Source organism: Mustelus asterias, chromosome 9 (genome assembly GCF_964213995.1).
Source record: "Mustelus asterias chromosome 9, sMusAst1.hap1.1, whole genome shotgun sequence".
Classification (NCBI taxonomy): domain Eukaryota; kingdom Metazoa; phylum Chordata; class Chondrichthyes; order Carcharhiniformes; family Triakidae; genus Mustelus; species Mustelus asterias.
In genome coordinates, this window is record NC_135809.1 from 88,153,198 (window position 1) to 88,287,486 (window position 134,289).

Consider the following 134,289-nt stretch of genomic DNA (forward strand, 5'->3'; position numbering starts at 1 on the left):
CTGCTTCCAGCTGCAAGCCCTGGCCATCCATTTTGGATATTAGGTTGGGGTCGGGACCTCAGGCCACACATGTACGGTAGGTTTCTTATTAAAACTGGTGTCTGCCAAACACCTGGTTTTTCAGCACGAGCAGGGGACAAGCAGGTGCAATTCACCCTCTTTAAAACAAAAACTATTGCAATCTATCAGTTTATTAGAAATGTCACATCTGGGGTGCATGCAGATGTGCACTTCAGACACCACACTTGGGAATTCACACTTTGCTACAGATGCAAAACAATCAACATGCTTTTGACCTTCATCTTGAGACTGAGAAGAATATACCGATCTGCAAAGAATCAAGTGGATATCAAACTTAGACAGCATTAAGCATTAATTTACTTAACAGCAATTACTTGCACCTAGAAAAGAACACACTGCTGTCCCCAAACCCTTTGTTTCAGTCAAATAACATAACTGTCTTTATAAAATGATCTATTAACAACTGACCATTCCAGGGGAGATTTGTTGGTATATATCTAAAGATGATAAATCTGCATATATTTCCTGTCTGTTGCACTTCTCTTACCTTATTGATTTGGGAATCATCATTCATAAAAATGCATGCCTTACACTTGATCGGTTCAAATTTGTCTATTTAACCATGCCGCCCAATAACATAACATCCAAGACAACGCTATACTTTCCTACAGCAGTGTACCATCTTACCCAATCAAAACAAAATTAACTTCTATGTACCCTTTTGCATTCTCCTTCTGTGGCACGGTAACACAGTGGTTAGCACTGCTGCTTCACAGCTCCAGGGACCTGGGTTCGATTCCCAGCTTGGGTCACTGTCTGTGTGGAGTTTGCACATTCTCCTCGTGTCTGCGTGGGTTTCCTCCGGATGCTCCGGTTTCCTCCCACAGTCCAAAGATGTGCGGGTTAGGTTGATTGGCCATGCTAAAAATTGCCCTTAGTGTCCTGAGATGCGTAGGTTAGAGGGATTAGTGGGTAAATATGTAGGGATATGGGGGTAGGGCCTGGGTGGGATTGTGGTTGGTGCAGACTCGATGGGCCAAATGGCCTCTTTCTGTACTGTAGTGTTTCTATGATTTCTTTCTTCTATGAATCTGGCCTTAGCTTATAATTGTGACTGGCCCAAATTTGATGTTTGGGAAGTACTAGAGAAAGAAGTTGTAATTGTATGTGGGAAACCCAGAAAATGCAGCCCATCTATTGGTGGCTTTTTAAGTCACTGAACTGTTTCCCAGCACAGTTATAGCAGATAATTGTTGCTAGGCTATGAGGAGGCATTATGGAAAAATGGGGTCATGGAAGTGGAAACTCCACTCAAGGTACTTCCATTTCTCACCCATTGCCCTCCACGTTTAGTATCCGTCATGTAGTCTCATCTCCCAGTGGCCGAGTTTGTCCCTGAACAAGTGCAGCTGGAATAGTCTTTGGCAGGGCCTCAGACTCCAAAATTCAGAGGAAGTTGGCCAAGAGCATCTCAGCAGCCAGAGCCTGTCTCATCCTCTGCTGAAGCCATAGGCTGCACCGAGTAGCAGCAGCAGAAAAAGGAAGGGTAGGCTTTATACCTGCACAAAGGTATGGACATGGATGTATGGAGCATTTTGTTTTGATACGTTTTTGTTCTGTATGTAGCTCAGGTATATGTTATTTGTTTTCATCACTTGCCTGTCTTATCTAGACTTGGGCGCTTTAAGTGTCCTTCTTGATCCTCCAGCACTTTGACAGCCACTGATGAAGTACAGCCACTCGATCTAACAGGTCTTCCAACAGACTGCAGATGTCAGTCACTACCTGACATGACATCCCAAGCTTCTAAAGACACGAGTGTTCAGACCTGCCAACGAAACCGAGCCCCAGTTTTGGAGGCAGTGTCTTCTGAAAGTTGTATTTCTCTGCTGCTGCCCTCTCTCCTGTGCAGCTACAGGTCTTAGACAGGCCTAGGTTTTCATCCGAGGTTCAAGCTAAGGCAGCATAAGTGATCCTCACAAGACAAGAACAGAAAATGCTGCAAAATCTCAGCAGGCCTGACAGCAGCTGTGGAGAGAGAACGGAGCCAATGTTTCGAGTCTGGATGACCTTGGCTTTATTCTGTTTCTCTGTTTTTGTTTGAGATTCCAGCATTCGCAGTATTTTGTTTTTATCTAAGTGATCCTTCATCCTGGTGAAATAGAGTAAACTTCCAAAGTGCAGAAAGTAACCTGTCAGTAATGTGAACAAACTACTACTCACTAGCAGATAAGAAGCAGCCCAGAGTTACTGAGTGTTTATTAACATTCTTCCATAAGTTTAAATCAGCCCCTTCAATTGTCACCATGTATTTCACTGATGAGTTTCAGGAATCCTGGGACACCTGTGGATCCAACAGTAAAAACTGTTCTTATTGAGCAATTAACATGTTTATTGCCACCCTGTCTCTCCTGAGTGGGTTATAGTTTATTCATTTATTAAGTTTATTTTATTTATTAGTCACAAGTAAGGCTTACATTCACACTCAATGAAGTTACTGTGAAATTCCCCTAGTCACCACACTCCGGCACCTGTTCGGGTCAATGCACTTAACCAGCACATCTTTCAGACTGTGGGAGGAAACCGGAGCACCCGGAGGAAACCCAGGCAGACATGGGGAGAATGTGTAAACTCCACATAGACAAGCCGGGAATCGAACCCAGGTCCCTGGTGCTGTGAGGAAGCAGTGCTAACCACTGTGCCACTGTGCTGCCCCCACTTATACCCACTCAGCCTAATGTGCTGGAACCAGCTTCCCAAAATACTGTCACTTTTGCTGGTTCTAACCTCCTGCATGCTCCTGCAGATTCATGTTCAGGCCTCTGTGTCTCTGTCTTTTCTAGCCCTGCGTTCCAGCCAGAAGGAACCAGAAACCTCTCAGCACAATTGATGTGAGATGTTTATGCTGAGATAGGCTCACGGCATGATTGTATACTGCATGCAGAGAAACAACATCAACGTATTTTGACTGCCTATTATCTCAGTCTTTGTTTTAACACTCAGCATTTAAAAGTAACAATTTTTTCCCCAGATCCTTTCCGTGGGGAATTACAGGGGCGGAAGATTCCCCAAATGCAGGAGTCACAAGGAACGGCTGTGGACTTCCCTCCTGGCTTCTAGAAAAATATGAGACATGGGCTTGCTGCTTTCCGAGATGGCAAAGCTGTGATTGGCAGTATGTTGGCACTGCCTTGGGACGCCATATGAAATGACCAGTCCTTTTATTCCCGCTTGTCTCTGGGACCTTGTCATGATGTCTCTATTGTGATGCACCACCTCCTGAATCCCATCAATATCTAGTTAGACATTGGGCAAGAATAAACTATTCCAAGTGAAAAGAAACAGCTCGAAACATTTCAGGAAGTTGCATGAGCCCTGAAATTCCTGGGTTGGCCAGGCATAATTTGGAAATAATTCCATGGTGTGCCCAGGAATTTGATGGGACTGATGTATGCCAGGATTCCACTGGATAAGTCACCATGGCATGAAATCCATTCAGTTACACGATGTGCTGAAGTGTCCCTGTCCCCAGTGACAGCAATTTGCAAATGGAAAGGTTAGGTGGGATGACATCCTCTGATCTAAATTGTCTGATTTGTGTCCTGCCATCAACCGTTGAGAATGTGTGCCGCTGTTTAGAAGGCACACGTAGTAGGACGCTTCATCAAGAACCTGTACCTCATTAAAGAGGCATCGCTCACTGAGACTGCTTGTTGTGAATTAGTGCGGACTCTGGAAACAAAATCACTCAAGCTCTGAAAGCCATCCCTTATGTTGTGCATTTCCCTTGGAAAGCATTCCATGTCAAAACAATTACTGCACTCAGATCTGATGGTTGCACAGTGCGTTTCTCAATGGAATCCCATTTTATGTGATCATATATTGTGGAGGAAGAGGAACAATAGGAGGCTTTAAGGAAAGCCAGATTTATCAGGCAGCATTGGAGAAAAGTTAGACCACCCAAGCACTATCCATCCATCAGATATATAGACCCATGCACATGTCACGAAGGGCAGCAAGCATGGCTTTGTGAGTGGGAAATCATGTCTCACAAATGTGATTGAGATTTTTGAAGGGGTAACCAAGAAAGTAGATGAGGGCAGTGCAGTTGATGTTGTCTACATGGACTTTAGCAAGGCCTTTGACAAGGTACCACATGGTAGGTTGTTGCATAAGGTTAAATCTCACGGGATCCAGGGTGAGGTATCTAAATGGATACAAAATTGGCTTCTTGCCAGAAGCCAGAGGGTGGTTGTAGAGAGTTGTTTTTCAAACTGGAGGCCTGTGACCAGCGGTGTGCCTCAGGGAGCAGTGGTGGGTCCACTGTTATTTGTCATTTATATTAATGATTTGGATGAGAATATAGGAGGCATGGTTAGTAAGTTTGCAGATGACACCAAGATTGGTGGCATAGTGGACAGTGAAGAAAGTAATCTCGGATTGCAACAGGGTCTTGATCAATTGGGCCAGTGGGCTGACGAATGGCAGATGGAGTTTAATTTGGACAAATGCGAGGTGGACAAATGCATTTTGGTAGATTGAACCAGGGCAGGACTTACCCAGTTAATGGTAGGGCGTTGGGGAGAGTTACAGAACAAAGAGATCTAGAGGTACATGTTCATAACTCCTTGAAAGTGGAGTCACAGGTAGACAGAGTGGTGAAGAAGGCATTCGGCATGCTTGGTTTCATTGGTCAGAACATTGAATACAGGAGTTGGGACGTCTTGTTGAAGTTGTACAAGACATTGGTAAGGCCACACTTGGAATACTGTGTGCAATTCTGGTCACCCTATTATAGAAAGGATATTATTAAACTAGAAAGAGTGCAGAAAAGATTTACTAGGATGCTACCGGGACTTGATGGATTGAGTTATAAGGAGAGGCTGAATAGACTGGGACTTTTCTCTCTGGAGCGTAGGAGGCTGAGGGGTGATCTTATCGAGGTCTATAAAATAATGAGGGGCACAGATCAGCTAGATAGTCAATATCTTTTCCCAAAGGTAGGGGAGTCTAAAACTAGAGGGCATAGGTTTAAGGTGAGAGGGGAGAGATACAAAAGTGTCCAGAGGGGCAATTTTTTCACACAGAGGTGTGAGTGTCTGGAACAAGCTGCCAGAGGTAATAGTAGAGGCGGGTACAATTTTGTCTTTTAAAAAGCATTTAGATAGTTACATGGGTACAATGGGTATAGAGGGACATGGGCCAAATGCGGGCAATTGAGATTAGCTTAGGGATTAAAAAAATAAAGAGCGGCATGGACAAGTTGGGCCGAAGGGCCTGTTTCCATGCTGTAAGCTTCTATGACTCTATGACTTTTGCCAGAAGCAGTCAGGAGTCTGCATTTTAGCCACAATCCCTGTGGCTGAAAGCAGATCTATAAACAAGGTCCACAACACATACAGCTCTTACTCGACACAGGAAGTGATCACAGCTCTCAACTTTTTACATGTTCCCAGAAGTCACAGGGCACTTTCAGCAGGTCGGCCAATTTGTGGTGGCCTCCTCTGTTCAGCAAATCCTCCGTGCCATCTTTGCCAGGGTTTCTCAATTTCTATAATTTCACTGGACTCTGCTGTCATACGGTTGAATGACTGAGAAAGTTATCAATTATTATTTCAGAATTACCAGATTCTACAGGGTTATAGATGTTGATTGCACCCAAGTGGCATTAAATAGACCAAACGAGAATCCTTGGGTGCGATTTTCCCACCCCCGCTACGCTGGTCAAAAGCATAATGGGGCAAGAAATTTAAGTGGGAGGCCAAAAATCTGAATCGTGCCTGGCACCAAGCAGGTCACAATTTTCCCAGGCCATTTCTTTGATGTAATCAGCCTTGCGCCTTTCCCCAGTGTGAGGCTGATTTTAATATGCATTAGCTCATTTGAATCTGTTCAGAGAGTTCCAGACAATATTGTCCGGGCTCACTTAGGTTTCCAACCTCCCCTGTGAATGTTCCCACAAGCAGGGATCACAGCTGGTTCCCAGCAACAGAGACCAGATGTGATGGCCTCACCGGTGGGACTGGAGGCCATTGAGGCACCCTGGGAGTTTGGGGGCAGGGAGGCAGGGCCACTTGAGCAGTGCCAGCCTGTCACTGCTGACCAGGGACCCTGGCAGTGCCAGCCTGGCACCCTGGCACTGTCAACCAGGCACCCTGGAACTGCCAGTGTACTGGGCAGTGCAGAGGGGGGGGCCTCATGGGAGCCGGGCCTCATGGAGTGGTGGGACCTCACAAGGTGTAGCCAGGTGGGGAGAGGTAGGAGGGGATGGAAGGGCAGAGTCTGGATCAGGGGTGGGGACTAGTGGTGGGCCGACGCTCGTGGGAGACTATCAGGGTAGTGGTTTGGGGTGGCGATCAGGGGCCAGGGCCAGTGATCAGGAGGCTGGCGATCGGGCAGGGGGTCACGGCTGGCAATCAGGAGGGGGTGCTGTGGCCAGTGATCAGTGGGGGGAGTCGTCAGGAGGCTGGCGATGTCCGGGAGTTCGGGAGAAATAAACAGATCTTCCAGTGTACTGGAAGATCGGGCACATGCACAATGGCACCCTGAGCACTCTGCTGCTGCCGTTTCTGGCAATTTTAGGCTCTGCCCTCCCCCCCCCCCCCCCCCCCTCCCCACACACAGTCCTGAATCACCTGATGGCCTCTGTATTGCACAGAGTGCCGTAAATTTCTGAGACTCAGCTCATCAAAATAAACGGCAGCAAAACCTGCTGTTTTCCCGCCCGTGAGACACTTTGAATTTTTGGGAGAAAATTGCCCCCCCTTTGTGTTTATAAGAACCACAGTTTCTGTTGCTTGAATGTGCTTCTCACTTATGATGAGTGAAACAACTTCTTACATGCAAATTCACAACATGCTGGGGCCCGTACTGACACTTCTGTACTTTATCTCAGCCCTATTTCATCAGTAGAAGAATGCTGAGGGGTGGTGAGCGATTCCTGTCAATGTTTCCTCAAAGCTGAACAGTCAATCTGCACTGCAACCAACAGACCACGCACAGCAAAGAGAAAATATACACCCTGCAACACCCCCCCACCCATCCCCTGCCACCTCCTCCCACGGGTCCTGCCATCTCTTTTTGTGACCACCCGTACTGCAGGGCTCCACAGCACACATAAAGGTAAAAATAATAAAGCAAGTTATTAAGACTCTCAGACTAAAGTATCTTGTTAGATCCTAATGCACCTTAACAGCCTGATTCAACAAAGATAATGCTTTTGTCGGGATCTGGAGAGATTCCATGTACTGTTGGCGTGAGATGAAGGAATCTCTGAGGCAACCAACCAGTTTCTCCACATGTGCAAGGGTCAGGGTTCTGGGTACCAGTGGTCAACAGGAAAACAGCTGGTGGAATGAAAAAGGTCTCTAGATTTCTAATTGAGACTCAACTGTATAGCCTTTAGTCCTTTGAAATGCTAACTTGTAGGTTTTGTAATCATCTCCAGATGGTCTCCCCACAGGATCAGCTGCCCTTCATTTAATCCTCCTTAACTGATTTCAATGACTTGTCTGGATCTCTCATGAGGTAAGGGAAGGTTTACAGATCACCCTGCCACTATCACTTTGTTCAGGCTGCCCTCCAATGAATTGAGCCACTTTCAGATCTTGATGCACAATGCAGTCATAGACTCCACTGCTATCCTAACCAATTGTCACACATCTGGAATAAGCACTCCGAATCTTCTCACACACTCTGCCAGCAGCTTTCTCTTCACGGTAAGACCTCAGAGATAATCATCTGCTTTCTTAGTCGTCAAAAGCTGACAGATTTCATGGGTCTGCTTAACCACATCAGGCCTCCACATTAACATTGGCATATTCTGACTTCCTTGTCCTATGTGTCTCACTACATCAATCAAACTATCGGTATCTCTTGAGTGGGTGTCCCAAGGTTGTGGGAGAAGATGAATGACAGGGGGAAGTGAGTGGTAACCAGTGTTTCCCAGGGTAAAAGAAAGATTTTGTTTTTTCTGTAATATCCTTGCTTCTGGTTTGCAACTTCTGGCAGTAAAAGAACAATGCTGTGGTGTATTTGAACAGCATTCCATTTTTATAACTTACTTTGCAGATATTTCATGAGTAAAGTGGTGGCCGAGGAACAGAATGAAGAATACTAGATATATGTTCTCAAAAGCGAACTGAAGACACAGCCATGCTCAAATCTCCAACACAGTAAGAATTTTAACAACACCAGGAGTGTTGTTAAAACTCTTACTGTGTTCACCCCAGTCCAACGCCGGCATCTCCACATCAAATCTCCAACCTCAGTTTTCAGGCCAAATTGGAATTTGGCTGAGCTGACCAAGTTCTGAAGAACATAACTGGCAAACTGGGCCTGCAGGAGGTGGTGGGAGCACCAACACAAGTGGAAAATTACTTGACCACATCCTCATCCGTCTACAACATGGTCTTTGTGGAGATGAAGTTCTCACTAAGGACACCGTTTTTCATATTGTGTGCACTGCCTCTGTGCTGCGTGGGATAAATTAAGGACAGATCTAGTGAATTCAAAACTGGGCACCCTCTGAAGTGTTGTGGGCCAGCAGCAGAATTGTATTCCATCATAATCTGTAACATCATATTCCCGTATGTCCCTCACTCAACCATTATCACCAAGCCAGGGGACCAACCCGGTTCAGTCAGTAGAGGCCTGAGCAGCACCAGACTTAAATAAAATGAGGTGAAGGACTAAATGCTACAAAGGAAACGCAACAAGCTATAGACAGAGCTTCGCACAACCAATGAAGAGTCATCCTGACTCGGAATGTTGGCTCTATTCTCTCTCCACAGATGCGGTCAGACCTGCTGAGATTTTCCAGCATTTTTGGTTTTTGTTTCCATATTTGATTCCTCACACTCACTATTTAGTTTAAAGCCTTCTCTACTTCCCTAATTACGCAGCTCACTAGAATACCAACCCCAACCTGGTCCAGGTTGTTATCGTCCCAAAGGTACAGCCCCAACTATCCCTGGTGCCCCACTGACCAGAACCCACTTCTCCCACACCAGTCTTTGAGCCATGCATTCACCTCTCTAACTTTATGTAACGGATGACAATTTGTACATGGTTCAGGTAATAATCTAGTGATTACTTCTTTTATAGTTCTGCTTTTTACTTTAGCGTCTATCCCCTCACACTGCTTTGCAGAACCTCTTTCCTCATATCACAAATGTCATTGGTACCTACATGGACCATGATGACTGGATCCTCCCCCTCCCACTGCAAGATCCTCTTTAGTCCTGAGCAGAAAAACCAAATCCTGTCGCACGGCTGGCAACCCAGTCCTCTGGACTCTTGCCCTTTTCTACATAGAATAATGTCAATCCCTCATTATGCTGTCCACTACATTCCCTTTTTTCTCCTCCCACTTACATTTTTAATATTATTTAATATTAATAATAATATTTCTGGTATCACAGTACCATGGTCAGTTTGCTCATCCACCCTGCAGCTCCCAGTTTCATCTAAACAAGCTGAGAGAACCTCAACCCTATTGACCAATTGCAAAGGTTGAGGCTCCTGCACTCCTACCCTCTAGGGCCGCTTACCTGCCTCATTTGCACTCACACGCTCCTATCAGACCACGCACCAAATCAGAAGACCCTTTCCCCACGGGTGTGACTGCCTCCTGCTACAAAGCATCCAGGGTAACATTCCCCATCCCTGATGTGTTGCACTGTCTGCAGCTGTCAATGACTCTGAGCTGAAGTTCCTCGGGCTGCAAACACTTAGGGCAGATGTGTTTGCCCTGATCACAGTGTGATCCAGGAAGTGCCCCACATGCTGCAGCTACGACATTTCATTTGTCCTGCCACCCTTAATGTGTTTTAATTAACTATTTTATTATATTATTCAATTATTTATTTTCCTTATAAATATGTTTTACTCAACTTACCACCAGTCCCTGTACTATTAAAGCTTAGGATTGGAGTAGACCTTAAGTACTTCCCAGATACTCAACAAACAGCCAGCTACTTTCCCTGCAGTAGAGTGCAAACCAATTCCTACTGGGTGAAAAAGTTTTTAAAAAGCAAAAACAACTGGAAAGGAATAGTCCCTTACCCTCCTCACCTAACTCTCCCACTCACCAAACTCCCAGGTATACACTCAGTTCAAAACAATATTAAAGACCCCTGAATTTATACTAAACTGATCCTTTTATTTATTCTTTTATGGGATGTGAATGTCACTGGCAAGGCCAGCATTTGTTGCTTATCCCTAATTGCCCTTGAACTGAATGACTTGCTCGGCCATTTCAGATGGCAATTAAGAGTTAACCATATTGCTGGGGGTCTGTAGTCACATGTGGGCCAGACCAGGTAAGGACAGTAGATTTCCTTCCCTGAAGGGCAGTCATAGAAACCAGGTTAAGCCAGTTAGCTAATTAACTATTCTGTTTGCTCAGTAGAAGATGTTTTCCCTGCCCGATTGACAGAAACTAACTCTACTTAAACAGTAGAGTCCACTCCTAGTCGACTCCTCCACTATATCCAACATCTCTCCCGCCACTCATGGCACCTTCCCGTGCAATCGCGAAGGTGTAACACCTGCCCCTTTACCTCTTCTATGTTCACCATCCAAGGTCCAAAACACTCATTCCAGGTTAAGCAGCGTTTCACTTGGACCTCTTTCAATTTGGTGCACTGAATCTTAATAAAGGAAACTATGAGGATATGAGGCGTGAGTTGGCCTTAATAGATTGGGGAGAGTTACTTAAAGGGATGACAGTGGATAGGCAATGGCAAACATTCAAGGAATGCATGGGGGAACTGCAGCAACTGTTTATTCCTGTCTGGCACAAAAGCAAAATGGGTAAGAGGGCCAATCCATGGCTTACAAAGGAAATTAGAGAGTGTATCCGATCTAAGGAAGAAGCATGCAGATTGGCCAAGAAAAATAATAGGTCTGAGGATTGGGAGCAGTTTAGAATTTAGCAAAGAAGGACCAAAGGTTTGAATAAGAAGGGGAAAATGCAGTTTGAAAGTAAGCTTGCAGGGAACATAAAGACTGACACTAAGAGTTTCTATAGATACATGAAGAGGAAGAGGTTGGTGAAGACAAATGTAGGTCCCCTACAGACAGAAATGGGGGAATGTATCATGGGGACAAAGAAATGCATACATCCTTTTGTTCTGTCGTCACAAAAGAGGACACAAATCAGATGCCAGAAATGCTGGAGAATGCAAGATTTAATGAGAGGGAAGAACTGAGGGACATCAATATTAGCAGAGAAATGGTGCTGGGAAAGTCGATGGGATTGAAGGCGGATAAATCCCCAGGACCTGATAATCTACATCTCAGAGTACTTAAGGAAGTAGCTCTAGAATTAGTGGATGCATTGGTGGCCATCTTCCAGGATTCTATAGACTCTGGAATAGTCCCTGCAGATTGGAGATTGGAGGGTAGCGAATGTCACTCCAATATTCAAAAAAGGAGGTTGAGAGAAAACAGGGAATTATAGACCACTAAGCTTACCATCGGTAGTGGGAAAGTTCTTGAATCCATTATCAAGGACTTTATAGCAGAGCATTTAGAAAGCAGTGGCAGGATCAGACAGAGTCAGTATGGATTTATGAAGGGGAAATCATGCTTGATATATCTGTTCAAATTCTTTGAAGATGTAACTAATAAGTTGACAAGGGAGAACCAGTCGATGTGGTATATTTGGACTTTCAGAAAGCGTTTGACAAAGTCCCGCACAAGAGATTATCGTGCAAGATTAAAGCACATGGGATTGGAGGAAGTGTATTGAGATAGATAGAAAACTGGTTGGCATGGAGGAAACAGAATATAAATTAATGGGTGCTTTTCAAATTGGCAGGCAGTAACTAATGGGGTGCTACAGAGATCGGTTCTTGGACCCCAGCTATTCACAATATATATTAATGATTTGGATGAGGGAACAAAATGTAACATCTCAAAGTTTGCAGATGATACCAAGTTGGGTGGGAGAGTGAACTGTGACGAGGACGCAGAGATCCTTCAGAATGATTTGGACAGGTTGGGTGAATGGGCTAATCAATGGCAGATGCAGTATAATTTGGATAAGTGTGAGGTTATTCACTTTGGAAGCAAAAACAAGAAGGCAGATTACTACCTTCTCTTAGACAAATCTGTTCATTACCACAGGAAGTAGTTGATGCCAAAACATTGAATGTATCCAAGAGGCGGCTGGATATAGCACTTGGGGCGAATGGGATCAAAGGTTATGGGGAGGATGCAGGAGGCGCTATTGAGTTGGATGATCAGACATGATCGTAATGAATGGCGGAACAGGCTCGAAGGGCCAAATGGCCTCCTCCTGCTCCTATCTTCTATGTTTCTATGTTTCTATTGCATTCGCTGCTCCCAATGTGGCCTCCTCTATATCAGAGAGACAAAGCATAGACTGGGTGATCGCTTTGCTGAGCACCTTCGGTCTGTGCGTAATCAGGACCCTGACCTTCCGGTTGCTTGTCATTTTAACACACGATCCTGCTCCCATGCCCACATGTCTGTCCTTGGCTTGCTGCAATGTTCCAGTGAAGCTCAACGCAAACTGGAGAAACAGCATCTCATCATCCGGCTCGGCACTTTACAGCCTTCCGGTCTCAACATCGAATTCAACAACTTCAGATGATTAGCTCTACCCCACCTTGACCCCTTTGTTTTCATTTTATTTAATTTTTTACTGTTCTCTAACTTTTATTTATTTATTGTCTTTCTTCATTTTTCTTCCCCCCAGTCTTTCCCCCTACTTTATCCCCCCTTTCCTTACCTTTTCTCCCCTTTTCCCCCCTCTTTCTAATTTAATCTCTCTCCCACCCATTCTCCCCTCCCTTCCCCCCACATCTTCATCTGTCACAGTTTACCCTCTGATTTCAGCTTCTCTGCCGTTTGGCCATTCACACCCTTTATTCTCTCTGCGGACAGCCATTAGCAGCCTTTTCCCTTGGTTTCTGTGGCTATGACTCATCTTTAGTTCCTTCACCCTGCAGTATAAATATCTCCCATTTTCTAAGCCTTTTAGCTTTGACAAACGGTCATCTGCTCTCGAAATATCAACTCTTTTCTCTCCTTACAGATGCTGCCAGACCTGCTGAGATTTTCCAGCATTTTCTCTTTTGGTTTCAGATTCCAGCATCCGCAGTAATTTGCTTTTATCTACTCAAACAGTACTTTCCAGTTACTGCTAATTATAGGCTAGACTAGAATTTTCAAGGACAAAGATGTGTAGGTTAGGTTGATTGGCCACGATAAATTGCCTCTTATTGTCAGGGGGATTAGGAGGGTAAATATGTGGGGTTACGGGGACAGGACCTGGGTGGGATTGTTGTCGGTGCAGGCTTGATGGGCCAAATGGCCTCCTTTTGCACTGTAGATTCTATGCTTCTAAGATTGACACTTCGAATTCCCCCACTCACCAAACTCCCAGTTCCAAATTGCACTTGTCATTTAGGATTGATATAAGGAAGGGTAGCAAGGAGAGGCCTAAGAAAATAAGGATATAGGTTATGATATTGAAGGTACTGTGGAATTCATTACCACAGGAAGTAGTTGATTCCAAAACATTAAATGTATTCAAGAGGCGGCTGGATAAAGCACTTGGGGCGAATGGGATCAAAGGTCATGGGGAGAAAGGAGGATTATGTGCGTTACAGGATTTAGCATATTTAATATAAGCACTGCCAAGTAATGTTACTCCTGGGATAAAGGATATGGTGCGACGGAACACACTAAAGAGAATTGGTTGATTAGTGGTTTAGAGAACAACCGTGTGGTTACCTGCATTGTAATCCATCTTTCTGCAAGAGTTAGCCTGCTGCAATTGATGGTTTCTTCTATAAAGTCCACACAACTCTTGGGCTAATTTGAGCTATCAGCTACATCAGCTTCTGAAAGGTTAGCTCACCTTATTGCTTCTTCAGCCTTCTTCATAGGGAGTTGATGACCTTGTGGTATTATCGCCAGACTATTAATTCAGAAATTCAGCTAATGTTCTGGGGACCAGGGTTAGAAACCTGCCATGGCAGGTGGTTGAATTTGAATTCAATGAAACATTATCTGAAATAAGAATCTACTGATGACCATGAAACCATTGTCGCTTGTCAGAAAAACCCATCGGGTTCACTAATGTCCTTAAGGGAAGGAAATCTGCCGTCTTTACCTTGTCTGGCCTCCATGACTCCAGAGCCACAGCAACATGGTTGACTCTCAACTGCCCTCTGAAATGGCCTAGCAAGCAAACAGGTTTCAGGGGCAACTAGGGGTGGGCAATAAATGCTGGCCAGCCAGTGCCGCCCATGTCCCATGAATAAGAAAAAAGACATTTCAGTCCCTCTTCCAATAGCCTGCTCAGACCTTTAAATACAGAACACGTGCCCTAATACACCCTTCCTAAAGTTAAACACGCAGTGGGTCACATGTACTCCTGTCATTGTACTTTGCCAGCTGAGCATGCAGAACAATAACTCGGGGACATACTCCTCTCCATTTCCCATCCGCGTGGGTGGCCCAGTGGCACAATGGCTAGCACTGCTGCCTCACAGAGCCAGGGACCCGGGTTCGATTCCCGGCTTGGGTCACTGTCTATGCGGAGTCTGCACATTCTCCCCGTGTCTGCGTGGATTTCCTCCGGGTGCTCTGGTTTCCTCCCACAGTCCGAAAGATGTGCTGGTTAGGTGCATTGGCCATGCTAAATTCTCCCTCAGTGTACTCGTACAGGCACCAGAGTGTGGCAACTAGGGAATTTTCACAATAACTTCATTGTAAGCCTACATGTGACTTCAAATAAACTTTAAATCTTATAACCTTAATTTGTAAAATTACTTCTCAAGTGTTCATATTTTAAAATACAGGGCCCCATTACAACTCAAGCAACAACCCCCCTCGCACTCTACCTACACAGATCATAAGAAGTGGCAACGCCAGGTCTGAAAATTATTCATCATTTAGCTAAGGATTATGCAGCTTTTAGCTGAGTGTTGAGAATTGCCATCTAATGGCAAGATAAGGTACTCCAGCTCTGCTGAAACAGAGTGACAGTTACAGCATAACAGATAAACTCTAATTAAGGCAATCAACGAGATAGTAACTCCATTTTATGGGACATGCTTCACACACGATGATTGTCCACTTCCAGCAAGGCTGTCAGAGGAAGTTCACAAGGTGGCCTCACAGGAAGGGAAGGAAATGAAAGCAGCTGCCTTTTGCTCCCTGGCTAATGTTTAATCGCTTCAGTCGTTCGTGGTCAATGTATAAGAGCAGGTCACTGTTCACCCTGAAGGACAGAAAAATTTAAGTGGCCAAGTGAAAAAGAACAAAAATCAGGAAGAAAAAGAATTAAATAAATATATAAGAACACAAAATATTGGAAATTAATAACGGATCCATCAAGAGAAAGGCAGGTTAATATTTTAACATTGACAAGTCTGTTTACAAGTTACTAAACATCTTAGCTGCTTCTTTGTGTTAATGATGTGGCGATGCCAGCGTTGGACTGGGGTAAGCACAGTAAGAAGTCTCACAACACCAGGTTAAAGTCCAACAGGTTTATTTGGTAGCAAATACCATAAGCTTTCGGAGCACAGCTCCTTCGTCAGATGGGGTGGATATCTGTTCTCCATTCCATTCTCCATTGGAATCTCACTAGCTGTTCTGTCTGGAGACAATACACATCTCTTTAACCTGTGTTGAATGCTCCCTCCACCCACATTATCTGTACCTTTAAGACCTGGCTGGCTGTAGAGATTTGCATTCTAATTAGTATTCTGTAACTTGATTTCTGTGTCTGTGCACTGTTGGAGAACAGATATCCACTCCATCTGACGAAGGGGCTGTGCTCCGAAAGCTTATGGTATTTGCTACCAAATAAACCTGTTGGACTTTAACCTGGTGTTGTGAGACTTCTTACAGTCTTTGTGTTAATGCATAGCATCATATTCTTGGCCTTTGCTGCTTGTTCTCCTTTTGCTGGCCAACTGTGCATTTCCAACATTTGCTGTCCCTGTGTCTGTCAGTTGTTGAACGAGTTGGCTTTTAAGAGGAGACAACTTCTTGGGATCAGAGAATAACAAGTTTGAGAAGGATGGTGCACTTTACCGTCACAAGAACATGCTTCGCCATATCTCATCTGGAGGCAGGTTGGGGAATGTTATGAATTTCCTTATTTGAATACAAATGTTGCTGGTCTTAATATTATGGAAATGTGTCCTCCTGTAGATACACAAATGCTTCTAGAAGAATGTTCCAATTTATATTACATGCAGGATATTGCTTGGTCATGATGGGTTGGGTTTGCCTGCTGATGAGTAAATATGATCCATTTTCCCTATTTTGCCAACATGGGTTGCATTTAGTAAAAGGGGAAAAATGCCCACGAAAATTGGAATACCAATTTGTTAACCATCTTTCAGCTACTTTTCCAACACTAAAGGTTAATGTTACACATCTTAACACTACATGCCACTGTCATCTGCCTAACTTATTTCCATGGGATGTGGATGTCATTTGCAAGGTCAGCATTTGTTGCTCATTCCAAATTGCCTTTGAATTGAGTGGCTTGCTCGGCCATTTCAGATGGCAATTAAGAGTCAACCACATTGCCGTAGGTCTGGAGTCACATGTAGGCCAAACCACGCGAGGATGGCAGATTTCCTTCCCTAAGAGAAATGTTAATATTCCAACATTGGAGTTGGTATAAAATACCAAATCCAGGTCTGTGGAGGCTTTACCTTTTCACATCTGTTTAGGATTTTAGAAAATACGTCTGATAGGTTCTCCTCTGTGTTTGCATCACAATCTTTCTTCTCTTTATCTCTATTTTATCACTATTATTATGCTTAATGAACCTCTTAACATTTTTCTCTTCTTCCACCTTCAGCTACAAGTAATAGTTTACAGTAGGATATCTGGTTTGGCTATCCGTTCTGTGGCCCCCTGCGATGTCAAGTGGAGAAATGAGGTGCTTCCCAGAACACATCTTATTGAACAGGTTGATCTGATATGTTCCATGGTCTGTGACTCATTTCCACAATCATGCTTTGGATCATCCCTCATCTGCCACTTATGGGGCAGGAAGCTGCATTGTCTGTGCCCTGTGCAAATTTAGTTGCATACTGTCCACTGCATTCACAGGGGGTCAAAGTCAGGGACCTCTGCTGTCAGACCAATGATGAGCTGTAGATTTTTTTGCTGCATGCAGCCCTTGATTCACTCCATCAAGGATAGTAGCTTAATTCCACCTCCATGAATACCTATCACCCATGTGCTCCCTGATCCACATTGGTTCCCTGTCAAACAATATTTTGATTCTAAAATTCTCACCCTTGTTTTCAAATTCCTCCATGGCCTCATTCATCCCGACCTCCTTCAGCCCCGCAACCCTCTGAGTCATTTGTGCTTCTCTGCAATCATCATTTTAATCACTTCACAATTGCTGGCTGTACCTTCAGGTACCTAGCCCCGAAGTGCAGGAATATCTTCCCTTCACCTCCCTCCTTTAAGGACATTCCTTAAAATCTATGACTTTGACCAAGATTTTGGTCATTTGACCTGGTGCCTCCTTGTGTGGCTTGGCATCATATTTTGTTTTATAATGCTCCTGTGAAGCACCTTGGGGCATTTTATTACATTAAGGGCATTTATATGAATATGTTGTTATTGTATGTGAATAACAAGGCCAGGAAGGCAACTGCAGACTTCCGCTGTTTCTGGGCCCTACCTCAATGGTTGTAGTGAGTGCAAGGTTTGGTCAGAACAGCTTCTTCCTTCTCTGCAGTTTACTTGTTCATTTCAGAACACTGCATGGCTTCTAAAATTGGTTTTATTTGGTTAAGGACCAGCTGTTTGATCACATTGCAGCCCTTAGAGAGACAGGCAATGGGGCAAAGCTTTTGGGATTGTGAGCTAGATTTCTTGGCTTTAGGCTTCCTCCTGAAGTCTAAATGCTGCCCTACACATTCTCCTGTCTCCGGTATCATCTCAGCTTTTTACTTCATCTTACCTTTCTTTCAAAACAATGGAACTCATTCAAATTTCTCCTAAACTTACAAGCTTTTAAAACTAATTTTGGTATCGCCTAAATACTATCTCTTATTTGCCTCATTTTCGTTCCTCTTTTAATCCTTGTGATATCCAAGTCAATGTTTATTAATCCTGGTTTCTGCTTAAAAACAAAATCTGAAGTTGGAGAAGTTAGTTTGCTGGTCCACGATTCTACTCCACTGAATCTCTGGTGTTTTATTTACTGTTCTCTAGATGATAACAGCTGAAAATTGCTCCTCTCTCTGAATGGGGTTCAATGTCTCAGATCAATGGCAGCAAATATCTTAACCGGCCAGAGGGATGAAGTGCAGTTTATGAGAAATTTTACCAATGTTTTTTTTAAAATTAATTCTTGGGATGTGGCTGTTGCTGGCTGAGCCAGCATTTATTGCCCATTCTCTAATTGTCCCTGAGAAGGTGGCGGGGAGCTGCCTTCTTGAACCATTGGAACAGTACTAAAGATGGATTCAATCACAATAGAGATAGGCACAAATAAACACAAAGATAAGGGAAAACAAGGATTTATTTTTTTCATTTTCATTCAATCAGATCTGTTTTCCAGCTTCCAGCAGGTATCTGATATTGTTACATTAGGATTGCAAGTCTAAATAGGAAAGCATAGCCTATAGTAGGAAAAAATACTAGCAACATTGAATCAAGTCAGTGCCATATCCCATTAATGTCCCTCGAAATCTTATCATAATTTTAGAGACTGCAGACCAGTCGGTCTAATTAGTCATAAGAATAGCAAATTTAAAAAGATCTTAATTTGAACATGTCTGCAAGATGGAAGATGAAAACCAAGGACTTTCTGTATGGTGAGATAGCTGGAGTCAGACTATCAGTAGAATCACATAAGCTCTACTTCAAGGATGTTGCAAGTGCAACATGAAGACCCCAGACGTCTGTTTTTGCTCCTGTCACTAGCGAACGACAGAGAAAAATGGCGTCAACTCCTGTGAGCTGGCATGCATCACCATGATGACGAGTAGCTACAGCAGCTTAGCAAGAAATGCCACCAATCCACAACATTACCTGGTACTTTGATATGTGGTGGAATCGGCTTCTCAAAGATTGGCCTCTTCAGCCACCAGCAAAGGTGCACCTTATGAAGACATCCCATCTGAAATGGATTTGTCTGCTGTGCATCCATCGTTCTTTAGAAGGAAGGATGCGAGGAAGTTTGAGTAAAGGGCCTCATGGATACAATGTGAAAAATGATGAGAGGGATTCCAACATCATTGCCCTGAGGGCCTTCACCCCCATAACTCATTGCCAGCAAAGTATTTGAGACACTGCTCATGGAAATAAAAGAGGCCAAAATTCACTTGTTTCGGTATAGTCAATCAATTCGCTCCCCAATAACGAAGCATTGGGTAGAACTTTTAACATTGGCACAAGTTTGTTAAACGGGAAGAAGTAGATTGGCTGCTTGTCATATATCTCATCGTGATAATAATGGAAACAAAGACAATCGCAATGTGTAACCAATCCATCAACCCTTGTAAACCGCAGCTGAAAAGAAAAATTCTGCCCTTTGTTTTATTACTCAATACTCCACTTTGGAAAACCTCCAGTGGAAAATAGGCCTTAATCAGGGTCAAGATGATTGCCCACTTCAAGGTCAAATTCTAAAGTTCTTCAACTGTTCTCTAAATTTCCAATGATACCTTTCTAAATTTGGAGCAAAGGGATGGAGGGGATCATCGCTGCAGTGTTTGACAACAGTAGATGTCAAACTTAACTTTTTCATTTCATTTATTGTCTAACTCAAACGTAAACACTTGACTGAAGCATGAATATCACAGGGAAAGCAAAATCAATGACATGCTCTTTCTACCTGTAGCTCAAACAGACTTGAATGATTATCATCAGCATGGTGCCGGTGACTTCCTACAGAGGGGCACTAACAAAAGTACGCTGCACATTTCCTTCAGACTGGTTTGCAAAAGAACAATGTAGCAGGCTATGGTTGAGCTCTGTGGAACAGGCCTGCTTATCTGATGCCAATTGACTAGGATGCTACAGGAAACAAAGAGTGGCCAGAAATAAAACAATTCATTTCAATAGAAACACTAGCTGAACAATGACTTTATCATGTCTAATAAGCAATTGTTTTCCATAGATTCATTGAACAATTAATCATATTCTGTTCTGAATCTCTAATGTTGTTAGAATTTATCACAGTCGCATTTTAACAATGTGTTTCTATTTTTAATTTTAAACAGTTTTTAAGAAACGGACAACGTTATATTCCAGTCACTGCTGGTGGAGACAGTGGTTTGTCATCATGCAAATCTTTCTGGGAAGCATGGACTTTTGTGTTATTTGCGCACTCCAACAAAACTTTCTGGATAATTATTGCTCAATAACAAGAGTTATTTATCGATGTTTTAATATTTTAATGGGGACACGGTGGCACAGTGGTTAGCACTGCTGTCTCACAGCGCCAGAGACCCTGGTTCAATTCCCGGCTTGGGTCAGTGTGTGTGAGGAGTCTGCACGTTCTCCTCGTGTCTGCATGCGTTTCCTCCAGATGCTCCAGTTTCCTCTCTCAGTCCAAAAGATGTGCTGGTTAGGTGCATTGGCCATGCTAATTTCTTCCGCAGTGTACCCAAACAGGCTTTAGAGTGTAGCGAGTAGGGGATTTTCACAGTAACTTCATTGCAGTGTTAATGTAAGCCTATTTGTGACACTAATAAATAAACTTAAACTTTATTTATTTGATTCCTAAAGTTTTATAGTAGAATGGTGAAATTATGTCATCCTTCCCAGAATGCAAAGCAGGATAGGGATCGAAAACTAAAGTGGATTTCTTGACCAAGAGGAGTATTTTGTCATTTGACAGAGATTTTTCCTGCAATCATCTCAATTTTATACAGATGTAGCCAAAACGTGCTCCTAAGTTGTGTTTGTTAGTTTTAGAACTAGATGGTACCTCAGGTCAAACTACAGTATATAATAAAAATGATCCTCATAAGTAGCATGCAGCTTTTCAATCGTTACTGTCTCAGATTTTAGCTCCTTCAGAAAGTCACAGAGGTTAAATATTGACATAGATGTTGAAAACAATCTTGTTTTTGGCTCTGAAAGTGATTCAAGGACATTAAAAAAAATTGGCAGATGGTTTGGAAATTATGCACATTCATTAAGTCCGACAAAAATTGCTTCTTCGACAGAAAGCTCAATCTTCACAATGGCAGCAAATGGCTAGTATTGATTTACGCCAGTCTTCGCTGAGGCCCAGCCTGAACTCACATGATGTGCTTACTCTTGCGTGGACTTTCTCCAATAGTATTTAGTATGATGGTAACTCCTTTTTCTGTAAAATAGCAGAGTTAGAATTTAATTCTCCGTGAATTGTCTCCTTACCTAACTCGCTGTCACTGATTAATTTTCCTCTTTCTTTTCTCTCTCTCTGTTTCATTTTATTCTCTCATTCTCTGTTATGTTGTCTGTAGCTGGGGCGTGGGGAGAAGGGGGGGTGTGCTGATGGTGGGGGTGTTGAGATCACTTCCACTCAGAAAGTCCGCACAGGGTTTTATAAAAACAGCTGGACGTTTATTTTTAGGTTGCATTTGTACAGGTTCCAAATCTCCAAGTGCCAGCAGCCTGTGGAGACCCCGGTGATGTTTTGGATTGATCATTGATCCGAGATGGTACAGTTTGATACATGGCTGGGACTTGCTCCGTTACTAGATGACTTTTTCCTTCATGTAATTGACAATAATATGAGCAAAGACACAGTGTGGTTCTCTGAGATTTGAGCATTTCAAAGACATCACTCTCTCTTCAGCTAGCTGTTTGGATCTTACGGAGCACAGATAAGGCAGAGTACAGATGGTAGCAGGACCCTGGGACATGTCAGGAGGAGGGGGTAATAATTTTTCACACATTGGGCTGAAGAACAAGTCATATTTCAGAGTCTGAGACAAATATCGCCGGTGGGAAGATGCATGGTTTCTGGACTTTAAAGTCTGCAGGATGCAAGAGTATGAGATTGGCAAGAATGTCAATAAATTAAAAGCTATTTGAAGTGAGACGTGATCAGCATATTTTTTGTAAAAGGAAACAGGTGCAAATTGTTCCTCTCAGTATAGGCTGGGGGGGTGCCAGGGGGAGGTGTGGGTTTAAGCCAGGATTGAACCTCAGTCTCAGATGGGTCCCAGTTTGGGAATGGGCTTGCCACTGTAGAAACTAGAGACGGAATTCTCCCATCACACCCGCCACTGGAATTTTAGTGGTCGGGTTGCAGAGAATGTGAAACGCCATTGACGGTCGGGCGGGAATTTCTGGCTTTTAGACCAGCACGACCGGAGAATTCCGCTCCGACTAGAATCCTGGAATGTTACTTCCCACGCAGGATATCTTATTCTAACCCAGAAGTGGCAGGTTGTGGAAATTTCCCTCAACATTTTTAACTGTAGGAATTCCAAATCTATCAAAACATAGTCTTCGATTCATTGTAATGTTTGGCAGCACATGTTGCTGTGATCAGTTTTTTCAAGAATGAAAGATATCGAAACATTATCAAGTTCACCCCTGACAGATGTGCATCTGGAATACTCTGTATCACTACATCAAGTCTGCAGGCAGACACTGACCAGTTGTGCAAGCAGAAACAATGTCAGATATCTTACAGTATTCAATTTACCAGCGAGAAATTAAGCTAATAAATTAGCCTTCACATTTGAAGTTTGTTCATAAAAATGTACATTTTTGTTGCTTTTTTAATCGTAAGATAAATTTATAATGTCTTATCTTTCCAAAAGTTGTTCATAGATCCTGCGAGTTAGGAAATAATTATCCATTCACTTAGCCTGTTAGTCTTTGCATCCTCCTCACAACTTACAGTCCCACCAAGTTTTGTGTCATCACCAAATTTGGAAATATTACAGTTGGTCCCCACAGCCAAATCATTTATATAGCTTGTGAACAGCTGTGGCTCCAGTATCGATCCCTGCGGTACCCCACTCGCAAGAGCCTGCCATCCTAAGAATGACACGTTTATTCCTTTGTTTTCTATCCTGCTAGCCAATTGTCAATTCATACCATGGCAGTACCTCCAATCCCATGTACTCTAATTCTGTTTCTTATCAAAAGCCTTCTGAAAATCCAAATACACTACAACTGGTACCCCTTTAGCTCTGCTACAAGTAACATCCTTAAAAAAAAGGTTTGTCAAACATGATTTCTCTTTCATAAATCCATGTTTAATCTGCCCAATAATATTATTATTTTCTAAGTGTCCAGTTATCACATTCTTTATAGTAGGGGACAGCATGGTAGCACAGTGGTTAGCACTGCTGCTCACAATGCCAGAGACTTAGGTTCGATTCCGACCTTGGGTGACTACCTGTGTGGAGTTTGCATGTTCTTTCTGTGTCTGCATGAGTTTCCTTCAGGTGCTCTGGTTTCTTCCCACAGTCCAAAGATGTGCAGGTTAGATGGATTGGCCATATTAAATTGCCCCTTAATTTCTAATGATGTGTAGGTTAGTAGTCTTAGCCATGGTAAATTTGTGGGATTATGGGATAGGGTGGAGAGGAGGGTTTAGGTGAGATGCTCTTTTGGAGAGTCAGTGCAGACACCATGGGCCGAATGGCCTCTTCCTACACTGAAGGGATTCTATTTTCCCTACTACTGGCATCAAGTTAACAGGACTGCAGTTCTACATTTTCTCATGATCCTTCAAAGTCTCTCTAGCAATCCAGATGGCTCAACTCAGGAATGTGATGGAATACACACTAATTACCTGGGTGAATGCAGCTGCAACGTCAAGGACGGAGCAGTTCACTTGATTGATGCCCCAGCTACTGAACTTAAAATTCACCTTATGTATATCTATCTATTTGCAGGATGCTTGGGAGCATCTCAATAAGTTTACTTCAAAGAACAAAGAACAATACAGCACAGGAACAGGCCCTTCGGCCCTCCAAGCCTGCACCGATCATGTGTTCCTAACTAGACCATCCGTTTGTATCCCTCTATTCCCAGTCTGTTCATGGGGCTATCTAGATAAGTCTTAAATGATCCTAGCATGTCTGCCTCAACCACCTTGCTTTGTAGTGCATTCCAGGCCCCCACCACCCTCTGTGTAAAATACGTCCCCCGCATATCTGTATTGAACCTTGAACTTGTGACCCCTTGTGTTTGTCATTTCTGACCTGGGAAAAAGCTTCCAACTGTTCACCCTATCTATGCCCTTCATAATTTTATAAACTTCGATTAGGTCGCCCCTCAACCTCCGTCTTTATAGGGAGAACAACCTTAGTTTACTCAATCTCACCTCATAGCTAATACCCTCCATACCAGGCGACCTCCTGGTAAACCTTTTCTGCACTCTCTCCAAAGCCTCCTGGTCCTTCTGGTAGTGTGGCGACCAGAACTGGACACAGTATTCCAAATGTGGCCTAACCAACATTCTATATAACTGCAACATCATATGCCAACTTTTATACTCTATTCCCCGTCCAATAAAGGCAAGCATGCCATGTGCCTTCTTCACCACCTTTTCCACCTGTGCTGCCACTTTAAGGAACTGTGGACTTGCACACCCAGATCCCTCTGTGTGTCTATACTCCTGATGGTTCTGCCATTTATTGTATTGCTCCCCGCTGCATTAGATCTACCAAAATGCATCACTTCGCATTTATTTGGATTAAATTCCATCTGCCATTTCTCCGCCCAATTTTCCAGCCTATCTATATCCTGCTGTATTCTCTAACAATATTCATCACTATCCGCAACTCCAGCAATCTTTGTGTCATCCGCAAACTTACTAATCAGACCAGCTACATCTTCTTCCAAATCATTTATATATATCACAAACAGCAGAGGTCTCAGTACAGAGCCCTGCGGAACACCACACACTCACAAGACCTCCAATCAGAAAAAGACCCCTCCACTGCTACCCTGTCTTCAATGGCCAAGCCAGTTCTGTACCCATCTAGTTAGTTCACCTTTGATCCTGTGAGATTTAACCTTTTGCACCAGCCTGCCATGAGGGACCTTGTCAAATGCTTTACTAAAATCCATGTAGACGACATCCACGGCCCTTCCCTCATCAATCATTTTTGTCACCTCCTCAAAAAACTCAACCAAATTTGTGAGGCATGACCTCTCTCGTACAAAACCATGTTGTCTATCACTAATGAAACTATTCAGTTCTAAAGTGTATAGATCTTATCTCTAAGAATCTTCTCCAACAATTTCCCTACCATGGACGTCAAGCTCACTGGCCTATAATTACCCGGGTTATCCTTGCTACCCTTCTTAAATAACGGGACCACATTTTCTATCCTTCAATCCTCTGGGACCTCACCTGTGTCCAGTGAAGAAACAAAGATTTCTGTTATAGGCCCAGCAATTTCACCTCTTGTCTCTCTCAGTAATCTAGGACAGATGCCATCTGGCCCTGGGGATTTGTCTACCTTAATGCTTCAACAGCAACTTCCTCCTCAAGACCGCTATAACTGAAAAGGATAAGAGCAGCAACTTGCACGAATACCTCCTATTCCAACTACAAGTCAACCTTTATCCTGACTTTCTTCATTGTTCCTCGATCACTATTTTGGAATTCTCTACCTAATACTATCATGAGAGAAACATCGCTATAGGAACTGCAATGGCTCAAGATGACCTGCCACAACTTCTAAGGATGAACAATAATTGTGACTTTGTTTGCAATAGCCACATATCGCACCAGATTAAGCCTTGAAAGGGGTTGGTTTGAGTTGGATTAGATCAGGCTTCCAAAGGACACATGGGGCATTTGTTAACCCTTTAGAGTGTGTATCATAATATTGATGGAGAGTGGGTTAAGGGAATTCTTGTAATGGCGTTGAAATTGAGATAAAGATTGGAGAGTCGTGCTGTATTGACCTAGACTCCCAATAAGGGAAACCAGAGGCACAGGAGATGAATGTTCCATTGCAAATGCTTGACAATGAAAGGGGTGAGGCAATATTGGAGATTTACTCCTCAGAATCAATTATGTATATCGGCTGCTGGGTTTTTTAACCTACAAGAGGACTTGTTTAGTATATATGGTTTCTATCTCTGATGGTACATCCACTATAGCTATTCACATTCAATCACAGCAACAAGTTGAAAGGAAACATTTTTCTTTCTAGTTTTCTTCCTGCCTCTCTTGAAGGTGTTGGCTCCTGCTGTGATATAATTTCCAGATTATCTCAATCCACTGAACTTTATCTTTTCTTCAATTTGAGCTTAAATATTGGACACTAACACACCATTCATCTGTGGGAGGCATTACATCTGAGCCCCTAATCCTGTGTTTATCCAAAATCTATTCTTGTGCACTTTCCAGCAGGGAACACTGAATACTGACCAGGAATACAGATCTCTGGATGATTTTTCTCCAACCTTGCCAATAGCAGTGCTCCTATTGCTGAACCTGCTGACTTAGTACAGATCAGGGATTGAATCTGGACTCGTTTGCTCTGTGTAGTTCATTACCAAACTGAATTGTCAGGAGTCCCAATGCTGGTCTATAACTTATGATTTGTAAGATAAGTCTAGCGGTGAAGGTCCATCATTAATCACTGTAGGTAATAACTTACCAAGCACGGTCACCTTACAGGAGCACTTGGCCTTCCCCAGGGAGTTTTCAGCCACAATTATGTATTCATCAGCATCCTTTATTTCTGCACTCGGAATGGTCAGTGTACAGACACCATTCGAGGATGTGTACCAATATTTGAGATTCTCGGTAATGAGGATCTTGCCTTTATACCAGGCAATGTGTGGCCTTGGATTACCAGTAAGGGCGCAACTCATAGTGCAATCATTGCCACGGTGAACTGTGTGGTCCTTTAGTGGTGTGGTGAACTCAGGGGCATGGTTCCAGTCCTTCTCCTGGTATTCCTTAAATTGGAGGCTGAAACGTTCTAGTGGAAGGAAGGAAAAAATTTGGAGCAAAAAACAAATAGCATTTGAGTAGTACTTCATCACTACCTCAGGATCTCTCAGCTATTTCATTTCTTTAAAGTGAAGTCACTGTAACATTTGCACAGCAGCTAATATGTGATATCCCACAAACAGAATGAATGAAAATGAATGTTCAGTTAACTGAACGATCAGTTAATGTGTTTGGTATTATTGAGTGAGAAAGGAGCAGCTGCTCTCCCTGCTCTTCTCTGAATAGTGCCATGGATCTTTACTAACTGCCTGAATCACTGGAATGTGTGTCAGTATAAAATCTCATCTGAAAGACAGCACCTCTGAAAATGCACTAATCCCTCAGCACTCCAACCAATTGTCAGCATTAACTTTGTTCCAAATCTGTGGGGTTCAAGTTCACTGACCTCAAAAATCTAGGTTTTAAACTTGCTCCTGTCCCATGATCTGGAAGCACGGATAACTTATTGATGTTTTTCAGTTTATCAGTACAAAAGCAGACATTAGAATGTGAGCCATTCCTTCCTCTGTGCTAAACCAATCCCACCATTTGTTCTTCTACTATCTTACCACCTGAACATTAGAATCATAGAATATTTACAGCACAGGAGGTGGTAATTCAGCCTATCACATCTCTGTCAACTCTTTGCAAGAGCAACTTAGCTCGTCCCACTGTCCCACTTTTCCTCAGAGCCCTTCAAATATTTTCTCTTCAGATAATTATCTGAATTTCACAGTAACTTCATTGCAGTCTTAATGTAAGCCTTACTTTGACTAATAAATAAACTTTAAACTAATTCTCTTTTGAAAGCCACAATTGAATCTGCCTCCACTACACTCTCAGTGCATCCCAGATCCTAATCATTTGCTGTGCAAAAACGTTTTCTCTCATATCACCTTTAGCTTTTTTTCCATTACCTTAATCAACATCCTCTAGTTTTCATTCCAAGGGAATAGTTTCTCCCAATCTATAATTTTAATTCTTCACTCAACCTTCCCTCCGATCAATCTCCTCTTCTCTTAGAAGAGCAGTCCCAGCTTCTCCAATCTATCCATGAAATTGAAGTCCTTTATCTCTGGACCATTTTTGTAATCTTTTTTGCAAACTTCTCTATAATCTTCAGATCTTTCCTAAAGTGTGGTGCCCAGAATTGGGCACAATCCCCTAGTTGAGGCTCAGCCAGCATTTTATAACGGTTCACTATAAATTTTCTTTTGTACGCTATGCCTCTATGTATAAAATGCAGCTCTGCCAACTTTAATGATTTATGCATATTTACCCCCAGGTCCCTCTGCTCCTGGACCAGTTTTTGAATTTTATTCTTTTTCTACTCATTCTTCCTACCTATCTGTATTAAATTCTGTCTGTCACTTGTCTGTCTATTCCACCAACCTGTCATTGTCCTCTTGAAGTTTATCACTGTCTCCCTCACAGTTCACAATATTCCCAGGCTTTTCATCATCTACAAATTATGAGATTATGCCCTGCACATTCAAGTTTAGGTTATTAATACAGATCAAGAAAAGTGGTCTTAATACTAATCCCTGGGGAGTCCCACTATTACCTTCATCCATTCTGAACAACAGCCATTCAGCAGTATTCTCTGTTTCCTGTCATTCAGCTAAATTGGTGTCAACTTTGCGGACAGGCCTGTTATGAGGCACTTTATCAAAAACCTTTTAGAAGTGCATCTATGCCACGTCAACTGCACAACCCACTTCAGCTTTTCACTGCAAATTTGCAGTTCCCACGTTCTCTGTCAACACCTCTTTTTAAATTGCTGGTAACATTTCAGTGCTGCCATCCACACACACTCATTGTCCCATGTTCTTCATTCTTCCAAATCAGGATTACACAGTTGCTGCAGTGTGAGTGCAGGGTGTGGTGACAATATGTGCAGCACTAGCCAAGCTGAATTTTCAGTTTTCAAAAGATGTTCATAGAAAAGCATATAATATTTGTTGAAAATGATGTGGGTGGAAGATGTTGCTCAGAGGCTCTGCACTGTCCTGTCAGTTATTCTGAGCAAGCTAAAGAGCATCTCTGTAAAAATGAACAAGGACAGAATCCATGTACAAATACAGCAGCTCAGTCATGTCTATTCTATAGGTTACTCAATCAGGACAGAATCCAAGTCCTTTGAAATTGTAGCCTGACATTACATCCAAATTATAGAAAGTCAATAAACTCTGTTTCTTTTCACAATGGAAAACTTGTTCAGATTATTATTTCACAAATGGGAGGTACAAGAGACACTTTTTTGTCTGAGTAATTATAACACAAATAGAGATCAGTCTCCCCTTCCTCTCGGACTATATATGTTTAACTATTTTCCACACAGTATTGTGTATATGTTCACCCTCAAGCCCCAAGGCAAAAGAGATAGCTACATAGTGCAGTTAAAGGAGCACATTTAAGATACACCAGGAGACATTGCTCTTGGTAAACTGATGCATCTGCTTTGTGTCAAATCTGTCTGTGTGAGTTTTTGCAGCCTTGTGTATTTGCTTATATATTACTTGCAAAATTAATGAAATGTTGCAATTTGAAAAGTTGCTGTTGTTTAGTTTTCATATGGAGATTGTAATGTATTTCTTTCTGGCACATGTTTCCGAGAGTGTACTCTAACAAGCTCGGAAAATGAAGTTAATATGAGAATGTGAATGTCTGTTCATCTGACAATAAATGGAAAGAGCTCCTCTGATCATTTGTTAGGGAGTATTTTATATTTACATTCATGCTCAAAATATTATTTCAGACTTCTAACCCTAAATGAAATCGAGAAGGGACAGGAAGGCAAAATGTTAATAGTTAAAACTGGTCTTAAAATTTAACAGTTGGTTGTATCTTGGCTTGTGTGTTTTAGTTTTGTGATTATAGATTAGATAAACCTAGAGTTTTGTTTCATAATATTTATGTAATTTAGCTTAAGAAAATGCCAACATTCAAACAATAGCAATTGTTTAACCTTACCTGGCAAACTCTTACTTATGTATTTGTGAACTTATAGATAGAGAGGCAGAGGTGCCTGTACACTAAAAATAAATGTATAGAACTCCCAGTGTGGAAGACCAAATGTCTAGCAGGTATATCCACTACCAGAAGCAGGGATAATGCAACTAAACCACATCATCACAACAAAGGTCCACCCCTATAATGAGCTGCTGATAAATGATTAACCACTAAAAATGGAGGTGGACACAGAGGCTGCGGTCTCCATTATCAGGGAGCAGACATATGTTCACATCCCAACTGGTATTCAACACCTGAGCTTAGAAGACGCAAAGGCCAGACTAGCTGCTTGTAAATAACTCCTGTGATTCACAAGCAGCAATCAGCCCAACTCCCAAGAACAAAGCCTGATGGGGTGAGATTGGCTCCAGTGGATCAGGCTGAACTGATTGGAAATCTTCAGGTTGGGTGTGGTGGTGAAGTCATCAGCAGGTACCCTGAAGTTTTTCAGGAAGGACTTGGAAGAATAAGAGCAGGCCTCTTTACCAGCCATGGAGGTGGCTGCTGCCAGTGTCGAGCAACAACTCAAAGCTGACCGAGCAGCTCCCCTTCTGGGTAATGAGGACACAATCTCTCAGATGGAAGTGGAGGAAGCTGAAGCAGAACTTGAGGAGGAATCTACATCAGTGGCTTTGAGATGCTCCCACCAGAAATGAAGGTCTCCAATTCGGTTCACACCACCAGATATGGTCCCACCTTCGACTGAGCTCAGACCGATTGCCAAGAAGTGGAAAGGACCTTCTCATGGTGGGGGTACTGAGGGAGAGATGGATTTAAGGGGAGAGGGAAGTTATGGTGGCTACGAAGGACATGGGGGATCACCAATAAATCGCCTTGTGGGCTTTGTGTACTATGAACACCTCTACTGAGGAGGGGCTCACCCAGTGGGAAACCCAGTCTACCTCAACCCAGTCTGGTATTCTATAGATCTCCGCGCTTGGACTTGTGAGCTGTAAGCCGCGGATGCAGCCCTTCTCCATTTTGTAAATAAAGGTTTATGGTGATGGAGGACTGGCCTTGGCAACACAATTACATAAGTGTTGCAGTTGTTACTTACCTAACTGGTGAAGAGGAATTACTACATTGGCAATGAGGATTTAAAAAAAGTTGTTCCAAAATTGTGAGTATAAAGTCAGTGAAGAATGTTTGCAGATATGCCCCTAGTCGAATGGATAGATCCTTTTGATGCCTCTGTGGAAGATTGGTTACAATACATTGAACATATGGGCTACTATTTTCAGGCCCATGGAATAAAGGAAGAGGGAAAGGGAAAGGTAATCTTTCTGAGCTTATGTGGGACCCAGACTTGCAACTTAATATGCAGCATCACATCCCCAAGCATGCCCGACCTCAAGGCATTCACTGAGATAGTTGAATTAGTGAAAACACACTATCACCCAAAGCCAATGGTTATATTGCAACAACTTAAGTTTAATTCAACCAGGAGAGCCACTACGGAAACTATTGCAACTTATATTATCAAGTTAAGACAGATCTCAGCACTGCGACTTCAGAGCTGGTCTCAGCGATATGCTGATGGATCATTTAGTCCGCAGGGTAAATAATGAGACCATTCAAAGGAAGCTATTAGCAGAGGCAGAGATAAATTTTAAGAAGGTGTGGAGATAGCGCTGGTGATGGAGAGAACATAAGAACATAAGAACTAGGAGCAGGAGTAGGCCATCTGGCCCCTCGAGCCTGCTCCGCCATTCAATAAGATCATGGCTGATCTTTTCGTGGACTCAGCTCCCCTTCCCCACCTGCTCACCATAACCCTTAATTCCTTGACTGTTCAAAAATTTATCTATCCTTGCCATAAAAACATTCAGTGAGGTAGCCTCAACTGCTTCACTGGGCAGGGAATTCCTTTATGTGAAGAAGTTCCTCCTCAAATCAGTCCTAAATCTGCTTCCCCTTATTTTGAGGCTATGCCCCCTAGTTCTAGTTTCACCTGCCAGTGGAAACAACTTCCCTCCTTCTATCTTACCTATTCCCTTCATAAACTTATATGTTTTTATAAGATCTCCCCTCATTCTTCCGAATTCCAATGAGTATAGCCCCAGTCTACTCAGTCTCTCCTCATAAGCCAACCCTCTCAACTCCGGAATCAACCTAGTGAATCTCCTCTGTACCCCCTCCAGTGCCAGTATATCTTTTCTCAAGTAAGGAGACCAAAATTGTACACAGTACTCCAGGTGTGGCCTCACCAGCACCCTTATACAGCTGCACATAACCTCGCTGTTTTTAAACTCCATCCCTCTAGCAATAAAGGACAAAATTCCATTTGCCTTCTTAATTACCTGCTACACCTGCAAACCAACTCCTTGAGATTCCCGCACAAAGACACCCAGGTCCCCCTGCACAGCAGCATGCTGCAATTTTTTACCATTTAAATAATAATCCATTTTGCTGTTATTCCTACCAAAATGGATGACCTCACATTTACCAACATTGTACTCCATCTGCCAGACCCTCGCCCACTCACTTAGACTATCCATATCCCTTTGCAGACTTTCAGCGTCCTCTGCACACTTTACTCTGCCACTCATCTTAGTGTCATCTGCAAATATTGACACACTACACTTGGTCCCCAATTCCAAATCATCTATGTAAATTGTAAACAATTGCGGTCCCAACACTGATCCTGAGGCACACCACTAGTCACTGATCGCCAATCAGAAAAACACCCATTTACCCCCACTCTTTGCTTTCTGTTAGTTAACCAATTCTCTATCCATTTTAATACATTACCCGTAACACCGTGCACCTTTATCTTATGATGCAGTCTTTGGTGCGGCACTTGTCAAATGCCTTCTGGAAATCCAGATGTACCACATCTAGATTCCTCATTGTCCACTGCACATGTAATGTTCTCAAAGAATCTACCAAATTAGTCAAACATGACCTTCCCTTCATGAACCCATGCTGCGTCTCACCAATGGGACAATTTATATCCAGAGCACTGAGAAGGGTGCACAGGAGTTTCACAGAGCACAAAATGGAACGGTTCATCAGTTAGGGCGGGAAGCTACAGTCAGCAGTGATGGCAAAAATGAAAATGTAATTTTAAAACAGAAAGCAAATGCAGCCACAAATACAGAGATAAAATTTCAAAGAGCTAATGAATCATCTAGGATTGAAATAGAGTGTGATTGGTGATCACTCCCCTGAAGCCAGCAGGTATAAAGAGGCTGAGTGCTTTTCCTGCCACAGGAAAGGTAATTTAAGGCACCAAAGTAAAACCGTTAAACTGGATGGAGATCTTCCAAATACGGGAAGGGGGACTGCCTGAGTTAACGAAGAAGTACGCAAACTTTTTTTGTGACAAATTGGGTAAAATAAAGGGCCTCCAGGTGAAGATCTATTTCGATCCAGAGACAACCTCTTGTTTCTTTAGAGCAAGACCAGTACCATATGTGTGAAAAGTTGGACAAAAAATTGAAGAGATTGGAAGAACTGGACATTATCCAGCCAGTTCAATTTGTGGAGTGGGCAGCACCCATAGTCCTGTAATAAAGCCTGACAAGATCGTCCGCATTTGTGGAACCTACAGATTAACAGTTCATCAGCCTGCCAAGTTAGTTAAGTATCAAATCCCAAAGACTGAAGACATGAATGCAAAGCTGGCTGGAGGTCAGTTTTATACAAATCTGGATATGAGCCACACATCAGCAACTTGAGTTGGATGAAGCTTCCTAACGTTATATTATGATAAACACACACATAGGTTAACTTCAGTACACATGCCTACTCTTTGGTGCATTGCCAGCATATGCTCTTTTCTAGAGAACTATGGAAAGTCTGTAAGGATTGCCACAAATTGTAGTATATCTGGATGATGTTTTGATAACTGGATTTACAGAAGCTGAGCACCAAGCTAACATAGAGAATGTGCTCAACAGACTTCAAGAAGCTGGAATTCATTTCAAGAAGGAGAAATGTACTTTTCAAGCCACTTAGGTAGCCTGTCTTGGGTATTGCATAGGTGCACAAGGATTACGCCCCATAGAAGACAAGGTCAGAGCAATAAAGGAGGCACTGGCCTCCAGAAACACATCTGAACTCAAATCATTCTTAGGAACGGTGAATTACTATGGATGTTTTCTACCAAATTTGTCGATATCATTGGCCCCCTTGCATATGCTGCTAAAGAAGCACCAGCATTAGTCCAGAGAGAAGCTATTAACAGAGCAAAGCAATTGTTACATTCATGGAGTTTATTGGAGTGCATTTTGATCCGTCTAAGGAATTGGTGTTAACCTGTGATGCCTCTTCATATGGCATTGGTGCAGTATTGTCCCAAAGGATGGATGATGGATCTCAAATACCTATTGGGTACATCTCGTGAACCCTCTCAGAGGCTGCAAAAGGCTACCCTCAGGTTGGAGTAAAGAAATTCCATCAGTATGTTTATGGGAGACACTTTCCCATTGTTAAGGACCACAAACCACTCTTCGGTCTTTTTAAAGAAGACAAAGCTATTCCCCCAATCGTATCGGCAAGAATTCAGCATTGGGAGTTAATTCTGCCTGCCTACAAATAGACATTCAAGCACCAACCTGGAGCACATATCGCGAATGCGGATGCACTTAGTTGCATACCTTTTCCAGAGAGTGTAGCACTTTCCCCAGTACCACAGGAAATTGTTATGGCTTTGAATTTCTTGGATACATTGCTGGTTTTGGTGCAGCAAATCAAGTATTGGACCAACAAGGATCCGTTGTTGTTCAGAGTGAGACACAGACTAATAGGGTGGACAAGCAAGCCAGTTTTTGAAGAGATGAAACCACATTATATACAAAGGGATGAATTGAGTTGCAAAGATGGTTGCCAGAATTTTACCGCCTCACCTGCCTGAGGCTTATAAGATCCCGCCCGAGTCCAATGGAGAATGCCGTTCTGCAAGCCTCACCGGGGCGGACATGCTGGTAAAATTCCAGCCAGTATCATACTTTGGGGAGCCAGAGTAGTTGTTTCTGTGCCCGGAATGGAGTAGCTTCTAGTCAAATTGCACAATACCTGTCTGGATACATCTAAGACGAAGATGTTCTCCAGTGGTTATATCTGATGGGCTGGCATTGATGTCAATATTGAGAGCCTAGTCAAGCACTGTGAACAGTGCAAAATTGCAACAAAGATTGTCTGCTGCAGCCCCACTGCATCCTTGGGAGTGGCCCGGCTGGCCATGGGTACAAGTCCATATTGATTATGTTGGTCCATTCATGGCCACAATGTTTTTGCTCCTTGTTGGTGCACATTCAAAATGGATGGGAATATATGGGATGAAGTCTCCGACATTGCACACTACAGTTGAGAGAAACTACGCCATTGGTTTTCCATCCACAGAATATCTGAAATTCCAAGTGTCTGAAAATAGAACAGCTTTCACAAGTGCTGAGTTTCAGAACTTCAATGGCCTCAATGGTATCAGGCACATTAGGACTGCGTCTTACTACTCAGCATCCATTGAACTGAGCGAGCCATCCAAACCATTAAGTCTGCCCTACAGAGCAGTCAGGAAGGACCCTGGAGACCAGAATCTCTCAATTCCTCTAGGTTATAGGACCATTGCACGTTCAACAATGGGAATCCCATCGGCAGAGTTGTTAATGAACCGTTGTCTCAGAATGAGACGGGGCCTCATGTTTCCAAATCTGCAGAGGATGGTAGAGGCCAGCCAAAATGGTCAGAAAACAAACCATGATTCATGTAGGTCAACGCGGCCATTTTCAGTGGATGAAGTCATGTATATTAGGAATTTTGGAAGTGAGTCGAGTTGGGTCCCTGAAGCCGTTGTATCCAAAATTGGACCCCTGTCTTATCAAGTGGACATAGAAGGAAGGATTGTCTGGAAACATGTAGATTATTTGAGAGAGCGAGAGATGCCCCAGCAGCCAATACAGCCATCAGGAGCTATATTGCCATCTGGGAATGTTGTCGACTATCCAAGCATTGAAGTATCAGGTCAACATGTTACAGGCGTGACTGATGTCCCCATGGAAGCAGATAAAACTGAGATGCCTGTGCCTGAAGTGAAACTTGTGATTGTGATTTCTACTGACAATGCTCCATTGGAAGTACCTGAGACTGAGGAGTTATGCCGCTCCACTAGGAATCGGAAACCACCTGAAAGACTTAATTTATAATGGACTAGATTTGTGTGTTAAATGTTCTACTATCGGAGACTGAGTTAATCGATTATTGTCAATTGTATAAAAGAACTTGGAGGGGGAGGGATGTGATGACTGTCCCATTAAGGATCAATCTGCAGTGTAAGGGTCACATGAGCCAGGAAACCAATCATGGAGCAGGGTGGAGGATTACCCTGGTAAGCAAGGGTTTCTGTCCCTGAACTTTCTTGAAAGGTGACTGGCAGCAATGAGGTTGTAAACCTCTATTATAGTTATATGTGAATCAACATTGCAGTCATTGTTTGCTTAACTGGTGAAGAGGAATTATTACAAATCTTCAACTCACTACAGGGAACACCATACTAGAATTGCTAGTTCTTTTAAATAATTTTTGGTTGCCACACATCTGGGATGGGCAGAAGCATCAAGGGCTTACCTTTGTCCCTGGCAAGATACCATGGTTCCTTCAAATCCAGTGGGTCACTGTCTCCAATATCATTCCGAGCAATAACCCTGAAGAAATACTTTCTGCCTGGAAGGAGACCTGTCACGGTATACTTATTGCCAAAGACACGGTCTGATACAGTGTACCAGGTTGCAGTGCTGGCATCACGCTTCATTATCACATACTGTACACGGCCGTCCTCAATGTTATCTGGGGTGTGGTCCCAAGAGAGGGTGACTGTGCTTGGAACTTCTTCAAGCAGGTTTAAGTTAGTGGGTGGCCGGGGAAAATCTGAAAAAAAAGCAAATAGGCAACACTTATTTAGTGGCTTCAAGTATGATGACTTAGTAGTATTGGCTATAACCTAACCAAAATGTGCAAAGCAATCCATTAACTGCCTTCAAGTCCCACTCCAGGTATTAAACTGCAAAATTAAGGGTGACACATCAGTGCAGTACTGAGTGATGAATGACTACAGAGTCAGAGGTCCCATCTTTTAGACGAAATGTCAAATTAAGACACTGTTTACCTGATCAGGCACAATTCAATGAAAAGCAGGGGAGTTCTCTTGGTTCCCTGATCCAATGCCCAAACAATATCAAACAAAACATAAAAATTAACTGACCAAGCAACAACATTGCAGATGTTACAGGGAGAGCCTTCCCAGCAAGGGTGCAGTTCATATCTGGGAGCTTTTATTGCCCAGAGGGGCAATAGGTGTCTATAGAAGTACAGATATTGCTTGTTTTATTCTTTCAGTGTGTGTCACTGGCAAGGCCAGCAGCTGTTGACCATCCCTAGTTGCCCTTGAGAAGGTGATGGTGATATGCCTTCTTGAAATGTTGCAGTTCATCTGGTGCAGGTACATGCACAGTGCTGTTAGGGAGGGAGTTCCAGGGGTTTGATGTAGCAACAGTGAAGAAACAGCAATATAGTTTCAAGTCAGAGTAGTATGCGTCTTGCGAGGAACTTACAGCTAGTGGTATTCCTGTGTTTCTGCTGTCCATGTCCTTCTAGGTGGTAGAGGCTATGTGTTTGAAATGTGCTGTTTAAGTAGCATTAATGAGTCGCTGCAGCGCAACTCATATATAGTATACACTGCTGCTACCACTGGTTGATGGTAAAGGGAGAGTGAATGTTTAAATTGGTGGAATTAGATCAACTGGACGGCTGGATGGTATTGAGCTTCTTGAGTGTTGCTGAAGCTTCACTCATCCAGGTGAATAGAAATGATTCCATCAAACTCCTGAATTGTGTCTTGCAGATGATGTGCAGGCTCAGGGGAGTCAGGAAATGAGTTAATCACCTCATAATGTTGAGGCATAGATCGGGTGGACTCTCAGAGGCTTTTTCCCAGGGTGGAAATGTCTGCTACGAGAGGACACAGGTTTAAGGTGCTGGGGGGTAGGTACAGGGGAGATGTTAGGGGTAAGTTTTTCACACAGAGGGTGGTGGGCGAGTGGAATCGGCTGCCGTCAGTGGTGGTGGAGGCGAACTCAATAGGGTCTTTTAAGAGACTCCTGGATGGAGTACATGGGACTTAATAGGATGGAGGGTTATAGGTAGGTCTAGAAGGTAGGGATGTGTTCGGCACAACTTGTGGGCCGAAGGACCTGTTTGTGCTGTAGTTTTTCTATGTTCTATAATTCACGGTTACTGAGCTTGTAGCCACAGCATTTAAATGGCCGATCCAGTTCAGCTTCTGGTCAATTGTCACTCGCAGGATGTTGATAGAGGGGGATTCAGCAGTGATTATGCTATTGAATGTCAAAGGGAGATAGTCAGCTTCTCCCATTTTGAAGATGATCATTGACTGGCACTTGTGAAATGTTACTTGTCACTTATAAGTCCAAGCCTGAATGTTGTCCAGGTCTTGCTGCATTTGGGTGTGGTCTGCTTCAACATCTGAGGAGCCGGGAATGGTGCTGAACATTGTGCAATCATCAGCGAACATCCCCAATTCTGACCTTATGATGGAGGGAAGGTCATTAATGAAGCAGCTGAAGATGGTTAGGCCTCGGACACTACTCTGAGGAAATCCGGCAGCAATGTCCAGAGGCTGAGATGATTGGCCTCCCACAATTACAACCAACTCTCTTAGTCCAACCAGTGGAGAGTTCCCCCCACCCTCCCCACACCTGATTGCTATTGACTTTAGCTTTTCCAGAGCTTCTAGATTCCACACATGGTCAAATGATACCTTCCTGTCAAAGACCCCTTGAATTCAGCTCTTGTTTGGACATAGACTGCAATAAAGTCAGGAGCTGAGTGGCCTGACATAACTCAAAACTGAGCAATATCAAACTGAGATATCCATAATTGCAGTCCCAATCATAGCAAAGCTTATCATACCTGCAACACGAATTCTGATATCATGATACTTTTCACCATAATCATTTTTCAGCATAATTTTGTATATTCCTGAATCTGATCTATGTGCGCTGGAGATCAGGAACTGTGACATATTGGGTCCTTTTGTTATTGTCTCCCTGCCTTTGGTGGGAGTTCCATCTTTCAGCCAGATCACATTGGGTGAAGGAGACCCCTGTAATAAACAATAACAAAATAACATGAAACAACAACAACCATGAGATTCGGCATTGCTTTCTATATCTGGTGTGTTCTGGACATGTACAAGAGCTGGCAGTGAGGGGCAATTCAGTGCAAAAGATCAGTGAACCACTCTTTCTTATCTATGTCTAATGCAAACATACAGGAACCCACAGTGAGACACTTCAGCCCCTGAAATTCTGGATCCTTTGAATCTGGTCAAAGCATTAAGATTTGCCCAATTGCAGCTGCTCACTCTGTTTAGGTAATAAAGGTCAAATAATCTCACTTTAATAAAACTGCAGAAATATGTAGTGCTAGATGAAAATTTCAAAACAGCGCAGGCAAAATGACACAAATCAGTTACTCAGTGGGTCAGCAACAAAATGTAATTTTGAGCAAGTCCATCTACCCTTTGCAAGGGAAGGGAGTCAGGTTTCATTGAAGGTTGTAATTTTCTAGACCTAAGTTTAAGGTCTGGTTTTTTGCAGAGTTGTTGAGACTTCGGGGACTTAGACCCATTTCTGACATATCCTATATTTTCCAGGAACGGGAAGGGGAATGAGAGTGGGATGTGACTCCCACATGTGGAAATCCCAAAATCTGTGGGGCTGTTTAAACTCAGTGCTGAGTTCAAACATACCTCATTTTTGCTGCAGTAAGCATCTTATCCCACAGTGTGGGAGTTACAAATCTTTAGAGAAATTGTAAATGCTATCAAAGAGAAAAAAAGACCTGTCCAGCTGTGAAGTTATTTAAAAACGACCTGCCCTGTACCTGTAATAGTTGAAAAAAATCTGTTCCAGAAGTTTCAATAACTGCTTGTTGACAAAATGCTAACTCTATCATTATAGCATTATTAATGCTTGGTTTTTTTCTACAACCTATGTTCATCACAATGGGGGTGCAAGGTCATCAGATCAAAGTGATTATTAAAAGATTAATTAAGAGCCCGGTTCAATTCTAGCCTCGGGTCACTACCTGTGTGGTGTTTGCACATTTTCCCCGGGTCTGTGTGGGTTTCCTCTGGGTGCTCCGGTTTCCTCCCACAGTCCAAACAGGTACGCATTAGGTTGATTGGCCATGTGCAATTGACTCTAGTGTCGGGGGGGGGGGGGGGTAGCAGGGTAAACATGCAGGGTTATGGGAATGGGGCCTGGGTGGGATTGTGGTCAGTGCAGACTCAATGGGCTGAATGGCCTCTTCTGCATTGTAGGGATTCGACGATTAGCTGTCTTTTATGTAAGGTTATAGACAATAATCTGTTTTGATAAGGGATTAATGCTTGAAGGTATTTAAATGTTTTGATGGACTTTCATGAGTGGGACTGTTTTCATACCGTGAACTCTGTAATAAATATTTAGAATTCTATTTTATTTAATCTCAGCATGGCTCCTGAGGTCTGCCCAAGATGGATACTGGGGTAGTTGGCAAGGAGGGTGTAAGGACAAAGCTGATGGGTGAGAGGAATTATGCGTTTACACTGAGTTAGGATCTGTAAGGGACAATGGGAATGGGTAGGGGGTGTCATAAGCTTTCATGAGTTGGCACAAAGTTGGCATAGGTACTGTAAGAGCCACAGGGATGTGGGGGAGTACATGGGTTGACATGGAGAGTGTTATGGACAATTGGACGTACATTGGGCAATGGGCTGGATGGACAGTGAGAGGCCATTGGAGTGGGTGGGATTCATGCGTTGGCATGGATTGGCATGTATGGGAATGGGGATGTATGGGAGTGGCTGGGGGGTGGGGGTGAGGGGGTGTGAAGGGCGAGATCTAGAGTGCTAAATGTTTAAAAGAAATAACTGGGATGAAGTTCCAGAAAACCAAGGCAAGCCTTTTAAGCATCCTGCCTCGGCAGTTGGCAGCTCCTGCGGCCACTTCTGATCTTCATCCAGGGATAGCCCAACTCTATCTCTCACCTGCACTACTGGAATGAAGATCCCACCATCTGGGGCATCTTTTCCCCAGGCCAACTGTGGTGAGCTGGAAACTATCCTGACTCAGAATTGAATATCTGGGCCTAAGGTGTTGACTCACCTGTGGGCCTCAAATGTGTTGAGCAGAATAAAATAGCTCATTCCTACTAGCATACTTCTGGAACACAGGCCAGAGCCTAAGAAACGGAAAGTCTTCAAGTTCACACTCACTGCCACATATCTTTTGACATGGAGGGCCATGTATGAGTGGTTGGAGGTTGATCAAACAAGCCCCCCCCTCAACCCCTCCATGTCCTCCAGCCATTTAGCTAGGGTCCCAGCCTTATTTAAAGGTTTTTCAACACATTTCCAATGGGTCTACATTCCTAGTATACCAGAAAAAGCCACTGATTTATGTCCAAACTACTGTATACCACACCAAATTGTTGTTTTCTTTTACCTCTGTGTACTGGAGATATACAGGACCGGACACTATAATACCAACAAGATGCTCAGTATCACGCAAGAATGAACATTCCTTTTTACTCAAATGTATAAATACAGATACACACGAGAGATGTAGCAGCAGAATGATAACAGATGCAAGCCATTCCTGGTTCTCTATTCTCTTCTGTACACATATAAGAGTTAACACAGACATATGTCTAAGCATCATTGTATCAGACAAAAATTAATTGGTCAATTTCACCTGATGTGTGCAACATGAACACAGGAACTGTCAATGTGTATTGATTTTTTAAAACGTAGACATTTAAAATAAGAGTAGTACTGGACCATTTGTCTAATGTGCATTACATACAAGAGTTAATGCTGAGCTGCGATATTTATCAGGAAGAAATTGTTTCTTTTTAATCCAGTGAGCAATGTACAGGTACAGGATCTCACTCAGAGAAGAAAGAACTAAGAACAGTACAGTACAGGAACAGGCCCTTCGGCACTGCGCTGATCACGTTGTCCTATCTAGACCAACCGCTTATATCTCTCTATTCCCTGTCTGTTATTGTGTCTATCCAGATAAGTCTTAAATGTCGCTAATGTAACTGCCTCCACCACCTCACTTTCCAGTGCATTCCAGGCCCCCACCACTCTGTGTAAAAAAACTTCCCCGCACATCTCCACTGAACCTTTCCCCCCTTATCTTGAACTTGTGCCCCTTATAATTGTTATTTCTGCCCTGGGGAAAAAGCTTCCAACTGTCCACCCTATCCAAGCCCCTCATAATTTTATAAACTTCTTTCAGGTCGCCCCTCAAACATAAATGAGGCACACACTATCAGAGGAGAATCAATTGTTTAATTTGGTATGGGTTATATTTGTGATGAAGGTTGGGTAAAATTGAAGGCTCATTTCTTATATGCAGAAACATTTTCAATGAACCTTGATAAGTAATGAATCCACAATGTAGTGCTGCCTCTGGCTGTTGAAGTAACTAAAGTCCCTTACCGAGAAGCCCACGTTGATACACAGTGCTGTACCTGCACGGACCACCATGCTGCTTGGCATTCTGGCATCCAGAAACCTGGGAGCGGCTGCAAATAAAATAGTTAAAAGTCATGGAGGATTTTTTTTTCCCGTCATATGATTTTCACTCATAGGGCCACAGAGACATACAGGACTGTCAGAGGTGAATGCTGTCCGTCTAGCTGGTTACTTCATTCAGATGATGCTCCAGCTCAGTCAGTGGTCTGGCTTTACCATTCAATCAAAATGAACCAAGACACACAAAGACAATCTGGTTAAGAAACTATAACTGTGTAACTTTGCTGTGGGGGTTATAGTCCAATCACTACAACAAGCAGCAATAGGAAGAGGCAATTGAATTTATAATTTCTTCTTCCTCACTTGATTACTGTGGTCTCGATGCATAACCGACACTTTAAAAAATATATATTTTTTTAGGATTTGGACATCATTAGCAAGGCCCATAATTCAATTGTTCTTGAAAAGGCAGTAGCATGCTTCTTACCTGTACCACTTTAGTGCAATCACTGGGGATTCAGTATGTGCCGCTCCAATAAAATCTGTCCAATTTTTTTGATTGAATGATCATCAAACTTCATGCATAGATGCTTAACATATTTGTACTACATTCTTGTATGTACCAGTTTTTTAAAAAAGCAAGAATTTTCATTTATATGGCACCTTTCATGACGTCAGGACATCGCGAAACACTTCATAGTCAATTAACCTACATAATTTTGAAGTGCAGTAACCAGCTGTTAACCTCACACTATCATTTTTCTTCTCATTCCTGAAAACCACTGAGTGCTGGGAATGTGCTAACTGGAGAATGGTCTCATTGGGCCTGACCAAGTTGGCTGTCTACAGGTTGCAGGGTCACTCTGACTGCCTGTGTGCCTCTCCTCCATGGTTATGAATGTGAGATAGATTTTGAACAGTCCTGGCAACTCAAGACTGGGCAACCATGGGGTGCTATGGGCCATCAGCAGCAGCAGAATTGTACTCAACCACAATCTATTAACTCATGATCTGGCATACTCAACAAGGCTCCTTGGACAGCACCTTCCAAGCCTACAACCCTCACCTTGAAGAAATCCAACACTTATTTTATCTTTCACATGGCAGTACCATTTTGACTATGATCAGGGTGGAAGAGTCAATTACTAGGGGGCATAGGTTTAAGGTGCGAGGGGCAAGGTTTAAAGGAGGTATACGAGGCAGATTTTTTACACAGAGAGCATGGTGCCTGGAACTCATTGCCGGGGGAGGTAGTGGAAGCGGATTACACGAATAAGATGGGCAGAGAGGGATATGGTCCCCGGAAGGGTAGGGGGTTTTAGTTAAGTCGGGCAGCATGGTCGGTGCAGGCTTGGAGGGCCGATGGGCCTGTTCCTGTGCTGTAATTTTCTTTGTTCTTTGTTTGTTCTTTGAAAGCAATTCACACCTCTTGTGAAGATGTTCGGAAGCAATTTTGAAGGACTGATTCTGTAAAGGGTCAGTGAGCTTAGATGGCGAGAGTGTAGTGCAGGATAATGATGAGAGCACAAGTTGAATCCCTGTACCAGCTGTGATAGTTCTTCCAGCCTGCCCCCTTGTCTTGTGCCATAGTGATATTGCAGCTTGAACGCTGATTAGCAACCGTCAGACAATGAGGACCCTACACAGAGAAAGGGATAGTGGCTAATGGGCAACATTAATTCAAGCACTTCGGTTGCATCACTTCCAATTCATATTTCATGATTCCTTTTATTTTTTTTGGGGATGTGGGTGGTGCTGGCTCAGCCAACACCATGATATGATATTTCCAACACCATGATATGATATTTCCAACACCATGATATGATATTTCCAACACCATGATATGATATTTCCCATCCCTAGCTGCCCCCGAGAAGGTGGCGATGAGCTACTTTCTTGAACCACTGCAGTCCCCGTGGTCTAGGTGCACACACAGTAATCGTGTGAAGAAGTTCCAGAACGTTGTCCCAGTGACAGTGATTGAATGGCGATATAGTTCCTAGTTAGGATGGTGTGTAATTTGAAGGGGAATTTGCAGGTGGTGGTGTTCCCTTGCAACTGCTGGTTTTGCACCATAAATTGATAAAAGTCGTGGGTTTGGAAGGTGCTGGAAAAAGAGCCTTTGCGAGTTGCTGTAGTGCATCTGGTCGATGGTACACACTGCTGCCACTGTTCATTGGCCTGAATGTTTAAGGTACAGGATGGGGAGATGTTCCAGCTGGTGGCTTTGTCCTAGATAGCAATTCTTGAGTTTTGTTAGAGCTGCACTTATCCAGGCAACTGGAGGGTATTCCAAGACTTGCATAATGAGGGGCATAGATCAGCTAGATAGTCAATATCTTTTCCCAAAGATAGAGGAATCTAAAACGAGAGGGCATAGGTTTAAGGTGAGAGGGGAGAGATACAAAAGGGTCCAGAGGGACAATTTTTTCACACTGAGGGTGGTGAGTGTCTGGAACAAGCTGCCAGAGGTAGTAGTAGAGGCGGGTACAATTTTGTCTTTTAAAAAGCGTTTAGACAGTTACAAGATGGGTATAGAGGGATATGGGCCAAATACGGGCAATTGGGACTAGCTTAGGAGTTTTTAAAAAAAGGGCGGCATGGACAAGTTGGGCCGAAGTATCTGTTTCCATGCTGTAAACCTCTATGACTCTATGACAAGTGCAGCAGATATATGGCAATGCCACCAGCTGGAAGTTCCCTTCCAAGCCATCCTGCCTTTTAAATGTATCAGCGTTTCTTAAGTGCCACTAGGTCAAAATCCTGAAACTTCTCCCACCCATGACAGCACCGTGGGTGTACTTGCACCACTTGGACTGCAGCACTTCAAGAAGGCAGCTCACCACCACATCCTCAAGTGCAACTAGAAATGGGCAATAAATGTTGGCTGAGGCAGTGAAGTCCAAATCCCTTTTTTAAAAAAGCATCACTGTCTCTCAAAACAACTTGAAACCAATTTTCCTCGTATAATGGCATTACCTGGAGGTGGCATGGCATAGACACCTTTGTTAAGCTCGGTTGGTTCTCCCACGCCTCCTTCGTTTACAGCTCTGATTCTGAAGAAGTACTTGCCTCGTTCTTGGAGGCCCCCCACAGTGTAATTGGTGCTGGTAATTGGTATCTTACTGCACTTTGTCCATTCTTTAGCATCTTCGGCCCTCATCTCTAAGATATATCCCTGAGGCTCATCGCCTGAATCTGGTTTTTCCCAGGCTAGAGAGATGCTAGAATTAGTGGAATCCACCACCTTGATATCCTTCACCATTCCTGGAGCGCCTGGGTGATAAAGCCAAGATTAATTGTAACTTCAAAAGAAGCCAACTTGAGAGTAAACATCATATTTTAATACAAGTATGTTAGGTTAAAAAAAAATGTAAGCACACAAATAAAAATGCACAAAGATAGATCAAGACATTTTCAATGTATGCATTTTCTTAGTGCAGGTGAAATGGGTTCATTAGGAAAACAGAACAAATATAAGCCTCAAAATTTTGGTTGGTGAGAAGGATTACAATACTGTGTGATACCAATCAGTAATTTTAGGAGTTTCAGAATCTGACTGATCCTTACCAGCTGATTGAAATTGCTGCAGGACTAACTGCACAAATTTACATGAGGCTGGTTCTGCATGGCAATGGAGAGATGATTCTTCGTTGAAAGAAGCAGCCCACAAAATTGTTGTATTCACACATTGCCTGCCATTTAACTGCTCAGTTGTTTCACTGGTGCTGGCAATCCATTGCCCATTGTGCACGCCCCCAGTTAATAAAGCCTAGGCCATGCCCTCAATTTCACTATTGATTGAGTTACTTCTCACTTTATGACTGATCATCAGACCATTTAATGAGTTTGAATCTAACTTTGAGGTCAGTTCATTAAATCTATTCACATGAAACTAGGGATTGAAGAGTACTGAGTATGTTACAGGGTTAGTAATATAGAGGCCTGGATGAATAACCCAGAGAACAGGAGTTGAAATCCTCCCATTGGCAATTTGAGACCTTAAATTTAGTTTGCTAGAATCTGGAAATAAATAGCTCATAAAAGTTGACAATGAAGTTGTTGGATTGCCATCAAGACTCTACTGGTTCATGAACGTGCTTCAGAGAAAGAAACTTGCCCTCCTTATCTGGTCTGGCCTATATGTAGTTCAGATCCTACACCAATGAGGGTTAACTGTACTCTGGAGTGGTCTAGTAAGCAATTCTTTTGTATCAAACTACTACACAACAGTTCAGAACTCAATGTCACTTTTTAAAAATTCATATGTGGGACATGGGCATCACTGGCATTTATTGCCCATTCCCAGTTGCCCTAGGAGGGTAGTTGAGAGTCAACCACATTGTCAACCACATTGCTGTAGCTCTGGAGTCTTGTGTAGGCCAGACCAGGTAAGGACGGCAGATTTCCTTCCCTGAAGGACATTAGTGAACCAGAATCGACGATGGTTTCATGGTCATCAGTAGATTCTTAATTCCAGACATTTTTTATTGAATTCAAATTCCACCATCTGCTGTGGTGGGATTTGAACCGGGGTCCCCAGAACATTAGCTGAGTCTCTGGATTAATAGTCCAGCGATAATACCACTAGGCCACCGCCTCCCCAATAAGTACTCACCTTACCAGCAATATTCTCTCTGAGATGCTGCTCAGGCTGTGCACAATTCAGGGTGTAGCATGCAGGGATAAACAGCCAACCAACGTCCCCTTTAAGGTACACACATGTTCAATCCCACAGGAATCTTAAAGGGACTAAAGGGAACTGAAAACAACTATGTAAACAGCGTCTGTAGGGTATTTTCAACCCCCAAAAACTTGAACCCATTCATGTTCGGCTTTAACTAGAGGAAGGATGGAGGATGTTTACTCTCAAGTTTTAAGAACTGAGGATGCAGGCCACCTTGACCTGAGGACTTGTCAGCCTTTAGGTCTAACTGCTTTCCCAAAACCTTTTCCTCAGTTATGGCAATTGTTTAAATTCCTCTCTCCTTTTCACCTTTTGATTTTCAAGTATATTTGGGGGGAGGTTTCTTTTTAAGTCTTTTACAGTGAAGACAGCCACAAAACACTTGTTCAGCGCCTCAGCCATTTCCTTGTTTTCCATTATCAATTCCCCACTAGGGGTCCAGCACAAACTTAGTTTCTCTTTTTCAATTTAAATACTTATAGAAACTCTTACTGTCTTTTTTTATATTTCCAGCCATCATTCTCATATACTCAAATTTATCCCTATTTTAGTCATTTTTTGGTGGTTCCTAAAATCTGGTCAACCTTCTGAACTACCACTAATCTTTGCAATTTGTGCAGTGTTGCTTTCAATTTGGTACAATCCTTAACTTCTTTATTCAAACACAGATGATACATAAGAACATAAGAACTAGGAGCAGGAGATGGCAATTCCTGATGGAATGCATCCCAGGGTACTAAAAGAGATGGCGGGAGAAATAGCAAATGCACTAGTGGTAATTTACCAAAATTCGCTGGACTCTGGGGTGGTTCCCGCAAATTGGAAAACAGCAAATGTTTAAAAAAGGAGATAGACAAAAGGAGGGTAACTATAGGCCGGTTAGCTTAACTAGTAGGGAAAATGCTTGAATCTATCATCAAGGAAGAAATAGCGAGACATCTGGATATAAATTGTCCCATTGGGAAGACGCAGCATGGGTTCATGAAGGGCAGGTTATGTTTGACTAATTTGGTGGAATTGTTTGAGAACATTACATGCACAATGGACAATGGGGAACCAGTGGATGTGGTGTATCTGGCTTTCCAGAAGGCAGTTGACAAAGTGCCACGCCAAAGACTGCTGCATAAGATAAAGGTGCACGGTGTTACGGGTAATGTATTAGCATGGATAGAGGATTGGTTAACCAACAGAAAGCAAAGAGTGGAGGTAAATGGGTGTTTTTCTGGTTGGCGATCAGTGACTAGTGGTGTGCCTCAGGGATCAGTGTTGGGACTGCAATTGTTTATGATTTATATAGATGATTTGAAGTTGGGGACCAAGTGTAGTGTGTGAAAATTCGCAGATGACACTAAAATGAGTGGCAGAGCAAAGTTTGCAGAGGACGCTGAAAATCTGCAAAGAGATATAGATAGTCTAAGTGAGTGGGCAAGGGTCTGGCAGATTGGGGTACAATGTTTGTAAATGTGAGGTTATCCATTTTAGTAGGAATAACAGCAAAATGGACTATTATTTAAATGGTAAAAAATTGCAGCATGCTGCTGTGCAGAGGGACCTGGGTGTCCTTGTGCATGAATCACAAAAAGTTGGTTTGCAGGTGCAGCAGATAATTAGGAAGGCAAATGGAATTTTGTCTTTTATTGCTAGAGGGATAGAGTTTAAAAACAGCAAGGTTATGTTGCAGCTGTATAAGGTGCTAGTGAGGCCACACCTGGAGTCCGATATACAGTTTTGGTTTCCTTACTTGAGAAAGGATATACTGGCACTGGAGGGGGTGCAGAGGAGATTCACTAGGTTGATCCTGGAGTTGAGAGAATGGTCTTATGAGGAGAGCCTGAGTAGACTGGGGCTATACTCATTGGAATTCAGAAGAATGAGGGGAGATCTTATAGAAGCATATAAGATTATGAAGGGAATAGATAAGATAGAAGCAGAGAAGTTGTTTCCACTGGCAGATGAAACTAGAACTAGGGGGCATGGCCTCAAAATAAGGGGGAGCAGATTTAGGACTGATTTGAGGAGGAATGTCTTCACACAAAGGGTTGTGAATCTGTGGAATTCCCTGCCCAGTGAAGCAGTTGAGGCTTTCTCAGTGAATTTTAAGGCAAGGATAGATAAATTTTTGAACAGTAAAGGAATTAAGGGTTATGGTGAGCAGGCGGGTAAGTGGAGCTGAATCCATGAAAAGATCATCATCTTATTGAATGGTGGAGCAGGCTCGAGAGGCCAGATGGCCTACTCCTGCTCCTAGTTCTTATGTTCTTATGTAATTCAGGCCCTCGAGCCTGCTCCTTCATTCAATACTATCATGGCTGACCACATGTCAGTCTTATGCCACAATGTATCCTTCTCAAAGAATCTTTCTTTCTTCCTGGGCTAAATCTTTGCTGGCAGTTATTAAATCATGGCAAAAATATCCATAAAACATGTGCTTTTACAGCACCTCTGGTGCAGGAGAATTTCCCCCAACCCAAAACCCTGCAAAATCCCCATGATCTGTCTGCACTCTCCAATCTCCCTTCGACAATCTCCCCTTGATAATCTCCCGCCATCCCCCCACCACAACATTACCTGCTCCGCCACTGCATCCCTTTGTTGCAGGATTTGTTGCCTAACAATCAATCAGGCTGGATGAGAGGTAGTTTCCCATATATAATACCTCCCTCCTGCTCCAAATGCATAGTTTGGTAAACATTGGGGTCCAGGTTGCTAATTGCCTGACTTCCCGTTAGATAGAATCACAAAAGCAAAGCTTTGGTAAATAGCATTCTGGTATTTCAAATGCCGCAAAACATATTTTTAAAAACACTTAGATAGATAATACTTGTTAAAGGGGCATTTTAAATGAAAAGTGATTGTCCAAACTATAAACTGATCAGATACTGTAAAAAAGGTTACTCACGGATGGGGTCTTTTGCCACTACTGAATTAGATGCAGAGCTGGGCTGGCCAAGACCTGCACGGTTAACTGCTGTAACACGAAACTCATACTCCACATCCTCCATTAGCCCATCAGATGTAAACTTATTATCTGGAAAAGAAATGGATATACTTTTACCAGGAATGAACTTTAAACCCTGGGACAGGGTTTCCACAAGTCATTTTCAAATTTCAAATGGCAAATTATGAAATCTTTAACAAATGTGCAGAGCTATGTGACTCTTTCACGTTTGTTTATCAAATCTTTCCTAAATTCTCTCTCACTGGAAAGATACTGAAAATTACAGTAAAAAACTGCAATAGTAAATTTGTTTAAAAAGAACTACAAAATGTTACAAGAAAACTCCAGAATTAGCTCCAACAAAGAACTGCAGTTTATCATCCTCCACAAAGAACTTCTGACACTTGCTGCAAAGACAACTGTCATTGGGAATGGATTGGAGGGAAAGGAGACCTGTCAAAAACTAAGTTCATCATGAAAGACCAGGGCCTTCAGAAGTTGCATTGTTGGGAGTAAGAGGAAGTCAGTTATCTTCCCTACTCCTCCATAGCTGCACCGCAAGGCAGTTACTTTGTTCAAGGCCTGAGGAGCGCTGTAACACTGGTGGTAATAAGGAAAATCCACTGGGATCAGTGCCTCATCACCATCATTTTCATATGGCAGGTCAGGTAGTTCCAGTGATGGTGTAGAGGGAGGGAAATTACAGGGTGGTTACATGGTGGTAGGTCTTAACCAATTTAAGTTTGCACTGTTTCCGCCATGGTCTCACTTGAAAGTGGGCTGTATCGTGAAGAGAAAAAAAAACAAATCTTAAAATAATAACTTAACTATAAATTTTTGCTTGGAAAACTATCTATTACCCATTCCATTCCCTCACCAGCCACAGGAATTGTGCACGGACTTCCTGGGCAAAAGTGAAAAGTGGTGATAATCTTAACAATGCTATTAAATATATATGACAACTGGAATAGGACCTTGAATTGGCTCCTTAGTGGCTGGAATCCAATGATTGCTGCCTTTCTTCCTTCTCTCTACAATATAGCCCAGTACTGGAGCGCCTCCATCCTTTGCTGGTGGGGTCCATGTGATGGTGATTGCCTCTTTGCTAACATCTGTGACCTGGGGCTGAGATGGCATTCCAGGTGACTCTGAGAATATAAAGTAAGAAAAAACATTTTTTTTTAATGCTCCCACATGATATCAAGGAATGATAGACAAGAAAGGAACCTGTTTGATTGGCAACCCCAGTTTTTGCCGAAAAGGGACAGAAAACCGAAAAGAAAGTATTAGAGAAAGCATCCATATTAGGACCATAGTAATAATGTGCAATCTTCCCCTGTTTTACTGCATCTTCCTTCACAAGGCTTATCTTTGACTTCTCCCCTCAGATAGTTACTTCCTGATGAAGCCTCTGTAACCAATCTATCATAATTTGCAAAGTGGGCTGTTTTAGACTTAATAGAATGCACACATGGTACAGATAGTGAAGAATGATTTTAACCTTATTGAATTGAATCAACCAAAAAAAGGTCTAAATATTCCTCAGAAGACAGCATCATCCTGCTTTCTAAAAGTGGGCGGCACAGTGGGGTAGTGGTTAGCTAGGGACCCAGGTTCAATTCCCGGCTTAGGTCACTGTCTGTGCGGAGTCTGCATGTTCTCTCCTTGTCTGCGTGGGTTTCCTCCGGGTGCTCCGGTTTCCTCCCACAGTCCAAAAGACGAGCTGGTTAGGTGCATTGGCCATGGTAAATTCTCAGTGTACTCGAACAGGCGCCGGAGTGTAGCAACTAGGGGATTTTCACAGTAATTTCATTGCAATATAAGCCTACTTGTGACACTAATAAATAAACTTAAACTTAAAAGACAATCATATAACTGACGGGTAAAAGCTGAGAACAATCTGGGATCCAAGGACTTTGATGAGTGGAGCATGAGAATGATGACAATGGCAACAATGTTAAGAATAATAAAGTAAGAAGTTTAACAACACCAGGTTAAAGTCCAACAGGTTTATTTGGTAGCAAAAGCCACACAAGCTTTCGGAGCTCTAAGCCCCTTCTTCAGGTGAGTGGGAATTCTGTTCACAAACAGAGCTTATAAAGACACAGACTCAATTTACATGAATAATGGTTGGAATGCGAATACTTACAACTAATCCAGTCTTTAAGAAACGAAACAATGTGAGTGGAGAGAGCATCAAGACAGGCTAAAAAGATGTGTATTGTCTCCAGACAAGACAGCCAGTGAAACTCTGCAGGTCCACGCAACTGTGGGAGTTACAAATAGTGTGACATGAACCCAATATCCCGGTTGAGGCTGTCCTCGTGTGTGCGGAACTTGGCTATCAGTTTCTGCTCAGCGACTCTGCGCTGTCGTGTGTCGTGAAGGCCGCCTTGGAGAACGCTTACCCGAATATCAGAGGCCGAATGCCCGTGACCACTGAAGTACTCCCCAACAGGAAGAGAACAGTCTTGCCTGGTGATTGTCGAGCGATGTTCATTCATACGTTGTCACAGCGTCTGCATAGTTTCCCCAATGTACCATGCCTCGGGACATCCTTTCTTGCAGCGTATCAGGTAGACAACGTTGGCCGAATTGCAAGAGTATGTACCGTGTACCTGGTGGATGGTGTTCTCACGTGAGATGATGGCATCTGTGTCGATGATCCGGCACGTCTTGCAGAGGTTGCTGTGGCAGGGTTGTGTGGTGTCATGGTCACTGTTCTCCTGAAGGCTGGGTAGTTTGCTGCGGACAATGGTCTGTTTGAGGTTGTGCGGTTGTTTGAAGGCAAGAAGTGGGGGTGTGGGGATGGCCTTGGCGAGATGTTCGTCTTTATCAATGACATGTTGAAGGCTCCGGAGGAGATGCCGTAGCTTCTCCGCTCCGGGGAAGTACTGGACAACGAAGGGTACTCTGTCCACTGTGTCCCGTGTTTGTCTTCTGAGGAGGTCGGTGCGGTTTTTCGCTGTGGCGCGTTGGAACTGTTGATCAATGAGTCTAGCGCCATATCCTGTTCTTATGAGGGCATTTTTCAGCGTCTGGAGGTGTCTGTTGCAATCCTCCTCATCCGAGCAGATCCTGTGTATATGGAGGGCTTGTCCGTAGGGGATGGCTTCTTTAACGTGTTTAGGGTGGAAGCTGGAGAAGTGGAGCATCGTGAGGTTATCCGTGGGCTTGCGGTACAGTGAGGTGCTGAGGTGACCGTCCTTAATGGAGATGCGTGTGTCCAAGAATGCAACCGATTCCGGAGAGTAGTCTATGGTGAGCCTGATGGTGGGTTGGAACTTGTTGATGTCATCATAGAGTTGTTTCAGTGATTGTTCACCATGAGTCCAAAGGAAGAAAATGTCATCGATGTATCTAGTGTATAGCATCGGTTGAAGGTCCCGTGCGGTGAAGAAGTCTTGTTCAAACCTGTGCATGAAGATGTTGGCATATTGAGGTGCGAATTTGGTCCCCATGGCTGTTCCGTGTGTCTGGATGAAGAACTGGTTGTTGAAGGTGAAGATATTGTGGTCCAGGATGAAGCGGATGAGATTCTTCACCGCACGGGACCTTCAACCGATGCTATCGGACCCACTCACCTGAAGAAGGGGCTTAGAGCTCCGAAAGCTTGTGTGGTTTTTGCTACCAAATAAACCTGTTGGACTTTAGCCTGGTGTTGTTAAACTTCTTACTGTGTTTACCCCAGTCCAACGCCGGCATCTCCACATCAAGAATAATAAAACCAGCAACAATTTGTAGTTATACATTGTAGAAGAACACGCCAAGATACTCCACAGAAATGTAACTTAAAAAACGGACACTGAGATTAGCAGAAGATATTTAGAAGAATTACCAAAAGCTTGGTCAGCGGTAGGTGTTTGGAAAATCTTAAAGGTGCAGAGGGAGAGGACATTAGAATGGAAATTTGAGAACATGGGGCCTAATCAGCAGTAGGCATGACCACCAAAGGCAATGGAAGGGGTAGATAAACAAGTGGTCAGAAGATTTAAAAATTTGTTAAGATCCCTGTTGCACTCCACTAGTTAGTTTCCAACCCAAAAATGACTCATTATTCACAATTTTTTATTGGCTAATCAATCCTCCATCCATGCTAATATGTTACCTCAACACCATGGGGCCTGTATTATGTAGTAACCTTTCATGTGGCACCTTACTGAGTGACTTTTGGAAATCTAAATACACCACATCTAAAGGTTCCACATTATCCATGTTGCTTGTTACTTCTCAAAAAATGCTAAAAAAAGTTTATTATGATTTTCTAAATGCCCAGTTATTACTTCCTTAATATTCAAGCATTTTCCCTTTAACAGGTGTTAGGCTAACTGATCTATAGTTTCCTGCTTCTTGCCTCACCTAAGCATTCCTTGATCTGAAAGTAAATTGAAATCAAATTATTCTGTGTTTCCACCGATCTGAGCAATTCTATGTTTATAGTCAATGGTGCAGAGGGCAAGGCCTCTCCCCCGTTCTTATTCCCTGTGATATCAAAACCGATACAAAAATCTAAATACAATCAGGCAGAGTCAACATAGTTTTGTGAAAAGGAAATTGTGTTTGACTATTAGCATTTTTTGAGAAGTAACAAGCAACATGGATAATGTGTGTGGTGAACCATTGTTGGTTACCACCAGGAGTGCTGAGCCATGGTTTGGCCACCACTATGAGTCTGTAGATATGTTACTGTTGGGGTTAGGGTTGGGCTGTTCTACCTGTTAATATAGTCCTATGGTACACCCCAGTTGGCTCTGCCTTCTGGGAGAGGTATAAAGGTCACTGCTCTGCCTGGTGGCCCTTTAGTCTGGGATTGTATATTGTATATAGTAGCTCTGTTATTGTTGGCAATAAAAGCCTTTATTTCCCGGGTACATCCTGCCTCCCGTGTGATTTATCGCGCATCAATTTTATTGCCAACAAGAAAATTTTTTTTTTGAACGAAAAAAACCCCAAAAGAAAACCATGGAGCAAATGCTGAAACCCGAACGGCTTACGTTGGATCCACGTGCGGCGGGAGCATCGAACACTTTCGACCACTGGTTGAAGTGTTTCCAAGATTACCTCGACGCCTCCACAGCGGTCCACAACGACGCCGACAGACTCCGGGTCCTCCACGCGAGGGTAAGCGACGCTGTATACTTAGCGATCCGTGAGGCCCAAGACTACAAAGGGGCCCTCGAGCTTCTCAAAAAGCGATACAACAAATCGCCGAATGAGATCCATGCTCGACACCTTCTAGCCACTCGACGGCGGCAGCCCGGCGAAACGACGGAACAGTACCTGTGTGAACTTCAGCAGCCAGCCAGAGCCTGCAACTGCAAGCCAGTGTCGGCAGCCCAGTACATGAGCGACCTAGTTCGAGATGCGTTCGTGGCGGGAATCGACTCATCGTACATCCGCCTTCGGCTGCTGGAGCAAGGTAACCTCGACCTCACTAAAACCGTAGAGTTAGCTGACGCTCTAGAAACGGCCTCCAAAAGTCTGGAGATGTACCCCGCGACCACGTGGGGACATTGTGGCAAGTGCAGCCGCAGACTCCACTTTATTCAGCGGGTTCGAAAAACTGCGCGATTGCGTTTCCAGCCTCGGACCTGACGACGGCAGCAGCTCCAGGTGGCCCGCGGTATTACTTCTGTGGGGGGGTGAAACACCCTCGGCAGCGATGTCCAGCTAAAGTGGTATTGTGCTCCGCCTGTGGCAAGAAGGGACATTATTCCAAAGTATGCCAGACCAAACCACCCTCCAAACACAGCAGTGCGGCGTGTGACTCCCCGGAGCCGGCCTCCTTGTCTTCTGCGTCTTCGAGGTCTTCCACCACGTGCGATTCCAGGGCGTCGCCATTCCTAACGACGGAGTCGCAAGACACGTGCGACCTGCAGGGGCCGCCGGTTTTGGCGCCATCGATCACGTGCGACCTATAGGGGTAGCCATTTTGGTCGGCACCGACCGCAAATGACCAGCAGGGGCCGTCATCAACCATCTCAGCTGCCTGCAGTTGCACCCACGATCCAACGGTGGCGTCAATCATCCTGGACCAGGCCAAGCCTCACAGACTCGACAAGTCCATGATGGACATACAGGTAAACGGACGCCAGATTTATTGTTTGTTTGACAGCGGGAACACGGAGAGCTTCATTCACCCTGACACCGTGAAGCGGTGCGGTCTCCAGATTCGGACTGTCAAGCAGACAATTTCGATGGCGTCAAGGTCCCGGTCTGTCACCGTGCTAGGGAACTGCATGGTCAACCTGACGGTGCAGAGCACGGTTTACGAGAACTTCAGGCTCCTTGTGTGACCGCACCTTTGCGCGCCGATACTCCTAGGACTAGATTTTATGGTCCACCTGAAGAGTGTAACCCTGCAGTACAATGGGCCACTCCTTCCGCTTTCAGTGGGAGCTCTGCAGCCTCTAAATTGCCCAACGCGCTCCACATGTAGTCTCTCGACGCTCAGGATTACCACACCCTCCCTATTCCAGAATCTCGTGCCAGGCTGCAAGCCTATCGCAACAAAGAGCAGGCGTTACAGCGCTGAGGATCGGATCTTCATTCGATCTGAAGTTCAGCGGCTCCTCAAGGAAGGGATCATCCAACCTAGCGTTAGTCCTTGGAGAGCGCAAGTCGTGGTGGTTAAGAATGGGAACAAACACCGGATGGTCATAGACTATAGTCAGACCATTAACAGATACACGCAGCTGGATGCGTATCCCCTCCCGCGCATATCTGACATGGTCAACCAGATTGCGCAGTACCGGGTGTTCTCCACCATCGACTTAAAATCTGCTTACCACCAGCTCCCCATTCGCCCAGAGGACCGACAATACACGGCCTTTGAGGCGGATGGTCGCCTGTACCACTTTTTAAGGGTTCCCTTTGGTGTCACGAATGGGGTCTCGGTCTTCCAGCGTGCTATGGACCGAATGGTGGACCAGAACGGACTGCGGGCTACCTTCCCGTACCTGGATAACGTCACCATCTGCGGCCATGACCAGCAGGACCACGATGCCAACCTTCTTAGATTCTTACGCACTGCATCTCGCCTGAATCTGACCTACAACAGGGAGAAGTGTGTATTTCGCACGCGCCGCCTAGCTATCCTCGGATATGTGGTGGAAAACAGGGTCCTTGGCCCTGATCTAGACCGTATGCGTCCCCTCCTCGAACTCCCCCTGCCCACTAGCATCAAAGCACTAAGAAGATGCTTAGGCTTCTTCTCATACTACGCACAGTGGGTTCCCAATTACGCGGACAAAGCCCGTCCGCTCATCAAGTCTACCTCCTTTCCCCTAACAACAGAGGCTCGCTTAGCCTTTGCAGGAATAAAAGCCGACATCGCGAAAGCCACGATGCACGCTATTGATGAGTCCATCCCCTTCCAGGTGGAGAGTGATGCATCTGATTTCGCCCTGGCTGCCACACTTAACCAGGCGGGCAGGCCCGTCGCCTTTTTCTCCCGCACCCTCCAAGGCCCTGAAATTCAGCATTCTGCGGTGGAAAAGGAGGCCCAGGCCATTGTGGAGGCCGTTCGGCATTGGCGCCATTACTTGGCGGGAAAACGGTTCACTCTGCTCACGGACCAGCGGTCTGTGGCGTTCATGTTCAACAACACGTTACGGGATAAGATCAAGAATGATAAAATCTTGAGGTGGAGAATCGAACTCTCCACCTACAATTATGATATCATGTACCGTCCAGGGAAGCTCAACGAGCCCTCGGACGCCCTGTCGCGTGGAACATGCGCTAGTGTGCAGGAGAATCGATTACAGGCTCTCCACAATGACCTCTGCCATCCGGGGGTCACTCGGCTCTTCCACTTCATAAAGGCCCGGAATCAACCCTACTCAGTGGAGGATGTCAGGTCCATAACCAGAAGCTGCCAGGTATGCGCGGAATGCAAACCGCACTTCTACCGACCTGACAGGGCACACCTCATTAAGGCCACTCATCCTTTCGAAAGACTGAGTGTGGACTTCAAGGGCCCCCTTCCCTCGACAGATCGGAACGTGTACTTCCTCAATGTGATTGATGAGTACTCACGATTCCCTTTTGTCATTCCCTGTTCTGATATGACCGCTGCCACGGTTATCAAGGCATTACGGGATCTTTTCATCCTGTTCGGTTACCCCTGTTATATCCACAGCGATAGGGGCTCGTCATTCATGAGCGACGACTTGAGGCAATACCTGCTCTCATATGGGATTGCCTCTAGTAGAACCATGAGCTACAACCCAAGGGGTAACGGACAGGTTGAACGAGAGAATGCTACAGTCTGGAAGGCTGTCTTACTGGCGTTGAGGTCTAAAGGTCTTCCAGTCTCCCGTTGGCAAGAGGTACTCCCTGATGCGCTCCACTCTATACGCTCACTCCTGTGTACGGCAACCAACGCTACTCCTCATGAGAGAATGTTTTCATTCCCTAGGAAGTCTTCCTCTGGGACCTCATTACTGTCTTGGTTGACATACTCAGGACCTGTCCTCCTGCGGCAGCATGTTAGGACCCGCAAGTCCGACCCTTTGGTTGAACAGGTCCATCTCCTCCACGCCAACCCTCAATATGCCTATGTGGCATATCCTGACGGGCGAGAGGACACGGTCTCGATTCGAGATCTGGCGCCAGCAGGGGGCTTGGAAACCCCAGTCACTCCCACACCCCCAGTTAGGGACCTCCCGACCATTATCTCTCCTCCTGACACGGTGCGGGCAGTATCGGGACCACCACTTAACCCTCTTACTCCCGTGTACAGCTTGCCTGAGTCCAGGAGATTGTCGCCACCTCGAGGCGTGCTCGAGTCCAGCGGATTGTCACCACCTCGTGGTCTACCGGCCCGTGAGGAACTGGAGGAGTCACTGGACACCGCCTTGGAGAGAAGGTCACCGCGATTGCCTGAACCGGCGTCATCGCCAGTGTTGAGGAGGTCGCAGCGACGGTGCGGTCCCCCAAACCGTTTGAACTTATAGACAGATGAACAGTTGTTCTGTTTTTTTGTGCCCCGCCGGCCTTTGTTTTAAAAGGAGGGGTGAATGTGGTGAACCATTGTTGGTTACCACCAGGAGTGCTGAGCCATGGTTTGGCCAGTACTATGAGTCTGTAGGGATATGTTACTGTTGGGGTTAGGGTTGGGCTGTTCTACCTGTTAATGTAGTCCTATGGTACACCCCAGTTGGCTCCGCCTTCTGGGAGAGGTATAAAGTTCACTGCTCTGCCTGGTGACCCTTTAGTCTGGGATTGTATATTGTATACAGTAGCTCCGTTATTGTTGGCAATAAAAGCCTTTATTTCCCGGGTACATCCTGCCTCCCGTGTGATTTATCGCACATCAATGTGCAACCTGTAGATGTGGTGTATTTAGATTTCCAAAAGTCACTCAGTAAGGTGCCACATAAAAGGTTACTACATAAGATAGGCCTCATGGTGTTGGGTAACATATTAGCATGGATGGAGGATTGATTAGCCAATAGAGAATTGTGAATAACGGGTCTTTTTGGGTTGGAAACTAACTAGTGGAGTGCAGCAGGGATCAGTGCTGGGGCCTCAATTATTTACAATCTATATTAATGATTTGGATGAAAGGACCTTGTGCGTGTGTATGATAGCTAAATTTATTGATGACACAAAGATAGGTAGGGTAGCAAGTATGAAGAGGACCCAAAGAGTCTGTAAAGGGATATAGATAGGTTAAATGAGTGGCCTAAAATTTGGCAGCTGGATTATAATGTGAGAAAATGTGAGCGTGAACAGTTTGGCAGCAAGAATGGAAAAGAATAGAATATTATTTAAATGGAGAGAGGCTGTAAAAATCTGTGGTACAGAGGGATTAGAACATCCTGGTACATAAATCACAAAATAAACATGCCGGTACAGCAAGTCCCTAAAATCGATAAGGAGTAAGTGTTGAATAGACTGTCGGTACTGAAAGTTGACAAGGCAACGAAGTGAATGAAATGCGTCTGAGGATATTGAAGGAAGTGAGAATGGAAATTGCAGGAGTGCAAGCCTTAATCTTGCATTCTTTCTCTAGATGCAGGGGGGGTTCCAGAGGACCGGAGAATTGCAATTACAGGACAGTCAGTTTAACATCAGTGGTGGGAGTGCATCTAGAAACAATTACTTGGGATGCAATTAATAATCACGTGGAAAAATGTTGGTTGATTAGGAGGAACCAGCATGGATTTCTAAAATGGAAATTGTGTTGAACTAATTTTCTGGAGATTTTTGAGGAGGTAACAGAAGGGGTTGATGAGGGTAATGCTGTAGGTTTGGTGTACATGGACTTTCAAAAGGCATTTGATGCATTGGAAGAAGTTGCGAGAAGGTTCACCCGGCTGATTCCTGGGATGAAGGGATTGTCTTATGAGAAAATGTTGAGCAGCCAGGCCTATACTCATCGGATTTTAGAAGAGCGAGTGGTGATCTTATTGCAACATACAAGATTCTGAGGAGGTGTGACAGGGTGGATGTTAAGAAGATTTTTCCATTTTTAGGGGAATGTACAACTAGGGGGAACAGTTTAAAAATAAGGAGTCTTGAGCTATACAGAAAGGCTGGATAGACTGGGACTTTTTTCCCTGGAGCGTAGGAGGCTGAGGGGTGATCTTATAGAGGTCTATAAAATAATGAGGGGCACAGATCAGCTAGATAGTCAATATCTTTTCCCAAAGGTAAGGGAGTCTAAAACTAGAGGGCATAGGTTTAAGGCGAGAGGGGAGAGATACAAAAGTGTCCAGAGGGGCAATTTCTTCACACGGAGGGTGGTGAGTGTCTGGAACAAGCTGCCAGAGATAGTAGTAGTGGCAGGTACAATTTTGTCTTTTAAATAGCATTTAGTTACATGGATAAGATGGGTATAGAGGGATATGGGCCAAATGCGGGCAATTGGGATTAGCTTAGGGTTTAAAAAAAAAGGGCGGCATGGACAAGTTGGGCCGAAGGGCCTGTTTCCATGCTGTAAGCCTCTATGACTCTATGACAAGATGGAGATCAGAAGAACTCTCTTTATCTCAGAGGGTCATCAGAATTTGGAATTCTCTACCCAAAAGAGCAGTGGAAGTTGGGTCATTGAATATATTCAAGGCTGTTAAGAGAGATTATTGATCGACAAGGGAGTCAAGGGCTATTGAGGGTGGGGGTTGGGGGCAGGCAGAGAAGTGAAGGCCACAGTCAGATCAGTCGTAGTCTTGACTGGCACAGCAAGATTGATGGGCCAGATAGCCTAATCCTGCTCCTAGATTTTATGATAAATGAACAGTCATTGGTTTGGACTCCAGGATTACTTGTCACTCAATTTAACTAGCATTCATTTGCAGTGGATTCAGTTGTCATTTTTTTCAGTCGGAATTCCATTTGCATTATGAGATGAAATTGTTGCCCATTCTGTATTATGTGTACAAATAATAAGCGTGTTAACAAAGAATGTTGTTGCATCTTTCAAACAGAGGAAATCTTCCATCCTCATAAGCCATGAAGGCGAGATATCAGAGATGGAACAGCCCTATCCTTCCGCTAACGAAAATAAATTGGAGATGTGGATCTCATCCGTAAACAATTTGAAGAATTATGGGGGATTAAATAGTTCATTTGAACTATTTGCAATGGCTGCCCTTTTAATTATGGGCTGCAATTCTCTGGCCATTCATGCCCTGCCGCCGCTGCCACCAAGAATGGAGAATTTGGCATTTAGACATATTTCCATTCGCTACAAATGGACCGAAGAATCCCAGCCGTGAGCAAGGTTGGAGAATTCCTGCCATGATCTCACATAAAACTTGCATTTATATCACACTGTATCTCTTCGAGAAATATCTCAAACTGCTTTAAGAATACTTTGGAATATAATTATATCAGAAAAAATGTTCATTATAACTGGAGGAAAATGGCTCCAGTAACAAAGGATTCATCTAATACAGTGTAATATTTAAAAATATTGCAGTGCCTTTAAAGGATTCAATTCTAATTTCATATTCAATAATCTGTACTATCAGTACTGGTAAGTTGAAAACTCAATGTGCACACTTACCAATGGGGTCACCAGCTAAGACCTCTTCAGAATCGAGGGGATCACTCATTCCTTCACTGTTTACTGCTCGGATTCGATATTGGTATGCTTGTCCTTCTTCAACCTTGTTGGTGGAGAAGGTTGTAGTGTTGCTGTCAACCTCACCAACCTTGATCCATGATTTTTTTCCAACAAGCTTCCTCTCAATGATGAAGCTGGTTATTTGTTTCCCCCCATTATCACGCGGTGCCTTCCATTTCATTGTAATACACTTCCTAGTGTGCTCCAGGAATTCCAATTTGCCTTGAGGAGGTTTGGGTCTATCTGCATAAAGTAAACAGAAAAGCAGAATGATTCTATTCACAGTACGCAATATCAATAGACCTTCTTAAAGTTAGAGTTCAAACCATCATATTGACTTTCCTTTTTGTTACGTTTTTATAGCTCTGTAATTTTATGTGTGTCAAGCTTCTTTTGTGTTCTTCTGGCTCCACCCTCTCAAATGGTTGGTGAGTATTCACTCATGCTCTTGGACTGAACCTTGGTAGATGATAAGAAGGCTTCAAGGTGTCAGGAGGTAGGGAACTTGTCTAAGAATTCCCAGTCTTTTCCCTGCTTTGGTATCAATGGTGCAGTTATGTCTCGCTCAGTTGAACTTCTGTTGAATGTGGTCTTCAAGGACATTGATGTTGTGAAGACTCACAATAGTGGTGACATTGAGTCAGAGAGAGATAACTGGGCTTTCTCTTGTTAACTTTCATTTTCTGGCACTTAAGTGACCTAAATATTATCTGCCATTTATCAGTTCAAGTCTGGATAGCTTAGCCAGACCCTGATGTTAGCTGGTATGGGCTACTTCAATACAGAGCTGAATAGCTCCATTCTGATCTCATGGTGGATTGAAAATCATTAAAGAAGCAGGTGAGGATGGTTGCGCCAAGGAGTTTTCCCTCAGCAACACTGCACTGACATATGACAACTAAAATAATCTTCCTCTGTGTCTTGTATGACAATAATCACTGTCGGTTTTTCCTTTTCACCCTCAGTGACATACATTTTGTTCAGGTTCCTTGATGCCACACACAGTTGAATGCTGCCTTGTAGTTGTGGATAGCTATTCTCACCTCCATTAGCTATTTTCATCTCTCCTATAGTACTTAACTCTTGAATCATGCAGTCATCCAGGCGAGTGGAGAGTATTCCATCCCACTCCTGGCTTGTAGAAGGTGAACAAGATTTGGGGAATCAGGAGATGATTTACTCATTACAGAATTCGCAGCCTCTGACCTTCTTTTAGCCATTGTATTTATATGGTTGGTTGGGTTCAGTTTATGGTCAATCATAACTTCCAGGGTGTTGATAGTGGGGCATTCAGTGATGGTAATGCCTTTGAACGTCAAGGGGGTATGGTTGGATTCTCTTTTATTGGAGATGGTCATTGACTAATCCTTGTATGGTGTGAATGTTACTTACCATTTGTCAACCCAATACTGAATCATAGAATCCCTACATTGCAGAAGGAAGCTATTCGGCCCATCGAGTCTGCACCGGCTCACCAACAGAGCATCCTACCCAGACCCTATTCCCGTAACCCCACATATTTACTCCGCCAATCCTCCTAACCTACACATTTTGGGACACTAAGGGGCAATTTGGGATGGCCAATCCACCTAACCTGCATATCTTTGCAGTTGTTTTAGGGTGGCACAGTGATGCAGTGGTTACCACTGTTGCCTCACAGCTTCAGGGACCCAGGTTCACTCTCAGTCTTGGATGACTGTTGTCTGTGTGGAGTTTGCACATTCTCCCCTGTCTGCGTAGGTTTCCTCTGGGTCCTTCAGTTTCCTCCCACATTCCAAAGATGTGCAGGTTAGATGGATTGGCTAAATTGCCCCTAAGTATCCCAAGTTGTGTAAATTGGGGCATTAGGGATTACGGAAATTGAGCGGGCAGGGGTGAGGATGTTAGCCTTGGTAAGATTCTGAGTCGGTGCAGACTCAGTGGGCCGAATAGCCTCCTTCTGGACTGTAGGGATTCTATGATCTTTGGACTGTGGGAGGAAACTGGAGCACATGGAGGAAATCCATGCAGACACAAGGAGAAAGTATAATGTCCGCACAGACAGTCACCCAAGGCCAGAATTGAACCCAGACCCTTGGCACTGTGAGGCAGCAGTGCTAACCACTGTGCCACCATGCCACCCCTGAATGTTGTCCAGTTCTTGCTGCAAATGGGCACAGACTCCCTAAGGAGTCAAGAATAGTGCTGAACATCCCTACTCCTGACCTTATAATGGAGGGAAGGTCATTGATGAGGCAGCTAAAGGTGGTTGGGCCGAGAATACTACCCTAAGGAACTCCTGCAGTGATGTCTAAGATGATTGATCTCCAACAACCACAACCATCTTCTTCTGTGCTAGATCCAACCAATGGAGAGTTTCCCCCATATTCCTTTTGACTACTTTTGCTAGAACTTCTTGATGCCACATTTGGTCAAAAGTGGCCTTGCTGTCACTCTCACCTCAGCTCTTGAGTTCAGCTGCATTGTCCATGTTTGAGCCAAGGCTGTAATGAGGTCTTGAGCTGAATGGAGCTGGTGGTCCCCAAACTGACCGGTGAGTGTTTTTGGGTGAGTGCCACTTGATAGCACTCTTGACAACCCCTTCTATCACTTTGCTGATGATCGAGAGTAGACTAATGGGATGGTAATTGACCGAGTTGAATTTGTCCTACTTTTTGTGGGGTAGATGCCAATGTTGTAGCTGTCCTGGAACAGCTTGGCTAGGGGTACAGCTAGATCTAGAGCACAAGTCTTCAGTACTATTACGGGAATATTGTCAGGGCCCATAGACCTTTCCAGTATCCAGTTTCTTAACGTCACATCGAATGAATTGAATTGGCTGAAGACTGGCATCTGAAGGAGGTCAAGATGGATCATCCACTTGGCAGTTCTAGCTGAGAATTGATAAAATGCCTGAGCCTTATCTGTTGCAAAGAGATGCTGGACTCCCCCATCATATGAGGATGGGGATATTTGTGGACCCTCCTCCTTCTATTAGTTGTTTAATTGTTCACAACCATTCATGACTGGGTGTGGCAGGACTGCAGAGCAGATCTGTTGCTTAGCTCTGTTTATCATGTGCTGCTTTCACTGTGTTGCATACAAATCATCCTGTGTTGTAGCTTCATTAGGTTGACACCTGATATTTAGGAATGCCTTGTGCTGCTCTGGCATGCCTTCCTGCACTTTTCATTGAAGCCAGGTTGATTCCCTGGCTTGAAGGTAATGATAAAGTGGGAGAAATGCCAGACCATGAGCTTACGATGGTGGTTGGATAAAATTCTGCTGCTGCTAATGGCCTGTAGCATCTCATAGTTGCCCAGTTTTGAGTTGCTGCATCTGTTCACAATCTATGCCATTTAGCATGTGTTAGCACCACACAGCATGAAGATGGAGGTCCTCAGTGTGAAGGTGGGGACTTTGGCTCCTCAAGGAGTGTGTGGTCCTACCAATAATAGGCAGATGTATCTATGACAGGCAGATTAGTGAGGACAGGGTCAAGTAGGTTTTTCTTTCTTGCTGTTCTCTCACCAACTGCTACAGACCCACTGTAGCAACTATGACTTTTAGGACTCATCCAACTGGGTCAGTGGTAGTGCTACCAAGTCACTCCTGGTGATGGACGTCAAATTCCCCACCCAAAGTATTTTGTGCTCTTGCCACCCTCAGTGCCTCTTTCAATTGGTGCTGATTCATCGGATAAAGGAGGATAGTAGGTGATAATCAGCAGGAGGTTTCCTTTCCCATGTTGGATCTGATGCCATGAGACTTCATCAGGTCCAGAATCAATGCTCATAACACCCGGAGCACCCCCTTCATGCCTATATACCTCTGTGCTGCCGCTTCTAATGGGTCAGTCCTGTTGGTGGGAAAGGGTATACCCAGAGATGGTGGTGTCTGGGACATTGTCTGTAAGACATGATTTTGTGAGTATGACTGTCATTGACGGCTGTTGCTTCATTAATATGTGGAACAGTCCTTTCAATTTAGTCACAAGCCCCTAGATGTTAGCAAAAAGGAAGGGAATTTTGGGAAGTGATTTCCTGGCTCACCCTGTGGCGGGATCTTCTGGTCCCACTGATGGCAAATTCCTGCAGCGGGTATCCTGGCAGCTGGAGTGGAATCAATGGGAAAGAGCTGCTGCTGGGTAACGGCAGGCTGCCTCCTGCCACTGAGAACCACCCCCCCCCCCACTGTAATGCTGTTGGAAGACAGTGCAATATTATAGGTGGTATATAATATAAGCACATTCTTGGCCATGAGTCTTAAGTAGTTCTTTTTGTTACTGCAAGTAGATCACAAAGAAAGAAAACGGAAAAAAACGCATTAGTTCTTTAGCTTACCAATGACATTTAGCTGCAGATTAGCAGAGGTTGAGCCACAATCACTCTTGAGTTTCAACGTAATGTTCCCACTGTCCTCTCTTACACAGTGTTTTAGCACTAACACAGTCTGCGTACCAGACTTCTCTATCTCTGTTCTATCATCTTCAAACACCTCAATGCCATCTTTGAACCACGTAATTTTTGGAATGGGTTTCCCCTTAAACGGGATTTTAATAGTTGCTGTCTGTCCTGCCTTAACAGTGATCGGATCCTTGGCTAATGCTGCAAGTAGATCAGGATCGATTTCAGGTGGATCTGCAAAATAGAAAATGGACACAACATCAGCATCACAACATCTCGTTATGCCAAGAGTATAATCCTAATTCAGTTATGCAAATGGAATATATTTCACACAGCAAAAGTCTTATGATTATAGCAATAATCTCATTGCATTTGTGGGCTGAAATTCTCCTGTCTCGCACGCCCTGTTGTCACTGGCAGGGAGAATTTGGCACTCACTGTTGTGGGACTGGAAAATCCCAGCTGCAGACAAGATCGGAGAATTACAGCCATGGTATCAGCCTGAATACAGGAGGGAAAAAAGGCAATGGGACAGAATCTCTTTAAATTCAATTGAATCCTAAGTTTTCTCAATGTTACAGGAAAATTAATTGCGATGAAAATCAATCAGGTTCAACACTGGGGAAGCAATCTGTTCCACCAGATTTACGCCCAGGAGGTAAAGATGAAAATTTGCCTCCAGGTGTCCAGTAAATTGAACTAGGTGCATTCTGAATGTAATGTTTTGGGTAACAGACAATGTGAATACCTGCAATAGAGAGTACAGCCTCACTCTCAGCTCCTTTGGCTCTGAATGTGTATTTTCCTTCACTCTCATCGCCTGTTTTATTTATGATCAGTTTGTGCACTGCTCCTTGTTTCACAATCTGTATGTCTTTTGTGTCTGTAATCTGAACAGAAAAACAAAGAATAAATAAGGAAGAAAGAATCAAAAGGAAAAAGGGTTCTGCATATTAAGGAAAAATTTATGGCCTAACATGAGGCAGATATCTTAATTAAACGAAGCAGGTAAATGTAAAGTGGTATAGGCCAGATTTCAATACTGGGATTTGGACCCTGACATCGCCTTCATTTCCAGGTCCCAACTCCACACCATATCACCTTCACAAATGCATTATTATTTTCATATGCAAAGTTGTTAATTCATCTGAAGTCATATTCACCTCACAATTAGTGGTGGCATATGAGCAAAGGAGGCAGGTTTGAGGTGACAGCTATTGTTGAGATTGCCTTATGCCCAAGGAATGGAAGGAGGTGCTGAGCAAGGATCAATGAGAAAGGAGGCCCAAGCCAGGGCAACCATATGGTTTTGGATGACTCACTGGAGATACAGTTGGAGGCAGTGACAGACAGAAAAAATGCCCTGTTCTCTGCCAGTGGCAACAGATAGCCTGCATTGTTCACAAAGAAGGCATGGTTGAGTATGGCTAACAGGTTCAGCAGCAGAGGTGAGGTGAGAAGGAGTTTGATGCAGTCATTGTCATCATAGAATCATAGAATCTCTACAGTGCAGAAGGAGGGTCCCTGGCACTGTGACGCAGCAGTACTAACCACTGTGCCACCATGCTGCCCAGTGTCAGTGCAGAGTTTGCACTTTCTTCCCGTTAGGTGGATTTGGCCGTGCTAAATTGCCCCTTAGTATCAGGGGGACAAGCAGGGTAAATATGTGCGGTTACGGAACAGGGCCTGAGTGAGATTGTTGTCGATGCAGACACGACAGGCTGAATGGCCTCTCTCTGTGTTGTAACAATTTTGTGATTTGTGCTCTGATTCCCTCATTGGGTGCCTCCTCCAGTCCAATACGTTATTTAAATCTGCCACAACATCTGACATAAACTATTGATTACAGCTGCTGATAGTCAACGCACAAGGGCTCCCAATTGACCTGCAGCATCCACTCTTCCCCCTCTGCCTTCCATCATTATAGTCCGCTGCAAACCTTTACTGCTCTTTATCGAATGCCTTTGCATCAGACAGCTGGCGGAATCCAGATGCCCCGATGAATGGGGCGTTGGCCAGAAATCAGGATTCCTGACGGGCATGAGGGTTTTTGGGCTTCACCTGCCCCACCCTGGCAGCCTCAATCAGGTTACCACCCAGAGCTAATTTGAATGTCATTAGTGGGTTTGACACAGCATTCACCAGCATCCCGCCATTCACCCGGTCCACCTTGGGAATGGCACCAAGCGGACTTTACTGTTGCTACCCAAAAGCAGGGACATGGTGTGCTGAACCTCGAGGGTCCAGGAACGCACCGCCAACCCCTCAGAAAACAGGGATACCCGTTCCCCACCACTCAAATCACAGGTCACCCCACCCACAAACCATGCAGGCATGAGGGTGGCTCAATCCAAACCCCTCAGTCCCTCTTCCTCCTCAGACCCTCCCATTCAGCCTCCCTTCAGGCCAAGTGCCTTGGCAGTGCCAACACACTTCCCCCTGGCACTGACACCCTGACCTGGTGCTTTGGGCCCTAAAAGAGCTCAAGGTAGGTAGGTCCAGGGGCCATTGGCCCCTCTGCTGCTTCTAGGCTGCAGAGAAAGGGTCCCTCAAGGATCCTGGGAGTTGGGTGAACCCAGGTTGGGGGTCAAAGGATTGACTTCACCACTCCTCTCCAGGATGGAAGTGTCATGGCTGGGCTGCCCCTTCTAGCCCTGGCAGACCTGAAGATCACCCCTGGCTTGATGATTTCAAGCAGTCCTGTGATCAAATTCTGCATTCCTGCCTGTCAGCTGTGCAAATTCTGAAGTGGCCAGGTCACTTTAACCTCCATGCCGCCCGGTAACCAGGCAGGATTTTAAATCATTGCAGCACTCCATTCTGCAGCAGAGATTTTCCTTTCTCCCTGTCAAAAGCTGTAGGTCTGAGCAAATGCTTGAAGTCCTGTGACAAAAGAGATGTCAATTTCACCTGTGGGAGTGGGTGGTGGGGGCGGGGGGTGGGGGTGTTCCAGTCTGCCCAGCTGTGTACTCGGGCCCAATGTATGCACACAGCTTTGATTGGAAGTTGCAGAGGGTGCAGGCCATGCAAAATCCTGTAAACATTGTGGGGAGCAAAAAGTCCTGCTGTCAGCCAATGGCAAGCCACCTCTGTTGCTGGGGTACATGCTGTGGCGGGGCTGGAAAATCCCACCCACAGAGTTTTTCTATGCACCCTCCTTTGTCCCAGATCTTTTAGATCTCAGAACAATCATGATCTCTGTGGATTGTAGAACAGGGTTCCTATCTTTTTCCCAAGTTCCCAGGTGAGTTCCCTCCCAGCTCTGACTGATGAGCAGAAGTGGACAGGGATAAATGTATCAAGCTCGTACCACAACCAATAGTAGTATGCTGTCAATATCACCCAGGCAGCATGACTATCATAATGTAGCTAGAGGATTTCTCAGCCTTAACCTTTTACTATAATAATGATCTTCGTGGTAACAGCTAATGTTCTGGGGACCCGGGTTCAAATCCAGTCATGGCAGAGGGTGGAATTTGAATTCAATAAAAAATGTCTGGAATTAAGAATCTACTGATGATCATGAAACCATCATCGATTGTCGGAAAAATCCATCTGGTTCACTAATGTCCTCCAGGGAAGGAAATCTGCCATCCTGATCTGGTCTGGCCTACATGTGTCTCCAGAGCCACAGCAATGTGGTTGACTCTCAACTGCCCTCGGGCAACTAGGGATGGGCAATAAATGCTGGCCCCAGCCAGTGATGCCCATGTCCCACGAATGAATTAAAAAAAACATATACATACCTCTTTTCCATCCTTTAGCCACACTCCATCGACTTTCTCATCATTCAGTACCACGCAGAATTCCGCAGGTTGGCCTGTCTGAGGGTGGGCATCAGACATTCCACTCTTAACTGTAGCAAACCGGTCTGGAAATGTGTGAAAATGAAACATGTGTTAATGTGTAACGCAAGCCATCGCTGCAACACACTCTGGTCTCACAATCCCGATTCCATATTTATGCATTTTCCTGATCATATGTTCACACCTTCCTAATCATAAACTCTCTTAAGCTTTCAATCTCACTCGCTCACATACCCTCAAATACAAACTTGCTTGTACATCTGCACATCTTCATTATCACACCCATTGATCACTCTGCCAGTTGCATATCGATACATCTTCCTGACAGCATACACTCACACCCTCTCAATCATAAATTTTCACACTCCAAATTATACTCATATACCCCCCGATCACAAATATTCATATCCTCCTGGTAAATTACTTCCACCTTTGAAGATGCTCACACTTACCTCATCCCAAAAATACACTAACAATCACGGATTCAGATCCCTTTCCAACACTCTTACATCTGCCCAATCGCACACTTGCATCCTGTTAAACCCTCTTTCATGTCATCACAACTACACATTCACATACTTTATGATTGTGCACTTTCATGTCCTCCTAATTACACTCTCCAGCTCCCTCTTGACTACACATTCTAACAGTAGCAGCAGTGTGTACCATCTACAAGATGCACTGCAGGAACTCACCTTAGCAGCACCTTCCAAACCAACGCCCACCACTCTCGAGAAAGGCAAAGGCAGCAGACACGTGGGGAACACTACCAAGTGGAAGTTCCCCTCCAATTCTGGCTTGGAAATATATCGCTGTTCCTTCACTGTCGCTGGGTCAAAATCCTGGAAATCCCTCCTGAACAGCACAGGGACTGCGGCGGTTCAAAAAAGCAGCTCACCACCACTTTCTCAAGGGCAATGAGGAATGACCAATAAATGCTTGCTGAGCCAACGATGCCAATATCTGGTAAATGAATTTTTAAAAAGCATTCTAATATATCCCTATAATGCACTCTCATACCCTCCTATTTACACACTCTCCTCCCAAAGTTTTGGGAAAGAAAGCTGATGCATAGCATTGTAGTTGATTCTAAATGCCCTCTGAAATGGCCTAGCATGCCATTCAGTTGCATCAAACCACCACAACGTCTCAGAGGAATGAAACTAAATGGACGACCAACATCAATCTAGGCACTGAAACAACAATGGCAAACTCAGGCCTGTTGACCCTGTACTAACATCTGGGGAATTGTGCCAAAATTGGGAGAGCTGTCCCACAGGCTAGTCAAGCAACAGCCTGACATAGTCATTGTTACAGATTCATACCTTATGGACAATATGCCAGACACCACCAGCACTACCCCACGCAGAGGTGGCAGCAGTTGGGAGGGGGTAACTCTGGGAGTCCTTAATATCAACTTCAGACCCCATGAAGTCTCAAGGCATCAGGACAAACATGAGCAAGGAAACTTCCTGCCCTCACTCAGCTGGTGAATGAGTACTTCTCCATGTTGAGCACCATTTGAAGGAAGCATTGAGGGTGGCAAGGGCACAGATTGCACTCAATATCCATCACCAACAGTGGCTCAGTAGCACCACTACTGACTAACTGGCCAAGTCCTAAAGGGCATAACCACTTGACTGGGTCTACAAGAGTTGATGAGGGAGCCAGCAAGAGGGAAAATCATACTTGACCTCATCCTGCCTGCTATAGATGCGTTTGTCCATGACAGTATCGGTGAGATGTGACCTTGTGGAAATGATGTCTCATCTTCACATTGAGGATACTCTTCATTGTGTTGTGTGGCACTAGCATCATGCTAAGTAGGATAGATTTCGAACAGATCTAGCAACTCAAAGTTGAGCAACCATGAGGTGGGCCATTATCAGCAGCAGAATTGTACTCAACCACAAACTGTAAGCTCATGGCCTGGCATATCCCCCACTCTACCAAGCCAGGGGATCAACCCGGGTTCAATGAAGAGTGCAGGAGGGAATGCCCGGAGCAACACCGGGCACACCTGAATATGAGGTATCAACCTGGTCAGGCTACATCACAGGACTACTTGCACGCCAAACATTATAAGCAGCAAGCGGAAGACAAAACTATGCAATTCCACAACCAACAGATTAGATTTAAGCTCTGCAGTCCTGCCACATTCAGCCATCAATGGTAGTGGACAACTCACTGGAGGAGCAGGTTCCACTAATATCCCCACTGTCAATGATGGGGGAGTGCAACATATCAATGCAAAAGATAAAGCTGTAGTATTTGCTACAATCTTCATCCAGAAGTGCCAAGTGGATGATCAAATTCGGCCCCCTCTGGAGGTCCCCGGCATCAGAGATATCAGTTTTCAGCCAATCCGATTCACTCTACCTGATATCAAGAAATGAATGAAGGCACTGGATACTGCAAAGACTATGGACCCTGACAATATTCCTGCAATAGTACTCAAGACATCCCTGGCCAAGATGTTCCATGCCAGCTACAATAGTGGCATCTAACCAGCGATATGGAAAATTGTCTAGGTATATCCTGAACACAAAAAGCAGGACAAATGCAGCCCAGACAATTATACCTATCAGTCAATTCTGAATCATCAGCAAAGTGATGGAAAGAGTCATTAACTATCAAGTAGCACCTAGCAATAACCTGCTCACTGTTGCTCAGTTTGAGTTTCTCCAGGCCCACTCAGCTGGTGAGCTCATTACAGCCTTGGTTCAAACAGAGACAAAAGAGCTGAACTTCAGGGTGAGGTGAGAGTGACATCAAGGCCAGGTGTGGCATTGAGGAGGCCTAGCAAAACTGTCAATGGGAATCAGGAGAAAATTCTCCGCTGATTAGTTTCATATCTAGCACAAATGAAGATGTTCGCGGCTGTTAGCGGTCAATCGTCTCAGCTCCAGGACATCACTGCAGGAGTTCTTCAGGGTAGTGTTCTAAGCTAAACCATCTTCAGCTGCTTCATCAATGACTTTCCTTCCATCATAATGTCAAAGTGGGGTTTTATCTGAAGATTGTACAATATTTAGCACCATTCGCGAGTCCTCAGATACTGAAGCAGTCCATGTTCAAATGTAGCAAGTCCTATGACAATACCCAGGCTTGGGCTGAGAAATGGAAAGTTACATTTGTACCACACTAGTGTCAGGCAATGACCATCTCCAACAAGAGAGAGTCTAACCATCGCCCCTTGAAATTCAATGGCATTACCATTGTCGAACCCCCACTATCAATATCCTGGGGATTACCATTGACCAGAAACTGAACTGGACTGAACATATAAATACTGTGACTACAAGAGCAGGTCAGAGGCTAGGAATCTTGCAGCGACTAATTCAGTTCCTGACACCCTAAAACCTGTCCACTATTTACAAAGCACAAATCAAGAATGTGATGAAATATTCTCTCCTTGCCCAGATGTTTGCAACTCCAACAAAACTCAAGAGGTTTGACACCATTCAGGACAAAGCAGCCTGTTTGATTGTCACCACATCCACTAATATTCACTCCCTCTGCCACCATTGCAAAATAGCAGCAGTGTGTATCATTTACAAGATGCAAGGCAAGAACCCACCAAGGCTCCTTAGGCAGCACCTTCCAAGCCCATGACCGCTACTATCTCAAAGGACGATAGGAACATCACCACCTGGAAGTTCCTCTTCAAGTCACTCACCATCCTGACTTGGGAATATATCGCTGTTCCTTCACTGTTGCTGGATCAAAATCCTGGAACTCCCTCCCAAGCAGCACTGCGGTTGTACCTACACCACAGATACTGCAGTGGTTCAAGAAGGCCATCACCTGCTCAAGGTAATAAATGCTGGCCTAGCCAGCGAAGGCCACATCCTTGATATTTTAAAACTCCCTCCTAAATGCACATGTTCACCTTTGTGTGGTGCCCTCTAGTTTAGGGGTCTCTAAATTTTATTATTATTGCTTTTACATAGATAGCAGGGTCATTTGCAATCTCAGAGTAGGTTGTCCCAGTCCTTTCGTGAGCCACCTCGGGCCCAAATAAGGGCCATACTCAGGGTTCCATTCTATGGCCAACGGCATAACCAGTGAACCTTTGGTGGTGATGGCAGGAGAGCTAGAATCGCGAGGGACAATGGCTGTTTGCAGCCATGGGATCCTACGACAAGAATACTTGTGTTTTCTTGAAGTAGATATGAGGAAGGTAATGGGAAGCCACCTCATGTATTCTTTTGCTGAGGGATGTTGCTCATTAACACTGAAAATGGGAAATTGTTATGAGCAATTAAAGAGGAAAATGCAGGGCCGTGAGATGTGAAGAAATGAATAAAAAAACTGCCCTTTGGCAGATTACCAAAAACCCTTCCATTTTTGTAATGCCTCTTTATGACCACCAGATGTCTCAAAGTGCTTTATCGATGATGAAATACTTTTTGAAATGTCATCCTCCTGTAACGTAGCAAACACAATGTTTGTAGGAGTTTGCCCTCAGCAAACTCCTACAAACTGTAATTCGATAATGATGAGCAAATCTGTTTTGTTTTACTATGACTGTTGCTTATTTGCCTTTCTCAGTACTTCCTCTGCACCTGCTGAAAACCTGTTACATTTCTAACCTTTTCCAGTTCTGATGAAAGGTCATCAACCTGAAACAGTTACTCTGTTTCTCTCTCCCCAGGGTTCTACCTGACATGCTAAATATTTTCATCATTTTCTGCTGTTATCCATTTTCTGTTTTCTTCCTATTAATCCAAGATCCACATGGGAAGCTATCATCTCTCCTCCATCACAAGTGTTTATTCAGTCCTCCTTCCTCCACAGCCCCATCCTTGCGCCACATCCTGAATGTGAGGAACGTATAGACTTTGTATCCAAAATCAAGAGAATTCTTATTTCCGCCATTGCCTTGCTGACTGAACCTTCTCTTCCTCCACTCAACACACTTGATTCATTTGATTCTCTTCAAAACCAAGTTGTGACAGGAGCATTCCAATTTCTGCCATTTTTCTCCCATCTTCTCCTGAGCTTTTAACACTGTCTTTGCTTTCATGTTGACTATTGTCTAGTGACACAATTCTCTCCTAATTCAACTCCAAACCACTCGTCTTCCATCAGACCTGCTGCTTGCTAACATCTTCAATCTGTCTTTATCTTTTAGCACTGTCCCACCCTTCTCCAAAATTGTCATCATCACTTAAAAAAACCCACAATCATCACTCAACATTCTTCAACCGTCACCTTATTTTTCTCACTCATGTCCTGAAATGTGCCCTTGCCTCACAACCACTGAACATTCATCCATGGAGGTCGGAATTAACAATAAACAATCCAGTACATTTGTGGAGAATGTTTTTGTGAATTTTTCTGTTTTCAAGAGCCATAAAGTGTAATCATATTCATTATTTATAACCCCATCTATCAGATGTTTAAACTATGAGAAAAATGTAGAGAAGTTCAGCTGATTTCCTTTGGAAAAAGTCAGACTTGAAATGACTTGATTACTGATAAGGTGATGATGGGCATTGACAAAATTAATCCAGGCATGTTGTCCACTCTTTTGAAACATTCAAATATCAAGGGTGTAAGTTAAAAAGCGAAAATGAGGAAAAGGAAAAGAAGTCAAGTGGAAGATTTTCACTCAAAGAGAAACAGAGTTGTGAAATAAATTAGCAGAGAAGCACAATGCAGTGAAGCATGAGTGAGTTCAAAAACCATCTGGATGGACTTCTAGAGAGAAAAGGATTGCTGTTATGTTGAAAATGTGGGTGAGTGGGCTTAGTTAATGAAAAAGACAGACGTCTCGGGGCGGGATTTCTGGCCGCACTCGCCCCAAAACCGGAAAATCCCGCCCGAGGTCAATGGACCTTTGCATGGTCCGCCACCCCCCCCCGACCCCCGCCTGGTACAATTCCCGTGGCAGGTGGGATGGGAAAATTACCCTCTTGGGTCTGACAGCTTTTTCCTGTTCCTAACATGGGTTCTTCTTACCTTGAACATTTAGTGCGCAGGAACAGGTATACTCTCGATCGTCATTGTCTTGAGTGGCAACAAGTGTGTATTCCCCACTGTCATCGAGCTCAGCATCATCAATAATCAGCTCAACCCGTCTTCCTTCACGCATCATATTGTACTTCGGGGACCTGGTGATCTCTTTGCCATTCTTTAACCATTTGATTCGAACATCTTTGGAGCTCAGTTCACATTCCAATCGAGCTTTGCCTTTCTCCTTTACATGAACATTCTTCAAGGCACTTGGGAATTGAATGGGAAGCCCTGTGGAGGTTGAAGAACAACAAGAGCTGAACAATGTTTCAGACACAAAATCTCTGCCCCCAGACTACTTAAAACCAGTGACTTAAATATAAGTCACTGTGACAAGAGACAATGGAGAGATACAACGAGCGGGATTTTACAGCATCGCTTGAGCGAGACCGGAAATTCCCGCCCAAGGTCAACGCAAATTTCTGTTGTCGGACCCTCGCCTGCTCCGATTCCGTGGCTGGCAAGGTGGTAGAGTTCCAGTGGATATGTCACACAGTTAGTCAGGGGTTGTTGTGCAATGGTTGTGAGCTAGTAAGGTGGTCAAAATCTGGGAAAATTCTATTCTCACCCCACTGAAGTTGGCACTCTGCCAATTTATTTTTATTTCAGTTCCCCCTTGTCCTTTTCCTTAATTGAAGGCTTGTGATGCTATGATCATTGTCCCCTGAAATGTTCCTTTAGTGACAATTGATTCACTTGATCCATCTTATTCCACAGAACCAGCAATGCCTCCTTCCTGTCTGATCAAGTAAATTCACCTGAAAACACATCCAAAACTTTTCCCGCTCTTATTCTTTTATGGTATTATGATACAGTCTACTTTAGGATAACTGAAGGTGCCCATTATCACGACTCTATAGCTTTTTGCACTTCCTTATAATTTCCCTGATAATTTGTTTTTCTAAATCAAGTTTATTTCAGGCAAAACTCTAGTAGTGAATAGCAAGGTGAGTGTCTCAGTTCCTATTATATAAGTTAAATGGGAAGAAAGCACTAGTGCTGATTTTCATACTATTAATAATACCTTCTAGATCCATTAAGAATGCTAGAGTAGGATTAATCTGAACATTACCAGTGGATGCCACCCACTGACTGAAACAACCCTCTCACAGTCTGGAGAGAAGAGATACACAAAGAAATGCTTAAACAAGGCCTTGCTCTTCTAGGTCACTTCACCAGCCTACTTTAACTGCTTGGTGTTAAAACTTACGAGCAATCTCCAGTGGTGAAGATGAGGTTAGGTTCTCTGCAGAAAAGCTGTATTCACCAACATCACATGGTCGTACATCTTTGATTTTCAAGGTGTGAATCAGCCCATCCTCTGACACAACGATATCGTGCTTGTCATCTCGCTTCACCTCAACACCTCGAAACTTCCAGCAGACAGATGGCACCTTCTTAGTGAGGCGGCACTCAAAGGTGCCAGTTTGTCTCTCTGCTACCTTTATAGGCTTCAGTTCCACCCCAAACCGCAGTGGTTCATCTGTGAGGAAAGTAATGGTAAAACAATGTTTAATCAAACACCGGAATGGAACAACATCAGGATCTTAAACAGTTTTGAAACAACGAACTCATTGTACATCCTCAGGAATAATGTCTCTTTTCCAATCTGCAACCTCCGGCTCTGTTACCATTCCATCATGTTAGATCATAGAAAGTTTACAGCACAGAAGGAGGCCACTTGGCCCATCATGTCTGTACTGACAGAAAAGACAAGCCACCCAGCCTAATCCCACTTTCCAGCATTTGGTCCATAGCCCTGCAGGTTATGAAAACTTTGGATATACATCCAGGTACCTTTGAAATTAGATGAAGTTTTCCACCACAGCTACCCTTTCAGGCCCCTACTACCCTCTGGGTGAAATAGTTTCTCCTCATATCTTGTTTTCCTTTCCATTTTCTACAGCCTGGCATTGTGATTATTCCTGCTGTTACAACAACAACTTGTGTTTAGATAGCTCCTTTAACAGGTCCCAAGTGTAACTAGATAAGAAAACTGACACCCACAACTATTGTGACAGGGAAAGTTTCAATACCTCACCTACATATGTGATATAGCTGAGAAGGAAGAATCAGGGGAATTCAATTTACAAGTTCTCAGTAATATATATTACCCAAAGCAGGTAAAAAATTAAGCAACAAGACAGGAAAAATGATTTTCCTGGGTCCACAGATTGACACCTTGAAGTGCCTGCCTGGCACAAAGATCAAAAAGGTGGATGGGTTTGAGCGCACACCTAGAAGGAACTTGCTCGACTTTCTGATATTTACTGTGCCCAGACAATTCATGACATACATGCTCCCTAAATGTTTTCCTAAGAAATTAAAAGGCAGGTTTACTGCCTACTGCAGGTTAATTGCAGGTTCAATCTTGGGATGAAACTCTGGCAAGGAAGGAAGGACTTCCACCAGCCCCTTCAAAGCTACCCCAAGCCCTACCCATTTCTCTGATGTACTTCGTGATAATGACCAGATAATCTGTTTTAGTGGTTTTGGTTGAAAAATAAATATTGGTTTGGAATCCAATACCCCTTGCTCTTTTTTCAAAACAGTGCCTTGCGATCATTTGTGTTCACCTAAGGGCTAATGGAGCTTTGGCTTAACATCTCACCTGCACCCACAGCCAGCTGACCTAGAGGTGCAAATGCCACCACTGAGCCACGTCTGACACAATTGTTTCAGTGGTGGTCCTGCTGTAGCACTGCTGGAATTTTACTACTAGGCCCTGACAGGTTCCTCTTTAGCAACAGGAATCCTGTCAGAGATCTCAGCAGGATTCCTGTTGCTAAAGAGGAACCTGTCAGGGCCTAGTTGTAAAATTCCAGCAGTGCTACAGCAGGACCACCACTGAAACAATAGTTCACATCATAACAAAAGCACCTTTGTGCTTTACAGCTACTTAAATAGTTTTTTTTGAACTGTAATCATTGTTTTAACATAGAAAACATAGCAGGCAGATTGTACTCAGCAAGATCTCACTAACAGCAATATGATAATGACCAGATAATCTGTTTTAGTGGTTTTGGTTGAAAAATAAATATTGGTTTGGAATCCAATACTCCTTGCTCTTTTTTTAAAACAGTGCCTTGGGATCATTTATGTTCACCTAAGGGCTAATGGAGCTTTGGTTTAACATCTCACCTGCACCCACAGCCAGCTGACCTAGAGGTGCAAATGCCACCAGTGGACCACGTCTGACACTTGCAGCATCGGAACAGGCAGAGATTGAGATCTCCAAAGCAAAGTAAGAGGAGGTCAGATTGCAGGGGGAAAGGAGACTTCAGCTGTGGGACCTCAGTGCCATTACTGCCGCATTGCCCTATTGCACCTTCCTCATGGCAATCTTGGAAAGAGGCAGTAAGTTAGTTGAACAGAAGGATAATCTGCCAGGGATTCAGACTTCCCTATGGTCATCGCAACCAGCTACATGTGGTGGCTGGCGAAGGGGTGGACACTGGCAATGCTCATGGTGGGGAGAATAGATATGTAATTGCTCAAAATGTTGACCTATCAGCCAGCTAATATAAAATTAACTCCTTTGTCTGCACGCAGTACCTTTCACTTTCAGCCCCACGGTAAACTTTTTATCTCCAACTACCAGGGTGTACTGGCCAGCATCTTTCTGGGTTAAGTTCTTCACAGAAAGCATAAACTTAGTTCCCATTTGCTTAATCTCAAACTTCCCCAGTGAGAATTGTGTTCTTATTGGCTCGCCATCCTGCAACAAAAACAGAAGCAAATACAAAATTGCTGACAGTTCCAGATAGCACAGCTCTATTCAGTGAAAAAACTTAAATACATCGGCCTATAGTTAATATTGTAAAACCCATGAAACAGAAAATAGAACATTTAAATAACCACAAAGTAGCAGGCTGTCTGACTGTGGAGGATACATGACTCATCGCAATCCTGTATTTAGCTGATATCTGCAGAGTGTAGTTCCCATCAAGAGTTACTGAAAAGCGATCAGGAGCAGGAACTACAGCTGATTGGTTTTCCCAATCCCAACTCATGCCCCTATTGAGATCAGTGAACAAAACAAAGTCCAACGACAGAACCGGACATTCTGCCTTGCATTGTTTCACACTACGCTCGATGTGCCTTTGCCTAAGTCAATCTTTCTGTAATCTGCCTTCAGAAGGTCTATATCGGTTTATCCACAATCTTCTTTACTTCGCTGTCGGGTAATCCCTTTGTGTTGCTCAGCAGATCTCTCACAGCTTGTTTAAGCTAAGTAACTACACTGCATAACCATTGCAGATTTTGGGGGTGAACTCAGGTTTCCTGTTCACTTTCTGTTACTTTGGATTAAGAGTCATAGAAATCCCAGGAAACCATGTTTGCATGTTCTCCCTGCGTGGGTTTCCTCCAGGTGCTCCAGTTTCTTCCCACGATCCAAAGATGTGCAGCTTCGGTGGATTGGCCATGGTAAATTGACCCTTAGTGTCAGGGGGATTAGCAGGATAAATGCATGGAGTTGTGGGGATGGGGACTGGGTGGGATTGTTGTTGGTGTAAGCTCAATGGGCCGGATGGCCTCCTTCTGGACTGTAGGGATTCTATGGTTACTGCACCCCACAGCCCTTATCCCTTTCTACCCCAAAGCATCATTTCTAGTTTCTTGCTTAATCCCTCTCCTAATACTTTCCACTATTCTTTCTTCTTTTTCTTTCAATCTTCCATTTTTCAAATATCATTGCTCCCCATTGCCCCTCCTCTATCCATATCCTTCTATTACCATATATTTCTTACTTTCCTCTTCTCTTAATTGCTCTCCATTTCTTCCTTTTCACTGTCATGCATTACTCCTTTAATGCCACCCATATCCCACTGTCCTCTGCATGTTCCTACCCGAGTACTGGAGCTACTGGGGATGATATGGGCTGCTCCATCCTAACACATGAGTTGGTATATGCAGTATGCAATGCCCAGATCTCTTTAATTAACAATAGAATTCTGCATGAATAGTGCTGAAGAGAAAGCACAGTCAGAACTCTCACAATACCTGGTTAAAGTCCAACAGGTTTATTTGGTAGCACAAGCTTTCGGAGCGTTGTTCCTTCTTCAGGTGAATGAAGAGTTGTGTCCACAAACAGGGCATACATAGACACAGACTCAATTTACAAGATAATGGTGGGAATGCGAGTCTTTACAGGTAATCAAGTCTTTACAGATGCAGACAATGTGAGTGGAGAGAGGGTTAAGCACAGGTTAAAGAGGTGTGAATTGTCTCCAAGACTTGATTACCTGTAAAGACTCGCATTGCAACCATTATCTTGTAAATTGAGTCTATGTATGCCCTGTTTGTAAACAAAACTCTTCACTCACCTGAAGAAGGAGCAACGCTCCGAAAGCTTGTGCTACCAAATAAACCTGTTGGACTTTAACCTGGTGTTGTGAGACTTCTCACTGTGCTTACCCCAATCCAACGCCGACATCCCCACATCTTGGCTGAAGAGAAAGACCAGAGTCCTCAAAAGGGTGACAATCTGTGCAAAGTACTGAGAGTCAATATACATGCTAATTCAAGCCTGTGGTGAATTAAGTGGTGGGAAACATTGGCCTTCCATGTAAGAGACCATCTACCCCTGATCAGCATCTCACAACCCTGGCATAGAAGGATAGCCTCAACAGTAACTATCCTCCTCATGGTGAAATAGTCCACTGGAATTTATCAGCTGAAATTGAACATAACAAGGATTATTCTGTGATATATTGAAGGGTGACACCAAGATACACACCCTTGGGAGATGAGCTAACAAAACTAAAAAATAGGAGTGAATATAACTACTAAACATAAAACAAGAACATGGCAAATGCATCATCTACGAGGATTTAATTACTCTGTTGCAATCAGTCCTCACTTCAAATTTTAAAAGCTAAAAGTCAGTAATTTGAACATTTCCCATTGCACATTTGATTTTTTCCTGCGAATTATCAACTCTACAAAATGCAATCGTCCATAAACTCTTCATTATTCATTGCCTTGACTTCAAGGAAGAAAATGGAGATGATAAATAGTGTGATAGAATGATATCAGTATTGAGCAACAGAGGTTTTATACCACGTGTTTACATGTGATTACCATGCACTGTAGATAACTTTGAAGAAATGTGTTATTAGTGGCGACTGCCCACTTTCAACAACAGCTTTGCAGCAAAAACCCTGCTTTATTGTTGTAAATGAGACCATGTACAGGTGTTAAACATTTCAGGCCTTGACTTAGATATTCATGGGTATACTGACGATAGTAACTCCCATAACTAGTCCGAGCATCTTTTAGATTTTTTATTTATTTATTTGTGCCACAAGTAGTCTTACACTAACACTGCAATGAAGTTACTATGAAAATCCCCAAGTCACCACACTCAGGTGCCTGTTCGGGTACACTGAGGGAGAATTTAACATGGCCAATCTACCTAACCAGCACATCTTTGGACTGTGGGAAGAAATCAGAGCACCCAGAGAAACCCACGCAGACACTGGGAGAACACGTAAACTCCACACAGACAGTGACCCAAGCCGGGAATTGAACCCGGGTCCCTGGCATTCTGAGGCAGCAGTGCTAACGACTGTGCCACCATGCCGCATTTCAGAAAATGGCCTTATTGCCCAACGCCACACAAATAATAAGTAGATTGGAGTTCGAGATGGCATTAAAACCTCCTTGTGACCCAAACTGTAGAAAATGGTCAAGCATGGACATGTCAGGTAGTTTTTTCTAGTTGGCGGCAATGTAAAAAGAGTCAGTCCAGTAATCTCGCCTCACCTTGAACCACTGCATCTTCATGTTAGGATCATTCAGCTCCAAGACTGTATCAAAGGTAACTGTTGAGTCGAGTTTTCCTTCCAGGTCTTCCAATGGCTTTAAAACCTTTACTGCCTGTAAGAACAGAGACAGAGCATGTGAACAGATTGCTTTCTGTACACATTGAGATAGGAATGTTAGTGCTAAGGAGCTGGATTTTCACAGCTCGGGTACAGTATATATATGAGTAAAACTCTATACAGTGTTCTGTTAAGCAATTTCCAAGTCAGATGCAACTTATAAAATAGAGTTTTCTTTGTCTCCCTTGAAAGAGATGCCTCAGCATCCCCAATGTCAGATAAGCTCCATTAGTGCAATAGTTTTAAATGTTTTAATTTTCCATACCAGTAATCCTGAGGTTTTTCTGAATTAGATTGCTAATTTAAGTGCCCCCGCTCACCATGATTCCCGTCTGGTTCACAGTGGACGGATTCTTCCAGTCTCGCCAGCAGTGGGAAACATGACGGTTGGGGGCACTTAGCCTGATTGGAGGCAGAAGAATCAGTTTCCCAATGATGAGATGAGCTGTTTGAATTTTGTTCTCCTGAATCTCAAAGTAGGTTAAAGGCAGGTCGAACTTCCCAATGAACAATGTCAGGAATCATAATGGCAGTCATTAGCATCTCATGTGTGCTCTTTAAAAGGCCACCTCGCCAGAATTAAATTTGCCCTCCAAATTCGCCTGCCAGTGAGAAGTTAGAAGGTTCACTTTTACGGCCATCTATAAGTGGTGTGCGTCTGGTGAGCTTCACCTCTTCCATCACTTTGAAGTCTGTAAATGGGGCTTGCACTTCTTCGGGGTTGCACAGAAGCTGAGTGCTGGTCGCAAAAACTGCACCAAGGCTAGACACAGGAGGGAGACTAAGCAAAGTTAAAGTTTATTTATTGGTCACAAGTAGGCTTACTGCAATGAAGTTACTGTGAAAATCCCCTAGTCACCACACTCCAGCGTCTGTTCAAGTACACTGAGGGAGAATTTAACATGGTCAATGTACCTAACCAGTACATCTTTCGGATTGTGGGAGGAAACCAGAGCACCCAGAGGAAACCCACACAGTCATGGGGAGAGTGTGCAAAGTCCACACAGATAGAATCCCAACCAGGAATTGAACTCAGGTCCCTGGCGCTGTGAGGCAGCAATGCCAACCACTGTGCCACCGTGCATTCCAGGGAAGGGGGTCAGGGAGAGAGTGTTGGACAAAGGGTGAAGGGCAAAAGTATGTATGGCAGAGGGGTGGGGAGGGGCAGAGTGTCTTAGAGGACAGGGCCAATGGTGTCAACGGTAGGATCCCGGGGGGTGAAGGCAGAGTACTGGTGATAGGAGGGGACAGTCACAGTTAAAGGACAGAGTGGATGGCATTTCCAGGGTGAGAGTCTGGTAGGTGAAGGTTTTATTGGGTGGGTCATGCAGGAGGACAAGAAAGGTGGCTTGGATAACGGGAGGAGGCAGGGTCTGGGTGGGCATGGGGAGAGTAATGGGTGAGCAGAAGGACGGCATGTGGAAGTGGATTGAAATCGAATCCAGGATAATGGAAGAGATTCGAGGGTGACAGAGGGAGAGGAATGGTGGTATTGAATGTGTCAATGGTGATGGTGCATGACAAAGGGAGGGTAGAAGTGATGGACTGAGTCTGGAAGGAGTCACACAGCATTTTTCAAATATGACTTTGACCACACAGCTAGTCAGTAAGTGAGATTCCTTGAGAGGAGGGTCTTTCTGGATGGGTAAGTTGAAGGTCAGCACAAGTAGCCAAATAAAGGGACATGTTAAAAATTATTAGGTAATGTTAGGTATGTTGGGGTGTAGCCCCTTTAAGGAACAGGTCTTGGTAATGGCTCTCATCCAGATGAGGGGAAGAAGAGCCCATCACAGGTTGGCGCAGGGGCAGGAGGAGCAAAGCCCTGAGCAGCAAGAGGCAGCAGGGCCTCAACAAAGTCAAGATGCCCTCTAACAGGATCTACTGCAATACTGAGCACTGGCCTGACCATGGGTGTACTGCAAGTGGTGCTTTTATCTAGAAATGGGTGAAAGGCAATGCTGGAAGCACCTTCATATACATCCCAGTTGGTCACAGCTGCTAGCTTCTCCAGTACGAGCTTGACCACAGGGACTCTGAAAGAATAACATGGAGGTTCTGGCCTGCATTGAATGAATAGTGTCCAGGTGCTAGTTTAAAATGAGTGCCAGGACCTTCTCCCACATGAGATAATGGTGGTGTGGTCAACTTCCTGCCCACCCCACCACGAGATTCGCTATGCTCCTCACTGATGTATAATTCATCAACTGAACACCAGAAAGTTGTGTGCCAGCAGGAATCATGCCGATTTTCCCATCCGCCATCAGACTTTGACTCCAGAAGGGAAGATTCCACTCATTGCCTAATCCATCATTCTCCCTTCCCGGGGAGAAGGCCATCTTCCCGTATTTCTGCCTCCTCCTAAGATCCTCAGCATCACAGATGCCAGTCTTCAGCCAATTCATTTCACTCCACTTGATATAAAGAAATGGCTGAGGGCATTAGTTACTCCAAATGTTGGGCCCTGACAATATTCCAGCTACAATACTGATGACATGTGCACCAGACCTAGCCACCCCCTAACCACGTTGTTCCAGTATAGCTACAAAACTGCATCTACCCAGCAATGTGAAAAATTGCCCAGGTTTGTCCTGCCCACAAAAAACTGCACAAATCTAACCCGATCCATTGCTGTCCAATCAATCTACCCTCGATCATCAGCCAAGTGATGGAAGGGGCAGTCGACAGTGCTTTTGAGCATCATTTACTCAACAATGACCATCTCATTGTTGCTAAGTTTGGGTTCCTCCAGGGCTACTCCACTCCGGACCTCATTATAGCCTCAGTCCAAAATGGACAAAAAAGCTGAATTCAAGAGGTGAGGTGAAAGTGACTGCCCATGACATCAAAGTACATTTTACCAAGCGTGGCATCAGGGAGCCCAGCAAATCTGAAGTCAGTGAGAATCAGGGAGAAAACACTTCATCCATTAAAGACATATAAAAGAGGATAGTTGTGGTTGTTGGAGGTCAATCATGTTAGTCACAGGCAGGAGTACCTCAGGGCATTGTCATAGGCCCAAACATCTTCAGTTGCTTCATTTAAAGGGTTTTCCTACATCATAAGATCAGAAGTGTGGATGTTCACTGATGACTGGACAATGTTCAGCCCCATTCGCGAATCCTTATATACCAAAGCAGTCTGTGTCCATATGCAGTAAGGCCTCGACAACATTCAGGTTTGAGCTGATATGTGGCAAGTAACATTCACTCCACACAAGTGTTAGGCAATGCCACAACAAGAGATAATCTAATTATCTCCTCTTGACATTCAATGGCATTACCATCACTAAATCCCCCACTATCAACATCCTGGGGGTTACCATTGACCAGCAACTGAACTAAGCCAGCCATATAAATATTGTGGCTACAAAAGCAGGTGAGAGAATGGGAATTCTGTAGTGAGTAACTCACCCCCTGGCTCTTTAAAGCCTATCCACCATCTATGTGATACAAATGAGGAGTATGATGGAATACTCTTCACTTGTCTGGATGAGGGTAGTTCCATCAACACTCAAGAAGCTCAACACTATCAGGACAAAGCAGCCCATCCATCACCCTAAGTATTCACTCTCTCCACCATCTATGAAAAGTGACAGCAGTGTGTATTATTCAGAAAGTGCAACTCAGCAACTCACCAAATGCACCTTCCAAACGTGTGACCTCCTCACCTAGAAGGACAAGGGCAGCAGATACATGGGAACACCACCACCTGCAGGTTTTGTCCAAGTCAGAAACAATGCTGACTTGGAAATATGTCACTATTGCTTCACTGTGGCTAGGTCAAAATTCTGGAACTCCTTTCCTAACAGCATTGTGGATGTACCTATGCCACATGGGCTGCAGATGTTCAAGGTGGTGGCTCATCACCACCTTCTCAAGGACAATTATATGTGGGAAATAAATGCTGGCCTAGCCAGCGACCGCTTGGATGTAATACATAAAAAAGTTTGTTATTAATTGGCAATTTTTCCTCTCACTTTAGTTTCCAAACCTTCTCCATTGCAACTATCTTCTATTTTAACAATATTACTATTGTCAGTGCTTCTCTGGGCTTGTGGCTTTTCTTTTTCTTGAATTCCAAATGCATTGGCCAACATGCTATTCCTCTTCTTTGTGCACTGCTTCCTACTCTCTCTCATTCCCTTGACTCAACTTTGCAAATCTTTACTTCCCTCCTACCTCAGTTTCAACTTTTTTCTTCATTTCCTTTAAACGTTTCAGCATTCCCCTGAAGTCGGTGAAGCCATACTCAATGCAAATTTTCTCATAGTCCTTCTTATCAGCTTTCATTAAGATCTCCCACATCTCCTTTTCATCTGGAACTTTCCTTTCTTCCTTGGGAGCTGGGATTGACCTGTAAGTAAATCTCAGTTACTTGCATGTACTATCTATATTTCACTTATTCATGAAATGTCTTCCACAAAACAAGAGGTGGGTAGTGGAGGTGTTTCCAAAATCTGAGCACATATGCCTACTTATTTCAAAGGATGGAACATTTGTGAATACTGACTAATGCCTGTGAGACCCAACTGACACTGCACAATCCTAGTAACGTTACCCAATATATTGGAGAATTGACCCCACCATACATCTTCCTCACTCATACATCTAATATCCATTATACCAGGAGTTATCTACCAGGGTTCTGTTGCCCCTTTGGGGTCTATAAGAAGACATCAATTGGTTCACTGGAAGACCTCATTTGTAAATGGAAAGGCTTATCTATGAGTCCCAGAACAGGTTTCATCATGACTTTGTCTCTCTCCAGCTAAATTGTATTTTTGTAATTGTATGTAACTATGTAATTGTATTTTAAAACTGTTATGTTTCCCCTGTGACCTTTCTCCCAACACCAGAAATATCTTCAGCAAAGCTGGTCCAATTGTTTTCAATATTCAAACACTAACCTTTCCCTCCTTCCCACACACCAGTTCCTTATAAGCTTATCAAACACATCCATTTCTGTTATGGATAAGGATTGGATTAGATGTTTCGCCTCTAAAAATTGCTTTTAACAAATGCCTGTTTTTACCAATCATTTTCTTCACGACTGACGCATACATTTTAGGGTGGCACAGTGGTTAGCACTGCTGCCTCCCTGCACCAGGGACCCGGGTTCAATTCCGGCCTTGGGTAACCGTGTGTGTGGAGTTTGCACATTCTCCCTGCGTCTGTGTAGGTTTCCTCTGAGTGCTCCGGTTTCCTCCCACAGTCCAAAGATGTGTGGGTTAGGTTGATTAGCCATGCTAAATTGCCCTTAGTGTCAGGGCGACAAACAGTGTAAATATGTGGGGTTACGAGGACAGGGCCTGGGTGGGATTGTTGTCAGTGCAGGCTCAAGGGGCCGAATGGCCTTCTTCTGCACTGTAGGGATTTGATTCTATGATTTACCCTGCCTTCATTCAGCTCACTGTTGTCTCTTTCCAGAGTATTAATCTCTGTGTTCAATGATATTTGATCACAAGTTTCATTGTTTTATCACTGCTGACTTATTTGGTTTCAAAATCTGAATGTTGTCTTAGAATTTACCTTTGCAGGAAAAAAAATAAAACATCTAGACTAAGTCAAACAAACACCCATATTTCATCTGTTAATCGGTTTTAATTCTTATTTCCCAACGCTATATATTTATACAATTTTATATATTTTATGTATTTTTTTCAATCTAATTGCTTGTTCTTTTTCCATATAAACATTATCCCCTTTCATGTTCTTTCTGTCACTGGGTTTTTCTTTTGCTGAGTAATTAACACAAGCAGCCTTTGCTGTATTTGTACTTGCATGAAGTACATCCATATAAAATATGTGTATGGAGATGAAGACTATTGGTACAAACAATGCCTGATGTGGTATAAGGAACTCCTGGCTTAATAGGAATCTACAAATGGTTTTGCATTAGTTTTATTTCATAGATGGTTGAGGCAAGAGATATATTTTGCATAAGCTTTCATTTTTGTTACTAAATTATGTGTTGTAACAGTATAATAAAATTCATGTTTGGTAATACATCCTGCTGTAGGACTGCCTATATTGGCGATGTGTGTTGTGTAACACATGTAGATATATGGAAAGATGGAGGCTGAGGGGCGACCGGGTAGAAGTTTATAAAATGATGAGGGGTAGAGATAGGGTAAACAGTTGGAAGCTTTTTCCCAGGGCAGAAATGACAATCACAAGGAGACAAAAGTTCAAGATAGAAGACATTGATAAGGCCACACTTGGAATACTATGTGCAATTCTGGTCACCCTATTATAGAAAGGATATTATTAAACTAGAAAGAGTGCAGAAAAGATTTACTAGGATGCACTACTACCGGCACTTGATGGATTGAGTTATAAGGAGAGGCTGGATAGACTGGGACTTTTTCCTCTGCAGCGTAGGAGGCTGAGGGGTGACCTTATAGATGTCTATAAAATAATGAGGGGCACAGATCAGCTAGTCAATATCTTTTCCCAAAGGTAGGGGAGTCTAAAACTATAGGGCATAGGTTTAAGGTGAGAGGGGAGAGATACAAAAGTGTCCAGGGGGCAATTTTTTCACACAGAGGGTGGTGTCTGGAACAAGCTGCCAGAGGTAGTAGTAGAGGCAGGTACAATTTTGTCTTTTAAAAAGCATTTAGATAGTTACATGGGTACGATGGGTATAGAGGTATATGGGCCAAATGCGGGCAATTGGGATAAGCTTAGGGGTTTTAAAACAAAGGGCAGCATGGACAAGTTGGGCCGAAGGGCCTGTTTCCATGCTGTAAACCTCTATGACTCTATGATAAGGGGGAGAAAAGTTTGGTGGACAAGTTTTTACATAGAGGATGATGGGGGTGTGGAATGCACTGCCAAGTGAGGTGGTTGAGGCAGATACGTTAGCAATATTTAAGACTTATCTGGATAGACACATGAACAGACGGGGAATAGAGGGATATAAGTGGTTGGTCTAGATAGGGCAATGTGATCGGCATAGGTTTGGAGGGCCGAAGGGCCTGTTCCTGTGCTGTACTGTTCTTTGTTCCTACATATAATTAATATATAGGCTTCCATTGACGATTTACTGAGTAAATGTATCAAAGCAATTTGATCCGAGAACAGGAATGCCCTGGTTAGCTCCAGGGGCTGTTCTCACTTCGCCATAATGAGCCAAGCAGCAATAAGTATGTGTCCAATATCAGTCAGCAGCGTAAAATAAAATCATCCCGAATTTCCACTCCTGATTTCCATCCAGTGACCACTGCTGAAAAGTGCATGTTTGTGGCCATCACATGAAGCAAGATAATTTTGGTTATGATGCAGCTGAATAAAGCCGTGCTTTTTCTGCAGCACTGAAAGTGTTGGATCAATTTATTGCAACCAATTTACGTGAAGCTGTACTTTCAGCAGTGAGGTCAATGACACAGCGAGGCGGAATGAATACTGATCACTACATGTGTGCATGCTTGTTCAAGATGCCTCAGCAATGAGTATATTGAGTACTTGTTCAGTAAAACAATAGTAATAAATGTATAGAATTAATTGTGTGACTAATTTTTATACAAAGGAAAGTTGGTGTTGTGTTACAATTTGATATTTGTATAATATGGGGGGATGGCTCAGAAGTAAAAAGGCTGAGAGCAGCTCCTGTGTATGTTCTGTAATGGAGATATGGTGGCATAGTGGTAATGTCACTAGACTAGCAATCTATAAGCCCAGCTTAATTCTCTGGAGAGACAAGTTCAAATCCCACCATGGCAGCTGATGAATTTCAATTCTATTAAAAAATGGAAAGAAAAGATAATTAATAGTGACCACAAAACCATTGTTGATTGTGGTTAAAAAAAACCCCACCTTGTTCACTAATGTCCTTTTCGGAAGGGAATCTGCTATACTTACCTGGTCTTGTCTACAGGTGACTTCTAGACTCACAGCAATGTGGTTGACTCTTAAATATCTCTGAAATGGCCTAGCAAACCACTCAGTTATATCAAACTGTTATACAGTCTAAAACGCATGAAACAGACAATCTGGCATCGAACTAGGCACCAGAGCAACAGCAAAGCCAGCCCCGTTGACCCTGCAAAGTCTTTCTTAATAACATCTGGGAGTTTGTGCCTAAATTGGGAGAGTTGTCTCACAGACTAGTCAAGCAACAACCTGCATCGTCAAACTCACCAAATCATACCTTATGGCAATGGCCCAGACACCACCAGCACCATATCTAGCTATGTCCTTTCTCACTGGCAGGACAGAACTGATGTGGAGATGCCGGCGTTGGACTGGGGTGAACACAGTAAGAGTTTTAACAACACCAGGTTAAAGTCCAACAGGTTTATTTGGTAGCAAACACCAGAAGTACCAGAGGTGGCAGCACAGTGGTATATAACGAGGAGGGAGTTATGCTGAGCATGCTCAACATTGATTCTGGCCTCCATGAAGCACCGTGGCATCAGGTCAAACATGGGCAAGGAAATCTCGTGCTGATTGCCACCTACCACACCCACCGCGGCACCTCAGCCGATGAATCAGCATTCTTTCATGTTGAACATCAATTGGAAAAAGCACTGAGTTAATTCCTGGGATGAGAGGATTGTCCTATCAAGAGAGACCAAAAAGACTGGATCTGTATTCCTTGGTGTTTAGAAGAGTGAGGGGTGACCTTATTCAAACATATAAGATCCTGAGGGGGCTTGACAGGGTAGATGATGAGATGTTTTCACTAGTGGGAGAGTCTCAAACAAGGGAACAAAGCTACAAGATAAAGGCCCGGTCATTTAAAACTATGATGCATTCTAATTTCTTCTCGCAGAGGGTAGTGAATCACTGGAATTCTCCGCCCCAAAGGATCTTGGAGGCTGGATCATTAGAGATATGTAAAGTGGAGGTGAATAAATATTTGATTGAGGATTAGAGGGCTCTGGGGAAATGGCACAGAAAGAGCTGAGGCCAGCATAGATCAGCCATGATTATATTGAATGGTGGGGCAGGCTTGAAGGGCCTGATGGCTTACACCTACTTCTATTTCTTGTGTTCTTGTGTTCCAAATCCGTGACCACTACCATCTAGAAGGGCAAGATCAGCAGATGCATGGAAATATCACCACCTTCAAATTCCCCTCCAAACCCCTCACCATCCTGACTTGGTATTATATTGCTGTTCTTTTACTGTTATTCGGTCAAAATGCTGAAACTTCCTTCCTAACAGCACTGTGGGTGTACCTACACCACATGGACTGACCACCACTAAAGGGCAATTAGGGATGAGCAATAAATGTTGGTCTAGTGACCAACACCCACATCCTATTAATGAATGCTTAAAAACAAATACTTATCAGATATCCTCTATACATCCTAGCTACCTGTATAGAGTCCATAATGGCACATTGCATATCTTCTATATATCACATAGTTATTTATTAAGAATTCTATTTGTATCTCAGAGTTGCCCATTAAACATCCATATGCATTCTCTATATAGTATGCATCAAAATTCAGATTGCACATTTACCCAAGCAGTATAATTTATATAGACTACTATTTACTCTAGATTATCTCACAAGTATTCTCTATCATTGCCATAATTAACAATCAGGCACCCATTATATGGACTATAATGTCCATTGTATATTCTCCATAGAAACACACTGGGGCGAATTTTCCTGTTCCGCCTGCCACGGGAATCGGAGAGAACGAGGGGCAGACCATGGAAAGGTCCTTTGATCGCAGATGGGACTTTCCAGTTTTGGGGCGAGCACGGCCGGAAAATCCCTCCCACTGGTTATTGAAACTCCTGCATAGCCTAAATTTATCTATTGGATATTATATATGTATATATACATATATGTGTGTTTATATTTTTCCAATACTGATGGATGCTATCAGATATGTAGATTTATGTCTGTATATATTTGCCCATTCTATTTTCTTTCTGTATACTCCAGTTCCCGTGGATCCTCTTATACACCCTTTATTTAACCATCAAGCCACCTTTATACATCCTTCACTTGCTTACTGAGGATCCTCTAAATATCACATATCACAATATCGCTATCTCAAAGGTGCTTTCTTGAAGTCTCTCTCAGCCATGTGTTAGAGACTTTACCTTTTCTTCAACATTGTCCGGAAGTTCAATTGTTTATCTTGATCTGGAACAAAATAACAAATTCTATATGAGCAGTCAAGAGATTTTGGATTACATCATGAGGAACAATTCATGTGGAATAAAAAGCTGACTACCATCCGAAAGGACAACAACATTCAGTTGCAGCATCAGTATTAGAAAAATGGCAAATAGAATCAGGTTTTTAGGAATTGATAGAATATTATAGAATATATTTAGTATGAATCCCTTATATTGTGCGTCATTCCACAGATCAGTTTTACTTCAAGTTTCAGTAAGCAACAGATTGATCTATAATCAGGGTCCGTCTGTCTATTTTGTGGATCGTTTCCGAGGATGAGTCATGCTTAATGCACTTGGGTTGAGTCACATCCCTTGTGCGTAAACTGTAGCTGAGCCTGTGTAAGAGCATCCAGGATCTGCCAATAAGATAGCAAGGTAGAGTTTGGGAAAGTCTAACCTCAGCAGAATTACCACAATCAGGGGGGATTTGGTGTTTTGCTACTTTTTTTTCTTTGGCTTCATTAGCACGTTCCTCAATCCTTGGCAGGAGAGATCAACTATAGTGTTAGACAGACACCTGATATAAACTGGAAAATAATTAGTTCTCCGTTCTTGGGATATAGCCAATTTTGGCAAAGCTGCATTTAGTGCCAGCCATATCCACCCTTGAGAGTGAGGGTAGGTTTGAACTGGTGCAGCCTGTCTACTGATAGTGCTCCCATGATAGTATTAGTTAGGAAATTCCAGTTGTATGACCCAATGGCAATGACTCTGAAGGAAAAGTGATGCAGTTCCAAAGCAGATTGGTGTGTAACTTAGAGCAGGATATTCTGGCTCCAACACTGGCAGGCATCATTGCAGGAGGGTTGGGAACATTTGGAGAGCCGTTGACTTTTAGCAGCTCTCCAAATTTTCCTGTTCCACCTCCCACGGCATTGCCCATCAGTGTTGGGGCCAGGACATACTGCCCTTAGTGTAGGAGCTTAGAGTTGATGGTGATCCCATGAGGGTGCTGCCTCTTCTTTAAAGTTTATAGAAGTTTATTTATTTATTAGTCACAAGTAAGGCTTACATTAACACTGCAATGCAGTTACTGTGAAATTCCCCTAGTCGCCACATTACGGCATCTGTTCAGGTCAATGCACTGAACTAGCACGTCTTTCAGACTGTGGGAGGAAACTGGAGCACCTGGAGGAAACCCACGCAGACACGGGGAGAACTTGCAAACTCCACAGAGACAGTGACCCAGGCCGGGAATCAAACCCAGGTCCCTGGCGCAGTGAGGCAGCAGTGCTTCTTGTTACTAAAGATTGTTGGTTAAAGGAAACTTATTAATTTAAGTGCATCTTACAGATTGGATGTACTGCAGCTACTATGTGCTGTTCAATGGGAATAAATATTGAATCCAATGGTGATACGCGAATCAAAGATAACTGAAAAGTTGGACTGTGCACCCTCTCACACTGAGGTCAGGACGTGGAGCTGGGGGCAGGCTGCAGAATGGATAGGAAGCTGGCTATAAAATGGAAAATGGAGTATTTGGGTTAAAGACAGCTGCTCAGGGTGGCAAATGATGAGAAGGACAGAAGGGGAATCAGGAATTGGTCTGAGAGCAATTGGTTACAATTTACAGTAATGATTTAGACTCAGGAATTGCAAATACAACGGCAAATTGAGGGACCTAGTTAATGCAAAAGAAGATTATGACAAAATACCAGATAGCATTAATCAAATTGCATAATTGGAGTTTAAATGGCAATTAATTTCTATATAAATAAGTGTGAGGCGGCGCATTTTGATTGGAAAACAAATTAAGTCATACACTGCTTGGATAATAAGGCTAACTGGGGTATGGGGCAAAGGAATCTCGGGGTATCCATACACAAATCACTAAAGGCAGAGTTGCAGGGTAATAAGGCCATAAAAGAAATCCAAGCACAGGAGTTTGCTTCGTGAGAGAATCAGTTGAAATCATGTTAAATACTAAGATAAAGGCAAAATAATGCAGATGCTGGAATCTGAAACAAAAACAAAAATGCTGGAAAATCTCAGCAGGTCTGACAGTATCTATGGAGAGAGAGAATAGAGCCAATGTTTCCAGTCAGGATTGCATTCGCTGTTCCCAATGTGGTCCACTCTACATCAGAGAGACCAAATGCAGATCGGGTAACCACTTTGCAGAACACCTTGAGTCTGTCTGCAAACAGGACCCAAACCTTACTATTGCTTGACATTTCTACACACCACCCTGCTCTCCTCGTCCACATGTCCGTCCTTGGCCTTTTGCAATGTTCAAGTGAAGCCCAACGGAAACTGGAGGAACAGCATCTCATCTTTCGAATGGGCACTTTACAGCCTTCCGGACTGAACATTGAGTTCAGCAACTTAAGAGCATGAACTCTCTCCTCCACCTACACCCCTTTTCCATTTATTTTATTTCCTCTTTTCATCTTATTGATCTATCTTTAGCACCTTTTCTTATTTTCTTCTTTCCACTTCTAAAATATCAGTCTCCCATCTTATCTTCCAAACCAACCCCCTCCCTCCCTCCTCCCCAGGCCAACTGCCACATTCCTCAGATTGTCCATTAACAATCTGTACCTTTGTTCTGCCATTCACACATTCTGATGTCTTAATGGGTGCTCTTACCACCTTTCTCAGCCTTATCATCACCATTGACATTCCCTTTGTCCAATTACAGTCCCCCCCCCATCCCCCCCACCCTTACAATATACATCTTGTCTGATTTTCTTTGCCTTCAGCTCTGACGAAGGGTCATCCAGACTCAAAACTTTGGCTCTATTCTCTCTCCACAGCTGCTGTCAACCTGCTAAGTTTCTCCAGCATTTTTTGATTATGTTTGCATACAGCCTTCCTTAAGAATACTGTTTACAGTTCTCTCCATATTATAGAAATGATATTGAGGAATTGAAGAAGATATATCAAAGATTAATAACTGTCAGGTTACCACTATCAAGAGGGATTATGGCTCTTTTTCAGAAAAGGTGAGCTGATGGAGGTCTTTAAAATGATAAAGGATTTTGATAGTATAGACATAGAGAAGGTGTTTCTACTTGCAGAGGAATTCAAAATCTAGGTGCCATAAATACAAGATGGCCACAAATAAATCCAATCAGGAATTGAGGAGAAACCTACTTTACCCAAATGTTCTAAAACTGTAGAATGCACTACTTCAAGGAGTAGTTGAAAAGAATAGCATCAATGCATTTTAAGGGAATCGAAATAATTACATGTGGGAGGAAAGAATAGAAGGCTATGTTGTTAGAGTTAGCGTGGGATGAGGCATGTTAGGAGCATAAATGTCACCATAGTTAGCTCGGGTAAATGGCCTATTTCTCTGCTGTAGGCTTGATGTAACACAGCTCAGATCAGAGCAACATGACTGAAGGAAGCCTCTTCCATTGTAACATGAGGCCACTGAGAGATAAAGTCATTACCATTACAAACCTACCTAGCCCTGTACAACTGGCTCAGCTTGTGTCTATATATGCCCTGTTTGTGAACACAACTCCCACTCAGCTGATGAAGGGGCAGTGCTCCGAAAGCTTGTGCTGCCAAATAAACCTGTTGGATTTTAACCTGGTGTTGTGAGACTCCTTACGCAGCTGGCTCAGAACAGCATTATTGGAATACAGGAAAGAGCTGTGGAAACTCAGTCAACATAAATGCTACGAGTGCAGTGAAACTTTGTTGAGGAATGAAATGGATAAAATCTTAAAAACAGTTTTTATAACACTACATAGAGTCATAGAGGTTTACAGCATGGAAACAGGCCCTTTGGCCCAACTTGTCCATGCCGTCCTTTTTCTTTTAAAACCCCTAAGCTAATCCCAATTGCCCGCATTTTGCCCATATCCCTCTGTACCCATGTAACTATCTAAATGCTTTTTAAAAGACAAATTATACCCGCCTCTACTCCTACCTCTGGCAGCTTGTTCCAGACACTCACCACCCTCTGTGTGAAAAAATTGCCCCTCTGGACACTTTTGTATCTCTCCCCTCTCACCATAAACCTATGCCCTCTAGTTTTAGACTCCCCTACCTTTGGGAAAAGATATTGACTATCTACTGATTAATATCTTTACCCAAAGGTAGGGGAGCCGAAGACTTTTAAGAGACATTTAAGAGAAGAAAATCACAAAAGGGCTAGGAACAAACTTTATTTCTAGTGACTATCTGTATATTATCCAGGAACAGATCTGAAGCAACACCAAATCAACATGCACTAATAAACATTATCATATATAATCCACTCAGGCTCAGAACTTACTCTCAGTCACTGTCAATGAGAAGGTATATGTGCAGTCAGCATGAGCGTTGGAAGCAATGCATTTGTATGCATCCTCATCATCCTGAGTAACATTATCGATCTGTAAAAGAATATCCACAAATCATGCATTCTTAAACAATGAAAACATTGTCATTCAGTAGAACAGAATAGACAGAATGCAAAGCTAGCTAAAACCTGGTCTTAAATGTGCCATCTCAATATTGATCGAATCAAACAGTGTGTGCAACAGGACTGGTTAATCCGGTACAGTACTTATCAAATCAAAACTGAAAATTTGGAGTCAGTAGCATGTATGGAACCAGATTTGTTATATCGAGAGTGCTGACTAAATTAGTTGTGTTTGTGTTACAGTTGGGATATCTAAGGACAGATTAAACTACAACCTTTTACTGATTGAATTGAGGCTGAGTGTTGAATCGGGTTTATAACTCAAAGCAGTATGCAACAACACTGGTCATCTCTGTACTAACTGAGGTGGAAGTGTGGCGTGACAGGGGCTACCTCAGCACGGACTGTGTTGAGACTTTGCACAACAGTCTAGCTGTCTCAGGACTGACTTATCAATGTTATTTGTCATTCCAAAATCACAGGTCCTGAGCAGGGTTGCTAATGTCGATTTCTAGATCTGCCAGCATAATTTCAGTTTGTCGTCAACTTTGGTCTCTCTTGTCGTTTGTTGCAGTGAGAGATTAACAGGGTTTATTACATAAATATATCGGACTAAACCTTAAGGACTGACTGAGTTAGCAAAGTGTCTACAAGGTCTCAACATTGATCAAATCAGGGGCTTGAATATTTAGGAGTGACCCCCTCAAGAAACCAGGTTTCAATGGCAAAATAATGGTAAAGTTAATTGCAGTTACTGTTATTTATGTATAAGTAGTACAGAATTTTTTGCGAAGTGGTAGATGCTCGATTAAATGTAGAAATTCCAAAAGTATTATGCAAATTGTACCATTCCAGTACTACCTTTGAGAAAATTGCATTTTCTTGATTGACACAGCATTGAAGTGCATTGAATGACAAGAAGCTGTTCCATGTGTGTGGCAGATATGAACTAAATTCACCACAGAATGTTAAGTCTTTGTGTATTTAGTCATTATGTAGGAACTCTTTTAACAATTTTAAGTTTAATTTACTTCCAGTTAATCTCTCTGACACTGAAAATTAACTATTATAAGTGTAGAATCTAATTCCCTCCTATATTAATTGTTGGAGATTTTTAAAATTTATAATTGCAAATTAAAATAATATCTTTTTTTAATATTCCTTTCTGTTCAGTTCTTTTCTTAATCCAAGCTTTTTATTCAGAAATTGAATTCAGTTACACTAATTTACACTTCCTTCTTAGTCCTTGCACTGTTTATTTTCCAACCCTTCAATCTCAGTGGTTAAGAAAATACCCTGTTGATTGTCTTGTTCACTCAGGTCCTTGAAGTTTCCCTCGCTGCCCCATTATCCATATGCAGTTTCATCAACTTGCCACACAAAAATGTAAAACATGTATAGGCGAGTTTAACGGATGGCAGATGTCATTGGATCCCTCGCTGCAGCAATATGTGGCACATTATTGGCTAAGTAAGTGAATAACAAGTATAACGAATATTAGTATTAACTATTGTGTTGCCACTTACCATCAACCTAATGCTAGTCAGAGTAGAATGTCAGGATAGCTAAGATGAATACATTTTTTGAGAGATGGTGCAAGAGGAGGGATTCAAATTCCTGGGACATTGGAACCAGTTCTGTGGGAGATGAGACCAGTACAAATCAGACGGACTGTACCTGGGCAGGACTGGAACCAAAGTCCTAGGGCGAGTGTTTGCTAGTGCTGTTGGGGAGGGTTTAAACTAATGTGGCAGGGGGATGGGAACCGATGCAGGAAGTCAGAGGGAAGACTTACAAGATAATGAACGGCTTAGATAGGATGGACGTAGGGAAGTTGTTTCCATTAGCAGGGGAGACTAGGACGCGGGGGCACAGCCTGAGAATAAAAGGGAGTCACTTTAGAACAGAGATGAGGAGAAATTTCTTCAGCCAGAGAGTGGTAGGTCTGTGGAATTCATTGCCACAGAGGGCTGTGGAGGCCGAGACGTTGAGCGTCTTCAAGACAGAAATTGATAAATTCTTGATTTCTCGAGGAATTAAGGGCTATGGGGAGAGAGCGGGTAAATGGAGTTGAAATCAACCATGATTGAATGGTGGAGTGGACTCAATGGGCCGAATGGCCTTACTTCCGCTCCTATGTCTTATGGTCTTATGGAAGTAAAGTGGGGACAGAAACAAAAGGCAGCAAGAGGAAAAGTGGAAGGCAGAGAAACCAAAGACAAAAATCAAAAAGGGCCACCGTCCAGAGTACAGAGACTGTGGAGAACTCAGTGAATGGGTCCATTAAGGCGAAGAGAAATAAAACACAGGGAAAGTGTACAAAACATGACAGGACAGATGGTCTGAGAAAGCAGGGCAGAGAGCAAGCGAAGTCCAGATTAAACTGCATTTATTTCAATGCAAGAGGCCTGATGGTCAAGGCAGATGAACTCAGGGCATGGATGGTACATGGGACTGGGATATTATAGCCATTATTGAAACATGGCTAAGGGAGGGGCAGGACTGGCAGCTCAATGTACCAGGGAAAAAAAGAATGCTATAGAAAAGATAGAACAGGAAGTAAGAGAGGAGGGGGAGTAGCGTTTTTGATTAGGGAGAACATTACGGAAGTACTGAGAGGCGATATATCCAAGGGCTCGCCCACTGAGTTGATATGAGTAAAACCGAGAAACAAGAAGGGGGAGATCACTTTGATAGGATTGTACTACAGGTCCCCAAATAGTCAGTGGGAAATTGAGGAGCAAATATGTAAGGAGTTTACAGATAGCTCCAAGAAAAATAGGATGGTATTAGTAGGGGACTTTAACTTTTCCAACATTGACTGGGACAGCCATAATACTTAGGGCTTGGATGGAGAGAAATTTGTTGAGTGTATTCAGAAGAAATGTTTCATTCAGTACGTAGATGGCCTGACGAGAGAGGGGGCAAAACTTGACTTTCCCTTGGGAAATAAAGAAGGGCATGTGACAGAAGTGTTAGTGAGGGATCACTTTGGGACCAATGATCTTAATTCCATTCGTTTTAAGATAGCTATGGAGAACATAAGAACTAGGACCAGGAGTAGGCCATCTGGCCCCTCGAGCCTGCTCCGCCATTCAATAAGATCATGGCTGATCTTTTCGTGGACTCAGCTCCACTTACCTGCCCGCTCACCATAACCCTTAATTCCTTTACTGTTCAAAAATTTATCTATCCTTGCCTTAAAAACATTCAATGAGGTAGCCTCAACTGCTTCACTGGGCAGGAAATTCCACAGGTTCACAACCCTTTGGGTAAAGAAGTTCCTCCTCAACTCAGTCCTAAACCTGCTCCCCTTTATTTTGAGGCCATGCCCCCTAGTTCTAGTTTCACCTGCCAATGGAAACAACTTCCCTGCTTCTATCTCATCTATTCCCTTCATAATTTTATATGTTTCTATAAGATCTCCCCTCATTCTTCTGAATTCCAATGAGTATAGTCGCAGCCTACTCAGTCTCTCCTCATAAGCCAATCCTTACGGTGTTGGCTTATGAAGAACTCCTTGATAGATCTGGCCCAAAAGTTCAAATTCAAAATTGGGGTAAGGCCAATTTTGTTGGTATTAGACAGGAATTTTCAAAAGTTGATTGGGGGAGACTGTTGGCAGCCAAAGGGACATCTGGTAAGTGGGAACACTTTCAAAAGTGTGTTAATCAAGGTTCAAGGTAAGTACATTCCTTTAGAGTGAAGGGCAAGGCTGGTTGACTTGGATATTGAGGCCCTGATCAAAAGGAAGAAGGAGGCATAAGACCTGCATAGGCAGTTGGGATCAAGTGAATCCTTTGAAGAGAATAGAGGTTGTCAGAGTAGAGTTAAGAGAGAAATCAGGAGGGCAAAAAGGGGACATGAGATTGCTTTGGCAGATAAGGCAAAGGAGAATCCAAAGAGCTCCAACAAATACATAAAGGGCAAAAAAGTAACTAGGGAGAGAGTAGGGCCTCTTAAGGATCAACAAGATCACCTATGATCAGATCCACAAGAGATGGGTGAGATCCTAAATGAATATTTCTCATCGGTATTTACTATTGAGAAAGGATGTTAGGGAACTTGGGGAAATAAATAGTGATGTCTTGAGGAGTGTACACATTACAGAGGAGGTGGTGCTGGAAGTTTTAAAGCGCATCAAGGTAGATAAATCCCATAGACCTGATCAAATGTATCCCAGGACGTTGTGGGAGGCAAGGGAGGAAATTGCGGGTCCACCAGCAGAGATATTTGAATCATCGACAGCCACAGGTGAGGTGCCTGAAGATTGGAGGGTCACAAATGTGCCTTTATTTAAGAAGGGCTGCAGGGAAAAGCCTGGGAACCACAGACTGGTGAGCCTAACGTCTGTAGTGGCTAAATTGTTGGAAGGTATTCTGAGAGGCAGGATCTACACGCATTTAGAGAGGCAAGGACTGATTAGGGACAGTCAGCATGGCTTTGTGAGTAGAAAATCACGTCTCATGGATTTGATTCAGTTTTTGGTAACCAAGAAGGTGGATGAGGGCAGTGCAGTCGATGTTGTCTGCATGGACTTTAGCAAAGCCTTTGACAAGCGACCACATAGTAGGTTGTTGCATGAGGTTAAATCTCACAGGATCCAGGGTGAGGTAGACAATTGTATGCAAAATTGGCTTGATGACAGAAGACAGAGGGTGGTTGTAGAGGGTTGTTTTTCAGACTGAGGTCTGTGACCAGCAGCGTGCCTCAGGGATTGTGCTGGGTCCACTGTTATTGGTTATTTATATTAATAATTTGGATGAGAATTTATGGGGAATGGTTAGTGAGTTTGCAGATGACACCAAGATTGGTGGCATAGTGGACAGTGAAGAAGGTTATCTAGGATTGCAAGGGATCATGATCAACGGGCCAGCAGGCCAATGAATGACAGATGGAGTTTAATTTAGATAAATGTGAGGTGATGCATTTTGGTAGATTGAATCGGGGCAGGACCTATTCAGTTAATGGGGGGGCAAAGGGGAGAGTTATAGAACAAAGAGAACTAGGAGTACAGGTTCATAGCTCCTTGAAAGTGGAGTCACAGGTGGACAGGGTGGTGAAGAAAGCATTCGGCATGCTTGATTTCATTGGTCATAACATTGAATACAGATGTTAGGACGTCTTGTTGAAGTTGTACAAGCTATTAGTAAGGCCACACTTGGAAAACTGTGCAGAGTTCTGGTCACCCTATTATAAAAAGGATATTATTAAACTAGAAAGAGTGCAGAAAAGATTTACTGGGATGCTACCGGGACTTGGTGGTTTGAGTTATAAGGAGAGGCTGTATAGACCGAGATTGTTTTCACCTGGAGCATAGGAGGCTTAGGGGTGACCTTATGGAGGTCCATAAAATAATGAGGGGCATAGATGAGGTCGATTGTCAACATCTTTTCTCAAAGGTAGGAGAGTCTAAAACTCGAGGGCAGAGGTTCAACGTGAGAGGGGAGAGATATAAAAGGGTCCAGAAAGGCAATTTTTCACTCAAAAGTTGATGATTGTCTGGAATGAGCTGCAGAGGCAGTAGTAGAGGCAGATAAAATTTAAGAAGCATTTAGACAGTTACATGGGTAAGATGGATATAGAGGGATATGGGCCAAATGCGAGCAATTGGGACTAGTTTAGTGGTTAAAAACTGGATGGCATGGACAAGTTGGGCCGAAGGACTGTTCCATGCTGTAAAACTCGAGAACCTGCCCTTTCCTTTCAGATGCTGATCAACTAACTGCCTTAAATTAGCTGGATAAAACAGTCCATAATAATCCATTGGTTTCAGATACCTTTAGAATATTCTCCTTAGTAATGCTGTCAAAGAACATCTTTGCTCCTTCTTTGATTGACTTTCCACTTCCTCGCTTCCACTGAATGGTGGGTTTGGGATTTCCAGAGACCTTAGCTCTAAAATTTGCATCTTTGCCTAGAGTAAAACAGAGATTGCAGTAGTACCAGTATAGATTGATATGACAGACATATTACTCACACACACATCAAAATCTCACTGAATATCATTTGAAACACATTGGGCCACAATCTCCGTGCACGAGATTGGTGACCCTTAATCAGAACTGCATTTTCTCCTTTTATTTCAGACTTCCAGCTTGTGCCTTACATTTCTCTTGGTTATTTTTACACAAGATTGGGAATATAAACAGTCTAAATGGATCTGTCACTTGTGCTCCCTTTTCAACAAAAATAAAAACCCAAGTGAGAACCAAAGACCCACTGTGCAGGCTATTGCCATGATCAAAACAAAATAAGGAGAAATACAATCGGGTGGATCAGGGCGTAACACTGTTAGTCTACCTTACCCTCTTGAATGACAGAAGAATTTGGCTTTTCATCAAACTCAGGGATGCTCTCTCCTGGAGGGATCTCGAATGACCGTGTGACAACATTCAGTGTCTGCTGTGTGACTGATGATTTCCTTTGTACTTGCTCTCCATCTGAAATATAGCATAATGGAGTACCTTTTAACAGTAAAGATATGCAGGTTGTTAATGAACATGTTCGTGGATGCTTATCTCTTTATCAATATTCACAATAGTTATGCATCTCTTCAGGTCACCAATACAGAGCGATATTTAGCTCAGACCGATAGGTTGATGGATTCTTAACTTTAATGTTTCTCAAAGATTCCAGTGAAAATGATGGTGAAGGACGTCAATCCAAATTCCAAATAGCCCAAGCTCACAAAGCAAACTTGAAATGTAGCATGTAGTCTGGCATTTTTAAGATAAGCTACATCGAGCTAAGGATGATAGAAATAGGACTGTTGTTTGCATAACTCATATTATGGCTGGAATTCACCAATCTTGTATGCCCTGCCACCGCTGCCAGAGAGAAAATTTGGCATTCAGCCAAAGCTCCATTCACTGCAGCGAGCCCGAGAATCCCAGCCGTGGGCGAGGTCGGAGAATTCCAGCCTATATCTTACAATATATATTATATAGCCATCCAATCAACCATAGCATTGTGCAAGGTCTCGCCATTTCTGAGGTCTCTATTACTGACAAAATCATATCCCAGCACTTCTGTGTTTCATTTGCTATCTACATATTCATGTTAGTTTCCAACTCCTTTATAAGCACAATCAACTCACAGAAAACAACCGATTTTCTAGATCTGACTGGAGTATCTGTGACTCCTAACTCCCTCTACTTCTGCCCTCCACCTTTCACAACTTCAATGTTTCCAAAAATCTATTTAACATGTCCAGCTTCCATACCCTCTTGTGTCTCTGCCTCACTCTTGTGTCCACTGTAACCTTCATTCTTACAATCACTTCCAGGTTCAATTTTTCCAATGCTTCTTCACTAGTTCCTTTAATTAAGCGTCCAATAATTCTAACTCACTCCAAACTACATTGTATGCATCCTCTCTGACACAACATTTAATTCCTCGATCATCCTTATTCTTGGCGGTCTCCATTGGATCTTAATCACTCAAGGTACTGTTTTGAATTTCAAGTCACCATTCACAAATTCATCAATGTTATTGTGCCCATACCAATGTTCGCTCTCTCGTTTTTTTTCGACTGCATTGGTGATTTCTTTAGGTGTGTGGTTCCTTGGTTTGCACGACAATGGCCTTGTGGTATTTTAAGGGTTTTTGAAGTTGCTGTGTGGCCACGCAGCTTAGAAAGAACATTGATTTGATTTGATTTATTATTGTCACATGTATTAACATACAGTGAAAAGTGTTGTTACTTGTGCGCTATACAGACAAAAACATACCGTTCATAGAGAAGGAAATGAGAGGTGTCCAGATCAGGTTGTTGGTGATCTGGACACCTAAAAACTTGAAGCTCTCGACCCTTTCTACTTTGTCCTCGTTGATGTAGACAGGGGCATGTTCTCCTTTACACTTCCTGAAGTCGATGACAATCTGCTTCATTTTGTTGACATTGAGAGATTATTGTTGCCGCACCAGTTCACCAGATTCTCTAGCTCATTCCAGTACTCTGTCTCATCATTGTTTGAGACCCGACCCACTACTGTCGTCAGCAAACTTGAAAATCGAATTGGAGGGAAACTTGGCCGCACAGTCATAGGTATATAAGGAGTATAGTAGGGGACTGAGAACACAGCCATGTGGGGCACTGGTGTTGAGGATGATCGTGGAGGAGGTGTTGTTGCCTATCCTTACTGATTGTGGTCTGTGAGTTAGGAAGTTCAGGATCCAGTCGCAGAGGGAGGTGCCGAGGCCCAGGCCACGGAGTTTGGAGATGAGTTTCGTGGGAATAATAGTGTTGAAGGCTAAGCTGTAGTCAATAAATAGGAGTCTGACATAGGCGTCCTTGTTATCTAGGTGTTCCAGGGTTGAGTGCAGGGCCAGGGAAATGGCATCTCAGTGGACCTGTTGCTGCGGTAGGCAAACTAGTGGATCCAGGTAGTCTGGGAGGCTGGAATTGATTCGTGCCATGACTAACCTTTCGAAGCACTTCATAATGATGGATGTCAGAGTCACCGGCTGACAGTCATTAAGGCACGCTGCTTGGTTTTTCTTTGGTACCAGGATGATGGTCATCTTCTTGAAGCAGATAGGGACCTCAGATTGTTGTAAAGAGAGATTGGAGATGTCTGTGAATACTCCCGCCAGCTGATCCATGCAGGATCTGAGTGCACATCCAGATACCCCATCCGGGCCAGTTGCTTTCCGTGGGTTGACTTTCAAGAAAGCTGCTCTGACATCTGCAAGGTGACCCCAGATACAGGTTCATCCAGGGCTTCCAGGGTGGAGGGCATGCTCTCATGCAGAAAGCATTGAGCTCATCAGGGAGGGGTGTGTTGGAGCCGATGATTTTACATGCCTTCATCTTGTAGCCTGTTATGTCTTGCAGACCTTGCCATAGTCGGCGGGGGTCAGTGTGGCTCGCCTGGGTCTCTAGCTTGGGCCGGTATTGTCTTTTGGCATCTTTGATGGATCTCCTCAGATCATATCTGATTTTCTTGTATAGGTTAGATCATATCTGGCTTTCGTGTATATTGATGTTTACCTCTGTAACTTCATTCACCTTCCAGTATTCCAACTCTGGTCTCTTGTATGCTTTCCTCTCCCTCTGTTCTACCATTTTTGGCAGAGTCTTGCATCAGTACTGAAGCACTCTTCTGTAAGTCCTCTACACTTCTTATCACTTTGAAAAGCTATACCTTCAATAATGCCAATATTACTTTCTCCTATTTCTACTTGGGTCTGACCTTCAAAAGAACATAGGGATTGTTTGCAACATTAAAAGCACTATATAATTGTGAGCCATTGTTATGATTGTGACCAGGGTTAATTTGAAGAAGGTCTGTGAGATTTGGGGTTGAAACAGACAGGTACAGTCTGTGTGAGATTCACAGTTGAGATACACTACCACAGTTGATATAAAGAAATACTTTGAGGGTTGAGATGTGACAGGGTGCATGGAAAGTCCGCAAGGCTACAGTTAATTTGGAAAAGCTCTGTGAGGTTAATATACACAAATTCCGACTTTCAGAATTGAGGAATCTTGTCACTGTTAATATTGATGTAGAGATGCCAGCGTTGGACTGGAGTGGGCACATAAGAAGTCTCACAACACCAAGTTAAAGTCCAACAGGCTTATTTGGAATCACGAGCTTTTGGAGCCCTTCATCAGGTGAGGTCTTCATCAGTCCACTCACCCAATGAAGTAGCAGCGCTCCAAAAGCTCGTGATGCCAAATAAACCTGTTGGACTTTAACGTGAATTTGTGAAACTTCTTACTGTTAATATTGGGGAGCTTTTTGAGGTTCAGGGTTGAGACACATGGTCAGGGCTGAGTCTCGGTAAACTGTGTGTGTTGCAGTACAGAGTTAGGGGTCTGTGTAAAGAAAGTTTGTAAAGTTCACAATTACAGTACAAAGTCAGGGGTTAGTGTAGAGGAGTGCTGCAGGTTCAGGGTTGACGTGTTGTCTGTATAATTAGGAAAAGTTTTGGCAGTTACCTTCCCCAGATGTGATTTTCGTCACCTGGCTTACTTTCTTCACTCTGGTGATCCCTGGGCCACTGGAATGCTCAGTCACAATTGTAGTCGTTCTGGTTGTCCTCTTTGACACTGTTGTAGTCATGATTGAGACTCAAGTTGGAATTCTTTTGTAACTGGTGAAACACAACATCCCAAATATTAGTAATCACATGCAAGTTTGGATGGAGTTAGTCTCAAGAAATAAGAACAGCTTATTCAGAACTCCTCTGGAAATGAAGGAAATCAGTTAGAGAATAAATATTTTCTAGTTTTTGAAGCCAGTGTAAACAAGAAGTTATACATAGAATGGATCAAATGCAAACGTAGGCTCTTTGTTCTTTGGTGGAGATAGTGATTGCCAGTGCTGACACAATACAACATGGTTAAATATGACATAGTACACTTCAATGCATTATTTAAATGGTGATAAATTTGGAAGTGTGGATAGAAACATAGAAAAATAGAAATTAGAAGGAGGCTATTCAGCCCTTCGAGCCTGCTCCACCATTCATTTTGATCATGACTGATCATCAAATTCAATATCCTAATTCCCCCTCTTCCCCACATAGCCCTTGATCCCATCAGCCCCAAGAGCTACATCTAATTTCTTCTTGAAATGACACAATGTTTTGGCCTCAACTATTTTCTGTGGTACTGAATTCCACAGATTCACCACTCTCTGGGTGAGAATATGGTGAGAAAGCAGGAATGTGGCATTGAGATGAGGATCAGCCATGACCATATTGGTTGGCAGAGCAAGCTTCTATAATGTTTCATCACTATGAAAGATGCTCCAAAGGTGGCTAAAGTATGGGTTAGATGCAGAGAAAAGCCGCCTCTCTGCGTTCCAATCAGAAACGCTCAGGGTACAGGTTAAGTACCACATTAAGCAGCTGATAAAAGCAAATTACTGCGGATGCTGGAATCTGAAACCAAAAGAGAAAATGCTGGAAAATCTCAGCAGGTCTGGCAGCATCTGTAAGGTGATGAAAGAGCTGACATTTCGAGTCCAGTTGACCCTTTGTCAAAGCTAAAAGGCACAGAAGATGGGAGATCATGCTGGAGTTGGCAAAAATGGTGGATGCTGGTGGGGTGAAATGTGAGAACAAGGGGTCTTTATCCTTGTTCTGGGAGGGAGGGGAAGGTCGTGGCATGGGAGATGAACCACATGCTGTTGGGGGCCCTGTCATCAATTGTAGATGGGAATCGCTTGAGGAAGAAGGAGCACATATTAGAAGCACCACTTTGGAAAGTGGCATCATTGGAACAAATGCGATGGAGGAGAAAGAGCTGAGAGAAAGGGATGGAGTCCTTACAGGATATAGGATGTGAAGAGCTGTAGTCCAGATAGCTATGGGAATCAGTGGGATTGTAATGGATATTGATAGATAGTCTATAGCCAGAAATGGAGACAGAAAGGTCACGGAAGGGAAGAGAAGTGTCTGAGATGGACCAGGTGAAGATGATGGAGGGATGGAAACTGAAAGCGAAGTTGATGAATTTTTCCAGGTCCAGATGTGAGCATGAAGCGGCACCAAAATAGTCATCGATGTACCGGTAAAGGAGTGGACTCACTTGATGAAGTAGCAGCGCTCCGAAAGTCTTGATTCCAAATAAACCTGTTGGGACTTTAACCTGGTGTTGTGAGACTTCCTACTGTGCCCACCCCAGTCCAACGCCGGCATCTCCACATCATTAGTAATCATCGATATAAAGTATTCATTAAGTGTGTTCATTGCGCTGCATTCATTCATTGCGCTGTGCAACTGAGCACATATCATCTTGTTCCTTATACACCTCACCCCGTCTCTTACCACTTACATGATGGGAGATTTCTGGGTTACCTTTTATGTTGCTATTCTATTCTCATGTTCTCTCATTTTCATGTTCTCTCTTTTCCAGTCTTATTTTCCTCTTTACTTCCCCTCTCAGCTTATTATATTTGGTCTGGTTCTTGCTTGAAGAATTCATCTGATATGCATCATACACCCTCTTTTATATTTCACCATATTCTCTTTCTCCCTGGTGCTTGCTTTGTTTTCCCCACCTTTGCCTTTTATTGAAATCTACCTGGATTATACCTAAAAGATCTCTTCCTTAAATATCACCCATTTTGCTGCCACAGTTTTTCCTGCTATATCTTGGCTAGATCCCTTCCCATCCCATTGAAGTGAGCCCTCTTTCAATTTCGAAGTTCTACTTTAGATTGTTCCTTGCTCTTTTCCTTATGATACCTTACTCACTCTTGCTAAGTGTTCATCCATCTCATTCCCCAGCACCAGATGTGGAGTATCTCCTTCCGAGTTGGACTGTGAACATACTGGTCCAGGAAAGTCTCCCAAAAACATTTAAGAAGTTTCACCCTCTCCTTTCTCTTTCCTCTAATCCAAAGGAGGCAGAGAGTGGGTATAGATGGGTTTTTTTCTAAATGGAGGTCGGTCACCAGTGGTGTGCCCCAGGGATCTGTTCTGGGACCCTTGCTGTTTGTCATTTTCCTAAATGACCTGGATGAGGAAGTGGAGGGATGGGTTGGTACGTTTGCCGACGACACGAAGGTTGGTGGGGTTGTGGATAGTCTGGAGGGATGTCAGAAGTTACAGAGGGACATAGATAGGATGCAAGACCGGGCGGACAAGTGGCAGATGGACTTCAACCCAGTTAAATGTGTCATGGTCCACTTTGGTAGGTCAAATGGGATGAAGGAGTACAATATTAAGGGAAAGACTCTTAGTACTGTAGAGGATCAGAAGGACCTTGGGGTCCGGGTCCATAGGACTCTAAAATCGGCCCCGCAAGTGGAGGAGGTGGTTAAGAAGGCGTATGGTGTGCTGGCCTTTATCAATCGAGGGATTGAGTTTAGGAGTCCAGGGATAATGATGCAGCTATACACGACCCTCGTCAGACCCCACTTGGAGTACTGTGCTCAGTTCTGGTCGCCTCACTATAGGAAGGATGTGGAAAAGATTGAAAGGGTGCAGAGGAGATTTACAAGGATGTTGCCTGGATTGAGCGGCATGCCTTATGAGGATAGGCTGAGGGAGCTCGGTCTTTTCTCCTTGGAGAGACGAAGGATGAGAGGAGACCTAATAGAGGTGTATAAGATGTTGAGAGGCATAGATCGGGTGGACTCTCAGAGGCTTTTTCCCAGGGTGGAAATGTCTGCTACGAGAGGACACAGGTTTAGGGTGCTGGGGGGTAGGTACAGGGGAGATGTTAGGGGTAAGTTTTTCACACAGAGGGTGGTGGGCGAGTGGAATCGGCTGCCGTCAGTGGTGGTGGAGGCGAACTCAATAGGGTCTTTTAAGAGACTCCTGGATGAGTACATGGAGCTTAATAGGATGGAGGGTTATAGGTAGGTCTAGAAGGTAGGGAAGTGTTCGGCACAACTTGTGGGCCGAAGGGCCTGTTTGTGCTGTAGTTTTTCTATGTTTCTATGTTTCTAATATTATTCCAATCAATATATGGGTGATTTGAGTCTCCCAATATTACCGCATCTTGCATATTTCTATGAATTCCTTGCAGATTTGATCCTCCATTTTTCGCTCACTCATTGTAGACCTATATAATACCCACAGAGGTGTGAAAATACACTATTGCTTCCCATAGCTAACCAAATAGATTCTGTCCTTGCTCTTTCAAGGACATTCTCTCTTTTTAACATAACGGTATCTTCCCTAATCACTCCTACTATCATTTTTTTCCTTCCCTACTTCTCTGATCGCTTTGTATCTGTGAATATTAAGCACTCAGTCCTTGCCACTTTAAGCCATGTTTCCATTATTCATAGAATCATAGAATCCCTACAGTACAGAAGGAGGTCATTCGGCCCATCTAGTCTGTACCAACCACAATCCCACCCAGGCCCTATTCCCGTAGCCCCACACATTTATCCTGCTAATCCCCCTGACACTAGTGTCAATTTAACATGGCCCATCAACCTAACCTGCACATCTTTGGACTGTGGGACAATACCAGAGCACCTGGAGGAAACCCAAACAGACACGAGGAGAATGTGTAAACTCCACACAGACAGTGACGGAGGCCAGGATTGAACTCGGGTCCCTGGCGCTGTGAGGCAGCAGTGCTAACAACTGTGCCACTGTGCCACCCATGTAGTTATTGTTATGACATCAAATTCTCACAAGACTATTTGTACCTTTAGCTCACGTTATTCATCACAAATTGTGAGCTTTTACACACATACATCCTAAACCTTTCTTTGGATTGTTCATAGTCTTCTTCAATCTAGTATGGTACTGTTTCCTTCTTTAGTATATCCAACACTGAACTGAACTCCTTTATGTACTTTAGTCATCATTTCTACTTTTATATGCTGGTGCCTCTCCCCTGGCTGCATCTGATGTGGAGGTGCTTCACATAAAGGGATTTTTACTCTACAACTAACCATGCATTGCAGCAAGTCACCAAGATTTCTTCAATAATACCTTTCATATCTACAACCTTCACCGTCTAGATGAACAAGGACCCATGGGAACATCAACACCTGCAATTTCCCTTCCAAGTCATACCACATAATGTTTTGGAAATTATATCACCATTCCTTTACCAAGAATGGGCCAAAATCCTGGAACTCCTTAACTAACAGCACTTATTCCTAATCTCTGTGCTGGAAAGTCCTGGGTTATCCAAAATGGGTAGTGTGCTCAAATTTTCAGAATTAACCACTTGATAATTACAGAAATTAATGAGAAAGCTAATTTTAAAAATGTTGTGTTGCTCATAACTCTGTCAGGCAATTCCTGTTAATTTCCTCCCCCCAAAAAAACAGCAAATGTTAGCACTCCAATGTACCAGGCAACAGTACCTTCCCAGCTTTGTTTCTGCAATCAATATTTATATCACCATTTGTTTTGAAATGAAAATAACTGAATTTCACATTGCCTAAAAATCAATGGGCAACTGAAGTACAATGAATTCAACTTCCTTCCTAGAGAGATTGAACAGTTTAGGCCTATACTCTCTGGAATTTAGAAGAATGAGGGGAGATCAAAATGAGGTATTCAAGATGAGAAAAGGTATGGATAAAGTAAACGTGGAGCAGATGCTTCCGCTGGTGGGGCATTCTAGGATGAGAGGTCATAGTCTTAGGATAAAGGGTAGCAAATTTAAAACAGAGTTGAGGAGAAACTACTTCTCCCAAAGGGCTGTGAATCTGTGGAATTCGCTACCCCAAAGTGCGGTGGATGCTGGGACAGTGAGTAAATTTGAGGAGTTAGACAGATTTTTAATTGGTAATGGGTTGAAAGGTCGTGAGGAAAAGGCAGGAAAATGGGGATGTCAGCCATGATCAAATGGTGGAGCGGACTCGGTGGGCCAAATGGCCTAATTCTGCTCCTATAGCTTATGAACTTCCATTCTGCTTTTGGCAGATGAGTCTCCAGCAAATTAGTGGGTCTGGGTTTAAACACACAGAGTGGCCAATTGGTAGAGAAACACTCATTCAATTGTAACCCAGGAAGGAGTTATACCTTTAGGAGAAAGAGGGAAAACTGTATCTAGTAAAAATGGGAAACACAAATTCTGAAAATGCAGGGAGACTTATTGTTACAGCTGGGAGATTTCTGCCTCCTGTCTGAAGTGTTCCTTGTCTTTCAGTGGATGATCTTCAAGATGTATCCTGAAGTGCGGTCTGGTTCTTAGGTTGATTATAGCAGTTACTGATCGGAGGACAAGAAGTAGATGACTCAATCCTCAAAACACAAAAGGAATATAAACTATCCTGTGACAGGAATAGACAGAAACTTGAGAGACCTCTATGTTTGCCAAAACAACTGATGGACAGACAGATAAGGAGGGAATTGAGATGTTAGCATGGATTGTGCAGCAAAATATGGTTTCCTTAACTATTTAAAGAAGATTCTAGTTTTAGTAAAAGCTTTGCCCATTACAACAGTGGCTAGGTGTTAACCTTTGCTGAATCATCTCCATTCTGGTCTGTGGGAAGATTTCCTCATAACAGCACACACAGATCAGCAACACATTGTCAGAGAAGCACAGATTAAACCTGTGGCATGGAGCAGAAGATGTGATGTTGCAATGACTATTGGCGATGCGGCTAATTCATGTTGCTGACTGCAGTTTTGGAAAATTAAAGTTTTGTGTTTTGAATTCAAATCAAGCTTTCACTTAATTAGATATTGGGCAATAAACCATTTGAAGTGGTCCAAAATGGAGAAAAGAGAACCAGATCATGTAAGGCTGTAAATTCCTCTGGACTCAGCCTCTTTAGCATTCTACTCCTTGGAAGATGGAATTTGTGAAGCAAATATGAAGTGTATGATATGTATTAATCTGCAGATGGTATTTGTGAAGATCTCTTCCGTTACTTGGCATTATAGGTCTCATTATCTGGCCTTTTCTAAATACACATCTCTTTAACCTGTGTTTAATGTTCCCTCCACCCACATTGTCTGTACCTTTAAGACCTGGCTGGCTGTCGGATTCGCATTCTAATCAGTATTCTGTAACTTGATTTTGTCTGTTTGCACTTTGAGAGCACATTTCCACTCCATCTGACAAAGGAGCAGTGCTCCGAAAGCTTATGGTATTTGCTACCAAATAAACTTGTTGGACTTTAACCTGGTGTTGTGAGACTTCTTACTACCTTTTCTAAAGGATCAGCTTTGTTCATGGATCTAGATACAAACTTTTAGATTTTAGCCTCCTGTCTGAAATGTTCCTTGTCTTTCAGGGAACTTCAAGGCGTGGCCTGAAGCGCAGTCTGGTTCTTAGGTTGACTTTAACTGTAACTGATCTGAGGACAAGTGAATGCCTCAATTCTCAAAACACAAAAGGAATATAACTTATCTGGGTTAAGATATGTTTGCAATGATAGATTGTGCAATGGGGCTAAAATTATAGGGTGATCAGTTTAATTCAAGCATGTCTGGGTCTCTCTCTCATTTGGAGGTAAAAGACTAAATAATACTGGATCAAGTGGATATAACATTTGCTGGATCAGCATAATCTGGCCTTGATCAGTGGGTTGATATTGCTGATGGTCTCAGCCATCAAGGTATTCTAGGTTTTGGCACCAAGGTCATGGATGGGGTGATGGACAAGAGTGAGTTGGAGCAGAAATGTCTAACTATGCAAATTTCGACTTGAGAGAGGAATTCTGCAATGCCATTTGTGCAGATTTGAGTTAAAAATGAACTTCTCACTGACGTTCAAAAGAAGTTGGACAAATATTTTTTATTTATTCTTTCATGGGATGTGGATGTCACTGGCAAGGCCAGCAATTGTCTATCGTTAATTGCTTTTGAACTGAGTGGATTGCTACATCATTCCAAAGGCTGTTTCGGAGTCAAGCACATTACCATAGATTGGCAGTCACATGTAGGCAAAACCAGGAAAGAACAGCAGATTTCCTTCCCGAAAGGACATTAGTGAATCAGACAGGGTTTTTTAAAATGATAATCATCAATGGTTTCAAGGTCAGCATTACTGAGACTAGCTTTACAATTCCAGATTGTTAATCAAATTTGATTTCCACCATCTGCTGTGGTGGGATTTATACCCTTGTTCCCAGAGAATTAGCCTGGGCCTCTGGGATTACTAGGACAGTGACATAACCATTAGGTCGCTGTTTCCCCCATAATACTTGAAGGGGAAACATTTACAGGGCTGTGGGGAAAAAACCGGGCAGTGAAATTTGCAAAGAGCCTCCATTTGTACTGTAACATCTGTATCGTTCTCTGATACAATGAATCACCTTTGTGGGATGTTTGGCACAACGTGCGTTTAGAAAATATTCCTGGCATCTCTCATTGCACTTGTACTAGTTTTAACTGACCATGGAATAAACAAAACCATCCACTCCTGGTTGTGTTTTCTTTCAGCAAGACCTTAGTTCAAGTAGGAAGGCCTGAGTTCTTGAAGCCAAGAGTGAAATCAAGTAAGGTTGCAGGCCTTTGCAATGGTTGCAGGCCTTTTCAATGGAATAATCCGTATCAAGTTGTTTTTCCAAACACTGGTCTGTTTTTCTCCCATGTTTGCTTCTGATAGGCTGACAAGTGATGTTGTGGATGTGCAGCACACCACCACAAAATTTAACATTCACTCTGCTGAGTGGTCCAGGAGGCAAGCGCGTTGTTTCAGCTGTGACACATTATTATGGCTTTTGTATACAGGTTGCCCACTTATGTATTGGTGCACAACAAAGTCATGAGCCATGATAGCCCTTGTTGTCCAATAGGATTGAATTAGTGGGTAAAATATGTAGGGATATGGGGGTAGGGCCTGGGTGGGATTGTGGTCGGTGCAGACTCGATGGGCCGAATGGCCTCTTTCTGTACTGCAGGGTTTCTATGATTTCTATGAATAGCCACCCTCCGGTTTGTCGTGGTGGTTCAACTGCAGGTGGCACAGCAGATCGCTGCAGAATGAGGCAACATGACTACTATCAGGATACTGGACATTGATTTCCTAATAAACTGAATATGGTCACACACCAGCTGAATGTTGAGATCTTGGAATTCCTTTCAGTTCTGGAACCGTGGCATAGCCAGCAGATGGCCCTTGTTGGTACACTTCAGCAGTTATAGCAAGTTACGTATATCACAGGGCCTCAATTAACACAGCTAAACCAACATAAATGCACAAAAACAATGTAAAAAAAAGAATTCAAGAGCATTGCATCTTTTATGCTCTACTTCAGGAAGTTGAGGTTGCTGTTCGCGTTCTAGCATTGTGTGGTTATTTTTTGCCTTCCTAGTGTAGTCTTCAACAACACTGCAAGACGTTCATTCATCTTTTTAAAATCTGTACCCTGAACACCACGTTCTACCCAATCCAAGGAGCAACAGCTCTACAAAACCTCAGACTATCTAAAGCAATTTCAGGAAATTCTAGGACTTTAGGAACTTACCAATGCCCCTTTTTATACATCACAAACCAGGTGCTCCCGAATCCCTTGTTGTACACCCTATTTTAAAAGCTATACTTACTTTAATGTTTGGACCAGAGGTTGGGAACTTCAACGCCCAACAGACCTCAGATCCTTTGTGCATGTGTGGACCAGGAGCGGGTTACGGATAGACTGATCGGCATTTTTACGTTCTTTGGGTTCAGTGTGCTTATACATAAGAAAATGGCACCAAAACGTGGGTTAGGTGACTGGGAGCAGAGCACCATCGCAGACAAGTGTCCTGGGTGGGGGACAGAGAGAGGTCCCAAAAGAAAAGTCCTAGAGAAAGGACAGAGACAGGAAAAGTACTAGTTCAGTTAAAACGAGGGGAACAGAGAAACAGGCTCCAAACAGGAAAAAGGTTGTGGGGAGCAGACGTTAAGGGAAAGAGGCAGCTGAAGTTGGTGAGTCTGTGCTGCAGGCTGTTGGGGCAAAGGTAACCCTCCGGAACAGTAGTGTTCTGCTCAGCGCAGACAAAGAGCTGGAGCTGTGCTTGTGAGTTGGTGCTCGAGGGCAGATTCAGGAATCTAGGGAAACAGAATCTTGGGAGACAAGATTGAAGCTCTGTTACGCTGTCCGAGTTGGTGTGACTTTTGATGAGAATTTCCAGGTTAGATCTTCGAAGCTGAAGGTTGGAATTCCTTGTGAGAGACAGAGAGGGAAATTTTACCACATTGGCCCGGCTGCGAGCTGGTAAGATTGCATGGGAGCCGAGAAATCAGGTTTGCACCCAATCTCTTGTCTCTCACAATCTTACCGGCATCGGATATCCGGTGAGATCAGCCTTGCATCCATTTCCACGAGAGGCTGAATAAATTATTTCAATCGAATTCAAATATCGTCTATATGGAACTAGCAAGCCAGGGTCTCAATCGTCCAGGCTCGTTTGCTTCTGTGGCCTCACTGAGAGAGGTTCCGTCTGGCAAGGAAAACAGCTGGTCCCCACGAATAGGGACCCATCGTGATGGGCTCGCCGGTAGAACCAGAGCCCACTGAAGCCCCTCTGGGAGGTTGGGGAAAAGGGGGGGGGGTGCCCCTTGGGCAGTGCCAGACTGGCACCATGGCACTGCCCACCGGGAACCTTGGCACTGCCCACGGGGCACCAAGCAGTACCAAGGGGGCAGGGTCTTCTGGGGGGCATAGCTTCCTGGGGTGCCGGTCAGTGATTGGGGGGGGTGTGCTGCGCACATTGCAGGTGATCGGTAGGGGGTTGGGTCAAGGCCGGCTGCAGCAGCAGAGGCCTAACAGGTCTCTCTCACAGACCTGTCAGGCCTCTGCTGGTTGCCATTGTGCATATGCAGCCACAGAGGTCTGCACATGCACAATGATGCCCTCTGCTGCTATAGCAGGCTGGCTGGCGATTTAAACCCCATCCCTTCCCCTGCAGGCGAAGAATGGGTTAGCCCATATTTTCATGCACTAAGTGCATAAAATGGTGGATTTGAACTTGCCCAAAAACCGGGTGAGAAACTCTCTAATTTTCCCGCCCGTCCTGGACTTAGAATATTTTTGGTAAGATCGATCCCAGAGTTTCAGTGACATTGGCTGACTCGCAGCATTTACTGGATGGTTTTTTTGAGAAATCTATGGACTCTGTCTTGGTTGCCTCTGCCATTTATTGTCTAACGGTGTTCGACCACAATTTGTTTGTTAATTCACATGCGCCTCATGCTTACCCTGAACAGTAGAGAATAGGATAGATATTATCAATTGTTTCTGACCTTGTATAGTAAAGTTTATTTATGTTTGTTCAAAACCTGTGAGATACTGAGCAAATGTTTTAAATTTCAAACTTTGTCTATTTTAAACAAAATGTTATTGGTCCCTGACCGAATCTTACTAGCAATTTGGGGTCTGGCCGAGGATCAAACCACCTGGAGTGCAGACATGCCCAATAGACCAGAAATATCTGACATCCCACAATGTACTTTACAAGCAGATGTCCTTGATACCTCTCAATATACCTCAGTTTAGAGGTATTGATACTCCAGATGTTCTGGAGTAGTGTAATCCTTAGTGTAACCCACAGACCAGATTATCCTGACTCTTTTACTGCATTCTATAGACCAGACATTTCTGATCTATTTCAGCAAATGCAACACATTAGATTAGTATGAAACCTTGGACTGCTGCATAGACCAGAAACTGCCTAACACCCGGGTCTGCGCCACAGAGCAGACATTCATGGCACCACTCTAGACACTGATTATTCTTTCTGCATATCCAGACACACTCAGCATTGCAATACCCAACAAATGCATTTTTTGAACATGATAATGAATACAGACAAGTTGAGAGTCAGACACACCTTTAAGCTTAAAAGATAGCTATTAATTGCTTTAAGTGATTTTTCTTTGATTGTTTCAAGTTATCTTGTTTTGTTTTTGTTATGTTGAATCCAATTTATTATACATTCCCAGCTTTCTTTCTTTCCTCTTCACATAATTTACTATGATCCAAATAAATTCAAAAAATAATCCCAAATAGCAGTGAGATAGCAGTGATAAGTGGGATAAATAAAATTGGAAAACTGTTTAATGCCAATGTTGAATATTCCAGAGTAGAGCTTTAGAATATTCATAAACAAATTACAACTTTGCCTCCCTTTTTAATTTTAGATGTCAGAGGGCGAAAGATCCTATCACTAGTAGATTAAAGAACATGCATTCTTAAATGCGTGTTTAAATTCTTAAACACCTCATTCTAGAGACAGATCTGCTTTTAATGTATATTTTGAATGACACGTCACATAATTTCACATTTCTAATTTTTATTATAAATTTTGGTTAGAAATGTTTTAAAGAGCACTTACCTGTTGCTGTGCTGTCCAGTCCCGAACTGAGGTCAGAGCAGTTGCAGACTGTGTAGCTGCTCTGAAGAGAAATTATTAGAAGATCTGATAGCCCCAATCTCTGACAGGCATCCAAGCTCAGGAAACATAACTAATTTGGCACATGAGCTAAAATTCTATAAACGTACAATTCTCCTGTGGCATATTCACTTACTTAAAAGATGCTTCGTTCAGCGGCTTGCAATTTGCAGCTAAAAGAGAAGTTCAGGACTGATGGGTCACTTGCAACCCTCTGTATCTTCTAACTGCTCCAAAACGGCCCAGATGGTTCTTTGCCTCTGTAGTTGCTTCACATTCTCATAATTTTCTTTGTTTTCAGTAACGCCCCCCCCCCCCCCCCCGCACCCCCCATGTCTTCAAGATTCCCCTGCATTCTCTTTCAAGTGTTATCTTGACTCAGTTAACATTTCTTTAAGTCAGGTGGTGACTGCTTTAAGCCACATTGTAGCACTTGAGCATAAAACTCCTAACATTTCTGGGTCAAGTTTTGGCCCTGGCAGAAAGCTGACAGTGGGTGATTTCCATTGACTTCAATGGAAAGAAAAATCAGGTGAGGCCTAACAATCCATGAAGCCTGTTTTGCTCCACTGTCAAGAGTTAAAATTGATCCCATTAATTATGTACAAAGAGTGCGGTGCATTGTTGGTGGTGCTGTACAATGCCTGCTTAGCTGGATGTATGGGATCCAGTGGCATTATCCAAAGAAGAGCAAGGGAGTTCTCCTAACGAAACCTTTCCCTTAATCAATACCATGAAGATCAGATTTGCTTTTCATTTATCTTATTACTGTTTGTGGGATATTGATTTTTGCTACACCAGGGAAACTCCCTAGGATGTCCTAGGATATTACCACGGGATCTTGTATCCATTTCTTTCTGTGTGACTCACTCCTACATATCCAACACTGTGCAGCTTGTTCATATGTGGCCACATTCAGTATTTCTACTATATGGTATTTAGCATTTTGTGTAATTCACTCCTAGGAATTAACCATTCTCTGTGTAATTCACTCCTATGTACGCAGTATTTTCTATCAATCCATAACGAGACCTCATAATTCTCTATACCTCACTTCTAGGTATTCAAGATTATCTAAATTACTTCCAGATACCCAATTCTCTATCTGTAATTCACTTCCTAGACTACTATGAGTCTGTGTAAATCACTCGAGTATTCATTATTTTCTGTGCAATTTACTCCCAGGCATCCATCTATTCTTCCTGTTTGCCTCACCCATTTTAATTAAGATAATTACATAGATAAATACACAAGGGAGAAAGGAAAAGAAGGAAATGCTGACAGTGCAAGATGAAGTAGGGGGAGAATCTCCTTGCGTACAGCATTAACACTACCAAAGACCAAGTGTGCAATATTTCTGATAGATTTGGTAGTGGATTAAATTATGTGCATTGTTATGCACAGTTATAAGCACAGGTGTAGCAAGCATCTTCTGTAGGTGCATATACCAGGCATCTCAGGCATAGTAAGGATCTGGTATAGGTGTTCATAATCTCAGGGGTAGCAATCATCTGCCTGCCGTAAGTATATATTCCATTTCACATTACCTTCACATTTTTTTGCCATTTACTCTCATGCAGCAACACCCTGCTCACAATTAAAATTGACATTCAGTTCTGAGAAGAAATGTCCAAAGTATAAACTTTGTATCAAGAGCATGTTTTAAAAACTTAATCCCTTTCCTTCCCATTTACCTGTGTACTTTTTCAGTAGGGATATGGATCACTTATTGAGCTTGTAACGAAACTCTCTCAGCAGCAAAGTAAATCAGAGGACCCAACAGCAAAATCCTATCCCCTGCCTCACCAGCTGCTTTTGCCACATCACAAATGAACATTGCTTTAAGGCTTTGACTTCATAGTAATCTGCCCCAAGGATAAACAGAAAAATCTTTCCACAACGCTAAGTTCATCTTCCATGCCTGGGTCAGCTGTTTGCATTTTTTAGTGGTTGAATGCGTGGCTATTAGTCTAATGGTAAGTCCCAGAGGGAGCAAGTGCTACTATAACCAGCTGTATGGAATGACAACATAGCAGAAACTCAAGGAAGAAGCCCTTCTGTTACACTCTCTAGGGAAGGAAAATGCTGCAAACTCGTTGCCTTATAAGAGAAAGGTTCAATGCTAAAACACCTGTTGCTAGCACTAATTACTTATTCTGGGATCCAAGCAGCAACCTGATACACTTGTCGCTATATATTAAACCCCTTCACCCCACCTCCCCCTGTATGATAATTGTTAATAAATAAGACATGAAATCCTGATTGCATTAAAAATAACTACAATGCACACAAGTTCAAGATGTGCCTTTTCCCATTGAGATACCATGATTTGGGATCACAGCCCCAAATTTCTTAAACTTGAGCCACGAAAGTTGCAAAATTAGGATGCATAAGTGGTGAGTGAGGCTTGGCAGCGGGGCGGGGGGGAGGGAGGAGGTGGTTCTGTCTCTGTGCCACTTCTGGGATTTTCAGCTACAAGTGGTATTGGCATACTATAATGGGAGGCAAATGATGGGATGATACCACATAATGTATTCCCTGTCATTTGCACAGAGTTTGGCCATTGGGAGAGTTTTAAAATTTAAATAGGATTTGCCGAATGCTCCGAATCACAAATTGTAAGCATTTCTATTCCTTTTTATTTTCTGCTGGTAGCTCAGGGCAAGCTAAGCTACACTTTCAGTGACATCTCCCATCTGAGAAAGGTGTTGCAATACAGTATGTATGGTCCCTGTTCCTATGCTTAAAATGTCACTGATCCTGAATCTGGGAATGAAGGCATCTTCATGATTGCTGAGAGCCAGCCAAAGTCACACTACTCTGCACCTGCAATCGCAGAATTGGATGCAAGACGTTCACGGCTCAAAACTTTGAAACCCACTAATCTCATAGAGTATGAAAGATGATGAGCAATGCTAATGTGAAGCCAAGATTAAGTGTCAAAGAGTTGTAAATTATATTAAAAAAACAAATTAACAGCTCCTGTTACAAATCAATTATTTGATTACTAATGAATAACTGAGAAATATAGAAGTTTATCTCAGTCTATGCTGGATGAGGTAAAATTGACCTCAGAGACTCTAATAATAGGGAAGGATTTTTTTTAGGATGGATAGGGAAGGATCTGTGGAATTCCCAGCCCAGTGAAGCAGTTGAGGCTACACTACCTCATTGAATGTTTTTAAGGCAAGGATAGATAAATTTTTGAACAGTAAAGGAATTAAGGGTAATGGTGAGCAGGCGGGTAAGTGGAGCTGAATCCATGAAAAGATCAACCATGATCTTATTGAATGGCGAAGCAGGCTCGAGGGGCCAGATGGCCTACTCCTGCTCCTAGTTCTTATGCTCTTATGAATTAAGAATCTACTGATGACCATGAAACCATTGTCGATGTCGGAAAAACCCATCTGGCTCACTTATGTCCTTTAGGGAAGGAAATCTGCTGTCCTTACCTGGTCTGGCCTACGTTTGACTCCAGATCCACAGCGAAGTGGTTGACTCTTAACCTAAATGAGTTTTCAAGGGCAATTAGGGATGGGCAAAAATTGCTGGCCAGCCAGCGACACCCATGTCTCATGAATGAATAAAAAAAAGGAAAGATGTAGTGGCATTCAGAGGAGGTTCACTAGATTGATTCCAGAGATGAGGGGTTTATTGTATGAAGAGAGATTGAATAGTTTAGGCCTATACTCTCTGGAATTTAGAAGAATGAGGGGAGATCAAATTGAGGTATGCAAGATGGTAAAAGGTATGGATAAGGTAGACGTAGAGCGGATGCTTCCTCTTGTGGGGCATTCTAGAATGAGAGGCCGTAGTCTTAGGATAAGGGTTGGAAAATTTAAAACAAAGTTGAGGAGAAACTACCTCTCTCGAAGGATTGTGAATCTGTGGAATTCGCTACCCCAAAGTGCAGTGGATGATGGGGCAGTGAGTAAATTTGAGGAGTTAGATAGATTTTTATTGGTAATGGGTTGAAGGGTTATGGAGAGAAGGCAGGGAAATGGGGATGAGGAGCATATCAGCCACGATCGAATGGCAAAGCGGACTCGATGGGCCGAATGGCCTAATTCTGCTCCTATATCTTATGAACTCATGAACTTATTTTTGAAGTGATAAAGGGTAAGCACTTCTTCAGATGTACTGAGATATCATGGCCTTCAAAAATTGATGAGTATGTTTATGGAACAAACTGCCAAAAAAATGAATTTCAAAACTGTCCACATTTCTTTCAGACACTCATTTGTTACATCTTAATTTAAACTAAATCAATAATCATAACCATGTCCTATTATTTCAATCTGTTAATTGTTCCTAGGTTTAGCTGCATGAGTGAACCACAGCTGGAGGTGCTGTCTTCCCCATATACTTCACAATGTTCTAAGTACAAGCTTGAGATAAGCGCGCAGGATGTCTGTTGGAATCCATCCAATTTTGCATTTTGCCAATTAATTTACGATGTTTTCAGGTGAGGTAGAGGGATATTATTCCTTCTCCTCCCCATTCAGTAATGAACTCGATTTCTGCCTTCTCGGCTTTTGCCAGAGCCTGTGGTCTTATTGACCACTCTGCGTGCCCGCTGTTTTTTTGCAATCATTCTCAGGGTGTCCCCTTGCACTCCCATCACCTGGTCTACACTGGGCTCAGATTTCACTCTTTAAATCGGCTGCAGGTTTACAACAATACCTAGTTCAGAGTATAATCAAAAGATACTGTGTACAGTTCTGGTCACCCTATTATAGAAAGGATATCATTAAACTAGAAAAAGTGCAGAAGAGATTTACTAGGATGCTACCGGGACTTGGTGGTTTGAGTTATAAGGAGAGGCTGGGTAGACTGAGATTTTTTTCACCTGGAGCGTAGGAGACTCAGGGGTGATCTTATGGAGGTCTATAAAATAATGAGGGGCATCGATGAGGTAGATTGTCAACATCTTTTCTCAAAGGTAGGAGAGTCTAAAACTAGAGGGCAGAGGTTCAACGTGAGAGGGGAGAGATATAAAAGGGTCCAGAAGGGCAATTTTTCACTCAAAAGTTGATGATTGTCTGGAATGAGCTGCCAGAAGTAGTAGTAGAGACGGGTACAATTTTGTCTTTTAAAAAGCATTTAGACAGTTACATGGGTAAGATGGGTATAGAGGGATATGGGCCAAATGCGGGCAATAGGGATTAGCTTAGGGGTTTAAAAAGGAAGGGCGGCATGGACAACTTGGGCCGAAGGGCCTGTTTCCATGCTGTAAACCTCAATGACTCTATGCTACTCACCAAACCAGTCCTGTTTCCCAGCCAGCCTGAGTGAATCTCGTTGCAAATCTGTTGTGGTGTTGTGATAGTCAGCTGCTTACAGACCTTGTTCCCCTCAAGTGACCAGATGAATAATTTTAGAGTTTTAAAATTAAAGCACTGTGTATGATTTTTCTGCTAAACTGAATCTTTTAATTCTTTCAGTTAGTGTGATTATTAGCCCCCTACTACTAGCCCCCTTCACAACCTCTTTTGAAAAAGAGTGTAATGTTTGCAATTTTTCAGTCCTCTGCCAGCCCCCTGTAACCCAACCCCCCTCTGCCCCAAGCCTCGGGAAGCCTGAAAGATTATAACCAGTGCCCCTCCAATTTCTACTCTTACTTCCTTCAATATACTTGGATGCAAATCATTGATACTGGTACCTCATCAACTTTAAGTCCTCCTTATAGATTTTGAATCCTTCTCGTGACAGAAGTCTTTCACCTCTGTCACCATGGTCTAGGTAGCACCTGCTTCCTTGGTGCATATTCATTTAATATCTTAGCCATGTCCCCTGACTCCAGATGTAAATCCCCTTTCTGGTTCCTAATCAGCCATACTCCTCCTTTTACTACTCATGTGCCTATACAGGACTTTGGGATTCCCACATATAGTGGCTGCTAGTCTTTTCTCATAATCCCTCTTTGCTCCACATAATTACTTCTTTATTTCTTCTCTGAATCTTTATATTCAGCTTGGATTTCAATTGTATTTTCTACCTGACACCTGTCACAAGCAGGTATCTTTTTCTTTTTCATCTTGATTTCTATTTCAATTTTCATTCAGGGAGCTTTTGTTTCCCCCCTCCTTTCCCTTTTGAGGAAATATACCTTGACTATTCTCAAACCATTCCTTCTTTGAAGGTAGCCCATTGTTCAACTACAGATTTTCCTGCCAACCTTTGGTTCCACTCTCTCCAGACCAGCTCAGTTCTTGCTTCATTCAAGTTGGCTCTCCCCCAATTGATTATTCTTACTCCAGATTGCCCATGCTCCTTTTCCACTGTCATCTTAAACCTTATGATGCAGTGATCACTGTCTCCTAAATGCTCCCCCATTGACATTTGATCTACTTGGCCTACCTCATTTTCAAGAACCAGGTCTTGCAGTTGCTCCTTTCTTGTTGGACTGGACAAATACTGCTGTAGAAAATTCTGCTGAACATACTCCTGGAATTCTTGCCCCTCTCTGGCCTTTACACTATCACAATCCCAGTCTATATTTGGTTAATTGAAGTCCCCCATTATAACTATTCTATAATGGTTGCAACCGTCTGTAACATCCCTGAAGATTTGTTCCACTATTTCCTTTCCACCAGTTGGTGGCCAACAGACGACACTAAACAATTAAGTTGCACCCTTTTTATTTCTTAACCCTAACCAAACTGATTCTGTATTTGAACGCACTGAGATAGCCTCATTCTCCAGCACTGCAATGCTCTCCTAAACCAATACAGCCACCCTTCCTCATTTTCTTCCTCAGGCATGGTATACAGTGGTTAGCACTGCTGCCTCACAGTGCCAGGGACCCAGGTTTGATTCTTGCCTTGGGTGACTATGTGGAGTTGTCCCATCTTCTCCCCAGGTCTGCATGGGACGTTTCCTCTGAGAGCTCGGGTTTCCTCCCACAGGGGGCACGGTAGCACAGTGGTTAGCACTGCTGCTTCACAGCTCCAGGGACCTGGGTTCGATTCCCGGCTTGGGCCTCTGTCTGTGTGGAGTTTGCACATTCTCCTCGTGTCTGTGTGGGTTTCCTCCGGGCGCTCCAGTTTCCTCCCACAGTCCAAAGATGTGCGGGTTAGGTTGATTGGCCATGCTAAAATTGTCCCTTAGTGTCCTGAGATGCGTAGGTTAGAGGGATTAGCAGGTAAATATGTAGGGATATGGGAGTCGTGCCCGGGTGGGATTGTGGTCGGTGCAGACTCGATGGGCCAAATGGCCTCTTTCTGCACTGTAGGGTTTTTATTTATGACACAGACCAAAGATCTGCAGGTTAGGGTGGATTGGCTATGCTAAATTCTCCCTCAGTGTACCCGAACAGGCTCCGGAGTGTGGCAACTAGGGGATTTTCACAGTAACTTCATTGCAGTGCTAATGTAAGCCTACTTGTGACAATAATAAATAAACTTTAAAACAACTTTTAAAACATTCTGAGTAAAATCATAGAATCCCTACGTGCAGGAGGCCATTCGGCCCATCGAGTCTGCACTGACCATAATCCCACCCAGGCCCCACTCCCGTAACCCCTCATATTTACCCTGCTAATCCCTCTGACACTAGAGTTAATTTAGCATGGCCAATCAACCTAACCCGCTCATCTTTGGACTGGGGGAGGAAACCAGAGCACCCGGAGGAAACCCATGCAGACACGGGGAGAATGTGCAAACTCCACACAGGCAGTACTGTGCACATTATTGATCTCTTTATTTAAAGAAAGATGTAAATTGACTAGAAGTTCAAAGAAAGTTTACTAGATTAGTACCTGGAATGGGCGGCTTATATTCTGAGGAAAAGCTAGACAGGCTAGTCTTGTATCTGCTGAAGTTTAAAAGAGTAAGAGGCTACTTGCTTGAAAAATACAAGATCCTGAGAGGACTTTTACAGGGTGGATGTGGAAAAGATATTTCCTCTTGTGGGATAATCTGGAACTTGTGAATACTCATTCAAAATAAGGGTTTCTCATTTAGGGCAGATGTGAGGACTTTTTTTAATGAGGTATATGAGACTTTAGAATTCTTTTCCTCAAAAAGTGGCTGAGGCTGAATCCTTGAATATCTTCAAGGTCAAGGTAGATAGATTCTTGATAAGCAAGGGGACGGAAGGTTATCAGGGATAGGCAGGAATGTGAAGTTAAGGTTAAAATCAGATCAGCCATGATGTTATTGAATGGCAGAGGAGGTTGGAGGGGACAAGTCGCCTCCTCCTGCTCCTTCCTATGTTCATTTGTCAGATGTATCTTTCACAGATGTATCTGTCCATCACAATGTTGGTAGGCATGACCATTGTACAGTGCTTGTAGGACCTTTTTTTTCACATTGATTATACTGTTCATTGTGTTGTGTAGCATTACAACTGTGTTAAATGGGATGATATCAGAACAGATCGAGCAGCTCAAACCTGGGCATCCATGCAGCAATGTGGCCATCAGCAAAGGCAACAACAATCTGTAACCCCATAGAACATAAAACAGTACAGGATAGGAACAGGCCCTTTGGCCCACGATGTTGTGCCGAACATGATGCCAAATTAAACTAATCCCTTCTGCCTGCCCTTGGTCCACATCCCTCTATTCCTTGAATATTCATGTGCTTGTCTAAAAGCCCCTTAAACACCCCTATTCTATATGCCTCCACCACCACCCCTGGCAGGCACGTTCCAGAAACCTACCACTCTGTGTAAAAAGCTTGCCCCTCACATCTCCTTTGAACTTTCCCCCTCTCACCTTAAGTGCATGCCCCTTAGTAAAAGACATTTCAACTCTGGGAAAAAGATTCTGACTGTCAACCCTATCTATGCCTCTCATAATTTTATACACTTCTATAAGGTCGCCCCTCAGCCGTTCCAGAGAAAACAACCCTAGTTTGTCCAGCCGTTCCTGATAACTCATACCCACTAATCTAGGCAGCATCCTGGTAAACCTCTTCTGCACCCTCTCCAAATCGTCCACATCCTTCCTGTATTGTGGCGACCAGAATTGAACGCGATACTCTAAGTCAAACCAAAGTTTTATAAAGCTGCCAACATGATACCCTGACTCTTGTACTCAATGAATTGGTATATCCCTCATTCTGCCATTATCAAGGTGTTCAATCTTGGTTCAGTGCAGAGTGCAGAACATGCCAGGAGTAGGACCACACATACCAAAAAATGAAGTGATAACCTGGTGAAACTGCAATGATGGGGGAAACTCAGCATGTTGGTGCAAAAGACAAAGCTGAATCATTTGCAACTATCTTAAACAAAGAACAAAGAACAATACAGCACAGGAACAGGCCCTTCGGCCCTCCAAGCCCGCGCCGCTCCCTGGTCCAAACTAGACCATTCTTTTGTATCCCTCCATTCCCACTCCGTTCATGTGGCTATCTAGATAAGTCTTAAATGTTCCCAGTGTGTCCGCCTCCACCACCTTGCCCGGCAGCACATTCCAGGCCCCCACCACCCTCTGTGTAAAATATGTCCTTCTGATATCCGTGTTAAATCTCCCGCCCCTCACCTTGAACCTATGACCCCTCGTGAACGTCACCACCGATCTGGGAAAAAGCTTCCCACCGTTCACCCTATCTATGCCTTTCATAATTTTATACACCTCTATTAGCTCACCTCTCATCCTCCGTCTTTCCAGTGAGAACAACCCCAGTTTACCCAATCTCTCCTCATAACTAAGCCCTTCCATACCAGGCAACATCCTGATAAACCTCCTCTGCACTCTCTCTAAAGCCTCCACGTCCTTCTGGTAGTGTGGCGACCAGAACTGTGCGCAGTATTCCAAATGCGGCCGAACCAACGTTCTATACAACTGCAACATCAGACCCCAACTTTTATACTCTATGCCCCATCCTATGAAGGCAAGCATGCCATATGCCTTATTCACTACCTTCTCCACCTGTGACGTCACCTTCAAGGATCTGTGGACTTGCACACCCAGGTCCCTCTGCGTATCTACACCCTTTATGGTTCTGCCATTTATCATACAGCTCCCCCTACGTTAGTTCTACCAAAATGCATCAGTTCGCATTTATCTGGATTGAACTTCATCTGCCATTTCTTTGCCCAAATTTCCAGCCTATCTATATCCTTCTGTAGCCTCTGACAATGTTCCTCACTATCTGCAAGTCCAGCCATTTTCGTGTCGTCCACAAACTTACTGATCACCCCAGTTACACCTTCTTCCAGATCGTTTGTATAAATCACAAACAGCAGAGGTCCCAATACAGAGCCCTGCGGAACACCACTAGTCACAGGCATCCAGCCGGAAAAAGACTCTTCCACTACCACCCTCTGTCTTCTGTGACCAAGCCAGTTCTCCACCCATCTAGCCACCTCCCCCTTTATCCCATGAGATCCAACCTTTTGCACCAACCTACCATGAGGGACTTTGTCAAACGCTTTGCTAAAGTCCATATAGATGACATCCACGGCTCTTCCCTCATTAACCATTCTAGTCACTTCTTCAAAAAACTCCACCAGGTTAGTGAGGCATGACCTCCCTCTCACAAAACCATGCTGACTATCATTAATGAGTTTATTCCTTTCTAAATGCACATACATCCTATCTCTAAGAATCCTCTCCAACAACTTCCCGACCACGGACGTCAAGCTCACCGGCCTATAATTTCCCGGGTTACCCATCCTACCCTTCTTAAATAACGGGACCACATTAGCTATCCTCCAATCCTCTGGGACCTCACCTGTGTCCAGTGACAAGACAAAGATTTGCGTCAGAGGCCCAGCGATTTCACCTCTTGTCTCCCTGAGCAGCCTTGGATAGATTCCATCAGGCCCTGGGGATTTGTCAGTCTTTATATTCCCTAAAAAACCTAACACTTCCTCCCTTGTAATGGAGATTTTCTCTAACGGGTCAACACTCCCCTCCGAGACACTCCCAGTCAACACATCCCTCTCCTTTGTGAATACCGACACAAAGTATTCATTTAGGATCTCCCCTACTTCTTTGGGCTCTAAGCATAATTCCCCACTTTTGTCCCTGAGAGGTCTGATTTTTTCCCTGACAACCCTTTTGTTCCTAACATATGAATAAAATGCCTTGGGATTCTCCTTAATCCTGTCTGCCAAGGACATTTCGTGACCCCTTTTTGCCCTTCTAATTCCTCATTTGAGTTCTTTCCTACTTTCTTTGTATTCCTCCAGAGCTCCCTTTGTTTTTAGCTGCCTGGACCTAACGTACGCCACTCTTTTCTTTTTGACCAATCCCTCAATTTCCCTGGTTATCCACGCTTCTCGAATCCTACCCTTCCTATCCTTCTTTTTTACAGGCACATGCCTATCCTGAAGCCCTAACAACTGTTCCTTAAAAGACTCCCACATGCCAGATGTGGATTTACCCTCAAACAGCCTCTCCCAATCAACAACTGTCAATTTCTGCCTAATCCCACTAAAGTTAGCCTTCCCCCAATCCAACACATTACCCTTGGGACAGCACTCATCCTTTTCCATCACTATCCTAAAGCTAACAGAATTGTGGTCACTATTTGCCACATGTTCCACTACTGAAACTTTGAAGACCTGACCGGGCTCATTCCCCAGTACTAGGTCCAGTATAGCCCCCTCTCTAGTCGGGCTACCTACATATTGTTCCAAAGAACCTTCCTGTACGCATTTTACAAATGCCTCCCCATTCAGACTCCCAGCCCTACGCGATTTCCAGTCTATACCAGGGAAATTGAAGTCTCCCACTACAACAACCCTATTCTTCCTGCACCTATCCATTACCTCCTGACATATCCGTTCTTCCACTTCCCTTGGGCTGTTGGGGGGCCTGTAGTATACCCCCAACACAGTGACTGCCAGAAATGTCAAGTGGATGATCCATCTCAGGGTCCTCCTGAGGTCCCCAGCATTAGTCTTCAGCCAATTTCATTCACTACAGATCTAACATCTTGAAGGACAAGTGAAGCAAAGAAGCATGGGAACACCAGCACTTGCAAATTTCCCTTCAAGCCAAACACTAGCCTGTCTTGGAACTATATCAATGTTTCATCAGTTACTGGATTAAAAAGCTGGAACTCTTTTCCTAATTGGACTGAATGTATCTACACCAGATGGACTGCAGTAGTACAAAAACGTAGCTCTAAAGCATCTTCTTGAAGACATTAGGGATGGGCAACAAATGCTGACTTTGCCTGAGACACTCACATCCTACGAAAGAATAAAGAAAACTCTGGGAGACTACATACAGCTAATGACACACTTTGGGTACTGTTTGCAAATACTGACACATTTCCTGGGAATTAATGCAGAGGACCTTGCTGGAATGAATGGTGTAGCTGTTAATTAGATTTTTTTCTTTATTCTTCAGCTCAATTTCTTTTCTGCTGTAACTATAAAGCATATTGACATTGTAATGCCAACTATACATTTCCTTAACCATTGGGATGTAGGGATTGAGAAAGAAAGAGTAGCAATGAAGAGGAGATGAATTAAAGTCAAATTAAACATTTAAAATCTTGAACAAAAGTATACGAGATGTAGGAATGAGATTCAACAATTTAAATTGTTTCTCTTCTGGGCTAGAAAGGTTGATTCACATTTTAAATTATATCATTAAAAAAAGATACGCTGCTAGGCTTTATCCTTAACTTTGTGTGGCATGTTTAATGCCCACTGATGTGCACATCCAACACGTTCTTTAAAATTACTGGGGTACTGAGGGCAATCAGTTTCTGTGCACAAACAGTGGAACAGAGCAAAATCTGGCCTACTAAGATGCTTGAATGTGTCCATGAAAACATGGACACATTCTAGGAATCCACCTGCAAATGGTAATGCGGTATGAGCCATCCTGACCTGGGCTTCTGACCACATACACACATTTACAATGTTTGAAATGGCCCTGCTAAAATTTAAGTACGTGCTAGGGACACACCCAGACTGTGAAATCCTGGCATTCCTGAATCTAGTCAGCCACTTTGGAGAACAGTGCTTCTATCCAGTATTAGGATGGGTGAAGGGGGCAGGAAAATCTGCTGAAGTCTTTCTTCGTTAAAGTTTTACTTGAGGAGGTCTCACTTCAACAACTTATTGAAGTGCTGATCTGTCAGTAGCCTTCTCAGTTGTGGTTGATGATAGAAATTGAGCTGTAATTCAGCAATATTTTCACATTCAAGGCTGCTTTGATCAGGGGCCTTAGTCAATATTTTGCAACTGAGAGAATTACTGAATTAGGCAGCAGCCTCAGTTGGTAGCTTGCACCTACAACTTTTAGCAGAGAGCTGAACACAGCGGGAGGCGGTGGTGTCATGGTACTGTCACTGGACTAGTAATTTGAGACCTTGGGCAATGCATTTTTGGGTGGCACAGTGGCTAGAATTGCTGCCTCACAGCGCCAGGGTTCGATTTCCAGCTTGGGTCACTGTCTGTGCGGAGTCTGCACATTCTCCCCGTGTCTGCGTGGGTTTCTTCCAGGTGCTCTGGTGTCCTCCCACAGTCCAAAGATGTGTGGGTTAGGTGGATTGGCCACGCTAAATCGACCCTTAGTGTCAGGGTGACTAGCTAGACATATGCATAGAGTTATGGGGATAGGGCCTGGGTGAGATTGTGGTCGGTGCAGACTCGATGGGCCAAATGGTCTCCTTCTGCACTGTAGGAATCTATGATTCTATGACTGCAGAGAGACTTCTGACAGGAAACTTTACTATTGCAAGGGCAACAGCATGTCCAAGGATGAAGGCATTTCATACAGACATGAACTGAGGACGAAGCTGCTCGGAAATAAACCTTAGTACGAGGACACATTACTAAAATCACATTCAGACCCTAAGCACGTTCAGCTCCTTCATAGGTTTATCTTCCCTCTGATAATATCTTTTGAAACACTTCAAAGTTTATTTTTAAACAATGAATTAAAGGATGCACCTGCGGTGGCTCCAGCCCTGAAATGTCTCTTTCAGAATTAGTAGCTGTTGGTAGTATGACCATTTTTGTAACCTGAATCAATGTTATTTAGCACAGCCAACTAACACGGTTGAAAGCCATTTTGAATGAATCTAGAATACAGTTTCAAACTAAACCAATTACTGCATTATTGGAAAACTGCTAGGTTAGTCAAATAAAGAGCTTTAATTATGAAACAATTACAGAATAAGTAAATAATCAAAGATGTATGAGAAATGCTGGTAATATAACCTGTAACACAAAGTCTGTAATGTTATGGGTAGGATTTACCGGCTCCCGCACCACATGTTTTCTGGCAGCAGAAGTGGCTGTTGGCCACCGGCAGAATCTTCCAGTCCCGCTGATGTCTATGGTGTTTTGTGTGGCTTGACTACTGCGGGGTGGCGGGGTTCGCCATTCCTGCTAGCAGGAAGGGCCGGAAAATTCTGCCCTTTATGATTAATAATTACACGTTATTAACAATGGATTTTAATTACACCTATATATGATCATACATCCAGCCAGTCTGGAGCAGCAAGGTGTGCTAAACTCAAAACTTTCTTGACCATGGCAAGTTATGTTAAGATGGGAATGCCTATAGTGCAGAAGGGGTCCATTTGGCCCATCGAGTCTACACCGCCTCTCTAAAAGAGCATCTTACCCAGGTCCAACTGCCCACCCTATACTCATAACCCTGAGCATTTACCATGGCTAATCCATCTAACCAACACATCTTTGGACACTAAGAGGCAATTTAACATGGCCAGTCCACCTAACCTGAATATCTTTGGACTGTGGGAGG

The 134,289-nt window shown here is 43.4% G+C and overlaps 1 protein-coding gene across 1 annotated transcript; it reads right to left on the bottom strand.

Annotated features, from left to right (window-relative positions):
- Positions 1-21,302: 21,302 nt before the first annotated feature.
- LOC144499157 (immunoglobulin superfamily member 22-like) lies at positions 21,303-107,905 on the bottom strand. The gene is made up of 22 exons (XM_078221236.1): positions 107,782-107,905; positions 104,141-104,275; positions 103,613-103,749; positions 97,704-97,803; positions 93,392-93,434; positions 87,506-87,680; positions 83,209-83,322; positions 79,996-80,158; positions 77,651-77,923; positions 76,387-76,671; positions 70,360-70,484; positions 67,362-67,503; positions 66,551-66,847; positions 62,169-62,471; positions 51,130-51,303; positions 50,117-50,245; positions 45,510-45,806; positions 42,495-42,580; positions 38,912-39,104; positions 36,551-36,850; positions 26,634-26,960; positions 21,303-21,370 (listed from the first exon to the last, which is right to left on the bottom strand). Exons 1-22 carry the CDS (start codon positions 107,903-107,905, stop codon positions 21,303-21,305), a joined length of 3,990 nt encoding a protein of 1,329 aa, XP_078077362.1.
- Positions 107,906-134,289: the final 26,384 nt, after the last annotated feature.

Excerpts from the sequence above, each read along its gene's own strand:
- LOC144499157 (XM_078221236.1), bottom strand. The coding sequence starts at position 107,905 with ATGACTACAACAGTGTCAAAGAGGACAACCAGAACGACTACAATTGTG. Across the intron at positions 104,276-107,781 it reads GAAAATCACATCTGGGGAAG|ATGGAGAGCAAGTACAAAGG; the intron begins GTAACTGCCAAA and ends GCTATATTTCAG. Across the intron at positions 39,105-42,494 it reads GTATCAACGTGGGCTTCTCG|GGGTCTCCTTCACCCAATGT; the intron begins GTAAGGGACTTT and ends TGTTTATTACAG.